Here is a 143133-nt window from a genome sequence, read left to right as displayed (position 1 = left end):
TTATAGATTTGGATATCAGCCCTTTGTCTGTAGTCATTTGCAAATATCTTCTCCCATTCTCTGGGTTGTTTCTGTTTTGTTTGCTGTGCAGAAGCTTTTTATCTTGATGAAGTCCCAAAAGTTCACTTACCACATTGAGATACCACCTTACACCAGTTACAGTGGCCAAAATCAACAGGACAGGAAACAAAAAGTGTTGGAGAGGATGTGGAGAAAGGGGAACCTTCATACACTGTTGACGGGAATGCAAGTTGGTGCAGCCACTTTGGAAGACAGTGTGGAGATTACTCAAAAAATTAAAAATAGAGGTACCCTATGACCCTGCAATTCCACTACTGGGTATTTATACCCCAAAGATACAGATGTAGTGAAAAGAAGGGCCATCTGTACCCCAATGTTCATAGCAGCAATGTCCACAATCACCAAGCTGTGGAAAGAGCCAAGATGTCCTTCAACAGATGAACAGATAAAGAAGATACGGTCCATATATTCAATGAAATATTATGCCTCATTCAGAAAGAATGAATACCCAACTTTTGTATCAACATGGAGAGGACTGAAGGAGATTATGCTGAGTGAAATAAGTCAAGCAGAGAGAGTCAATTATCATATGGTTTCACTTACTTGTGGAGCATAAGGAATAACATGGAGGACAGTAGGAGAAGGAAAGGAAAAGTGAGTTAGGGGAGAGTAAAAGAGGAGATGAAAAATGAGAGATTATGGATTCTGAGAAACAAACTGAGGATTATGGAGGGGAGGGGAGAAGGTGGGGAGATGGGTGAGCCTGGTGTTGGGTATTAAGGAGGGCACATATTGCATGTAGCACTGGATGTGGTGCATAAACAATGAATCTTGGAACATGAAAAAAATAAAATTAAATTAAGATGTTAAATGAATTATGTACTATATAGTGGCTAACAGAAATAATAAAAAATGAAAATAAAAAATTTACTTTGAGACAAATGAAAATGGAAACACAACATATTAAAACATACAGGATGCAACAAATGTAGTTCCAAGAAGGAATTTTATAGCAATAAACACCTACATTAAGAAACAAAGAAGATTTCAAATAAGAAATCTAACTGTACATCTCAAAGAACAAGAAGAAGTGCAAAGTAAGTCCAGAATTAGTAGAAGATTGTCTGATGTTACTGCTTTCCAGATAATTTATGATGTTCTGTTTGATTTTCCCCTTTAACCAAAAGCGTACATTCTTTAATCTCCAAAATTTAGGATTTTTGGTTCCTTTTAATAAATATTTTTATTTTATTGTATATGACCAAAGAATATGGCTAAAAAACATTCTTTTTAAAATTTTAGTTTATAGCCAAACCATGATCTGTTTTTGAAACATTCTAAGAACTCAACAAATTTTTATTTAAGGTATCTAAGGTTTTTGTAAAAATACTAGAGATGTTTGTTAACTGATCTCTTATTATACATGTCTTTGCTTATATTTGACTTCTACATTTGTCAAATTCTGTAAGAATTCTCTAACATTTCTAGAAGCTTTTAATTTGCGTATTTAATTACATTTTTAATGTGTACACCTTCATGTCTGTTATATCATAATGCATAGTTATTTATTTGCATTGCCTAATTAACTCTACCCTGTTTAAAACTTTTATCTTTAAATTTGACCTTGTCAACTATTAATAGTCCTTCTGCTTTTTAAAAATTTTATTTTAATTTTTCAGTGTTCCAAGATTCATTGCTTATGCACCACACCCAGTGCTCCAATGCAATACGTGCCCTCCATAATACCCACCACCAGGGTCACCCCATCCTCAATACCCCCCTTCCAAAACCCTCCATTTATTTCTCAGAGTCCACAGTCTCTCATGGTTCATCTTCCCCTCCAGTTTCCCCCAATTCACTTTTCCTTTCCTTCCCCTAATGTTCTCCATGTTATTCCTTATGCTCTACAAGTAAGTGAAACTATATGATAATTGACTCTCTCTGCTTGACTTATTTCACTCAGCGTAATCTCCAGTCCTGTCCATGTTGATACAAAAGTTGGGCATTCATCCTTTCTGATGGAGGCATAATATTCCACTGTATGGACCATATCTTCTTTATCCATTCATCTGCTGAAGGGCATCTTGGCTCTTTCCACAGTTTGGCTATTGTAGACATTGCTGTTACAACCATTGGGGTACAGATGGCCCTTCTTTTCACTACATCTGTAACTTTGGGGTAAATAACCAATAATGCAGTCCTTCTGCTTTTTGTGTGCATTTAGTTGCTATCGCTTTGCTCATAACATTATTTTCAACAGTTCTTTACCATTTTAATTGTTTCTTATACCTTAGCATATAGCTGGATTTTATTTTATCAAACCTTATAGTTTCTCTCTTTTGACAGAGAATTCAGTGCATTCAGTGCATTTACATTTTGTGTGATGACTTTACATCCTTCCTAATATTATTAATAATACATTGGGATAATCTATGGCAATGAAAATTGAATGATTTATTGCCATAAGCAACAGCATACATGAATATCACAAATATATTAATGAATAAAGGAAGGCAGATATAAAAGAATACCTAGTATGTAATTCCATTTACCTAATTCAGAACAGACAAAAGTAATCTTTAGCATTAAAAGTTAAGACAGTGATTACCTTTGGAGATAAAAAGGAATATTAGAGGGTTTCTGTATTGAATATTTTTGTTTCTTTTGGCTAGGTAGTGGTTTATACATGTATGTTCCTGATTTCAAAATTCACTGAGTTATATACTTAGATTTTTTGAGCTTTCTCTAAAAATGATATAGTTAAAAATGTTTATTAAATTTTTCTGATCTATGAACACAATCATCTTGTTTGCAAATTGAACTTTTAATTCTTTTCTAAGTTCTAGTTCCCTGGACCTTTACATTTTTATTGAGTTTTTTTTTGTCCATGTGCTTATATTTCCTACTTAATGTTAATGAGTGAGACAAAGCTATTGCATCATTGACCTGTTTGCAGTTTTAGAAGAAAAACTTTTGAAATTATATTATTTAAGGGTGGCATTTCCTGTAAGTTTTTAGAAGATGTCCTTTATGATGTTAAGGAAATTTCTTTGTTCCTATATTGCTAAGAGTGTATAAAAACAGAATTTCACCAAATGCTTGTATTATATGTATATTCTTCCTCATTCTGTTCATTAAGTTACCTGAATTGATTGAGTTAAGTTACCTGAATTGATTTTTAAGTGTGTAACAAACTTGTATTTCTGAAGTATATGAGTTGGTTGTAATGTATTCTATCTATCTATTATCTATCTATCTATCAATCAGTCTGTCTGTCTTTATCTGCCTACAGTTATACTTTTCTTTTAAAAGGTTTTTTGTTTGGGAAAAATTTTCCATACATATTTATTAGGGAATTGGACCTGTAATCTTATAATGTCCTCACCAGATTCAGGAAGCAAGGTTATGCTGGTTATTACAAAATGAGTTCATCAGTGTTCCTTCCATTTCTATTTTCTGAAAAGGCATGACTGTGCTTCTATCTTATATGGAAAAATCACAGAGAAATTCCTGTGTCCATAGTGGAAAGTTTGTAATTTCAGAGTCAATGTCTTCATATAAAATTATCATTCAGCTTTTAAATTCATTTTTTAGTTGGCTTTGGTAAGGTTGTATTGCTATAGGAATATTCATCCTTTGCATCTAAATTTTCATTTGGCTTAAATTTGTTCATAATATCCCTTGTCATTTTTTAAATATTTATGAGCTCTATGTGATTTCCCTTCTCATTTCCAATATTGGTTATTGATGACTATCTCTTTTATCTTCATTTGTCTTGCTCTGTGTGTATCACTTTCATTATTAGCCTTTATAAAGAAAAATTTTTAACTTGGTTGACCTTGATATTGAGTTTTTATTTTTTAATTAATTGTTTTTTGCTCTTATAATTATCTTTTCAAAAATATTTTTTCTTTCAACTTTGTATTTTAATCAATTTAATTTTTTTTCAGTGCTTCAAGATTCATTGTTTATGCACCACCCCCAGTACTCCACATGATACATGTCCTCCTTAATACCCACCATCAGGCTCACATAACTCCCCACCCTGCTCCCCTCCATAATCTTCAGTTTGTTTTTCAGAGTCCACAGTTTATGGTTCATAGCCCCCTCCGATTCCCCCCAACTCATTTCTCCTCTCCTTCTTCCAATGTCTTCCGTGTTATTCCTTTTGCTCCACAAGTAAGTGAAACCATATGATAATTGACTCTCTCTGCTTGACTTATTTCACTCAGCATAATCTCTTCCAGTCCCATCCATGTTGCTACAAAAGTTGGGTATTTAAAAAAAGAAGTTGGGGGGCGCCTGGATGGCTCAGTGGGTTGGGCCTCTGCCTTCAGCTCGGGTCGTGGTCCCAGGGTCCTGGGATAGGGCCCCGTGTCGGGCTCTCTGCTCGGCAGGGAGCCTGCTTCCTCCTCTCTCTCTGCCTGCCTCTCTGCCTACTTGTGATCTCTCTCTCTGTCAAATGAATGGATAAAATCTTAAAAAAAAAAGTTGGGTATTCATCTTTTCTGATAGAGGTGTAATACTCCATCATGTATATGGACCACATCTTCCTTATCCTTTCATCCGTCAAAGGGCATCTTGTCTCTTTCCACAGTTTGGCAACTGTGGCCATTGCTGCTATAAACATTGGGGTACAGATGGCCCTGCTTTTCACTACATCTGTATCTTTGGGGTAAATACCAGTAGTGTAATTGCAGGGTCATAGGGAAGGTCTATTTTTAATTTCTCAAGGAATCTCTACACTGTTCTCCAAAGCGGCTGCACCAACTTGCATTCCCACCAACAGTGTAAGAGGGTTCCACTTTCTCCACATCCTCTCCAACACATGTTGCTTCCTGTCCTGCTAATTTTGGCCATTCTAACTGGTGTGAGGTGGTATCTCAATGTGGTTTTAATTTGAGTCTCCCTGATGGCTAGTGATGATGAACATTTTTTCATGTGTCTGATAGCCATTTGTTTGTCATCATTGGAAAAGTGTCTGTTCATATCTTCTGCCCATTTTTTGATATGATTATCTGTTTTGTGTGTGTTGAGTTTGAGGAGTTCTTTATAGATCCTGGATATCAACCCTTTGTCTGTACTGTCATTTGCAAATATCTTCTCCCATTCCGTGGGTTGCCTCTTTGTTTTGTTGACTGTTTCCTTTGCTGTGCAGAAGCTTTTGATCTTGATGAATTCCCAAAAGTTCATTTTCACTTTTGTTTCCTTTGCTTTTGGAGACATATCTTGAAAGAAGTTGCTGTGGCTGATATCAAAGAGGTTACTGCCTATGTTCTCCTCTAGGATTCTGATGGATTCCTGTCTCACATTGAGGTCTTTTATCCATTTTGAGTTTATCTTTGTGTATGGTGTAAGAGAATGGTCGAGTTTCATTCTTCTACATATAGCTGTCCAGTTTTCCCAGCACCATTTATTGAAGAGACTGTCTTTTTTCCACTGTATATTTTTTCCTGTTTTGTCAAAGAGTATTTGACCATAGAGTTGAGGGTCCATATCTGGGATATCTACTCTGTTCCACTGGTCTATGTGTCTATTTTTATGCCAGTACCACGCTGTCTTGGTGATCACAGCTTTGTAGTAAAGCTTGAAATCAGGTAACATGATGCCACCAGTTTTATTTTCTTTGTTGAAAACCTGGAAGACTCCACCAAATATTTGCTAGCACTAATACAGGAATTCAGCAAAGTTGCAAAACCTAAAATCAACATACAGAAATTTGTTGCATTTCTATACACCAATAATGAAGCAGCAGAAAAAGAAATCAAGGAATCAATCCCATTTACAATTGCACAAAACCCCATAAGAGACTCAGGAATAAACCTTACCGACAAGGCTTCTCAAGAGTCAGGGTTGCAGAAAAGGTAGTCGGAGGGGAATGTGGTAACTGAGTGATGGACATTAAAGAGGGCATGTTGTATGATGAGCACTGGGTGATGTGCTCAACTAATGAATCATTGAACATTATATCAAAAAATAATGATGTACTGTACCTTGGCTAATTGAATTTAAATTTTAAACACATAGCATGTGACCATTCTGAGAGTCATTTCTCTGAAAAGGGAAATTTATTACATTTATCTTTGTTTTGATTTTTGATATGTTTAAGCTTATACCTCATGTTTCTTCTTATATTATATATTGGCCATTTTTCTTACCTTTTTTTCTAACTAGTTTCTGTACAAATTATTGATATTTTTTTCTTTCACTTTTACTCTCAGTATTTCAAAATTATGCCCTTATTATTCTAGTAGCTACTCTTAGATTTTTAATACATGTTAACGTTATATTTTGTATTAATGCCTAGAGTGCAATAGAATTTCCTTCCTCAAGAAACCAAAACCATTAACATATTCTTTCCCATAACCCACCTCTCTAAATTAACATTATTTAGCATTTTAGAACTATATTTTACTTATTTTTTCAATTTAAATTCAATTAGAAAATATATAATACATCATCAATTTTTGATGTAGTGTACAAAGATTCATCAGTTGCATATAACACCCAGTGCTCATCACATCATGTATCCTCCTTAATACCCATCACCCAGTTACTCCATCCCTTTGTATGTTTCTAGAAATTTGTCCATTTCTTCCAGATTGCCTGGTTTGTTGGCATATAATTTATCATAATATTCTCTTATGATTATTTGTATTTCTATGGTGTCGGTGGTGATATCTACTCTTTCATTCATGATTTGTTTATTTTGGTTTTTCTCTTTTCTTTTTGAAAAGTCTGGCTAGGGGTTTATCAATTTTACTAATTCTGTCAAAGAACCAACTCCTAGTTTTGTTGATCTGTTTGTTTCTATATCATTTATTTCTGCTCTAATCTTTATCATTTCCCTTCTGTTGCTGGCTTTGGGTTTTATTTACTCTTTCTTTTTTAACTCTTTTAGGTATAAGATTAGGCTGTGTGTTTGAGACTTTTTTTTGCTTATTGATGTAGTCCTGTATTGCAGTATACTTCCCTCTAAGAACTGTCTATTGCTTTGGGCAAAAGCCCAAAGCTTTTGGATTGTTGTTTTATTTTCATTTGCTTCCATGTGCTTTTTTATTTCTCCTTTAATTTCCTGGTCACCCATTCATTCTTTAGTAGGATGTTCTTTAACCACCATGTTTTTGTGGTCTTTCCAAAAATTTTTTTGTGGTTGACTTCAAGTTTCATAGCATTGTGGTCTGAAAAAATGCATGATATGACCTTGATCTTTTTGTACTTGTTGAGGGCTGATTTGTGAACCAGTATGTTATCTATTCTGGAGAATGTTCCATTTGTACTAAAAAATCGTGTATTCTGCTGCTTCAGGATGAAATGTTCTGAATATATCTGTTAAGTCTATCTGGTCCAGTATGTCATTCAAAGACATTGTTTCCTTATTGATTTTCTGCTTATATGATCTGTCCATTGCTGTAAGTAGGATGTTAAAGTCCCCTACTATTATTGTATTATTATCAATGAGTTTCCTTAGGCTTATTATTAATTGATTTATATATTTGGGTACTCCCAAATTGGGGGCATAAATATTTATATTTGTTAGATCTTCTTTATGGATAGACCCTTAATTATGATATAATACCCTTCTTCATCTCTTGTTACAGTCTTTGTTTTAAAATCTAGTTTTTCTGGTATAAGTATGGCTACATTAGCTTTCTTTTGACATCCAGTAATATGATAGATGGCTCTCAATCCCATAACTTTCAATACACAGGTGTTTTTAGGTTTAAAATGAATCTTTTGTAGGCAGCATATAGATGGGTCTTATTTTTTATCCATTCTGATGCTCTATGAATTTGATTGGAATATTTAATCTATTTACACTCAGAATGATTATTAAAAGATAGGAGTTTATTGCCATTGTATTACCCATAAAGTTGGTGTTTCTGGTGATGTTCTCTTTTCCTTTCTAGTCTTTGTTTTTTTGGTATTTTTTCCCCACCTAAAGAGTTTCCTTTAATATTTCTTGCAGGGTTGTTTTAGGGGTCATGAACTCCTTTGGTTTTTATTTGTCTGGAAAACTTTAGCTCTCCTATTCCAAATGACAGCCTTGCTGGATAAAATATTCTTATCTGCATATTTTTCCCATTCAGTACATTGAATATATCCTGCCATTCACTTATGGCCTGCCATGTTTCTGTGGATGGATCTGTTTCAAACTTGATCCATCTTACCTTGTATGCTAAGGACTTTTTCTTCCCTTGCTGCTTTCGGGATTCTTTTCTTATTTGTGCACTTTGTGAATTTGATTGTGATATGTCTTGGCAATGACTGGTTTTTATTGAATTTAATGGGAATTCTCTCTGCTTCTTGGATTTTGATGTTTGTGTCCTTCCCCTGATTAAAGAGCTTTTCAGCTATAATTTGCTCAAATAAAACTTCTGCCCTTTTTTCTCTCTTCATCTTCTGGGACTCCTATCATACGAATGTTATTACACTTTAAGGAGTCACTGAGTTCCCTAAGTCTACATTTATGATCCAATACCTCTCTTTCCCTCTTCTTTTCAGCTTCATTAGTTTCCATATTATCTTCTACATGACTAATTTGTTTCTCTATTGTCCATCCTCATTGTCATAGCATCTATTCAGGTTTGCATCTGATTGTAGCATTTTTAATTCTGACCTGACTAGATTTAATTCTTTTATCTCTGTGGTAAGGAATTCTCTGATGTCTTTTACACTTTTTTTTTTCCAAACCCAGCTAATATCCTTATGACTGTTTTAAATTATATTTGAGAAATCTCATTTGTATTGAGTAAATCCCTGGTGTTTACTTCTACTTCCTGTTCTCTTTTGCAGTGAGTTCTCCCATCTTGTCATTTTGTCCAGAGGTGGGGGAAGTGGCAGTGAGGAAGCTAGATCCAGTTGTATTTGGTCTGCTTGTTAAAAGACGCTTCCAGAAGGTAATTGCTTTTTTCTACTTGTAGACTTACAGTTTCATTCTCTCAGTCCTCAGATTTATTTCTTGGGTGTTCAGAATGACTTGATATTTATCTACCTGTGTTTGAGAGATGAGGCAAGCTTAGGGTGTCCCTCTTCCTCTGTCATCTTAACTCCTCCTCCTTTTCAATCCAATACAGCTTTAATTATATAACAGTGTAATAAAGGACACACTATGTCCGCCAAGTATTTGTATTTTTATTATGAATTTTCATTAACTTTCAAGTTAATTAATCATATTCAGTAAAGAAAGGATTCAAAAAGATTCAAAGGACAGAAAAGGGATTATTAAATTTCTGAACACATGAGTACTAGCATATCATTTGAATATATACATAACATATATATGTATATAAATATTTATTTGTATGTTTATTACAAATACAGTCAAATGATATGCCAACATTCATGTGAGATACTATATTCAAATACATATTACAAAATAATGTTAATCAACCTATTCTTATACTATGCTATGCAGCTAAAGCACTTGTGTGCTGATTTAAATACATTCTAACAATACTGTGAGTCAAATATTAATAGTGCCTAGCAATATTTAATTTAATTCTAGGGAGCCCACTGCTAGTGACTGAATTAGGACTCCATCCCAGGTCTTCTGAACACACATCCAGCACCAGTTCTATACAAAATCTGGCCTTTTCCATTTGTCCTCTATCCTAACCCTATCAGAAGTTATTTAGCCATCACCTTGGACTGTTTACTAATAATATCAGAATTCATTTTTCTCTTAACGCTGAAGTTATATACTCCCCTGGGCTCTGCCTTCAAAAAAAAAAAAAAAACTATGCTGCTAACAGTCTTACAACTCTTGCCTCATTAAAGAGTTTCTAATGAGCTAATTAAACAGGAATGGAGTTTGGCCAAGGAAACAGCCCCCAGAGAATGTGGATTCTGAGACAGAGAGAATTGGGATTTAACACCCTGGAGAGCTCAGCCTGATGACTCAGGATCCTAATGAGCCTGGTGTGGCAGCCAACCAGCTCCCAGAAAGCACATCTAATCAAACTGTGTATCATAATGAGTGTGGGCTTTTGACCCCGGCCTCTAGTGAACCATTCTGACAAGCCACATCTTTTAAGGTATTCACTTTGCCAAATCACAATCACCTACAAAGTTTAGTCTCACAATCCATGTGTCTTGCTGAGCAACCCATCCTCATAAAAAGGCTCCTCACTGTTGAAACTATCAAAACACTGGGTTCTAAATAGTTCAATATCTCATGGGACCAGAATGTAAGAACATGGAACTACCCAAAAGTTCATTTGGTCAAATCCCATCCTTTCATGGAGGAAGGAGACAAAGCCTAGATAAACTGAGATCTGATTTGCTGTATGAATTCAGAGAGCCAGTCAAAGAAGGTGTATAAATAACAAAGAATACTTGAAAAAGAACAATGAATAGGCATTTTTCCCAGCCAGATGTTAATCTTTACTATAAAAGTAATGGGTTTTTTTTTTTTTTTTGCTTTTTGCCGAGATGAATGACCATTTTTTTCTGTTATCTGCCTATTTGCATAGCTATCTCCCCATAACAGACTGAAAATACCAGACACTAACTTCCTTAGCACCCTTGCAGCTGGTCCAGTAGTGACCAACAGCACATAAAGGGGAAACAGCTGGAAAATACTTTACTCATGAATAAAAGAGGGAGGCCAAGTTATACTCTGTGAAAAAGACTGATAATACCTTTCAACATCCAATTCCTTTTATTAATGTAATAGGATCCTTATTTTTTTTAAAGATTTTATTTATTTATTTGACAGAGGGAGATCACAAGTAGATAGAGAGGCAGGCAGAGAGAGAGAGGAAAGCAGGGCCCTGCTGAGCAGAGAGCCCAATGGGACTCAATCCCAGGACCCTGAGATCATGACCGAGGTGAAGGCAGCGGCTTAACCCACTGAGCCACCCAGGCGCCCTAGGATCCTTATTATTAACTCTTCTCATGATCACTCAAAATAAAGACGGTATTTTTCATCTTGCAATGTATGTGGCCACATAATCAAGTACTGATAAATGTAATATAGCAACAATTTTTTAAAATAAAAATGAATGAAACTTGGTAAAAACCTCAAAGGCTATGCCATTTTTGATCTGGGCTTCTCCCATTTCCCCCTTAAACTACCTCCATGGATTGTTAGCCTTGAAAAACAGCCTCGCAGATACTGGAAGGATAACATTGATTTTACAGTCCCTTAATCCCTAGAGTATTGCCACTGTTTCACCCAATCTGAAGATTCCTGGAAAAGCAACATTTATGTGATAGTTGTTTGGTCTGACCTAGAGCCCAGTTTTATCCCGAAAGAATTATTGAAGAGTCACCAGAAGGTGTTTAATATTGAAGCTGATACATGCTGCAATACCAGTATTTTGGGGATAAAGAAGAGCTCAGTCAAAATTTAAAAGGAAGATCTGGGGGGTAATAGGTCCAGAAGGGGGTTTGAAAAGCTCATACACACCACTGGGGACTTATAAGGCTGCATTCATCATATGGCTCTGTGCATGCCCAGGAAATATAAGAGAGTTTCAGTCACTTACTTGTCAGTGATATGGAGGCTCGGCACAAACAGGAAATCAAGGCTAAGACAGATGTGTAAATTGCCTGAGCTTTGAAAGAGTGCCTCAACACACACAGATCTCAGCAAAGTGTGGAAGATTCATCACTGAAGGCATTTTAAAAAATCTGAGCAATCATTTGCCTGACTATTAAGTTGGTCTGAGTGAGTAACTCTTAGGATGCCAGGCTTAAAAGTAAAAACAGAATTAAAGAAAACACCCAAAGACTTTGGTATCCACAAAATGTGAGGAATACAGACTCTACAGAATTAAACAAGAAAAGGCATTAAAGAAGCAAAAAAAAAAAAAAAAAAAAAGCAACTGTAATGAATCCTGGATGTTATCTTTTTCCAGAGTTGCATTGTTAAGTTATCCAAAATATCAGTTTGTCAATTAAAAATTATGAAATACCAATACCAAAAGATTAGGATTATTCCCTACATATTTTCAGAACATGATGTTTTGAAACTTGAACTCAAGCACAAGAGGAAATTTGGAGGGAACTCAAACACTCAGAGGTCAAAGAGCATCCTACTAAAAAATGAATGGGTCAACTAAGAAATTAAAGAATTTATAAAGTTCATGGAAACAATGAAAATGAAAACACAACTATTCCAAACCTTTGGGATACAATAAAGGTTGTCCTAAGACGGAAATACACAGAAATATAAGACTCTCTCAAAATATTAGGAAAATACACAAGTTAACCTTACACCTAAAGGAGCCAGAGACAGAACAGCAAATAAAGCTTAAACCAAGCAGGAGAAGAGAAATAATAAAGATTAGAGCAGAACCCAATGAAATAGAACCAGAAGAACAGTAGAACAGATAAATGAAACTAGAAGCTGGTTCTTTGAAAGAATTAATAAGATCAATAACCCCCTAGCCAGACTTTAAACAGGAAAAGAGAAAAGACCCAAATTAATAAAATCATAAGTGAAAGAGGAGTGATCACGACCAACACCAAAGAAATACAGGGAATTGTTAGAACGTATTATGAGCAACTATATTCCAGTAAATCAGGCAATCTGGAAGAAATGGATGCGTTCCTGGAAACTTATAAACTACCAAAACTGAACCAGGAAGAAATGGAAAACATGGACAGACCCATAACCAACAAGGAAATTGAAACAGTAATCAAAAATCTCCCAACAAACAAGAGAACTTCCCTGGGAAATTCTACCAAATATTTAAAGAAGAACTAATACTTACTCTTTTGAAGCTGTTTCAAAAAATAGAAAGGGAAGGAAAACTTCCAAACTCATTCTCTGAAGCCAGCATTACCTTGATCCCAAAACCAAACAAAGACCCCATCAAGAAGGAGAATTATAGACCAATATCCCTGATGAACATGAATGGCAAAATTCTCACCAAGATACTAGCCAACAGAATCCAACAATACATTAAAAGGATTATTCACCACAACCAAGTAGGATTTATTCCTGGGCTACAAGAGTGGCTCAGCATTCACGAATTCAACAATGTAATACATCACATTAATAAAAGAAAGGACAAGAACCATATGATCCTCTAATTAATGCAGAGAAAGCATTTGACAAAATACAGCATCCTTTCCTGATTAAAACTCTTCAAAGTACAGGGATAGAGGGAACATAACTCAACATCATAAAACCCACCTATGAAAATCCCACAGCCAATATTATTCTTAATGGGGAAAAACTGAGACTTTTCTCTAAGGTCAGGAACACAACACGGATGCCCAATCTCACCACTTTTGTTTAACATAGTACTATATGTCCTAGCCTCAACAATCAGAAAATGAAAAGAAAAAAAAGGCATTCAAATTGGCAAAGAAGAAGTCAAACTCTAATTCTTCACAGATAACATGATACTATATGTGGAAAAGCCAAGACTCCACCCCCAAATTGTAGAACTCATACAGGAATTCACCAACATGGCAGGATATAAAAATGATATAAAGAAATCTGTTGCATTTCTATACACTAACAATGAGACTGAAGAAAGAGAAATTAAGGAATCAATCCCATTTATAATAACACCAAAAACCATAAGATATCTAGGAATAAACCTAACCAAAGAGGTAAAGAATCTGTACTCTAAAAACTACAGAACACTTACTAAAGACACTGAGGAAGACACAATGCGATGGAAACATTCCATGCTCATTGGTTGGAAGAATGAATATCATTAAAAATGTCTATGCCTTGATCTATGTCTGTCAAATAAATAAAAAAATCTTAAAAAATGTCTATGCCACCCAGAGAAATCCATATATTCAATGCAATCATGCAATCCCTATCAAAATACCATTGACATTTTTCACAGAGCTGGAAAAAACAATCCTAAAAGGATTGACCTAAAAGAAAAGACCCCAAATCACCAGGGGATGTTGAAAAAGAAAACCAAAACTGGGGGCATCACAATGACTAACTTTAAGCTACATTACAAAACTGTGATCATCAGGAAAGCACGGTACTGTCACAAAAACAGACACATAGACAAAAGGAACAGAATAGAGGCCCCACAAATGGACTCCAAATTCCAAGGTCAACTAAATTTTTGATAAATCAGGAAATGATATCTAATGGAAAAAGGACAGTCTCTTTAATAAATGGTGCTGGGAAAATTGGACAGCCATATGCAGAAGAATGAAACTGGACCATTCTCTTACACCATACACGATAAACTCAAAATGGATGAAAAATCTAAATGTGAGATAGAAATCCATCAAAATCCTAGAGAAGAACACAGGTGGTATTTTTTTTGACCTGGCCACAGCAACTTCTTGCAAGACACATCTCTAAAGGCAAGGGAAACAAAAATGAACATGAACTATTGGGATTTCATCAAGATAAAAAGCTTCTGCACAGCAAAGGAAACAGTCAACAAAACAAAGAGGCAACCCATGGAATGGGAGAAGATATTTGCAAATGACACTAAAGATAAAGGGCTGATATTCAAGATCCATAAAGAACTTATCAAACTCAACACCCAAAAAACAATCCAGTCAAGAAATGGACAAAAGACATGAACAGACATTTCTCCAAAGAAGACATACAAATGGCCAAGAGACACATGAGAAAATTCTCCACATCACTTTGCATCAGGGAAATACAGATCAAAACCACAATGAGATACCTTACACCAGTCAGAATGGCTAAAATTAACAAGACAGGAAACAACAAATATTGGCAAGGATGTGGGGAAAGGGGAACCCTCTTACACTGTTGGTGGGAATGCAAGCTGGTACAGCCACTCTGGAAAAGAACATGGAGGTTCCTCCAGAAGTTAAAAATAGAGTTACCTATGACCAGTAATTGCACTACTGGGTATTTACCCCAAAGACATAAATGTAGTGAAAAGAATGGGCGCATGCACCCCAATGTTCATAGCAGTAATGTCCACAATAGCCAAACTGTGGAAGGAGCTGAGATGTCCATCAACAGACAAATGGATAAAGAAGATGTCGTATATATATGTATGTATGTGTGTGTGTGTGTATATATATGTGTGTGTGTTTATATAGATATATATATCTATGCAAACATATATATATGTACATATGTATGTATCTATAATGGAATATAGATTTCTGAGCCATCAGAAAGGATGAATACGTACCATTTGCATTGAAATGGATGGAACTGGAGGGTATTATGCTGAGGGAAATAAGTCAATCAGAGAAAGACAATCATATGGTTTCATTCATATGTGGACTATACGAAACAGCACAGAGGACCATAGCGGAAGGGAAGGAAAACTGAATTGGAAGTCATCAGAGAGGAATAAAAACCATGAGAGACTCTAAACTATAGGAAACAAACTGAGAGCTGCTGGAGGGGAGGTGCCTGGGGGGATGGGGTAATTGGGTGATAGGCATTAAGGAGGACATGTGATGTGATGAGCACTGGGTGCTATATGCAACTGATAAATTGTTGAACACTACATCTGAGACTAATGATGTACTATAAGGTGGCTAATTGAATTTAAATTTTTTTTGGCTTTTCAAAACTTTATTTCAACATAACTATGCTTACAGAAATACACTCATACTGGTTAATAGAATGCCATTTAAGCTTAACTTATCCTACACAATTTGGACCAAAGCTTTCAAAAAAAATTATTTGCAATATGGTTTATTTTTCATCTATTACAAATGTATATGAAAGATCCTCCCATCAAATGCTGCTAAAGCAGGCAACAAGAACCTTGAGATATTAAGCTTTGGTTTGTCTCAGAAAAATAACAGGTATTGTACTGTATGTTTATAAAATTGGTGCAACAAAACATTGTTGTAATGCTTCAATGCCAGTTTACAAAGATCAATTAACTAATGGATGTTGAAAAGGGTGGGGAGCCTATGTACACAAGTGAAAATGTAAAAGCTATCTGATTTAGTAAAAATTCCATGTAGATTGCAAGTCTACAGAAACCAAGAGTCAGATAATTTATTGAATCTGAATTAACACTATCAGCTCAGTTCATCTGCAAAAAGAAAGAAAATCTGGAAAGACTATGACAAGTAAATAAATTAAATTATTAACTTTAAATTTTGCCACAAAGAAAAGCCCAGGCTAAATACTTTTATTGGCCAATTGTATCAAACTTTTAAAGAAAAAGTAATGCCAATACTCTCAAACCCCAGAACAGTTAGTGGGTTTTAAGGAGGGCATGTATTGCATGGAGCACTGGGTGTTGTACATAAACAACGAATCTTGGAACACTGCATCAAAAACTAATGATGTATTTTATGGTGATGGACATAGCACATTAAAAAAAACAAACAAACAAACCCAGAACAATACTCATGCTAGCATGGCCATCTGATTATTGACAAAGGTAAGAAAACAATTCAGTGGAGTGAAGATAGCCTTTCAATATCTGCTGGATTCATTGGATATCCAGAGCCACATACAAATAAATCAGCAAAACAACTCAACCTAGATTTCACACCATATGTAAAAATTAACACAAATGGATCCTGAGCCTAAATGGAGAACTTAGAACTATAAAACCCTCTGTATTATTTCTTATTTCTTTTTTTTTTTTTACATTTTTTTTAAATTTTTTTTCCCTTTTTATTAATTTTTTCAGCGTAACAGTATTCATTCTTTTTGCACAACACCCAGTGCTCCATGCAAAACGTGCCCTCCCCATCACCCACCACCTGTTCCCCCAACCTCCCACCCCTGACCCTTCAAAACCCTCAGGTTGTTTTTCAGAGTCCATAGTCTCTTATGGTTTGCCTCCCCTCCCCAATGTCCATAGCCCGCTCCCCCTCTCCCAATCCCACCTCCCCCCAGCAACCCCCAGTTTGTTTTGTGAGATTAAGAGTCATTTATGGTTTGTCTCCCTCCCAATCCCATCTTGTTTCATTTATTCTTCTCCTATCCCCCTACCCCCCCATGTTGCTTCTCCATGTCCTCATATCAGGGAGATCATATGATAGTTGTCTTTCTCCGATTGACTTATTTCACTAAGCATGATACGCTCTAGTTCCATCCACGTCGTCGCAAATGGCAAGATTTCATTTCTTTTGATGGCTGCATAGTATTCCATTGTGTATATATACCACATCTTCTTGATCCATTCATCTGTTGATGGACATCTAGGTTCTTTCCATAGTCTGGCTATTGTAGACATTGCTGCTATAAACATTCGGGTACACGTGCCCCTTCGGATCACTATGTTTGTATCTTTAGGGTAAATACCCAGTAGTGCAATTGCTGGGTCATAGGGTAGTTCTATTTTCAACATTTTGAGGAACCTCCATGCTGTTTTCCAGAGTGGTTGGACCAGCTTGCATTCCCACCAACAGTGGAGGAGGGTTCCCCTTTCTCCACATCCTCGCCAGCATCTGTCATTTCCTGACTTGTTAATTTTAGCCATTCTGACTGGTGTGAGGTGATATCTCATTGTGGTTTTGATTTGTATTTCCCTGATGCCGAGTGACGTGGAGCACTTTTTCATGTGTCTGTTGGCCATCTGGATGTCTTCTTTGCAGAAATGTCTGTTCATGTCCTCTGCCCATTTCTTGATTGGATTGTTTGTTCTTTGGGTGTTGAGTTTGCTAAGTTCCTTATAGATTTTGGATACTAGCCCTTTATCTGATATGTCGTTTGCAAATATCTTCTCCCATTCTGTCAGCTGTCTTTTGGTTTTGTTAACTGTTTCCTTTGCTGTGCAAAAGCTTTTGATCTTGATGAAATCCCAATAGTTCATTTTTGCCCTTGCTTCCCTTGCCTTTGCCGTTGTTCCTAGGAAGATGTTGCTGCGGCTGAGGTCGAAGAGGTTGCTGCCTGCATTCTCCTCAAGGATTTTGATGGATTCCTTTCTCACATTGAGGTTCTTCATCCATTTGGAGTCTATTTTCGTGTGTGGTGTAAGGAAGTGGTCCAATTTCATTTTTCTGCATGTGGCTGTCCAATTTTCCCAGCACCATTTATTGAAGAGACTGTCTTTTTTCCATTGGACATTCTTTCCTGCTTTGTCGAAGATTAGTTGACCATAGAGTTGAGGGTCGATTTCTGGGCTCTCTATTCTGTTCCACTGGTCTATGTGTCTGTTTTTGTGCCAGTACCATGCTGTCTTGATGATGACAGCTTTGTAATAGAGCTTGAAGTCCGGAATTGTGATGCCACCAACTTTGGCTTTGTTCTTCAATATTCCTTTGGCTATTCGAGGTCTTTTCTGGTTCCATATAAATTTTAGGATTATTTGTTCAATTTCTTTGAAAAAAATGGATGGTATTTTGATAGGGATTGCATTAAATGTGTAGATTGCTTTAGGTAGCATAGACATTTTCACAATATTTATTCTTCCAATCCAGGAGCATGGAACATTTTTCCATTTTTTTGTGTCTTCCTCAATTTCTTTCATGAGTACTTTATAATTTTCTGTGTATAGATTCTTAGTCTCTTTGGTTAGGTTTATTCCTAGGATAGAGGGCACATACCTCAATATTATCAAAGCCATCTATGAAAAACCCACCGCAAATATCATTCTCAATGGAGAAAAACTGAAAGCTTTTCCATTAAGGTCAGGAACACGGCAGGGATGTCCATTATCACCACTGCTATTCAACATAGTATTAGAAGTCCTAGCCTCAGCAATCAGACAACAAAAAGAAATTAAAGGCATCCAAATTGGTAAAGAAGAAGTCAAACTATCACTCTTCGCAGATGATATGATACTATATGTGGAAAACCCAAAAGACTCCACTCCAAAACTGCTAGAACTTGTACAGGAATTCAGTAAAGTGTCAGGATATAAAATCAATGCACAGAAATCAGTTGCATTTCTGTACACCAACAACAAGACTGAAGAAAGAGAAATTGAGGAGTCAATCCCATTCACAATTGTACCCAAAACTGTATTATTTCTTATTTCTTACATCAACATGCAAACCTACAGTTATCTCAAGATAAAAATGTAACTGAAAACACTCCTCAGCTGAGCTTGAGCACAAAACAAAACCTAAGTGAACAAAGCCTTATAAAGTGCCAAACATTTCATAGAATAAAAAAATTCCACAGCTGTTTCCATCTTTGCCATAACTCTGTAAGGAAAAGGAATCCATTGTAGAAGGGGAAGGGAGACACAGACAAGCTTTCCCTGAATTTTAGTCATTTCATCTTGCTGGCATGGGAAATGGAACCTAAACGAGTCCCAGCCATGAGTGGAATTGCAGCCATCTGGAAACTTACAGTCATGAGTCTTCACCTAACACAGGGGGTAGAATGCCAAGGGGTGAGGGGTGGGCAAGAGAATGAGTTGAGAGACATCCGTCCTGCAAAGGGATACACATGTGTGGGGTGGTGTAGTGTTGTTAGAGAAACCCATCAGAGGCACTCATGGCTTTAGGCTACAGAAGCTCAGAGTATACAGCTTAATTGAGAACTCTGCAGATTCTTTTCTGTTTCAGGTAGGAGAGGCCAAGGGTGGAGCAGGAAGACTGAGAGAAACTCCTTGAAGTCATTGCTGACATTCCCAGAATTGACCCGTTGGGGTTCACAGCACTCTGCCCACACACAGAGCACCTTGGCTCATTAAATATCCTAAACTGAGAGGTGCCTGGGTGGCTCAGTTGGTTAAGTGTCTCTCTTTGGCTCAGGTCAGGATCCCACGTCCTGGGATAGAGCCCAGGTATTGGGCAACCTGCTCAGCAGGGAGTCTGCATTTCCCTTTCCCTCTGCCCCTCCCCTGCTCACTTGTGCGTGCTCTCTCTCTTTCTCTCAAATAAATAAATAAAATCTTTAAAAAATAGCTTGAGCTAAAGGAATTTATTTATTTATTTATTTAGATTATGTTATATTAGTCACCATACAGTACATCATGAGGTTTTTTAATTTATTTTCAGCGTAACAGTGTTCATTGTTTTTGCACCACACCCAGTGCTCCATGCAGTACGTGCCCTCCCTATTACCCACCACCTTGTTCCTCAACCTCCCACACCCCCCCACACCCCTTCAAAACCCTCTGGTTGTTTTTCAGAGTCCATAGTCTCTCATGGTTTATCTCCCCTTCCAGTTTCCCTCAACTCTCTCTCCTCTCCATCTCCCCATGTCCACCGTGTTTTGTTATGCTCCACAAATAAGTGAGACCATATGATACTTGACTCTCTCTGCTTGACTTATTTCACTCAGCATAATCTCTTCCAGTCCCGTCCATGTTGCTACAAAAGTTGGGTATTCATCCTTTCTGATGGAGGCATAATACTCCATTGCGTATATGGACCACATCTTCTTTATCCATTCATCCGTTGAAGGGCATCTTGGTTCTTTCCACAGTTTGGCGACCGTGGCCATTGCTGCAATAAACATTGGGGTACAGATGGCTCTTCTTTTCACTACATCTGTATCTTTGGGGTAAATACCCAGCAGTGCAATTGTAGGGTCATAGGGAAGCTCTATTCTTAATTTTTTGAGGAATCTCCACACTGTTCCTCCAAAGTGGCTGCACCAACTTGCATTCCCACCAACAGTGTAAGAGGGGTCCCCTTTCTCCACATCCTCTCTAACACACGTTGTTTCCTGTCTTGCTAATTTTGGCCATTCTAACTGGTGTCAGGTGGTATCTCAATGTAGTTTTAATTTGAGTCTCCCTGATGGCTAGTGATGATGAACATTTTTTCATGTGTCTGATAGCTATTTGTATGTCTTCATTGGAGAAGTATCTGTTCATATCTTCTGCCCACTCATGAAAGAAATCGAAGAAGACACAAAAAGATGGAAGACCGTTCCGTGCTCTTGGATTGGAAGAATAAACATTATTAAAATGTCTATACTGCCTAGAGCAATCTATACTTTTAATGCCATTCCAATCAAAATTCCACCGGTATTTTTCAAAGAGCTGGAGCAAATAATCCTAAAATGTGTATGGAATCAGAAGAGATCCCGAATTGCTAAGGAAATGTTGAAAAACAAAAACAAAACTGGCGGCATCACGTTACCTGATTTCAAGCTTTACTACAAAGCTGTGATCACCAAGACAGCGTGGTATTGGCATAAAAACAGACACATTGACCAGTGGAACAGAGTGGAGAGCCCAGATATGGACCCTCAACTCTATGGTCAAATAACCATATTTGACAACCATTTTGACAACCATTATGGACAAAACAGGAAAAAATATACAATGGAAAAAAGACAGTCTCTTCAATAAATGGTGCTGGGAAAACTGGACAGCTATATGTAGAAGAATGAAACTCGACCATTCTCTTACACCATACACAAAGATAAACTCGAAATGGATAAAAGACCTCAACGTGAGACGGGAATCCATCAGAATCCTAGAGGAGAACATAGGCAGTAACCTCTTCGATATCAGCCACAGCAACTTCTTTCAAGATATGTCTCCAAAGGCAAAGGAAACAAAAGTGAAAATGAACTTTTGGGAATTCATCAAGATCAAAAGCTTCTGCACAGCAAAGGAAACAGTCAACAAAACAAAGAGGCAACCCACGGAATGGGAGAAGATATTTGCAAATGACAGTACAGACAAAGGGTTGATATCCAGGATCTATAAAGAACTCCTCAAACTTAACACACACAAAACAGATAATCATATCAAAACATGGGCAGAAGATATGAACATCATGAGTTTTTTATGTAGTGTTCCATGATTTGTTGTTTGCGTATAACACCGAGTGCTCTATGCAATCTATGCCTTCCTTAATACCCATCACTGGGCTAACCCATCCCCCACCCCACTCCCTTCTGAAACCCTCAGTTTGTTTCCTGAGTCCATAGTCTGTCATGGTTCATCTCTCCCTCTGATTCCCCCCTTCATTTTCCTCTTCCTTCTCCTAATGTTCTCCATGCTATTCCTTATGTTCCATATGTGAGTGAAAACATGTGATAATTGATGTTTTCCATTTGACTTATTTCACTAAATATAATCCCCTCCATCTCCATCCATGTAGATGCAAATGGTGGGTATTGATCCTTTCTGATGGATGAGTTCTGTTGTATATATGGACCACATCTTCTTTATCCATTCATCTGTTGAAGGGCATCTCAGCTCCTTCAACATTTTGGCTATTGTGGACATTGCTGCTATGAACATTGAGGTGCACATGCCCCTTCTTTTCACTACATCTGTATCTTTGGGGTAAATACCCAATAGTGCAACTGCAAAGTCATGGGGTAGCTCTATTTTTAATTTCTTAAGGAATCTCCACACTGTTTTCCAAAGTGGCTGTACAAACTTGCATTCCTACCAACAGTATAAGAGGGTTCCCTTTCTCCACATCCTTTCCAACATTTGTTGTTTCCTGCCTTGTTAATTTTAGCCATTCTGACTGGTGTAATGTGGTATCTCGATGTGTTTTTTTTCTTTATTATGTTATGTTAGTCGCCATTTGAATTTCCCTGATGACTAATGGTGTTGAACATTTTTTCATGTGTCTGCTGGCCATCTGTATGTCGTCTTTGGAGAAGTGTCTGTTCATGTCTTCTGGCCATTTTTGAATTTATTATTTGTTTTTTGGGTATTGATTTTGAGAGTGGAACAGAATAGAGAGTCCAGATATGGACCCTCAATTCTATGGCCAACTAATCTTTGACAAAGCAGGAAAGAATATCCAATGGATAAAAGACAGTCTCTTCAATAAATGGTGCTGGGAAAACTGGGCAACCACATGCAGAAGAAGGAAACTAGACCATTCTCTTACACCATACACAAAGATAAACTCAAAATGGATGAGAGACCTAAATGTGAGACAGGAAGCCATCAAAATCTTAGAGGCAATAACTTCTTTGACATTGGACACAGCTACTTCTTTAAAGAAAAGTCTCAAAAGGCAAGGGAAACAAAAGTGAAAATGAACTTTTGGGACTTCATTGAGATAAAAAAAGCTTCTGCACAGCAAAGGAAACAGTCAACAAAACAAAGAGACAACCCACAGAATGGGAGAAGATATTTTCAAATGACACTACAGATAAAAGGCTGGTATCCAAGATCTATAATGGAATTTTTTTTTTTTAATGGCAAAAGCAGGAATGTCGCTCTGACAACCCTTTCTCACACCTCTTCCCTGAAAGGGGTCATCAAAGATACATGTGAGAGTTGCCCTCCTTGTACCAGGAGGTGGGAAGAGGTTCTTTTCACCAGAGATAGGGAGTTGGGGGCCAAGAAATATGTACAAACAAACCTTGTTAAAAACACCTTGATCTTCCTATAAACTTTTCCACCATTGACCACCCCTAGCCCAAACCCTTTTGTCAAATCTTCACAAATTTCCTGTTTCCTTTACTGTGTAAATCTATAAAAGCTGCCTGATCTGGGCACTTCTTTGCATCTTCATTCTGTCATGAAGTTCCCATGTACGTATCATATGGTCTCACTTATTTGTGGAGCATAACAAATAACATGGAGGACATGGGGAGATGGAGAGGAGAGGGAGTTGAGGGAAACTGGAAGGGGAGATGAACCATGAGAGACTATGGACTCTGAAAAACAACCAGAGAGTTTTGAAGGGGTGGGGGGGTGGGAGGTTGAGGAACAAGGTGGTGGGTAATAGGGAGGGCACATACTGCATGGAGCACTGGGTGTGATGCCAAAACAATGAACGATGTTATGCTGTAAATAAACAAATAAAAAAAATTCTATAGAATCTGTGTGCTTTTCTCCTGTTAATCTTTGTCAGTTCACTTTTCAGGTCCAGCCAATGACCCTAACAGGGCTGAGGAACACTCAGACCAGTGAAAGGCAATGCTACTAAAGCAATCTCTTCTGGCACAGAAAACAGGTATGTGACTGGAGAACAAAGAGAAATGTTCTTCTGTGACCTGGAATCCTGGGTACTGTGGTATAAAGTGTGAGGATATTTCTCACAGTTTCTTAAGGAGGTGCTCTGACTGCAGGTCCCTGGAGATCTCACTAATCACAGACCCTTGATACCACTACCACCCTCAAAACATTTGAAGCTTGTGGTAAAGTGAACCAAACTACAGGGGCCACACGTCACCCAGTTATAGCCAGACTGCCTCATGTCCCACGTTCATACACCCCAGTCAGGGTGCTGAAAAACTAAAACAAAGAGCAGATCTTCATAGCAACCTGAGAAAAAAGACACATTACATATACTGGAATAACAGTAAAAATATTTCTGACTTATAAATGAGTCTGAGGACAGTGGAGTCTCACTTATAAGTGAGTCTGAGGACAGTGGAACAGCATCTTCAAGTTGTTGAAAGGAAAACACTGTCAAGATAGAATTCTATATCCAGCAAAGATATTCTTCAAAATGAATGCAGAAATGAAGACATTCTCAGGCAGAGAGAAGCTGAGATAACTTGGGGGTCTACAGACCCGCACTATGAGACATTGTAAAAGAATATAGCTGCAATGTTCACAAAACCCAAAGTATGGAAAGAGTTCAGATGTTCATCGACAGAAAAATGGATAAAGAAGATGTGGAATATATGAAATATATCAGCCATGAAAAAGAATGAAATCTTGCCATTTGCAATGACATGGATGGAACTAGAGGGTATTATGCTAACCAAAATAAGTCAGTCAGAGAAAGACAAACACCATATGATTTCACTTATATGTGTAATTTAAAAAACAAAACAGATGAGGGGCACCTGGGTGACTCAGTTGGTTAAGCATCTACCTTTAGCTCAGGTCATGATCCTGGAGTCCCAGAGTTGAGTCCTGCATGGGGGGGGGGTCCCCTCTCAGCAGGGAGTCTGCTTCTCCCTCTGACCCTCCCTCTTCTCATGCTTTCACTCTCTCTCTCAAATAAATAAGTAAAATCTAAAAAAAAAAAAAAGAAACAAAACAGATGAACATAGGGGAAGGGAAGGAAAAATAAAATAATATGAAAACAAAGAGGGGGGAAAACCATAAGAGACTCTTAACTGAGGGTGAAGGAGGGAAGGGGGAATGGAGTATCTGGACATTAAGGAGGGCACTTGTTGGGATGAGCACTGGGTGTTATATGTAAAAGATGAATGGTTAAATTCTACCTGTGAAACTAATAATATCTCCTGGTAGAAAGAAAATGATATGAGATGGGATCCTGAATCTTCAGGGAAGGAATAAAGAAGGCAAAGAGAATAAGGCTGAGCATATGGGAAATATAAAACCAAGTTTTAGAAAATATAAGATAATAAGAGCAGGCAGAATCAAGAGCAAGAAGTTCAGAAGGGAAATGAATGGAATCAGATGGATGGAACACTCACACTGCTTTTGTAATGGTGTAATATTAACTGGAGGTAGATATACTAAATTAAAGATACATGTTTCAATTTCTAGAATAATCCCTGAAACTAACCATATTAGTTTCCTGTTACTGCTATAACAAATTAACACACCTTTTGTGGCTTGAACCAACATGAAACTATTATCTTGCAATTCTGGAAATCAGACATCCAAAAACGGGTCTGATGGAGATAAAATCAGGGTATACAAAGGTTGTGATCCCCCTGGAGGCTCCAGGAAAGAATCAATGCCTTGCCTTTTCCTGCTTCTGGAGGCCACTGGCATTCATGGCTCATGGCTTGTGGCTTCTGGCGGTGGCACTCTGATCTATGCATCCATCAGCACTCTTCCTGCCCTTCCATCTTTTAAGGATCCTTGTGGTTGCACTGGACCCACCCAGAAAATCCAGGATAATCCCCCTATCTAAAGAGATCCTTGTCTTATTCAGATCTGCAACGTCCCTTTGCAATGTAAGGTAACATTCACACATCCCAGGAATTAGGATGTGGGCATAATGGGGGGACATCATGTGAACATCGTCACTGTTATTATGTCTACCACTGTTATTATGCCTACTAAACAAAGAAATAGAGCCAAAGTATCTATATGGACTATAAAATGAAACTCTGAAAAATGCACAACTTACCCAAAAGAAGAGAGAAACAGAGAAACAAAGAACAAAGAACAAAGGGAGTAAACCAAGATGCCCTTCAATGGATGAATGGATAAGGAAGATGTGGTACATATACACAATGGAGTATTATGCCTCCATCAGAAAGGATGAATACCCAACTTTTGTAGCAACATGGACGGGACTGGAAGAGATTATGCTGAGCGAAGTAAGTCAAGTAGAGAGAGTCAAGTATCATATGGTCTCACTTATTTGTGGAGCATAACAAAGAACACGGTGGGCATGGGGAGATGGAGAGGAGAGGGAGTTGAGGGAAACTGGAAGGGGAGATGAACCATGAGAGACTATGGACTCTGGAAAATAGCCAGAGGGTTTTGAAGGGGTGGGGGGGTTGGGAGGTTGAGGAACCAGGTTGTGGGTAATAGGGAGGGCACGTACTGCATGGAGCACTGGGTGTGGTGCAAAAACAATGAACACTGTTACACTGAAAATAAACAAATAAAAAAAGAAAAAAAAAGAAGAAAACGTGATACTAATGTGGGACACTTAGAACAGAACACGACCTTAATTACATTAAGTTTAAATGGAGTAAATTCTTAAAATAAAGGATAGAAAGTTGCCTTTGTTTTTAAAACACATGTTCTAATTTCTAAGTCAATAACCTTATTTTAAAAAGGCAGATTGTTTTGAAATCACTGTTCACTCAGTTTCTCTGTGCTTGTCCAAGAATTGCAAGATGCCTGTCTCTTTTGCTTAGTGGTTTCCTGAGCTCTGGCATGGGCAGCCAGTATCTTTCTCCTCAAATAAATATCCACTGCAACAGCTGACTAGCATTTAATTAGCACTTTCCCCTTTGCAGAAAGAAAGGGGAATGTAGGCCAAGTAAAGTAGAAGCTTTCTCCAAACATCCTTGACTGTGAAATTCTCAGCCAAACACAGGTTGAACTGCCAAAACAATTTTCATCCTACCATTAGTTTCCAAATTCAAAGACTTTGTAGCCAAACCTAATGAAATATATGTGGTTAGTATTAGTATCACGTTGCTTAGAAAGGGAGCTGTTCCAGTAGAATTCTCTCTTCTTCTAAGTCCCAGAAACCTAACATGTAAAGTTGGCCAAAAACACTTCCCAAGGAAACTACCCTGGTCCTCTGTGGCACTCACCCATACTCCTCAGCTCAGTATGCCTTACCTTGCTGAACATCCATGAGTGTGTGCTTTGAGTGAATACTGTCACCTTACATATTCAGAATCTTGATGACTCTTGTTTTGTTGGGACAAGGCACCAAACAGAAGGTGGGACGATTAGAGGTCTTCCCACCAGGAATTTTAAAACAGATTTAGAAGACCAAAAGAGTAACTCACAATGCCCTAAAGAGGTGAAATAGGAGATGTGGAGCATGGAAACTGTTGGCAGCTGGTCTCTGCTATGTAGACAAAGAGTCATTGGCCAAAAAAATTTGTGGGCAGAGGAAAGCAGACTCTGGAAAGAGAGAGAACATCCCTAAGCCCGGGAAGCCCTGAGACCAGCTGATCAAGTGCTCTGCCTCTTCTTCCTTAAATCCATTCTTCAATGTATTAGCTACCATTGAACTCTCAGCATTTTCAAGATATGATCTCTCCTTCCACTTCTCTTTTTTCTTCTTCAAGCCACCATCAAGTTCTCTCCAGCTAGGATATTCTCCTCCAAGGAGCTCAGTTATTCCAGTTAGAGCTGAAGGCCTCAAGCTTTAATTTGCCTTTCTGATGTAATACGAACTTTCTACCTTCTGAGTTTATAATCAGTGACATTGTTTTTATTTGCAGCAGAATTTCTAGATGTGGCAAAAATTGTTATTTTTTTAATTAAGGCAATTTTAGAAAGTAGAAGGAATATATATTTTTTCTCTATACCTAAATATATATATTTTTATTTAGCCATCTATTTTGCTGTATCAGTAACAGCTATTCTTGAAGATGTTTGGAAATGTGAGAATACTAGGCCAACAATTTTCACAATGTTAATGAGAAGTCCACAACTTTAACGATTCACCTTGTCAAATCTGACACAAGGCACAAAAGAATATCTCAATAGCCATATTTCAATTAAATAAATAGAATTTGTAAGTGAAATCTTCCTACAAAGAAAACCCTAGGTTCATATGATTTGACAGAAATTGCTATCAAAACATAGACATCAAAAGAAAAGACGATTATAGACCAATCCCTCATCAACATAATCACAAAAGTTTCTAAAAATATTAGCCAAAAGGTCTAGAAATGCATAAAGAGTATCAAATAATGATCAAGTAGGGTTTATTCCATGAATTTGAGATTGGAGAACATTAAAAAAAATTCATCATTGTAACTCACTATACTAACAGAATAAAAGAGAAAAAATATGATCTCAACAAGTGCAGAAATAAATCTTTTGAAAAAAATCAATACTTGTTCAAAGTTAACAACTCAGAAATAGGAATATTCCTTTGAGCTGAGAAGGGCATATTCTCACTTATAGCTAATATACATGATAGTAAAAAATGAAATGTTTTTCCTTAAGATCAAACATGAGGCAAGGATATCTGCTCTCACTATTCTCATTTAACACTGTGCTAAAGGTTTTAACAAGGTGAAGAAAACAAGAAAAAGAAATAAAAGATACAGAATGAACAAAAAATAATTAAAATGTTTATTCACAAATAGCATGAGTTTCTATGTATAAAATACTCGGGAATTTACAAACCAAAATTATTCAATCTAATGAGTAAACTTGGTTAGGCCATAGGATGCAACTTACACAAAATTAACTGTTTTCCTATGTACTAGCAACAAATAACAGAAAAATGAAAGAATTTGAGTCATTTGTAATGCTATCACCAAAAATAAGGGATAATCATTTAGTAAAAGCAGAAAATGTCACCTAAAAAACAACCAATAGATGTCAACAAAATTTTATCATCATTTACATTAAATGTTATTGGATTAAATATTCTATTGAAAGGACTAAAGATTATTAGATTGGCTAAATAAAAACCCTATATGCTTCTTATAAGAGACCTACCATAAATATAAAGACCAAGAAAAAAATGTAAGTGGGAGTGAGGGGAAAATGTACATCATGTAAAGTTAAAAAAAAGGAATTGTGTGTAGTTATACTAGTATCAGATGAATGTACTTTAAAGCAAGAAGCAATTCAATAAATAGGGAAATTTTATAATGATAAAGACAGATTTGTATTTTTCAGCCTGGGCAAGTTTATCCCCAGCTCCTTATGAAAGATTGGGGTCTTAGGAGTTTCTTGGTTGGAGTGCAAACTCACTCTGTATGCAATATCTACCCGGGCCACTCAACATCATCCCTGTGGTACTGGAGAGTGGGCAAGGGGAAATTGATGGAATTAGGAAAATCATTCTGCCTACTGTGTCAAGAGTAATGAAATCCTTTGTCTCTCATCTAGGAGTGTTATGTGTTCTACCAGCCTCCATGGAGCCATGGCAGACCTAACTGTTAGCTTCTAAGTGGGTAAAATCTCAGTTCCTCCAGTTCTTGACACATATGGGTTGCCAATGAGTGCATAAAACATGTTCAACATTATCAGTAATAGAGAAATCAGTATGCAGAGCAACAAAACCCTCAAACATTGCCCTCTGCCCTCACTTAGATAGAGTAATGCCATTCTTTTAAATATTACCCTTCTAGTGACTGTGTGGGGCATTTTTTTGTGGTTTTAATTTACATTTCTCTGATTATTCATAATGTTGTACACCTTTTCATGTGCTTATTGGCAATCCATATGTTTTTATAATCCATCATGTTATTACATTGAGAATGTAAAATAGTCCAGCCACTATGAAAATTATTTGCCGGTTTCTTACACAGCTCAAAATATATTTTCTATATAACCCAGGAGTTGCACTCTTTAACTGTTTATGCAAAAGAAATAAAAACCTCCGTACACAAAAAGATACATACACAAACTCATAACTGCGTTGTTCATAATAGTCAAAACAGAAACAACTCGAATGCCAATTAACAGGTAAATAGATAAAAATGTATGGTATATCCATAAGATGAGATACTCTTCAGCAATAAAAAAGAATGAATTACTTATGTATCCAAACATATGGATGATTCTCAAAATGTTATGCTAGTCAATTGGAGCCATACTGCATGATTCCATTTACATCACATTCTAGAAAAGACAAATCTAATCTATAGTGACCAAAAGCAGATCAATAGTTTCCTGTGACAATGTGTGGGGTCATTTTCTGCAAATGAACTTAAAAGAATTCTATAGAATGATGGGATTGGTAATGTTACACAACTATATACATTTCATAGAGCTTTACAATTAAAATGGGTGTATTTTAATAAATAAATTAAAGCTAAATAAAGTTATATTAAAAGGAATATTCTAATAAGAAAAATCCACAGCAGACATTATATTTCATAAAATATTAAAAGTTTCCCCCCAAAATAAGCATATATTCACCTTAAGAATTTCTTTTTATTTCCACCGTTTCGGGATCATTTGTTGAAAATTCTGTACTTTCCTTACCTTGGCACTTTTCTCAAAGACCAGTTTATCATTTTATATGTAGTTAATTTATGGGTTATACTATATTCTGTTCCAGTGGACTATACATCTATCTTTACACCAATCTCACATTGATTAGATTGCTGTAACTTTATAGTAGATCTTAAAATCAGGTAGTAGACATCTTACAATTTTTTTTCTTTTTCAAAAATGGTTGTGACTCTTTTTTAAATTTTTATGTTTAGTTAGTCAACATACAGTACATCATTAGTTTTTGATGTAATGTTCAATGATTTATTAGTTGCATATAAAACCCAGGGCTCATTACAACACATATTCTGCTTAATACTCATCACCCAGTTACCTCATCCTCCCACCCACCTCTCCTCTGTAACCTTTGGTTTGTTTCCTGGAGTCTAGAGTCTCTCCTGGTTTGTCTGCCTCTCTGCTTTCTTCCCTTTCACTTTTCTCTCCCTTCCCCTGTGGTCCTCTGTGCTATTCCTTATGTTCCACATATGAATGAAATCGTGTGATAATCGTCTTTCTCTGCTTGACTTATTTTGACTCTTGTAGGACTTTTTCTTTTCTGTAAAAATTATAGAGTAAAAGAACTCCTCAAACTCAACTAACGCAAAACAGATAATCATGTCAAAAATGGGCAGAAGACATGAATAGACACTTCTCCAAAGAAGACATATACAAATGGCTAACAGACACGTGAAAAATGTTCATCATCATTAGCCATCAGGGAGATTCAAATCAAAACCACATGGAGATACCACCTTACACCAGTTAGAATGGCCAAAATCAACAAGACAGTAAACAAGTGTAGGAGAGGATGTGGAGAAAGTGGAACCCTCTTACACTGTTGGTAGGAATGCAAGTTGGTGCAGCCACTTTGGAGAACAGTGTGGAGATTCCTTGAGAAATTAAAAATAGAGCTTCCCTATGACCCTGCAATTGCACTACTGAGTATTTACCCCAAAGATACAGATGTAGTGAAAAGAAGGGCCATCTGTACCCCAATGATCATAGCAGCAGTGGCCACAATTGCCAAACTGTGGAAAGAGCCAATATGCCCTTTAACAAATGAATGGATAAAGAAGATATGGTCCATATATACAATGGAATATTATGCCTCCATCAGAAAGGATGAATACCCAACTTTTGTATCAACATGGATGGGACTGGAAGAGATTATGTTGAGTGAAATAAGTCAAGCAGAGAGAGTCAAGTATCATATGTTTTCACTTACTTGTGGAGCAAAAGGAAAAACACGGAGGACAATTGGGAGATGAAGAGAAGAAGTGAATTGGGGAAAACCGGAGAGGGAGACAAACCATGAGAGACTGTGGACCCAGAGAAACAAACTGAGGGTTTGGGGAGGTGGGGTGGGGTAAGCCTGGTGGTGGGTATCATGGAGGGCATGTATTGCATGGAGCACTGGGTGTGGTGCATAAACAATGAATTTTGGAACACTGAAAAAAAAAACATAAAATTTTTTAATGTTTTTTTTTTAAATTTTTTATTTATTTCTTATTTTTTTATAAACATATAATGTATTTTTATCCCCAGGGGTACAGGTCTGTGAATCGCCAGGTCTACACACTTCACAGCACTCTCCACAACACATACCCTCCCCAATGTCCATAACCCCCCTCCCCCTCTCCCCACCACCCCTCCCCCCAGCAACCCTCAGTTTGTTTTGTGAGATTAAGAGTCACTTATGGTTTGTCTCCCTCCGAATCCCATCTTGTTTCATTTATTCTTCTCCTATCCCCTAACCCCCCATGTTGCATCTCCACATCCTCATATCAGGGAGATCATATGATAGTTGTCTTTCTCTGATTGACTTATTTCACTAAGCATGATACCCTCTAGTTCCATCCACGTCGTCGCAAATGGCAAGATTTCATTTCTTTTGATGGCTGCATAGTATTCCATTGTGTATATATACCACACCTTCTTTATCCATTCATCTGTTGATGGACATCTAGGTTCTTTCCATAGTTTGGCTATTGTAGACATTGCTGCTATAAACATTCGGGTGCACGTGCCCCTTCGGATCACTACGTTTGTATCTTTAGGGTAAATACCCAGTAGTGCAATTGCTAGGTCATAGGGTAGTTCTATTTTCAACATTTTGAGGAAACCCCATGCTGTTTTCCAGAGTGGTTGCACCAGCTTGCATTCCCACCAATAGTGTAGGAGGGTTCCCCTTTCTCCACATCCTCGCCAGCATCTGTCATTTCCTGACTTGTTAATTTTAGCCATTCTGACTGGTTTGAGGTGATATCTCATTGTGGTTTTGATTTGTATTTCCCTGATGCCAAGTGACGTGGAGCACTTTTTTATGTGTCTGTTGGCCATCTGGATGTCTTCTTTGCAGAAATGTCTGTTCATGTCCTCTGCCCATTTCTTGATTGGATTGTTTGTTCTTTGGGTGTTGAGTTTGCTAAATTCCTTATAGATTTTGGACACTAGCCCTTTATCTGATATGTCGTTTGCAAATATCTTCTCCCATTCTGTCAGTTGTCTTTTGGTTTTGTTAACTGTTTCCTTTGCTGTGCAAAAGCTTTTGATCTTGATGAAATCCCAATAGTTCATTTTTGCCCTTGCTTCACTTGACTTTGCTGATGTTCCTAGGAAGATGTTGCTGTGGCTGAGGTCGAAGAGGTTGCTGCCTGTGTTCTCCTCAAGGATTTTGATGGATTTCTTTCTCACATTGAGGTCCTTCATCCATTTTGAGTCTATTTTCGTGTGTGGTGTAAGGAAGTGGTCCAATTTCATTTTTCTGCATGTGACTGTCCAGTTTTTCCAGCACCATTTATTGAAGAGACTGTCTTTTTTCCATTGGACATTCTTTCCTGCTTTGTCGAAGATTAGTTGACCATAGAATTGAGGGTCTATTCTGGGCTCTCTATTCTGTTCCATTGATCTATGTGTCTGTTTTTGTGCCAGTACCATGCTGTCTTGATGATGACAGCTTTGTAATAGAGCTTGAAGTCTGGAATTGTGATGCCACCAACTTTGGCTTTCTTTTTCAATATTCCTTTGGCTATTCGAGGTCTTTTCTGGTTCCATATAAATTTGAGGATTATTTGTTCCATTTCTTTGAAAAAAATGAACGGTATTTTGATAGGGATTGCATTAAATGTGTAGATTGCTTTAGGTAGCATAGACATTTTCACAATATTTATACTTCCAATCCAGGAGCATGGAACATTTTTCCATTTCTTTGTGTCTTCCTCAATTTCTTCAATGAGTACTTTATAGTTTTCTGCATATAGATTCTTAGCCTCTTTGGTTAGGTTTATTTCTAGATATCTTAGAGTTTTGGGTGCAATTGTAAATGGGATTGACTCCTTAATTTCTCTTTCTTCTGTCTTCTTGTTGGTGTACAGAAATGCAACTGATTTCTGTGAATTGATTTTATATCCTGACACTTTACTGAATTCCTGTACAAGTTCTAGCAGTTTTGGAGTGGAGTCTTTTGGGTTTTCCACATACAGTATCATATCATCTGCAAAGAGTGATAGTTTGACTTCTTCTTTGCTAATTTGGATGCCTTTAATTTATTTTTGTTGTCTGATTGCTGAGGCTAGGACTTCTAGTACTATGTTGAATAGAAGTGGTGATAATGGATATCCCTGACGTGTCCCTGACCTTAATGGAAAAGCTTTCAGTTTTTCTCCATTGAGAATGATATTTGCGGTGGGTTTTTCATAGATGGCTTTGATAATATTGAGGTATGTGCCCTCTATCCCTACACTTTGAAGAGTTTTGATCAGGAAGGGATGCTGTACTTTGTCAAATGCTTTTTCAGCATCTATGGAGAGTATCATATGGTTCTTGTTCTTTCTTTGATTAATGTGTTTTATCACATTGATTGATTTGCGGATGTTGAACCAAACTTGCAGCCCTGGAATAAATCCCACTTGTTTGTGGTGAATAATCCTTTTAATGTACTGTTGAATCCTATTGGCTAGTATTTTCGTGAGAATTTTTGCATCTGTGTTCATCAAGGATATTGGTCTGTAGTTCTCTTTTTTGGTGGGATCCTTGTCTGGTTTTGGGATCAAGGTGATGCTGGCCTCATCAAATGAGTTTGGAAGTTTTCCTTCCATTTCTATTTTTTTGGAACAGTTTCAGAAGAATAGGAATTAGTTCTTCTTTAAATGTTTGGTAGAATTCCCCGGGGAAGCTGTCTGGCCCCGGGCTTTTGTTTGTTTGGAGATTTTTGATGACTGTTTCAATCTCCTTACTGGTTATGGGCCTGTTCAGGTTTTCTATTTCTTCCTGGTTCAGTTGTGGTAGTTTATATGTCTCTAGGAATGCATCCATTTCTTCCAGATTGTCAAATTTGTTGGCGTAGAGCTGCCCATAGTATGTTCTTATAATTGTCGTATTTCTTTGGTGTTAGTTGTGATCTCTCCTCTTTCATTCATGATTTTATTTATTTGGGTCCTTTATATTTCTTTTTGATAAGTCTGGTCAGGGGTTTATCAATCTTATTAATTCTTTCAAAGAACCAGCTCCTAGTTTCGTTGATTTGTTCTATTGTTTTTTGTTTCTGTTTCATTGATTTCTGCTCTGATCGTTATGATTTCTCTTCTCCTGCTGGGTTTAGGGTTTCTTTCTTGTTCTTTCTCCAGCTCTTTTAGGTCTAGGGTTAGGTTGTGTACTTGAGACCTTTCTTGTTTCTTGAGAAAGTCTTGTACCACTATATATTTTCCTCTCAGGACTGCCTTTGTTGTGTTCCACAGATTTTGAATCATTGTGTTTTCATTATCATTTGTTTCCATGAGTTTTTCAATTCTTCTTTAATTTCCTGGTTAACCCATTCATTTTTTAGAAGGATGCTGTTTAGTCTCCATGTATTTGGGTTCTTTCCAAATTTCCTCTTGTGATTGAGTTCCAGCTTCAGAGCATTGTGGTCTGAAAATATGCAGGGAATGATCCTAATCTTTTGATACCAGTTGAGACCTGATTTGTGACCCAGGATGTGATCTATTCTGGAGAATGTTCCATGTGCACTTGAGAAGAATGTGTATTCTGTTGCTTTGAGATGAAATGTTCTGAATATATCTGTGATGTCCATCTGGTCCAGTGTGTCATTTAAGGCCTTTATTTCCTTGTTGATCTTTTGCTTGGATGATCTGTCCATTTCAGTGAGGGGAGTGTTAAAGTCCCCTACTATTATTGTATTATTATCGATGTGTTTCTTTGATTTTGTTATTATTTGGTTGATATAGTTGGCTGCTCCCACGTTAGGGGCATAGATATTTAAAATGGTTAGATCTTCTTGTTGGACAGACCCTTTGAGTATGATATAGTGTCCTTCATCATCTCTTATTATAGTCTTTGGCTTAAAAACTAATTGATCTGATATAAGGATTGCCACCCCAGCTTTCTTCTGATGCCCATTAGCATGGTAAATTGTTTTCCACCCCCTCACTTTAAATCTGGAGGTGTCTTCGTGTATACAATGAGTTCCTTGTAGGCAACATACTGATGGGTTTTGTTTTTTTATATATTCTGATGCCCTGGGTCTTTTAATTGGGACATTTAGCCCATTAACATTCAGGGTAACTATTGAGAGATATGAATTTAGTGCCATTATATTGACTGTAAGGTGACTGTTACTGCATATTGTCTCTGTACCTTTCTGATCTACTACTTTTAGGCTCTCTCTTTGCTTAGAGGACCCCTTTCAATATTTCCTGTAGAGCTGGTTTGGTGTTTGCAAATTCTTTCAGGGTTTGTTTGTCCTGGAAGCTTTTGATCTCTCCTTCTATTTTCAATGATCGCCTAGCTGGATAGAGTATTCTTGGCTGCATGTTTTTCTCATTTAGTGCTCTGAATATATCATGCCAGCTCTTTCTGGCCTGCCAGGTGTCTGTGGATAAGTCTGCTGCCAATCTAATATTTTTACCATTGTATGTTACAGACTTCTTTTCCCGGGCTGTTTTCAGGATTTTCTCTTTGTCACTAAGACTTTTAAATTTTACTATTAGGTGACGGGATGTGGACCTATTCTTGTTGACTTTGAGGGGGGTTCTCTGCACCTCCTGGATTTTGATGCTTGTTCCCTTTGCCATATTAGGGAAATTCTCTCCAATAATTCTCTCCAATAGACCTTCTGCACCCCTCTCTCTTTCTTCTTCTTCTGGAATCCCAGTTATTCTAATATTGTTTCGTCTTATGGTGTCACTTATCTCTCGAATTCTCCCCTCGTTGTCCTGTAGTTATTTGTCCCTCTTTTGCTCAGCTTCTTTACTCTCTGTCATTTGGTCTTCTATATCACTAATTCTTTCTTCTGCCTCATTGATCCTAGCAGTAAGAGCCTCCATTTTTTATTGCACCTCATTAATAGCTTTTTTGATTTCAACTTGGTTAGATTTTAGTTCTTTTATTTCTCCAGAAAGGGCTTTTATATCTCCAGAGAGGGTTTCTCTAGTATCTCCCATGCCTTTTTCGAGCCCGGCTAGAACCTTCAGAATTGTCATTCTGAACTCTAGCTCTGACATATTACCAATGTCTTTATTGATTAGGTCCCTAGCCTTCGGTACTGCCTCTTGTTCTTTTTTTTTTGTGGTGAATTTTTCCGCCTTGTCATTTTGTCCAGATAAGAGTATATGAAGGAGGAAGGAAAATACTAAAAAGGTGGCAAAGTCCCCAGAAAAATGCGCTTTAACTAAATCAGAAGAGACCCCAAATCTTGGGGGTGAGAAAGGGGATAAAAAGAGGTTCAGAAAAAAAAAAAAGAAAAAATTTTAAAAAGAAAATATATAAAAAAGAAAGAAAAATATATATATTAGATAAACTAGTTAAAAAACGTTAAAAAGAAAAGGGTAAAAGTTTAAAAAAATTTAGCAGAAGAAGAAAAAAGAAAGAAAAAAATTGAAAAAAAAATTAAATTAACTGCAAGACTAAAGAATCATGGGGAGAAAGCCATGAGTTCCGTGCTTTGCTTTCTCCTCCTCTGGAATTCCACTGCTGTCCTAGGTATTGAACCTGCTTTCCTTGGTAGATGAACTTTGTCCTGGCTGGATTTTTTTGTTGATCTTCTGGGGGAGTGACCTATTGTAGTGACTCTCAAGTGTCTTTGCCCGAGGCGGAATTGCACTGCCCTTACCTGGAGCCAGACTAAGTAATCCGCTCGGGTTCGCTTTCGGGAGCTTTTGTTCCCTGAACACTTTCCATAGAGTTCCGGAGGACGGGAATGAAAATGGCGGACTCCCAGTCTCTGGCCTGGAGGAGCCGAGAGCCTGGGGCCCCACTCCTCAGTGCACCCCCAGAGAACAGCGCCCAATCACTCCCGCATCCCTGACCTCCAGCCGCACTCCGAGCTCACCCAGCCTGTGACCGGTTCAAGGTAATCCTGAGCTGAGAGCTCAGTCCTCGGCTCTGTCTCTGTAGCCGGCTTCTCCATTCTAATACTTGCGAGCTCTGCGACACTCCGACACCCCAGATCCTTCTGTGACTCTGCGGAACCTGGGGCCACGCTGACCCCGCGTGGGCTTCACCGCGGTTTAGCCTCTGGAGCAATGTCCCTCGGTGGAACAGACTTTTAAAAGTCTTGATTTTGTACTCCATTGCTCCGCTGCTTGCCAGGAGCCGGCCACTCCCCCCGCGGTCTATCTTCCCATTGTTTTGGATTCACTTCTCCGCCAGTCCTACCTTTCAGAAAGTGGTTGATTTTCTGTTTCTAGAATTGCTGTTCTTCTTCTCTTTGATCTCCCGTTGGATTTGTAGGTGTTTGCAATATTTAGGTAAGCTATCTAGCTGATCTCTTGCTACCTGATGTAGTCTCAGCCTGCTACTTCTCCACCATCTTGACTCCTCTCCAACATAAAAATTTTTAAATTTCTTTTCAGCGTAACAGTATTCATTGTTTTTGCACCACACCCAGTGCTCCATGCAGTACGTGCTCTCCCTAACACCCACCACCTTGTTCCCGCAACCTCCCATCCCCCACCCCTTCAGGACCCTCAGGTTATTTTTCAGAGTCCATAGTCTCTCACGGTTCACCTCCCCTTCCAATTTCCCTCAACTCCCTTCTCCTCTCCATCTCCCCATGTCCTCCATGTTATTTGTTATGCTCCACAAAGAAGTGAAACCATATGATACTTGACTCTCTCTGCTTGACTTATTTCACTCAGCATAATCTCTTCCAGTCCCATCCATGTTGCTACAAAAGTTGGGTATTCATCCTTTCTGATAGAGGCCTAATACTCCATAGTGTATAGGGACCACATCTTCCTTATCCATTCATCCATTGAACGGCATCTTGGTTCTTTCCACAGTTTGGCAATTATGGCCATTGCTGCTATAAACATTGGAGTACAGGTGGCCCTGCTTTTCACTACATCTGTATCTTTGGGGTAAATACTCAGTAGTGCAATTGCAGGGTCATAGGGAAGCTCTATTTTTAATTTCTCAAGGAATCTCCACACTGTTCTCCAAAGTGGCTGCACCAACTTGCATTCCCACCAACAGTATACGAGGGTTCCCCTTTCTCCACATCCTCTCCAACACATGTTGTTTCTTGTCTTGTTAATTTTGACATTCTAACTGGTGTAAGGTGGTATCTCCATGCGGTTTTAATTTTAATCTCCCTGATGGCTAGTGATGATGAACATTTTTTCATGTGTCTGATAGCCACTTGTAAAATAACATAAAATTTTTAAAAAAGTATAGAGTAAGATTTTCAATTTCTAAAGCCTGATGGCATTTTGATTTTGAGTGTGTTATTGAATAAATAAATTAAGTTGGGGAGAATTAACATCTTCATAATATTAAAAATTTTAATCCATGAATATGGTATATCTCTCCATTTAATTTTGGGTCTTTGTTATTTCCTTTAGAAATGTATTGTGGTTTTTGACTTTATCAATATTTTTCATTCTTCAGTATGAGGGCTAACAAATGTCCAGGGTCTTCTGGCTCAACCATTAGTTGGGGCCCCAAAGCCATATGTATTTGTGGGCAAAATGGCCAGGGGGTAGAGAAAAAATTTGACAGGACTCTGGGACATGAAGCTTAATGCACTATGTTCCAAAACTGTTGGTAAATAGCTGTGTCTCCCTTATATGAAAATATTATTGGCATAGATATGTCCAACTAGGGAGCACTCCCCCTACCTAGTTTTATAAAAGAGAAAGCAGCGGTGCTGGGGTGGCTCAGTGGGTTAAGTGTATGACTCTTGATTTTGACTCAGGTCATGATTTCAGGGTCATGAGATTGAACCCTGCATTGGGCTCCATACTCAGCAGGGAATCTGCTTCACTCTCTCTCTCTCTCTCTCTCTGTCCCTCCTCTCTCTCTCTTTCTCTCTCTCTCTCTCTCTCAAATAAATGGATCTTTAAAAATAAAATAAAAGAGAAGGCATATAAATTCACCCTTCAGACAGTACTCATTGGAAGTACTACGTGAGAATCCATAGAGTTGTCTGAGCCCATTCAGGTTGCTAATTTCAAGCAGTGTAGAATACCTACTGCACAGAAAGAGATTGCCACTTTCATTAACAACATGTTAGAAGCTGGAACTTCTGTAAATAAATTCTGTGTACAGTCTATATGGTGTGTGAGAAAGGCAGATGTCTCATGGAGGCTGACAGTAGACCAACTAGGCCTGATAAAGTAGTACCACCAATAGCACCAGCAGCTCTTATTGTGGTTTCAATAATGTGAAAAATACTGCAAGCTGAAAGAGACATGTACTCTAGGATGTGTCTTTTTTTATGTCTATTTTTTTAATTTAAATTCAATTAACAAACATATAGTATATAATTAGCTTCAGATATATAGTTCAATAATTCATCAGTTGTATATAACACCCAGTGCTCATCACATCAATGATAGCCTCCTTAATTCCCATCACCCAGTTACCCCACTCCCTGCCCACCTTCCATCCAATAACCCTCAGTTTGTTTCCTAGAGTTAAGAGTCTCTCATGGTTTCTCTCCCTTTCTGATTGCTTCTCATTCAGTTTTTCCTCCCTTCCCCTATGATCCTCCATGCTATTTCTTATACCATTTACGTCGATGTTCGTCATATGTATTTGTCCTTTCTGATGGCTGAACAATATTCCATTGTATATATAAACCACAATTTCTCTAGCCATTCATCTGTCAATGGACATCTGGGCTCTTTCCACAGTTTGGCTTTGTGGGCATTGCTGCTATGAACATTGGGGTGCAGGTGTCCCTTCAGATGACTACATTTGTATCTTTGGGGTAAACACCCAGTAGTGCAATTACTGGGTCATAAGGTAGCTCTATTTTCAACTTTCTGAGGAACCTCCATGCTGTTTTCCACAGTGGCTGCACCAGCTTGCATTCCCACCAATAGTGTAGGAGTGTTTCCCTTTCTTGGCATCCTCACTGACATTTATTTCTCCTGACTTTTTAATTTTAACCATTCTGACTTCTGTGAGGTCATTGTGGTTTTGATTTGGATTTCCCTGATGCCCAGCGATGTGGATCTTTTTTCATATGTCTGTTGGCCATTTGTATGTCTTCTTTGGAGAAATGTCTGTTCATGTCTTCTGCCCATTTCTTGACTGATGTGTCTTGCAAATGCTCTTTTCTCAGTCTCAGTCTCGATTTCAGAAAGGAGTCAGTTGCAGTCTGCCTTCGTGTGAAAGGATCCCAATACAAACAGCCATGGGGTTCTCGGAATTCACCAGCTCACTGTCATAATTTGGTTAGAAAGAACATGGACTTGGTGCACTCTGAATGTAAGAAAACACTCAGTTGATACCGTGATGATATCTGAAACTGAGGAGCCAGCTGGGACTGCCTGAGTGTGGTGCTGATATGCACGATTCACGAGGCTGGAAGACAGATCCTGCACAGACGGCAGGGCACACGCAAATGGTGAGACTTTTAGAAATAACACAGTCAGAAGTCCCCCATGATGTCCCATGGGTGACTGAAAATAAGCTACATCCACTGCTTGTCCCTGGAACTAAGAAGGAAGCCAGTGCATGATGGCACTGTTTGGATTTGTGGGGCTGCACTTTCCACATCTGGGTGTATTGCTAACTTCTATCTGCACCCCAAAGGAGATCATATTTGAATGGGGGTCTGGGCAACAGCAGGCTGTGTCTGAACTGCAGAAAGCAGTCGCCCTATGGCTGCTCTTGGCCCTGATGATTCATTCACACATGATTGTTGGAAGGATTTACAGCTCACGCTTCACAAACTAGAGCTCAGGGCTGAAGCCCGTGAGTGCCACCTAGTGGCCAACACTGGGATTTTGGACAAGAATGCTTCTTGCCGCAGCCATAGGGTGTATGCCCTCCAACAGACAATTGCTAGGTTCTTGACTCCCCTTTTCCCAATGATTGGTGCTTCTGGGTGCAGGGCTGTGGCCAGAGGTGCGGACAATCGCTCAGCAAAACACTAACTACACTTCAAGCCTTTATGTCAACGCTTTCTGAGGGTTGATGGGGTGGAGCGTGCCTACTTCCTATCTGGAAAACTTGGAGATGACAGGCAGGGCAGCTGTTCCTCCTGGTGGCTGAGATGGTCCCCTGGCTCTGCTCATATGTGGCCCCACCCTGCATGAGGGGGAGGCACTTGTCAGGCTGGTCATGCTACCAACAGTCAGAGGAGCTCAGAGGCCCAACGTACTGTCCCTTCCCAAGGTAGAAAACTTTATGCTAAAATCAGTGACAGATGGAAAGAAACAGCAATAAGCCTGAAGCTAAAAGAGTGAGTGGTTTGCCGCAAAGGAGATCCAAACAGCCTTTAAAACAAGACGCGGCAGGTGTCTTTATGACTCCAGAGAAAGCAGACATTTCTAAATAGGTTGTTAAGAATTAGCGCCAACCTAAAGGAACAAATGAACTAATGAAACTGTTAACAGAATAAGAAATAGCATCTTCCCATCAGGGCCAGCATAGGTCCCACGTCTACCCAAAACTGTGAACTGTTTCCAAGGCAATTCCATGAGCTGATTTTCTAAATCTGGGTTCCTATAGCTCTGTCAGGGTGAAAGGATGTGATAACCACACGTGGTTTAGAGGCTTGGATTAGTTCATTCTTCTCCTAGGAGAGGGAGTCGTTAGACTTGGCCCACGTCCCATGGGCTGGGTCGGGGAGACGGGTCACCCAGACCGGCTGTGACCCAGTGTTGCTTCTGGGCATCACGAGAAATTAGAAAGGGGATCAAGAGGCAAGACACAGAGTGGGAGAACCTGTAATTCATGTAAAATTCCAAAAATATATCTAAAGATACGAATGAGGCAAAGAATTCCTACAGACTGATGAGAGAAATACAGAGCACCCAACAGAAACAAGAAATGAGGGAAGCACTTGCTTCCGAAAGTGGGCAGCCAGCTGGCCGATAAGTGTATGTACATACAGATTGGGGCCTAATTTTATCAGCAATTAGGGAAATGCATGTTGAAAACCTCCGATGTGCAGATGGACAGCAGACAAGTGCGAATGTGGGTTCCATCCACGCTGCCGGAGGGCTGTTTCTATCTGTCGTACTGCACATTGCACTTGGGTGTGGACGGGCCACCCCCGCTTGTCTGTTCACCTGCTGACAGGCATCCCAGTCCTTTGCAGCTTTTGGAAATTATGAACAGAGGTGCTGTGGACGTTTGTGCCCAGGTCTCTGTGTGAGTAAACATTCAACTTTATAAGAAACTGTTAAGCTGCTTTCCAGACTGGCAGGACCTCTGGCACCTGTACAGACATTGCCTGCTGCCTGTGTGACCCGGGCACTTGGTACTGTCTCTGCTTTATTTTCACAACACTGACCGGTGTCCACATGGCTTTGATTTGCATTCCGCTGACAGCTGTGTTGTGCATTTTCCAAGTGCTTCTTTGCAGCCTCTTCTCTTTCTTGATCTTGAAGTGTCTGCTCGCCCGCCTGCCCTGTAACCGGGCCATCCTTTTCTGTTTCCATTGGCTGCTCTCCGGAGAGGAGGAAAGACGCTGGCGAGCTGGAGTGTTCATTTATAAGAATGACAACCATCCCCACTGTGTCCTTCCCTGTGCCTGAGCTCTGTGGCTGTCAAAGTGTGGCCCCTAGTCCCCTTGGCCAGAAGGCTCTAGGCTGCTCTTGTCTTCTGCCAGCTTGGGAAACATTTACAAGATGGGCCTCTTTTGGCTTAGACACATCAGTTGTTTTTAGGTTGACTATAATTGTGGGAAAAGTTCTTACCTTATGCCAGAAACTTGCATTTCCCTATCCCTTTGTGAATAATAATATTCATGAACTCTGGGGTAAAGAAGCATTGCCCTGAGTCCATCTCCCTGGACCAGGCCATGGTCACCGCCCCCAGAAAAGTCCTTTGTTCCTAAGCCGGAGTCATCCCCCTCCCCAGCCCTGAAGGGAAGTGTACTAGACGTCCTGGTGTGGACAGTGTTCTGTGCCCAGAGATCGAGCGGACAGGGGAAGCTGTTCGGTCAAGGGTTCTGAACCCTGGACGGGGCACGGGAGCCAACCAGCAGAGAAGCCAGACAGGGCTCGGCCCCCAGCCAGCTACTGTCACTGGGGCCCAGAGGCCCACGGACATGAGGTTCTGGGCTAATTGGCAGTGTGGGGCTGTTACTTCTCAATAGCGGGGTAATTGGACCCTGGGGTCTGTACCAGAGAGAAGGGAGCCAACAGTCCCTTCTCTCTGGTGCCTCCTTTAAACCAGCAGTTGCTCTGGGGTTGGCCAGCCTTGCCAGGGGCTGCCCACTCAGGGTGTCAGAGAGAAGGGCGGCAGTTGTCCCAGGTAGGTCCCCATGGCGTCCTTCCTCTCAGCGAGGTGGTGGTCTGGGCGGCCTCTGGACCTGGTCTTCAGGGAAATGGCAGGAGTGAGGCCGGCACTGAGCCACCCTTCACCAGCACTGGCCCCTGGTCCCAAGTGAGCAGTGTGGGGACTTCCTCCCCACCCTGCACCCCTGCATGTCAACGCTTCACTCCTGCCCTCACCGGTATCTCCAGCGTCCTCCTCTCCCTCTGTGCCCTGAAATCCTCCCCCGAGGGGCACAGCCCCTCCTCCCACCGCCCACTTTGTCCACGGTCTGCTTTGCTTTGTCCACTCCTGCAGTGGTGTCCGCCTCCCCCTCCAGGACCCGGAGACCACCCAGGTCTGCCCGGCCTGCACTCTCAGTCCCAAGTGGTGACACCTGCTCTCTGCCCCCCGTCCCTCGGCCCGATCTGCCTGTCCCCTCTTGTCCCCTTTGTCCCTGCAAGGGACGGCAGTCCACTGAAAGTGGGCATGGAGGAACGTTTCAGTAGGGGCCATTCTTTCAGTCTGGTGTCAATGAGACCAGCCCCCAGCTTGCAGCAAAGCCAGAGCAGGGGCCTGGCCTGCGGGAGAAGCGGGGGGTGGCAGCAGGGCCTGCTTCCAGAGTACCACCTCACCCCTGCCTTTGCCCCCCCACCCCAGGGCGCCGATGGATCCCAGCTTCAGGGGAGGACTGTCCTGCCCTCCTCCCCCACTGCTCCTCACCCCTCTCTGCTCGCTCTTCCCTTCACTGCCCACAGTCCCAGCTCTCACTCCTTTAAGCCTCCATTTCCCCGTCTTTGACAAGGCCAGAAATAACTGCACATTTGCCTTAAAATTGGGAAGTGCAGAAAGATCCAAAGAAACACCAAGCTTGCATCCCTTAAATGCTCTGCATGGTCCAGGTGGACAAAGGATCAGGGAGGTGTCAACCCTTCAGTGGGACCGGTTCCCTGGCCCTGACCTGGTCATGGTGGGACCTGTGCCCCTGAGCAGACACATCGGGCAGCTCCAGCCCTAGCCTCTAATGAAGCCCGAATTCCAGTGCTGAGCTGGAATCCTGGACAAAACCCAAGCTTCCCCGTAAACTAGCAGCTGGACAGAGCCCTCACCCCTGCACATCAGGCCAGGGTGGGACTCCACTGGTCTGAGGATTCGGGGAGGGGCAAGGAAAGGGATGGGAGCACACTCTTGGTCTTGAAGCCCCCAGATCAACTGTCTGGTCTCTCTGCCATGTGGGCTCCTCCCTCTGCTGCTGCTCATACCTGGAGAACTGAACAGGTTTCCCCCAAACTGTCCCTGACCTGCCCCAAGTCACCTTCTGGAAGACTCTTGTTTAAATGCTGATTCTTGCTCTGTGCATGTCCCATGCTGCCCTCCCTGCGCCCCCGACACGGCTCCCGTGTCCCCACGACAGCCCCGTGGCTAACACGCAACTCCTTCAAGACTCTGCCTCTGAGTTGCCTTTTCGTGACCCTGGCTCGGGCCCCCAGCACCCCAGCTGTGCCACCCGGACCACTCTCTGCCGCACACTTTCCTGCATGCTAAGCAGTTACTTCTCTACGGTGAGTGTTACCTGTGGTCCATCTTCTCTGCCTCTACTAGAATGTACTCTCCACAAAGGCGGAAGCCTTAGACCGCTTTCTCTCCGGATTTATCCCCATTGCCTTGATGCCATGACTGCCGCATAGTAGGCGCTTAGGAAATCCTGGGCGGATGAATAAGTGGGAAGCCCCAGGTGACAGCCTGCCCTGTCTCTCCGTGGGCTCAGACACCCTGGGCTGGTGTGGGAGGCCCCCACGCCTGGCCCCCGCAAACCTCTGCTCCCAGCACACCTGAAACCATGCTCCTCACCGTCCTGTCTTTCCTAAAGCGTGCTTTTCCCCTCTGCACCCAAATGCTAATGGAGGCAGATGCCTGGGAGACACTGTAGCATTCTCCGTTTCTGGGGGGCATTGAGTGGCAGTGCTGGGGGCTCATGGGAACCCTTCAGGAAGAAGCCGTGACTGAGTTCTACCCAGGGCGGGGCCATAGGGCACTGAGCGAGCTGCTCTCAGGACCAGCGGGGATCTCCCAGGCAGGACACTGTGGCTAACGAGGGACAGGAGCACAGGGCATGGTGTTTATGCTAAGGACACTTGACGGATGTGGTGGGCACAGTGTCTCACATGCCATTCTCTGCCACACAGAACCCAGAGCAGGGGGAGGCAGGAAAGACTGGAGGAGCACCGTCTGAGGCAGTGGCAGTCGTCCAGGGTGGGGACGATGGAAGCTGGCTGGGGGCATGGTGTGGAGGCAAGAGAACTGGTTCTGGAGGCATTAGGAAGTGCTGTGGGCAGGACTCCATGCCTGCAGAGCTGTGCGGGCAGGAGGGGACCAGAAGCTGGGTTTCTGGCCTGGACAGGAGGGTAGACTGTGGTGCCATTTCCTGAGACGAAGAGCCCAAGAAGGGCATGAACTCTGCGGCCAAGGGAGGTCTCCTGTCATTGGCTGGATGCCCGAGTGGAGTCCGCAGGGAAATCAGGGAGGACCCAGGGTAGTCATCTGGGGACAACCATGAAAGACAGCAGGAAGGTGTTTGCAGTCCATGAGGACAGTGTGAACAGAAGCCTGGGGCCACATTGCCAAGGGCAGAAGTGGTGGGGAGTGACACATGTGCCCGGAAACCAGCGACAGGTTGGTCCTGGGCATCTGCAGGATGGCCAGGCTGGGGTGTGCGGGGACAGAGGCCAGCTGGTGGTGGAGGAAGGCGGGGACCAGACCATGGCTGTAGGTGAGCATTTATGTGAAAAAGGAGACTTCTTTTCTCCTCTACGAGGTGCAAAGCCCCAGCAGAGCCAGCGCAAAGGAGAGAAGAGTGCCTGGGGAGCGGGGCGAGCAGCAGCAGCTCCGTAGCTGGACCAACAGCAGAGGGGCCGGCAGGTGCTGCCCACAGTGCTACCCACAGTGCAGAGGGTCTTGTACGTGGTGGGTGTGTAGCAAGGTGGGGCCACGTTGCCCCCGACCTCCCAGTTGTTCAAGAGAAGCCAGAAATCTGTGCTTCAACAAGAATGTTCTGGTTTTCCAAAATGTTCGTTACAGCGAAAGTGTCCAGATTTCTGAAAGAAAGTGAGGGACAGAGTCGAAACATGGTAGCACAGCGGTGTCTGGGACCCGATGGTACAGATGTCGCTCAGATTCTCACTGTGCCCACAGTAGACTCTTTCCCCACTCCCGATGTACGTCTGAAATGTCAGTAATCGTCTTGGATTGAGTTCTAACTAGCAGGTCCCCCGTGAGTGGACACCGCCTGCAGGGGCTGGTCTGTGCTTTCATCCCCTATGTCCATGGGAAGGGAGCCCAGGGCTGCAGGACTGGCAGTCGTGCCCCCGAAGCGGCAGCCTTCAGAAATTCAGCTCCTGATGTAACAGGGAGAAGAGGTCCCTCTGTGTTGCTGGGCAGATATGGAGCCCAGCACCTCAGCCTCACTTACTACACCACCTACCTTTACCTTGCTGATTACATGCCCGGATACCCTCAGCTGCGTTTTTAGTGCTTTCTTATTGTTCCTGTATTGTGTTTCTCTATGGGTCACTGTTCTTAATATTTCTTTCATTAAAGCAGTATCTTCGTTTTTATGCTCGATCCAGCATAGGAAGTCCCCTTCATTAGTCTCCTTTTTTTTCTGAATGTTCATGGCTTTTCCCATGTGTTCATATTTTCAGATGGTTTTAAGAATTATTTCTTCATGTCTTTAAGAAAAACAAGGTTTGATGAGATTTCAACAGTAATTGAGTGAATTTTTGAAATCAGTTTGGCGATAATTGATCTTGTAATATTATGTTTTTTCATCATGGAGCATTCTTATTCATAATTGCTGGTATACGAGATGACTGCATTTTTAACACTCACTTTGAGATCCCTTAATCAATTGTAACAATGTTCTGGACTTTCTAGATTCAAAGCCAGGTTATGTGGAAACAAGGATAATTTTGTATATTTCTTTTTATTTTTATTATTATGTTATGTTAGTCACCATACAGTACATCATTAGTTTTTTTTTTCCCCTTTTTATTTATTTTTTCAGCGTAACAGTATTCATTCTTTTTGCACAACACCCAGTGCTCCATGCAAAACGTGCCCTCCCCATCACCCACCACCTGTTCCCCCAACCTCCCACCCCTGACCCTTCAAAACCCTCAGGTTGTTTTTCAGAGTCCATAGTCTCTTATGGTTCGCCTCCCCTCCCCAATGTCCATAGCCCGCTCCCCCTCTCCCAATCCCACCTCCCCCCAGCAACCCCCAGTACATCATTAGTTTTTGATGCAGTGATCTATGATTCTTTGTTTACATATAACACCGACTGCTCCATGCAATCCGTGCCCTCCTTAATACCCATCACCAGGCTCACTTAACCCTCCACGCCTCTGCTCCAAAACCCTTAGTTTGTTTCCCGGAGTCCACAGTCTCTCATGGTTTGTCTCCCCCTCCGGTTTCCCCCAAATCCCTTCTCTCCTTCTCCCAATGTCCTCCGTGTTATTCCTTATGCTCCACAAATAAGTGAAACCATATGATAATTGACTTTCTCCACTTGACTTATTTCACTCAGCATAATCTTCTCCAGTCCTGTCCATGTTGATACAAAAGTTGGGTATTCATCCTTTCTGATGGCTGAGTAATATTCCATTGTATATATGGACCACATCTTTTTTATCCATTCATCTGTTGAAGGGCATCTTGATTCCTTCCACAGTTTGGGGATTGTGGCTGTAGCTGCTATCAACATTGGGGTTCATGTGCCCCTTCTTGTCACTACATCTGTATCTTCAGGGTAAATACCCAGTAGTGCAATTGCAGAGTCCTACGGTAGCTCTATTTTTAACTTTTTTGAGGAACCTCCATACTGTTTTCCAAAGTGTCTGTACTAGCTTGCATTCCCACCAACAGTGCAAGAGGGTTCCACATTATACTAGTTAGAATGGCAAAAATTAACAAGGCAAGAAACAACAAATGTTGGAGAGAATTTTGTCTATTTCTTTACCCCCTTATGTAGTGGGTCCCAGTGTGTTTTCACAAGGACCTGTCTCCATACTGATCTCAGCGGGATGGGAGGGACATTTGTATTCAGCTCTGGGGATGCTGTAGGCTGTGGGCTGAGGCAGTGTTTATTTATCCTATTAATCTAAGTGATTTCTCCCAGGTGACAAATGTATAAAACATTGGCATAGTTTTCAGTCAAAGCTTTTCAGCATCAGCTAGGCTGTCACTGTGATCATTCGAGTGGATTTGCTAACCATGAGCTCTCTGTGCAGCCCTGAAATAGATCAAGATGGTGGGTGACAGGCGCCTTTTTAATATATTGCCCTATTTGCTAGGGAAACAAGCTGGGCGGTCGGCATGTAGCTTTCCTTTTGTGCAGTGCCTGCGGTTTCTGTGCTGTTAGGAATCTGCACGGAGATGCACTTCACCTTCCCTGTAATAGTTTAGAGAGCACAGGGAAGCCAGTCCTGGGGGAATGGGAGGTACAGGAGGGGGAAGAAGCATCTGGGTTCCTTTGCAAAGACTCCAGCAATCCCCAGATTTCTATTGTGATGATGCTGGGCTTTTTTTTTTTATTTGTTTATTTTCAGCATAACAGTGTTCATTGTTTTTGCACTACACCCAGTGCTCCATGCAGTTCTGTTCCTACTTGTCAGTCTCTCAGAAAGTCATCCCTTTGCCCCAGACCCTGAGCTTTGCATTCCACAGCTGCTTTCAGGACCCAGGGACGCTCATGGATAGTGACACTGCAGGACGGCCACTCAAGGACACATAGTAGGTGCTTTATAGACGCTGCTGAGCCTTCTCCTATCCCTTGGTGAATCTCTGTCTGTAGCTGGTACCTTCTTTCATCATTAAAATGATGCCTGCATGCTCCCTATTTTCACGTTTGTTGGACGAGCTGGGATTTGTCTGTGTTACTGCTCCCCACTCTGGGTATGCCTCTAAGCCCATTGTTGCCTCTATTGATCCATAGAGGCAAATTGATCAAATAGAGGCAAATCCTATTCTTTTTCCTAATTAAAATATATTTTTCCTTTTTCTTTCCTCTGTTTGTCCTCAGATTGGCTTAATACATTTTCTGACTTTTTAAAAAAATATATTTATTTATTTGACAGTAAGAGAGATCACAAGTAGGCAGAGCATCAGGCAGAGAAAGAGGGGGAAGCAGCCTCCCTACTGAGCAGAGAGCCCTATGCGGGACTCTGTCCCAGGACCCTGAGATCATGACATGAGCTGAAGGCAGAAGTTTAATCCACTGAGCCACCCAGATACCCCCATTTTCTGACTTTTTGAGTGGAATACTTATTTATTTTTTCCCTCCTTTCTGGCTAAACAGTAAAAGCCTTTAGAAGCACAGACCCGCGCACTGACAACTGTCCGGCCAAGTCACACCGAAGTATTGCTGTGTCACGTCCTACCCAGTCTGTGACTGTGGTTCTGATTTCCTTGCAGACATGGGAACTCATTAGCAAAAGCTGTCTTCTTTTCCACACGCTTAGCTGTTGTGTTTAGTCTGATGTTAACTGGTTTAGATTTTTTTTGTTCCATCACTTTTAAGAAATTGGGGGATCTGTGATGTCTACTTTGGAAATCGGGTGGACTTTTTGTGCTGTGGCAGAGAATTTTTTCCAGATTTTCTGTGGGTACTTCCCTTTTTCAAGGTACTGAATGAATAGCCCTCCAATCAGCCTAAGTCCTGTGACTCTGACACTCCACATCCTCACCCATTCTTGCCATGGGGGTTTGTCACGGCCCGAGCGACATGTGCCCATCTGTGGCCTCCTTCCTTCTGGCTGCTTCTCTTCACAGTGAAGCCACTGTGGACTGGGTGGAGGCCGTGCCAGGGACCAGAAAGTTCATAAAGTAGACTGACCATTTGAGGCCTTGAGTGTTACCTGATCCAATATTAATTCTGAAATCAGGCTTTCTTGTTGTGTGTCTGACACACCCAGCTAAGCTTGTAACGTCACCCTCCCTGAGTGTTTCATTCTGCAGACCACACATATTCTGTAATGACACATATTGTCATAGATCTCTCTCACATGCTGAGAGTCTTCTCCTTTTGCCAAATTTTATTCTGTTTACATTTATTGTTGTGGCCAAAGCATTTCTTTTCCTGTGACGGTCCCACCTTATTTACACACACTCTCTTGATGTTTCCCTTACTTCTGCATTCTAGTCTTTTCCTTTCAGGCTTTATAGGGTCCACAACCTTTTGGGTACTATTGTTTACTTCAAAAATGTTAAGAACTGATGTTACTCCCATTATAAACTCTAAGAACAAGACATAACCATTTGATGTCCTCCTCTGGGAAACGAGGCAACAGACACAGATTTTCCTCATTATAATCATTGCATGTCCCAGGTTTTCCCTGATGTCTGTAAACCCAGTTTCTGTCTCTAAATCCAATTTGTCTCCTTTTTTTCCCATTGAATTCTCATTATTATTATTTTGTATTATCTGTCTTCTCGAGCCACAAGGACTAACATTCCCATTTTGTTCTGTAAGTCCAGTGACAACAGTTGGAGAATTGCTGTGTTGGCTGTGTTTACTTTCCCTCTTCGTCCCTCTCTGTGTGCCGATAGCCTGTGCTGGGACTTCCCCTTATGAAGCTGATGACTGTAATATTTGAGTTTCCCATGGAGGAAGCATTGATCAGCCTCATGTTCAGAACAGGTTGGGTGGAGAGCATCTCATGTAATGGGTCTGGACACCGTGTTCTTGCCCACAGCCTTCGTCCCTTTGCTGGATCGGCCAGCTGTCCATCTCAGAAGTATGTAAAGATTTCTCTGTTGTTTTTTGGGCTGTAAAGATTTGGTGAAAAGTAAAGCTAATTCCACTGATATTCCATTTTATAAAATGTATTTTATTCTGTCTAGATGCCTTTAGAATTTTTTCCTTGAAGTTCCAATATTGTTCTCCCCTGGGACCTTGGGTTGCTGATGACCTACCCCTTTACAACCTCCTGAGCCTGGGGCCAGCCACCAGCACCCCTGTAAGTCCCACTTATTTGCAGTGACAAACAGTTTTCCATGAGTCATACAGCTTCCTCCACAGGGCTCTCCTAGTTAGAGAACTTGGGTCAGATTCCCACCTCCTGTCCCCTGAGCCACAACACTCCTGAATGATTGCGGGTAGGTTGGCTTCATTAGCATTTCTTCTCTTCTGAATCCAGAAGTCTGGTGACATCCTACATGTGCTGGGCACGTGGCCAACTGTCCTCCCTAGCTTCCTGCATCATGAGGGTTTCCCTCTATTTTTGTATTTTTTAGCAAAGTTCTCTGGGACTTGAGGACTAGGAGGAGAGGGAAGAGGGAGCAGCTGTGTGCTGGTACCATATCTCCTTTGGCATCTTTGGCTCAGTCACATTATCGTCTGCAACTCTTTTTTCCCATGCTTCACATCCCCATTTACTCCCCTTTGCGTTCGTGGAGCTCGTCTTTTGTACTGGCAGTCATGCTTGGTGCCCGGCCCAGTGGGGACTGAGGAGGCATAGCTCCTGCCTTGGGAAGTGCAGTGGGAAGACACCAAGAACACAAGCAGATGCAAACAGGGGAAGTAGAGCTACCATGCAGGTGGGTGTGGGGTGAGGGGCCCGAGAGCAGAACCAGCTGGGGTGTGGGTGGACTGGGAGCACCCCAGGCACAAGGGAGGTGAGCCTGAGGCTGGGGACCTTCACTTTGTACAGCTCTATCCTGCACCCCATTATGGTGTGCTTTATGGCTTAACCACTATATGGATAAGAAAACTGTCTTATTGTAGTTCATTAATTCAACTCCTGTGCCCATTACTGCCACCATTATGAAAGGCTGTCCGCCCACCAGTTACTTCCTACACATTTTTCTCTAAGAATCTGTTAGTCTCATATTCAGTTGTCTAGATTCTTAATAATTCGTACTAATTCATGCCCTGATAATGCCGTTAATATACAGTTGACCTTTGAACAACACAGGTTGGAACTGAGCTGTCCACTTATATGTGGATTTTTTTCGATAAAGACACTACAGTTCTGTATGTATGTATGATTTTCTTGATCACATTTTCTTTCCTCTGTCTGACTTTATTGTGAGAATACTGTGTATAATACATACGACATACAAAATGCATGTTCATTGACTGTTGATAGTGGCAGGAAGACTCCCGGTCACCAGTGGGCTATCCGTGGTCAGGTTTTTAAGGAGGCAGAAGCTATAGTGTGGATTTTTGATTGCACAGGAGTCAGTGCCCATCACCCTACCTTGCTCAAGGGTCAGCTGTATTTCTATTATACCCCCTCCAGGTTTTCTTTTCTGTGTTTTCAATTCTCTACTCATTTGAGAAGACAAATGCTTTTGCTATGATTCTCATCACACCTTCTTGCTGCATCATTATTCCTGATACCGCACTTAAGGGCTTTGCAGTGTGAGAGGCACAAGCCCAGTGACCCAGTCTGTCCATGGGTTTTCCATTCAGATGTGAAACTGTGGTTTAGGGAAATGTTTACCTGCTGAATGTTTAATCCAGCACATAACATCTTTTTAAAGGAGAATTTGAGAATTTAAAAATAAGGAAGGGATCACTGTTTTGATAAATAATACACTTACATGAAACAAAATGGAAAATGTAGCAAAAATAGACCATAGGAAGCTCTTGGTCCACCACTGCATTCCAGAACCTGCCTCCCAGCCAGGGCAATGGGTGTGCTGAGTTCCCTGTGGGATGGTCACACACAGTCGTCCCACATATGTGCCCTTACATACACCAGTGGAGACCCGCTGAATGTACTGCTAAGAATATCTAGAAAATCTAACTATGTGTCTTGGAAATCATTCCATTCCTGTAGAGAGATGGATTCCTTCTCAGGGATGGCACAGTATTCTGAGACAGATGTGACAAACGTACATAGCCAGCATTTCTTTCTTACATGTCTGCATGTTTTGCTGGAAAATACTTTCTTCATTTGTGACCTTTGGTTAGTATAGACTATTAGAGTTGTGTCAGAAGGCGGCCTGCAAGGCCGTCTACCCGTCTTAACAACTCCAGATTTCTGGCCATAGCCAGATGGGTTTGTTTCCTCTCTTGTGGATTATCTGGTGGAAGGAGCTGCAGCCATGGAGTTGGCGGGCCTGGGTTTGTGTCCTGGTGCTTCCATGATGTCGGGTGAACCTGCAAAACATTTTGCTCTGAGTCTAACTTCATCTGAACGTGAAGATGTCGGCCTCGTTTTCCAGGGCCCCCAGTGAAGATGACAGGACATGTTTCATGTTAAAATACTTGGTCAGTGATGATGGTGATGGGGATGATGAGGGTGATGAGGGTGGCATGGCCCTTTGTCCCATCAAGGCTGGCTCTGGGGACCCACACACAGGATGAGGAGAGCAGTACGGGGGTAGCCACTATACTGTTCTGGAAACAGACTGCATGTAGGAGCCCTGTTTTCACCCCCTCACCCATCACACCTGTCACATGCTGGGAAAAATACAAGCCCTTGAGAACATTCTAGACTTCTCCACTCTTTTAAAAAATTTTTTAAATTTTTAAAATTATTTTATTTTATTTATTATATTTTTATTATGTTCGGTTAGCAAGCATATAGTACATCATAAGTTTTTGTTGCAGCAGCCAACAATTAATCAGTTGCTTATAACACCCAGTGTTCATCCCAACATGTGCTCTCCTTAATGTCTATCATCCTATTACCCCATCCTCCCACCCCACTCCCCTCTGTTACCCTCAGTTTGGTTCCTGAAGTCTAGAGTATCTCATGGTTTGTCTCCCTCTCTGATTTCTTCCCATTCAGTTTTCCCTTCCTTCCCCTGTGGTCCTCTGTGCTATTCCTTATGTTCTACATATGAATGAAACCATATGATAGCTGTCTCTCTCTGCTTGACTTATTTCACTCAGCATAATATCCTCCAGTCCTGTCCATGTTGGTACAGAAGTTAGGTATTCATCCTTTCTGATGGAGGCATAATCCTCCATTGTATATATGGACCATATCTCCTTTATCAATTCGTCCATTGAAGGGCATCTTGGTTCTTTCCACAGTTTGGCAACTGTGGCCATTGCTGCTATGAACATTGGAGTACAGGTGGCCCTTCTTTTCACTACATCTGTATCTTTGGGGTAAATACCCAATAGTGCAATTGCAGGGTCATAGGGAAACTCTATTTTTAATTTCTCAAGGAATCTCCACACTGCTTTCCAAAGTGGCTGCACCAAATTGCATTCCCACCAACAGTGTAAGAGGTTTCGCCTTTCTCCACATCCTCTCCAACACATGTTGTTTCTTGTCTTGTTAATTTTGGCCATTCTAACTGGTGTCAGGTGGTATCTCCATGTGGTTTTGATTTGAATCTCCCTGATGGCTAGAGATGATGAACATTTTTTCATGTGTCTATTAGCCATTTGTATGTCTTCTTTGGAGAAGTATCTGTTCATGTCTTTTGCCCATTTCTTGACTGGATTATTTGGGTTTTGGGTGTTGTTTTTGAGAAGTTCTTTATAGATCTTGGATACCAGCCCTTTATCTGCTATGTCATTTGCAAATATCTTCTCCCATTGTGTAGGTTACCTTTTAGTTTTGTTGACTGCTTCCTTTGTCATACAAAGCTTTTTATCTTGATGACGTCCCAAAATTTCATTTTGACTTTTGTTTCCCTTGCCTTTAGAGATGTGTCTTAAAAGAAGTTGCAGTGGCTGAGGTCAAAGAGGTTATTGCCTGTGTTCTCCTCTAGGATTTTGGTGGACTCTTATTTCACATTTAGGTCTTTCATCCATGTGGAGTTTATCTTTGTGTGTAGTGTAAAAGGATGGTCTAGTTTCATTCTTCTGCCTGTGGCTGTCCAGTTTTCCCAGCAACATTTATTGAAGAGACTGTCTTTTTTCCATGGGGTATTCTTTCCTGCTTTGTCAAAGTTGGTTGACTGTAGAGTTGAGGGCCCATTACTGGGGTTTCTATTATGTTCCATTGGTCTATGTGTCTCTTTTTGTGCCAATACCATACTATCTTGATGATGATGGCTTTGTAATAGAGCTTGAAGTCAAGCATTGTGAAACTTCCAGCTTTGGTTTTCTTTTTCAATACTCCCCTGGTGATTTGGGGTCCTTTTTGGTTCCTAATCCTAAATGTTTTAGGATTGTTTGTTCCTGCTCTGCAAAAAATGACAATCATATTTTGATAGGGATTGCATTGAATGTGTAGATTGCTCTGGGCAGCATAGACGTTTTAACAGTATTTATTCTTCCAATCAATGAGCATGGAATGTTTTTCCATCTCTTTGTATCTTTCTCAATGTCTTTAGTAAGTGTTCTGTAGTTTCTAGAGTATAAATCCTCTCCCTATTTGGTTAGGTTTATTTCTAGTTATCTTATGATTTTGGGTGCTATTATAAATGGGATTGATTCCTTAATTTCTCTTTCTTCAGTCTCATTGTTAGTGTATAGAAATGCAACTGATTTCTGTGCATTGATTTTGTATCCTGCCATGTTCCTGAATTGCTGTATGAGTTCTAATAACTTAGGGGTGGAGCCTTTTGGATTTTCCACATAAGGTATCATGTCATCTGCTAAAAGAGAGAGCTTGACTTCTTCTTTGCCAATTTGAATGCCTTTTATTTCTTTTTGTTGTCTGATTGCTGGGGCTAGGACTTCTAGTACTATGTTGAACAGAAGTGGTGAGAGTGGGCATCCTTGTCGTGTTCCTAACCTTAAGGGAAAAGCTCCCAGTTTTTCCCCATTGAGAATAAGATTTTCTGTGGACTTTTCAGAGATGGGTTTTATGATATTGAGGTATGTTCCCACTATCCCTGTACTTTGAAGAGTTTTAATCAGGAAAGGCTGCTGCATTTTGTCAAATGCTTTCTCTGCATCAATTGAGAGGATCATATGGTTATTGTCTTTTCTTTTATTAATGTGATCTATCATGTTAATTGATTTGCAAATGTTGAACCACTCTTGCACCCAGGAATAAATTCCACCTGGTCTTGGTGAATAATCCTTTTAATGTACTGTTGCATCCTCTTGGATAGGATCTTGTTGAATATTTTGGCATCTGTGTTCATCAGGGATATTGGTCTGTAATTCCCCTTTTTGATGGTAGACTTCTCTGATCTTGCTGTCCCAGCCACCTTTCTGCCATCTGCTTTCTTTCCCCCAGAATTGGTTCAAAGTCCTTCCCTTGCTGATATTCCCCCCTCCTGGTCTCTTTTGATATTTTGATGTTATGGGTTTTTATCTTTTTTAAAAGATTTTTTTTTTATTTATTTGAGAGAGAGGGAGAGGTCAAGCACGCACAAGCAGAGGAGGGGCAGAGGAAGAAGCAAGCTCTGTGGGGAACCCCATACATACCAGACTCCAGACTCGGTCCCAGGACCCCAGGATCATGACCTGAGCTGAAGGCAGACACTTAACCAACTGAGCCACCCAGGCGCCCCTGGGTTTTTATCATTTTACTCCTCTGTCATATTTTCAAGGGTTTTGAGATGGCACAAAGATAGGTATGTGACCACTCTTCCCCCCTGACCTGGAAGATTGCTGCTGCTCCCAAAAACCCCAGCCCTGTGAGTGTGTCTGGGTCCAGGGTCTGGCTAAACTGGGACACCATATCCCACCCCCATGAGCCCCACTGCTATCCCTCTTACAAAATCAACTCTGACACCAGGCAGAAAAGTCAGTATCCACTGATTTAGAAAGAGCTTGCCAGATGACCACCAAAAGGCCCACGCAAGGCTGGCTGCAGAGAGCTTATTGTCTTTAGAATGTTAGGAGACCTCCAGATTGTAGGAAAATAGGACCATCATTGGATATGTGGGGGAGGATGTAGCAGGCATTCCCAGAGTCCCTGTACTTAGCATGACCTGCCCCACAGACACTGGGAAACTCCTGATGGGAAAAGCTTCACCAGGGGACAGTTTCTGCTCCCTCTGCTGCTCATGGAGTCAGGCGTCCAATCTCTGGGTCGAAACTCTCCTGCAGGGTGAGCTTGGCCTTCTCGCCCAAGGCCCCACAGCCCCTCACTCTGGAATGACAGTGTTTTGCAGGCTCCCAGCACACAAGGATGAGGGGAGAGAATGTCACCAAGGTCAGCGTGTTCATCCTACTGGGCTTCCCCACGGCCCCTTGGCTGCAGTATGTGCTCTTCCTCCTTTTCCTGCTCATCTACCTCTTCGTGCTGGTGGAGAACTTGGCCATCATCCTCACTGTCCAGACCAGCTCCTCCCTCCATAGGCCCATGTACTACTTTCTGGGCATTATGTCTTCCCTGGAGATCTGGTACGTCTCTGACATCATCCCCAAGATGCTGGGTGGTTTCCTCCTGCAGCAGAAACACATCTCCTTTATCGGCTGCATGACCCAGCTGTACTTCTTCAGCTCCTTGGTGTGCACTGAGTGCGTGCTCCTGGCCTCCATGGCCTACGATCGCTACGTGGCCATCTGCCACCCCCTGCGCTACCAGGTCATCATGACCTGGGGGCTCTGCGTGCAGCTGGTGGTCTTCTCCTTTGTGAGCGGCTTCTCCATCTCCGCCATCAAGGTGTACTTCATCTCCAGTGCCACGTTCTGTGGCTCCAACGTCCTGAACCACTTCTTCTGTGACATCTCCCCCATCCTCAAACTGGCCTGCACAGACTTCTCAACGGCAGAGCTGGTGGACTTCATCCTGGCCTTCATCATCCTGGTGTTTCCCCTCGTGGCCACCGTGCTCTCCTACGGGCACATCTCTGTGGCTGTCCTGCGCATCCCTTCGGCCACGGGCCGCTGGAAGGCCTTCTCCACTTGTGCCTCCCACCTCACCGTGGTCACCATCTTCTACATGGCCTTGCTTTTCATGTATGTCCGGCCCCAGGCCATCGATTCCCGGAGCTCCAACAAGCTCATTTCTGTTCTGTACACTGTCCTCACCCCAATCATCAACCCGTTGATCTACTGCCTTCGGAACAAAGAATTTAAGGCCTCATTGAAAAAGGCTCTGGCCTTTGGTCAAGTTCCAGTGTAGGAGCACATGCCTTGGCATTCTACTCTTCTAGAACATAATCTGAAAATAAATATCCTCTCTGATGGGGCCATTTAATTGTAATAATGGAAATTCCTTCCATCACTGTAAAGTTCATTCCCACCTCTATGTTTCTCTCTTAGCTCATGGAAGACGTCAGTATCATAGGTGGTGGTCTACTTAGGCCCCTTGTGTCTTCACTTTGTATCTGAGCAAAGTGGAACTCGTGATTTTTTCTCATCCTTAAAATTGCTCTGCACATTTCAGGAAAGAACAAAATACACTAGGTTATCTGAAGTATTAAACTCCTAAATAATTGCAATGTTTTAAAGAGTTAACTCTTGAACTACTTGGTGAAATGAGTCTCAAGTGTCCCCAAGTGTCCTCACGTGGCCCCAAGCAAGCCACATCCTGGGCTGGCCACCAGTTCATAAGCCCTTACCCCTCACCCATCAGCTGCACAAAGAATAAGACATGATCTTGGGTGACCTGTAAAAATCGCAGATGCCCAGGCAGGCAGGGAATGTGTCTAGGAACCCTCGCAGCTCAGCCCAGTGCCTGGTGGGCAGTCCACAAACATTTGTCAAGTTAATGCCCTGAGGTACAAAAAGGACCTTCTTGTCTGCAGGGAACATTCTGGAGCTCTCTCAAGACCCCAGCCTCCTCCTTCAGGGAGCCCTACCGAGAGGCCATGACTAGGACCTGGCACCCTTCGAATGAGTGTTCTGTGGGGGCGGGCATGCCAGGGCCCAACCTGGGGACCCCCGGGTCAGAACCTCGGGACTCAGCTCAGCATGTGCTCAGACCCTTAAAACATTAGACAGCTCTCCAGATGACTCTGATTGTCTCCCGAGTTCAAAAGTCAGTCTGTTGGACAACTGGGAGAAATTAAGAGAACATGAGGGCAGACATTCCCACAACAGAGCAGGGTTTGGGGACATATGGAGGATGGAGGGGGCCATGGAGACCAGCGGACAACCCCAGGGCCTGGGGCTGCTCGGGCACAGAATACTTCTCTCTGATGCGGGGTGGGGGGTGGCCTTGGGCCCTGGGCCCCCTTGCCATTCCCCCCAAGGGTCTATAGCTGCCACACCTCCTGACACCCCATGAGGGTAAGGATGCACATAGGTCCTTTGTCATCTGCTGGTCGTTATTAGGAATTCTGTAAGTCATCATGTTCATACCGACGGGGGGCCGAGGCTGCATCCTGGAGTCCGTCTCACAGGTGGCCATGCTGCTCTCCATCTTGCTTGCTTCTTTGTTGGTTCAGCAGCCTGGTCTGTTCCCAGCCACCCACCCGCCTGCGTCAGGCCTGAGATCCATGTTGGAGGGACAGAGGATGGAGACTCACCACCTGTGGCAGTCCTCGGTGCCCAGAGAGGCAAGGCTGGTGTGACCACACTGGGGATGACTGGAGCTCCACGGCCAGAAGGAAGAGCGTGAGCAGCCCACGGTGGGGGCACAGGGAGGGGCTGCAGGGGGCCCCGTGGGGCTGGAAAGGGGAGCAGGGCTGTTCAAGGTAGAGGATGGACAGGGCCCAGGCATGCTGGGCAGCCCCATGTTACCAAGGTCAGAGGCAGGGGCTGCACAGGGCACAGAGAGCTCAGAGAGGCTGGCGCGGCTGGTGCCCTGCACTCATGGGGGGACACTCATGGGGTGGGTGGGGGCAATGCTATGAGCCCACGGGCTGTGGCAAGTGGCAGACAGACCACGGGCAAGGGTGGGGGTGGTGGTGCCAGTGAAGCAGGGAGGCTGTGGTGGAGGTCGCTGGAGCTCCCCGGGAGGGGTGATACCGCTTGGATGGCTGGGTGCCGTGGTGTGGTCTGCAGACTCTTCGAGAACCTTCTGGGGGGCTCCAAGAGGGCTTCCAGATTCCAGGTGACCAAATGGAAAAAAGAGCTTCTGAAGGAGGGCAGAGGATGGAGAGCTCGTCTGAAGGGAAGCGGACGTTTGCTTGGGGCCACACTGATGTGGGGATCTTCTGGAAGCTCCGCGTTACAGGGAAATCCTAACAACATGAGCAGGACTGGGGTCCAGGGCCCAAGCAGTCACACTCAGGCCAGGGGAGCAAGGGGCCTCCCCAGGGCTCAGGACAGTGATAGCGTTTGGGATTTGGGGTGTTTGGGTTAAGGGATCAGGAATTTGGGGTTCACATCTGAAAGAACACTGCAAACAGTGTACAGGTGACTGGGCAGCTGGGGGTGGGGGGCAGTGGGCAGGCCTGTCCTGGGCAGCTGGGGGTGGGGGGCAGGGGGCTGGATAGTCACAGGAGTGGGGGCTGGGTGGGATTAGAGCACAGGTGGGTCAGAAGTGAGGCACAGGGCGTCCCCATCTGACAAGTACTTCCCTGGGGCGTGCGGGTGGGCGGAGGTTCTGAGCTGGGGGCTGAGACCCGTCTCGTGTTCTACTGGCCTCTGTGATAGTGGTGGGGCCCAACCAGGGACGGGGACAGCACGGCCAGCCATTGGCTCTGGCCCCCACCTCTCCCACTGCAGTGGCAGCCCACTCCCCCCCTCCCACCTCCCTCCCGCAGAGCGCAGCCTCCTCTCCGTGCAGACACATGAGCCAGAGCCTCTCTGAGTGTGGGACCCAGGGCTGACCCAGGGACAGTGGCTCTGCAGGTCAGGAAAGCAGGACACCACCACCAAGGTATTTGCAGATGCAGCCGACCAGGGGCCATGGGGCATGGGTCCACACACTTACCCAGGGGCCCTCAGCCTGGGGTGTGGGGGGGCAGACAGCCCCAGAGGCACAGGGACCCAGCTAATTGGCAGTGTAGGTAACATTGTCGGCATGGCGGGGGTAATTGGACCCTGGAGTCCCCATGCTCCAGCAGAAAAGGCCACGACCATTCCCCCCGGCTGCTCAGGCAGCTTGCTTCTCCAGAGTGTGTTCGAGCCACGGCCGGTCACCGTGGCCAGCCTGTGAGTCACTGGGCGAGGGGAGAAGCCACCCCTTCCCCAGCAGGCAGGTGCAGGCATTCACAGTGAGGCTTCTGGAACCTGCAGGTAGGACCCAACGCTGTCCATGCTGATGCCCCATGCTGATACACCATTTTGCTGTGATTTTTAGAGCATGATGGCCGAGTTTGTGTCTGTGTACACATGTGTGCAGATGTGTGTGTGTGCACAAGCGTGTGCACATGCCACCCCCCAGTCACAGATATCCACACACCTGATCCAGGACAGGGGCTGAGCAGGACCCCTCTGCATGGTGGCTCACGGGTGCTCCACAAACGGTCCCCAAACCTAGGGCAACGGCGGCAAGTGCCCGACTGCAGGTCCTGTGGGACCTCGTTCTAACGTCACATGCAGCGGCCCACAGCCCCGTCACACAGACTGTGCAGAGCTGAGGACCCCTGCCCCCAGGCCAGCTCAGGTCCCCTGCCGGCCGTGTGCTGGTAGGAGAGCCCTTTGGGGCAGGCAAATCGGCCCCGTGCTCTCTGCCATTTTCCCAAGGGGTCTGGGGGTGAAAGCCTTCTGTCACCAGGGCCTCGGAGAGGGGGCCCACGAGGAGAGAACCCAGGATCCCCTTGCTTGCCCCACCTGGCCTTGCCGACCCTGTGCAGCTGTTGTCCAAACATCACGGGCCTGGAACAGGAGAAGGACGCAGAGGAAAACGAGATGAAACCCAAGTGGGGGCTGGGGTCTAGCGGGCAGGGATGCTCCAACGTCAGTCTCAGGGGTCCGATAAGCACATGCTCCCTGTGTGAGATGTGGCCTCGCAGTCACTGGGGGAAGGTCTGCGGGACCTCCATGCTCTCTTTACAATTTGACGTCTAAAATTATTCCAAGATGAAAGTTTATTTAACAAGAAAATGCAGCCATTGTCCAAAGTACAGAAGAAGGAGAGCATGCTTTAAAGGGTCCTGAATTTGTAAATAAACACAGTATTTTATATAACTGATCGATCTGATGTGAATTATCCAACTCACTAGTAATTAGTTACGACTCCGAGTGATCAGCACAGACTCTCAGGCGCCTCGCTGTGCGGGAATGAGGGTCAGAGGCTTGGAGCTCCGCCGGGCTCCCCTGGGGGTTGGGGGGGTACTGCTGGCTTCAAGGAGCCCAGGAGCCCTCCTTCTGGGCTGCAGGCCCTGGCGCTGCCTGGCTGGGCGACAGGCATGGGATGCCCAGCCAGCATGCAGAGAGGCGGCCTTCAGGACTGGATGCTAGCCTCATCTCCCACGTGGACCCCAGTGTGTGATCAAACATGGGCCTCAAAGAAAAGAGAAAGAGGCCAGTGAGAAGGGGACGGGAGCTTATGAGGAGTCACTCTCGTTGGAGCCTGGCAAGACAGAGTGACTGGAGACAGAGGCCAGGTGATACCCATGGGTTTGGGGGTGTTGGCGTCACCGCATCCCCCAGAGACCTGCAGCTTCTCAGCAGGCTCATACTGCTGGCCTCTGCTGGGCATGCAGGTTCCCGGTCAATGCTGTCATCCTGTGCAAACCAGAATGTCCCCACAGGGCTCTCCCACCTTCTCCCGTCCTGTGGCTTCCTCCGGCCTTCATTGCGCTGGCTGTTCTATAGGCTGTGGGCTGCTTAGCCCTCCTGTGTCCTCCCAGTGTTTCTGCCCCGGTGCCCTCCTCCCATCCCACCACCTTAGCACAGGTGCCCCCGCCCCCAGCTCTGAGCAGGCAGCCCAGGACATGTCCTGCACCCACCAGGTGACCTAGATGACCTATCAGAGACTCTCCCCCAAGCTAGCAGCCTCTGCTGTGGGTCTGGTCTCCTTCCCTTGAGCTTTCTCTGCACACCTCCCCCTCCTGTCCATGTTGGGACTCTTCCCTGGTTGGCTGGTGGCCCCAGTTTCTCGATGAATTCCTTCTGCCCTGCTCAGTGTCCACTGCACTGACTTGGAGGAAACTTCCAGGTCTGTCATGGCTCGGGGAGTTGCCAGGGGTCCTGCTCTGCACGTATCCACCCAGAGGGTCCCTATGTGAGACTCACCCACGGCTCAGGGCTCTGAGTCCCGGTCCTGCACCTGCCCTGGGGCTCCTGGCCCTCTGTCTGCTGCCTGGATGCCATCTCCATGCTCCCAGTGGGTGTCCTCCCACAGGCTGGCCACAGCAGGAGTGAGAGCATGTGCACATGTGTCCATGAGTGCATCGTGGTATATGTGCACACACTGTGTATAGTGGTTTGTGTATACTGGTGTGTGTACATAGTTGTGTATTGTGTGTGTGCGCATGTGTGTTCAGTAGTGTGTGCACATGCGTGTGTGAATATGGCCTTTGTGCACACATGGGTGTGAATAGAGGTGTGTGTGCACCCATGTGGCTAGTGTTTCGTGTAGTGCTGCGTGAGTGTGCACATGAGTGTGCGGCATGGGGTGAGGGAGGGCAGGGCACATCCAGGGAGCATGCAGTGGCTCACTCCTCTGGGGGAGAGGTGGGCATGACTGCACTTGGTTCCCTCCATGGAGATTGTTCCAAGCCGTGGATCGAGGTCCAGAGATCAAACAGTAGTCTTGGCCGTCTCTGAGACGTAGGAAGAAAACAAAATAAAATAAGGCTCCATCATGATCTGTCACGATGGAGGTGTTGGTGGGAGTGGATGCCGGCGATGGCCAGGGAAGGCATGCGTTTGCCTGTAAGACAAGACCCCACACCAGAGAGAACAAATGAACCCACCCTTGCTCCCAGCTCTCCCTCCCAAACAGACAGGCAGGCAGCTCCTTGTCTCAGCCTTGTGCAGCTGCCCCTGGGCACACCCCCTCCCTGGCTCCGGCTGGGTTACATCTTCGGGGAGGCAATGGATTTTCCTCCTCGAAGACATAACCACAGAGGCGACACTGCTCGTGGGGTCAAGGTGAGCTCGGTCTTCTCCCCCGAAGCCCCAGAGCCCCTCACTCTGGAATGACAGTGTTTTGCAGGCTCCCAGCACACAAGGATGAGGGGAGAGAATGTCACCAAGGTCAGCGTGTTCATCCTACTGGGCTTCCCCACGGCCCCTTGGCTGCAGTACGTGCTCTTCCTCCTTTTCCTGCTCACCTACCTTTTTGTGCTGGTGGAGAACTTGGCCATCATCCTCACTGTCCAGACCAGCTCCTCCCTCCATAGGCCCATGTACTACTTTCTGGGCTCCATGTCTTTCCTGGAGATCTGGTACGTCTCTGACATCATCCCCAAGATGCTGGGTGGTTTCCTCCTGCAGCAGAAACACATCTCCTTTATCGGCTGCATGACCCAGCTGTACTTCTTCAGCTCCTTGGTGTGCACTGAGTGCGTGCTCCTGGCCTCCATGGCCTACGATCGCTACGTGGCCATCTGCCACCCCCTGCGCTACCAGGTCATCATGACCTGGGGGCTCTGCGTGCAGCTGGTGGTCTTCTCCTTTGTGAGCGGCTTCTCCATCTCCGCCATCAAGGTGTACTTCATCTCCAGTGCCACGTTCTGTGGCTCCAACGTCCTGAACCACTTCTTCTGTGACATCTCCCCCATCCTCAAACTGGCCTGCACAGACTTCTCAACGGCAGAGCTGGTGGACTTCATCCTGGCCTTCATCATCCTGGTGTTTCCCCTCGTGGCCACCGTGCTCTCCTACGGGCACATCTCTGTGGCTGTCCTGCGCATCCCTTCGGCCACGGGCCGCTGGAAGGCCTTCTCCACTTGTGCCTCCCACCTCACCGTGGTCACCATCTTCTACACGGCCATGATCTTCATGTACGTCCGGCCCCAGGCCATCGATTCCCGGAGCTCCAACAAGCTCATTTCTGCTGTCTACACTGTCCTCACCCCAATCATCAACCCATTGATCTACTGCCTTCGGAACAAAGAATTTAAGGCCGCCTTGAAAAAGGCTCTTGGGCTAGGTCAGTCTTCACAATAGGACAACCAAAACCTCCAGAAATCTAATTGGTAGGATAATAAAATGCTATCTTCTATTGCACTTTCCGCTTTTTAAAGTAAGTCTACATATGAAACTTGGCAAACTATAGAACCACGCAGAAATCATAAGCCTTTATCTGCTTTTGTTTTCACAAAGGGCAGCGGTCAATTTGGGTATATTTTGAGGTTTCCATGGATGCACTTGTGAAGATGATTTTATGTTTCTTTCATTCGATGTGATGGTTGAGTGACTCCTTCGTGGTTCCACATGTAGCAACTATTCACGCATATGGTGTATAATACTGCACTGTGTCGATATATGACAGTGTGCTATGCATTGACTGTGTGGACCGTGTTAGAGACGGAGCCTATCATCACTATGGCTAGTGCCGCGGTAAAATTTGTTTTCAGTAATGCACATTCACTACTGCTAGCTGTATGCATGGGTAGACTGAGGTTCACGGAAGCGACACCAGTAATTGCTGCCGCAGGAGGTATGTGTTTGGGCAATTTTAGTAGGAAATGCCAAACTGTTTTCCAGGGCAGGTACACAGGTTTTTCTCCCCCATGAGCAGTGTGTGAGGGTCCCAGCAGCCCAGAGCCGCCCCGACACTTGGCGTCCTTGTAGTCCCCCAGAGACAAATGCTGAGTGCCTCAGTGACTTTAGGGTCTGCTGGCCTGGGTGTTTGCCTTCTCAAGCGCCCATCACCATGGCGTTCCCTAGTCTCAGGTCTAGTCACTGTTTCTTTTTAACATTTTTTCATGGAAACTTTTTTAAAGGTTTTATTTATTTATTTGACAGACAGAGATCACAAGTAGGCAGAGAGGCAGGCAGAGGGAGATGGGGAAGCAGTCTCCCTGCTGAGAAGAGAGCCCGATGCGGGGCTCGATCCCAGGACCCTGAGAACATCACCAGAGCTGAAGGCAGAGGCTTAACCCATTAATCCACCCAGGCGCCCCCAGGTGGGCATTTTTGCATGCCTCTGTGTTGCATTTACTGCAAAAATATCCTAGTTCCTGGGCTTGCCTTTTCTCTCCCGTAAGGGTGTCTTCCAATGAGGAGCACTGCTTGATGCTGACATTTAGTCTGTCCACTTTCTCCCATTATACTTGGCTTATTTTCCATTTAAGAAGGGCTTGTCTATTCCAAGCCTTAAAGACATTCTATTTAATTCCAGAAGCTTTATTGTTTTATCTTTCATGTTTAGATTTACAACCCATCTGAAACTTCTTTTTGGGGGGGGGGGGTATGTGGTACGGGTTAAAGTTTATCCTTTTCTTTGTGGATATCAAAGTGACCTGCACCCATCGTGTATTGATATGACCATGTCTTCCCTGCTGTGACGTCGCCCTTTCTGTAAACCAAATATCTGTCTATCGACCCATCCTCCTCTTTTCAGACCCTTCATTCCATTCCGTTTGTCTGTTTGTCAGCTCCCGCCCCAGTGCCGTGCTGTTGTAGTTACTATGGCTTTTTTATACACTGACATCTGGTATTAAATCCGCCATCCTTGTTCTTGTTTTTCAAGATTGCCTTGGTTATTCTTAGCCCTTCTCAAATGGGTGTTGGGGGATATAATTGTGAGAATCAGCTTGTTAATTTCAACAAAAGAAAAGTTTGTTGGACTTTTTTGGGGGATTGTAATGAACCTATAGACCAATCTGGAAAGAACTGTCATCTTTATAATTTTGAGACTTAATCTAAGAGCAAGACACACGCCTATATTCATTCACAGCTCCCTCAACTTCTCAATTCTGTTTCATGATTTTCAGCTTATTGATCTTTCACATTTTTTGGCATATACTTGAGTTTGGGTTTGTTTTTTTTTTAAATTAACACAAATGGTAACTTTTCTGTTTCAATTTTTATTTCTTAAATTTAAAAAAAATTACCTCTGTTCCTTTGTTGCTGGCCCATAGAACAAAAGCTTTAAACTTTATTTTTTGGAATAATTAGATTTACAGGACATTGTAGAAAAATATGGAGGGAGGCTTTCTGTGTGCTTTGCCCAGCCTTCCCCCATGACACCATTCTACATGACGAGCTTGGCATCAGGACCAGACAACTGACTTCAAGGCAATCCACACAACAGATTCCCGTCCCACCCGTTATACATGCAGTCATCTGTGTGTGTGCGCATGTGTGGACACACGTGCGGCTCTGTAGTTTACCACCTGCGTAGCTTTGGGAACTAGCACCTTCAGGGCACATGGAATGTTCCATCCCCTCAGGACTCACACATGACCGCAATCTTTTGATATTGGTTCTTTCCATTCAAAGGCAACCTCTGGGGGTCCATCCAGGCTGTGGTGTGTCAACAATCTGTTTTTTTGTTGCCACCACGAGTTCTGCCCCAGGACTGAGCCGTTCACCTGCTGAAGGACAGGCGGGGTGGGGGTGCTCCCAGCTGCCCGCTGTGAGGCATGACCGTGCAGGCAACACTCAGTCCAGGTCTCTCCGTGAAACCAAGTTTTCGTGTCTCTGGGTAAGCGCCCAGGAGACCAGGTGCTCACTGGCACTGTTGTGTTACAGCTCACTTTCAATGCTAAAGGGAACCACCAACCCTTGGGCAGAGAGGCTGTGCTGGTCTCTGCTCCCGCCAGCAGCGAGTGAGTGAGCTGTTCCTGCATCTTGCCCCATCGGTGCCAACACCACATCTCCCTCAGCCTTTCTGGAAAGTGTGCAGTGGCACCTCCTTGTAGTTTCATCTGCATCCCTCTAACAATCATGTTGAGCCTCCTTCCTGTGCTCACTGGCCGCCTGCATGTCCCTGACAGCGAAGTCCGTTCACATCTCTATGCTGTTTTTTTTAATATTTATTTATTTTAGAGAGAGAGAGAGAAAGAGAGAGTGAGCGCAAGAGTGAGGGGAGGGGCAGAGGGAGAGAGAGAATCTCAAGCAGACTCCAAGCTAGTGGGAAGCCATAGGGCTTGATCACAGGACCCTGAGATCATGACCTGAGCCGAAATCGAGTTGGGCGCTGAGCTGCCTGAGCCATTCAGCTGTGCCTCTTGTTTTCTAAGTGGATTTTTAATGAATGTTTAATTTTGAGAGTTCTTTCCATATTCCAGGTGTGAGCCCTTTGTCAAATTGTACACCTTTTCTCTCCATCTGATGTCGGCCTTTCCATTTGTGTAAGGTCCCTCCCTGATGGAACAAACATTTAAGTTTTGCTGAGTTTCCTCCTTCTGTGTATCATGCTCTTGATATCAAGTCCAAGAATTTTCCCCCTCATCCCAGGTGCTGAAAACTGTTTTCTGAAAGCTGTGTGATTTTACATTTACATTTAGGTCTATGATCTATTTTTAGTTTTTGCATGTGGTGTGAAGGTCACATCAAGGTTAATTTGTGTGTGTGTGCCGTTGGATGTCCAGTTTCTGTGATACCAGTGTGCAAGAAGCTGTCCTTCCTCTACTGAATCACGTTTGTACCTTTGTAAAATATCAGTGGAGGATGTTTGTGTGGGTTTGTTTCTGGTCCTCTATTCATTCCGTGGATCTATGTGTCTTTCCATCCCACCAGGACTGTGCAGGCTTGAGAAAGGTAGCTATCTGATAAATTCTTAACATTGCAAGAATGACTGATTCCCCTACTTTATTCTTCTTTTTCAAAATAATTGTGGCCATTCTAGGGCCTGTACATTTCCTTATAAATTTTATAATAAGCCTGTTCATGTGTACAAAGAATCTTGATGGAGTTTTGACAGGAACTGCATTAAATCTACAGATCATTTTGAGAACTGGCATTATTGTTCTGCCAAGACCTCCAACGCAGGGACACAGCAAGTCTCTCTGATGATTGATGATTTCTCTGACTTCTTTCCACAGTGGTTTTGGTCTCCAGCATACAGACCCCATACATGTTTGCTGGATTATACCTATTATATTTTTTTTCTGGAGCAATCATAAGTGGTATTGCATTTTTAAATTTCAGCCTCCTCTTCTTTCTATACTCCTCTTCTTGTAGTATACAGAAATGCAGATTTTTGTGTGTTGACCTTGTAACCTGCAGGCCCACAGACCTCATTTATTAGTTCTAGGGGCTTTTCTGGGTATATTGCTTTGGATTTTCTACATAGTCCATCATGTATTCTATGAATAAAGGCAGTCTAATTTCTTTCTTTCATTTGCTTTTTAATCCTGCCTTACTGTACTGTTCAGGATTTCAAGGCTCTGTTGAACGAGAGCAGGGACAGTGATTATCTTTGCTGTCTCCTCTCATATAAGGGTTAGAAGGGAAGCATCACGATTTCACCGTGCAGTGTGACATCCGTTGTGGGCTCTTCGCAGACGTCCTTTATCAAGTTGAAGCAGCTACCCCTCTATTCCCTGCTTGTCAGGGTTTGTTTTGTTTTGTTTTTAAGTGAATGAGTGTTGTGGTTTGTCAAATGTTTTTTCTACTGCAGGTGTTCTGATCACTGATTCTTCTTCTTTACTTGTTAAGGTGGATTGCAGTGACTGACTTTTGAATATCAAGTCAGGCTTGCAACCTTTAAACAAATTCCATTTGGCATTACTGTTGTCTTCATTTTCTATTCATTGCTGGTTTCAATCTGTTAATGTTTTGTGGAGAATTTTTGTGCCTAAGTTCACAAGATAAATTTTTTCAATTTGGGGGGCTATCTTTGTCTGTCTGGAACCATAAAGTGGGCTCGAGGACATTTCCTTTTCTTCTATTTTTCAGAGGAGACTGTATAGAGTTAAATCTTTAAGTGTTTGGCAAAATTTCCCAGTGAAATCATCTGGGCTGGAAATTTCTTTTTTGAGGGGGGGTGGGCGGATTTTAAAATAACAAATTCAATTTGGGTAATTCAGGTTATCAAATAATTGTTAGGGCTTACATCTGTTTTCCTTTGTATTTCTTTCCTCTGCTTCTTTCCTCTTACCTTCTGGTTGGAAAGCTTTACATTTTTTAGAGACCCATCTTGATTTAGTTATAGAGTCATAATAATTCAAATTGCATAGGAGGTGGTGTTTGGGCAGTGCCGTTCTGTGTCACGTGCTCTCCTTCACGGTTGCTCAATCACAACCTGTCTTCACTGCTTTACCACTTGGGGCGAGTAGTCAACCTTCGTTGACATCCTTGGACCCTCCCTACTTTCTCAATGTGATTGTTTTGCCTCCTCCACATACATTAGACATGCTTCAGCCATCCGATATGATCTGAGCAACTCACGAAGGAAGGTCTATTCTGTTCATGCCCCCGCCACGATTCTCCCTTCTTTCAGAATTCCCCGTGGTCCTCTCGCTACATCTTCTCTGCTTTGGAAACACCTGTAACCACGCATAAGGGGTGGTTTCCACTGGAAACGTCCCTCAGTGTTCCTTCACCTCAGAATGTCTTTGTTTCCCCCTTAACACCTGAAGGACAGCTGTGCTGGGTGCAGAAGTCCCAGCCCAGGGACTCTTTCTTTCTCTGTGTGGATGAACAGTCCCCCCCAGTGCCACCAGCTGAGCCCAGCATCACTGGCAAAGGGGGCATTCAGGAGTCCACCGACAGGAAGTGGTTGGAGAAAGTTAAAGAGGAACACTTCCCAGGTAATGTTATGAATTCAGTATTATCCTGACAGCGTGACCTTAAAGATGGTCCAAAGTGAGAACTACAGCCCATCTCTCTCATGAATATACATGAAAAATTCTTTAATATTTGCAAATAGGACTCAGCAATATACAAAAATCATGACACAATATGACCATGGAGGGGGGGGTTAGTCCAGGGACACAAGGCTGGTTCAGTGTTCAAAAACTATTCACTGAGATCCACCGTATTAACAGGAAAGTCACATGCTTCTATCAATAGATGTGGGGAAACTGCTTAACGGAGTCTAACGTCATTCATGCTAACAATTCTCAGGAAGCAAAGAACTGAGGGAGCTTCTCCAACTTCCTAAAGCACATTTACAAATTTCCTGGAGTTAGCATCACACTTCACTGAAACCTGAGTGTTTGTCCCTAAGAAGGCAAGGAGGTCAGCTCTTGCCACCACTGTCCATCACGGACCGGAAGTTCCAGACGGGAAAAGAAGTGAAGGGCATCCGGACCGGAAAGAAGGAAATAAAGCCGCTCCTCTCTGCAGATGACATGACCATTTGAAAGGACTAAATGGTTTTTAAGTACTTAGGTGTAGATCTAACAAAACTGAGAACCTCCATGCTGGAAAGTGTGCGGTGCTGGTGGCAGGAGTTAGGGAGCAAAGAAATTGGGGGGGGGGGGGCTGCTGCGCATGGGTGGGCGGAGTCAGCACAGCAAAGGGCCTCATCCTCCCCAAACTGATACGCAGGTTTAACACAATTACTACCAAAACCGCAGCAAGAGTTTCTGTACATGCCGAAAAGATGATCCTAAAATTTACACGAAGAGGCAAAAGAAGCAGAAGAGCTACCAATTTTGAAGGAGAATAAAGTTGGAAGAATTAGCCTATTGATGCTGAGACTACTCTATAGCTAGTCGTCAATCTGGGGTATTGTCAAGAAACACACAGATGATGGGACAGAAGAGAGAAGCCCCATGTAAATACCACGAATGTCTTTAATCAAAGACTTTCCTGAGATAATTGCATATTCACATGCAGTTGTAAGAAATAAGAGAGATCCTTTGTGAAGTTTGCCTCATTTCTCCCAACGATCACACCTGTGTAACTAAGGTTACGCAAGGATGTGGATGCTGATTCTGTCCACCCACTTTGTTTGGGCTTCCCGCATTTCCCATACTTCTGTGTGTTGGCCTCAGTGTGTGTGCTGTTTTAGAGAACATTTTCATCTGTGCAGGTTTTGGGTCCACCACCACACTCAAGACACTGCCCCACCCATCACCACGTGGATTCCTTGAGCTGGTCTTTTATACACACCACCTTCCTCCCACTCACTAAAAACCTACCACCATTGCTAACCCCTGCAGCAACTAACGTGTCCTCTGTCTCCAAAATGGCATTTCAAGATGTTGTGTAAATGGAGTCACACTATCTCGGAAGTCATTCTCCATGGAGCGTGGTTCCTGTTTGTTTTTCTTTCCCTCTTCAGTGTTGCCTGCACTCCATGGTGTGCACCTGTCAGTCTGCTCGCCACCTCCCCTCTGAAGGATGTCCCGCTTGACTCCAGCGTCTCCCTATTATAATACAGCTGCCACAAACATCCATGCATGGGTTTTGTGGGGGACCCAAGTTCTCAGGGAAGCAGAAGTCAGAGATGACATGGGGAGAATACGGCTCAAGACCTAGATCATGCTGTACCTGCAGCCGATGCATGCACAGAACTGCCTGGGTCCAGTGAGGTTTCCGTCACTTGCCTTACATGGTGGGTCGGTGCTGTCAGGTGTTACACAGTATCTCAGATGGAGACTTGACAGGTTAGGATTTGGGGGCTAGTGTTCTACAGGTGTACACAGCATAAACATGAATTTTATTAGTAAAGTCTCACAAGTCATGTGATCTCAGGATTGAGCAAGTATCTCCTATCAATCCAGAAACATCAACTTTTTCTTATGAACCGATACTGAATTTTCTCTCATTTGTTTTCACCATTATAGTGATTATACAATCATTCAAACTGCAGCTGGACAGAAGTGTAACTTGCAGGATATTTATAAATGAAGTTCATTTGGACATGAATTTCCCAAGCTCACAGCTTCCTTCTCCAGTGTTTCTGAACAGGGAAGGACAGTATTTGTTGGAGCTAGCTATGGAGGTCCCCTAACAGAGTTTATGAATGGTCTCACTAGGAGGAACAGTTGAAATATATTATCTATTTCTGTGTACCAAGAGCTTAACTTACTCTAGTTACAAGATTCGTGTGTTTAAATAAATGTTGGTTTACAAAAAGTAGTTGGGCAGCATTACACAGAACATCCCTTACTTCAATATTCATCATGAATGTTAGTGTTCAGAGCTGGGCCCCATGGACTCTGTCCCCTGTTGTTCTGTCTCAGGATCCATCCCTGGAGGAGGTACCAGGGAGAGGAGCCCAGGTCTGGAACAGGGAGGCAGCTCCCAAAACAGATGGTGGAGAGGGCCTGAGAGGCCTGACCGTGCTTCACCTGGCAGGGATTGTGAGTGTGGCCTCCATCCCTGTTTCACTCTGCCTTCAGGACCTGTTGCTCACACAAAGGACTTAGTCTTGGGTAAGAACATAAAGGATGGGTCTTCGTCCAGGGTACAGCTGGGAAAGAAAACAGGAGCGCCAGAGGCAGTATGTGAATGCGACAGATAACAAAGCAAGGTAAGAGGACAGGGAGCCCTTCCCTGAATTCTGACCCCAGAGACATGGGATGTGGAGGGAGGCCTCGGGTAGGTGGTGACCCCACGGGGAGTAGAGGACTTAGGGATCCCTGGTCACACCTGCTTATTGGAGGTGCACCTGCAACGTGGCAGGAGCTTTGCTTGGGGACACGGTGGGGCAGGACGTGAACGGGGCCCCTGCTCTCCAGGAACGAAGGGTTTAGAACAGTGTTTCTTTCAGTGAGGACCATTTCCATCGCAGTTCAAGGCCCATCCCAGATCTTCTACGTCGCTCTGGCTCCGCGGACTAGGACTCTACATTTCGGACCGGCAGGAATTTTCTAATGAGAGAAATATCCGCTCAAAGACCTTCTTTCTAGAACCGCATTCCCACCCTACCGTACAATTCCACGGTCATTCCGAAAAGCTGAGAACCAAACGAAGTTAAACGACAAAAAACTTCGGAAGTTAAGAACCGTGAGCCCGACTCGGTGAGATGCTAAAACCCTTCCCAACGGAAGGCCAGTAGGAAAAAAAAACTCGCGTTAAAGTCCTGGGAGGACTGCGGTGACTGAGAACCCACCATGCGTGTGCGTCCGGACGCCTCCGCGGTGTTACACGTCCTACCAGGCCTGGGGCCTGTCTTCACGCGGCCGGGAGGACGGAGACCCCTGCCCAACGCCCTGGGGCGGAGAGGTCGTGTCCACCGTCGCGGCGGCTCCTCTCCCTGCCCCGCCCAGTCCGGAGCTGCCCTCCGGGCTCGGACTGGCATCGGGCTACGGAGGCGTCTCGGTGATCTTCAGGTCTGCACCTGCCCACCCGGGGGATGTGGGAGGGCGGGGGCGTCCCGGTGCAGTAGCTGCCCGCCCGGGGGCGGCGTCGGCTCCGCGCCCCGCACGACCTCGGGCCCCCACAGAGGCTCCCCAGCGCCTCTGTCACGGCCCCAGGCCCATGTCGGGCGGCCGGACCCTGAGAGGCCCGAGCGGAGCGCGAGCCAGACCAAGCGGCCAGCGGCCAGCGGCCCTGAGCCCAGAACAGCTGTTCTTAGCGCCTGCGCGCACTGCCTGGAAGCTCCCGACAGGCGCCGCGCGGGCACCCCGGCCGTGACATCACAGCGGCGCGCCGGCCGCGGAAGAGGACCTCGTCGCGACCGCGTCCCCTCAGGTCCTTGAGCCGGTGCCGACAGAGGCGCGATGGCCTTGAGGTTGCTGAGAGTGGTCCCCGCGTCTGCGTCGGCGCGGGGCCTGGCGGCGGCCGCCCACCCCGTGGTGAGACAGCGAGCGGGGAGCAGGCGGGCTGGCGGCGGGTGGTGCTGGCCTGCTCTCCCGGCGCCGACGCTTCTTCTACCCGGGCCTCTGGGCAGCGGCTCCCGGTGTCACTCCGGGGAGCTCCCCTTGTCCCCGGCGTTTTTGGCCCTGAGTCGCGGCAGAGCTCGTAGGGGCCGGGTGCTTCTCCAGGCAGGACGCTGGGACGGAGGTGAATCGGCCGCCCGGCTGCCTTAGTGTGGGAGGTCAGCTTGCAGGTGCCTCGGTGCAGTTACGCGCCGGACGCACGAGCAGGTGTGGGGGAGCCGGGGGAGCCTAGGTGGTGTTTATCCACGGACGATCCTAGTGGCGCTGTCAAGCCCACTTAGGGCTCAGCCCTCGCTAGGCCCCGCGGGAATGTGACGTGGAGCAAACCCCGAAGAGAAGGCGTTTCGGTTAGATCAGAAAGGCTTAGGGGACTTCCCAAGGTAGACCACCGGCGGGGTGACATCAACGCAGAGGGAACACAAGAAGCAAAAGAACTGAGGCCAGAAACCTTAGGAAACTTTATTTTATAACCGCGGTTGTAGAATCGCTTCTTTCCTTGCTAATGCCTCCCACTGCATCCGTGTCAGATTGATCATAAAGGGACTTGCTTGATTTCCGTGCTAAAGATTCTCATCAAAGGATTGTGAATAGAGCAGTTTAATAGTCTTGCTAAAAAGCTATATATGTGTTTTCAGGAGATGACTCAGGCCACCAAAGAGAAGAAATAGACAAGTGGTCACCTTTTTAATATTCAGTGTCGTGGGAATTGTGTTAATGATAGTGAGGGACCCAGAATTAAGGGGGTGCTACTCTGCTGCAATGTGAGTACTGGACAGACCCCCTTGTAACAGTTTGTTCACTTCCTGGTACCCTCTACAGGGGTTGTAGGTGAACTTCAGTAAGTCCAAAGAAAAAGGAAGAAGATGGTAAGGGAATATGCCTTGTTACTTAAATAATCAAAGGAATTGGAGATGTGTCGTGAAAGATCTACTATTCTGTGTGATTATAGAGAGCAGTAAACGGGACCAAGGATGGGAAATTGTAGAGAATTGTATACCATAACTCTATAAAAAAGCACTTTCTAAAGATCTCAGTCAGTAAATGGCCGATTGCTTGATCACACATTACTGTGCACCTGCTTTGTGCCTTGTCTGTGCTATGATCAAGCCGTGGCCACGCAGGGAAGCAGTTTGCACATGGCTCGTAGGTAGCCTGGAGGAAAGAGTGGTTAATTTCTAGGATGCAGTGTATGATAAGATTAACACCCCTGTATGCCCCTCATGTGCTGTTCCCTAGTCCACTTGGCATAAGTTTCACTGGACTTGCTGATCTTGCAGTGCTCTCGCCCTTAGACTTTTGTGCTTACTCTTTTCTCCGCCTGAAAGACCCTCTTCCAGATGTCCACTTGACTAGTTCCCTTGGCACTTTCCAGTCTTGGTTCAAATGTCACTCTTCCTTCAAAGGCTCCTTGGCCTCCCAGTATAGCCTATGGCCCGTCCCATACACCATGCTGCCCTCCACACTGATTATTTAATATGTTGTGTATGGTGGATGCCTGAGCAACACAAATTTGAACACATGGGTCCACTTCTTTGCTGATTTTTTTTTATAGGTACAGTGTTGTAAATGTATTTTCTCTTTATGATTTTCTGAATGTTTTCTCTAGCTTACTTTATTTTAAGGAAACAGTGTATAATACATATAACATACAAAATATGTGTTAGTTGACTGTGTTATCAGTAAGGCTTCCTGTCAACAGTAGGGTATTAGTAAAGTTTTTGGGGAGTCCAAAGTGGTACGTGAATTTTCAAGTGCATGGGGGCGGGGAGGTCAATACCCCAGCTCCTGCATTGTTCAGAGCTCATCTGTTATTACTTTTTTGTTTTGTTGTCCCATTGAATCCACTGGCTCATTTCCATATCTACGTTGTCTAGAAAACATGCTTTGCATTGTGTAGGCTCTTAATAAGTACTTATTGAATGATTAAATAGGTGAGTGAACATTTTGTCAAATGGTTTTTGGCTATTTTTAATACTTTCAAAATAAGCTGTCCATTTCTGTTTTTCCTTATTGTTTCAATATTCCTCGCTGGTCCATACAACCTTTATATATACTAAGGATTGTGTTGCTTGCCTTTTGATTATGTTTCTTCCTTGATGTGTGTGTTTTGTGTGTGTGTTGGTGGGGGAAGACCCTTTGGCTTTTGAGTGGAGAATAGACTGGATTTATTGGAGATAGGACATGAGGCAGGCATTGCACCATAAACAAGAGGTGTGAAGATGTCTGCAAAATCATTGTGGTGGGGATAGGGAGAAGACAGTTGGCTCCAGAGAGGTTTCAGAGTTATCGGTAGGATTTTGTGAGTGATGATAGGGTTTGGGGAAGGTTGAGGATATCCAAGGTGATTCCCATGTGTGCTTGGATTTGCTTGGTAGATTGCGGATAGGGAACTGGAGGGAGAGCAAATTGAGGGGTTAGAGTATGTATGTTAAATTTCAGTTTTAAGCCTGTTAACTTTCCGATATTTTCAGGACCACTAGATGGAGCTGTTTAAAGACAGGTAACCTGGTCCAGAGATCAGGACAGAAGTCTGGCCTAGAAAAAGGCTCCATTCCCTTCCTCTCTATCTTCCCTTTCCTTCCTCCCTGCTTTCTTCCTTCCATTCATCCATGCATCCATCCATCCATCAAACTTCTATTGAACATGGTATGCATATTCTGTTCCAGGTACTGTCTAGGCTGTGAGGATTTAGCAGTGAACAAAACAGACAGTCCCCCCATCCTTATGAAATTACACTGGGGTGGGGTAGGGAGACTGGTAATTAAACAAGTAAATAGGTAATTAAAATGTAGATGTTGGCATTTTTATCACCAAGGGTCTTCTTGGCGTTTTTACCTAATAGCTGCTGTTTCCCGCAGTAACCAGATGCTGTTGTGTTTTTCAGGGAGGAATTCATACAAGTGTACAGTGCAAACTACGGTATGGCCCTTTGGCCTACATACTTGGTGAAAGAACAACCAAAAGATTCACAGAACACAGCAAAGTGGTAACTGTAGATGGCAATATATGTTCTGGAAAAGGCAAGCTCGCAAAAGAAATAGCAGAGAAATTAGGTATGGACTTCTGTCTCTGGAGTGCCTTCCTCCCAGCTGCACGGCTACTTGTCTGAGTTTGATTTTACGTTAACATTGACTAGACAGAATTGGGCCCTGGGCAGGTGTTTCACATTTTTAAAATGCATTAAAAGCTGTTTTAATGTATTAAGTTTAATGAAAAATTAAAAACCCATACTGGTTGTCAATTTGACTTGGAATTTTTTCTTGATAATTTGTTCTTATTTGAGCTATGGAGCAGTCCTCTGAGTAGGGCAGTGATTACTGCTGTCACTCCCAGATGGGTAAGAAGCTGCTGTCATGAGGCTGGTTGGTGCAGAGCCGGCTCTGAACTCTGTTCCCTTCGAGTATGACTGGCTGGTGCTCACTCGTACATATGGGGCTCCCACAGTGCTGGGGCTACCCTCATTTTCAGGAGGATCTCCCACGGGGGTGGGGAGGGACTCCGGGGGGACCTTGTCCTGCAGCTGTTCTGGACACATCATCTTCAGCGTCCTGTGCAAACACAGGTGTGAGGGTAACTTTGCCCAGGTTCTAAGCGACCAGCCTCTGCTATGTGTCTGGATGGGGCTTGGTTTCTGTGAGACCCGGCTGCCCATGGAGGGCAGGTGAGGCACTCACGTCTCGTTTCTTCTTCTCAGGCTTAAAGCACTTCCCAGAAGCGGGGGTGCATTACGCAGACAGCACCACGGGAGATGGGAGGGCCCTGGACATAGAGCTCAGTGGCAGCTGCAGCATAGAGAAGTTCTACGACGAACCGAAGAGTAATGACGGCAACAGCTACCGCCTGCAGTCCTGGCTGTACGCCAGCCGCCTGCTGCAGTACGCTGATGCGCTGGAGCACCTGCTGAGCACAGGTGGGCTCCCCGAGGCCGGCGGCCACATGCTGTGCCCTATCCCCCTTCTGGAGTCCCGCCATGTTCCATCGCCACTAAGTAGAGCTTTTCTTTGAGGGTGTTGGATGAGGCAAGTTCTGTCTTCTTAATAAGATTATAAATTCCCCCACAATTCATGTCATTCCTGCTTCAGAGTAAAGTTTGCTTTTTGTTACTTCATTCCTGGGGACGGGGGTAGGATTGATGGTTTTGTAGGAGGTTTCCATGCCGCTGCTTTAGGCTCCCAGGAGAGGTATCCGCAGACACAGGAAAGGGAGCGCCTGTAAGTGGCTGTGATGATGTGTAGTCCCATGCATGTGGTGGAGCTATTGTCACACACAGATGGGACACACAAACAGGCTGGTTTCTGAGGGCCAGGGGTGGGCTGGGGTTCACCGTGCACCCGCTGGGTAGCGCTTACCCTGGAGAAAGTGCAGAGGCGGGGCAGGCAGAGCACATAGGGCCCTGCGGGCCCGTGCAGTGTTTTAAGGGGGTGTGTTTCTGGAACCCAGCAAGAAACAAGGGCCATTTGGGGCAGGTGCTGCCTAGAGTGTGGGAGATAGGCAGTAGGAGTCAGTGCGTAAAATTAGCGCCGAACAGGGTCTGGTCCAGGGTGGTGTTGGGGGTGGCAGTATCCTGGGGACCAGCAGTGTGGGTTAAACTTGGCCCCTCCCCCATAGCATGCTGGGGGCAGCAGACACTACTGTGCTGTGCCAGAGAGCCCCGGCCTCGGAGGTGCTGAACATGCGGCCAGCAGCAGACAGCATGTATGCGTGCCGGAGGTGCAGATTGTCTAAGTGTTGTGTCTGCCTCCTATGGCAGTGGTGGCCACACCGGGGCGGCTGTCTGTTAATGCAGTGAGCTCACTTACAGGCAGCTCAGCTGCCACCTGGGAGGTGTGCTTCATGGGTGGGAGAACAAGAAGGTCTTGCAACAAGGGCCCCAGTAATGGATGGGACTGATTCACAGACTGCGTTTAGGACGTACTGGCTCACACTCCAGCGGGCTCCATGTGCATGGTGCATGCCCCAAGCTGCAGGACTCACTCTTCACCTAAATGGTTACACAGGAGTCTGGTTATTGTCTTGCTTTTCCGGAATTTTCTTAGTGATACTTTTCCTCAGGCAAACATAAGCCCTGATTTTGGCTAGTGCAGCTCCTGAGAAAAAAATGCGGTCTCCCTTGTGATGTTCTGTACCAGGACCTGACTTGCAGGAGCTGCTTGGTCCTTGGAATTAATACTGAGACTTGCCTTACCCCAGCTTCTTTTGGAAGCATACTTCAACCCTATCTTAGGGTTCCCTATTTCTTAGGGTGAAAAAAGAGTACTTTAAGTGAAAACTTGCTTCTTTTTGTGTTCCATGAACTGTTGCACATTGTGTGAGTGCCTACCATGGGCCAGGTGCGTTCTAGGAGCCTGGGAGGAGGAAGCAAAGGCTGCCACCTCCTAGAGCTGACACTGTGGTAAGGAGAGAAAGCATAAAACATGGGCACGTTCAGTGTCCTATCCAGTAGTGAGAGGCTCGAGGGGGTTTGCTGTGTGCCTGGGGCCATGCTTCCTGGTGAGGAGGTGGGGGAGGCCTCCATGCTGACACAGCAGGCCTGAGTGCAGGGATGCCAGCCGGAGCTGGTGGGGAAAGCGCACAGAGTCACTGTGGTTACAGGAGGCTGCTGTGACGTGAATGGGCTAGGAGTGGATGGGACGGGGTCAGAGAAGTGGCCTGGGCAAGATGGCTTTCCCTCTGGAGGGGAGAGGGAGCCATTAGAAGCTGTGAGCAGAGGAGTAACGGGACTGGGGTTCAGCTCTAAGAGTGCCCATCTGTTGTTGGGAGAGCAGCCGGGGGCAGGGGCGGAGGCTGGGCCTCGCTGGGGGCTGGGGCTGGACCTGGCCAGGTCAGGAGGCCTTCAGCGGTTGGGTTCAAGATGTGGTTGGGACGAAGCTGGTGGTTCGCTGATGAGTGGGGCACGGGGCACGAGGGGAGAGTCTGGATGCTGCTGGGGTCTGGCTGAGAGGTCGGGCCAGGGCGGGATTGGGGTGGGCAGACAGGATGGAAAAGATACGGTTTCAGACAGAAATACCTTCCTCCTAATTCAATAGGTTATAGATGAGACAGAATGTGATAGCACCAAAACCAGAAGTGTTCTCATTTTCTAAAACGATTTCCAACTTAGAAGAACACGTCTGTTCTTTTGAAATATTTGATATGTGAAGTGTACCGTAAATAACTTTTGCCTTTCTGAAATGGAGTTACTCATTTCCAGTGCTTTGGTTTGTATCTGTCTGACTTTTGATTTTGCTTCCCTGTTTCTGACAGGACAAGGCGTTGTGTTGGAGCGCTCCATCTTCAGTGACTTCGTGTTCTTGGAGGCAATGTACAACCAAGGCTTCATCCGAAAGCAGTGTGAGTCGGGGCTGTGGTCAGGCCTTCCTGGGTGTGTTGTGCCACTGGCTGAGGCTCTGGCAGACTCCCTTTACAGTTGGTGTGCACTCAGCACGTGTGGTGACTACATGAATAACTGCCTTTACTTGTTACATTAACAGGAAAAAAGAGCGTTCTTTCCACCCTCTCTTCCTCCTAAATTCCTGTCTGGGAAAGCAGACAGGTTCCGCCCAACCTTCCCCAAGACCTCATTTCCCGGCAGTGTGTTCAGCCTTGCCAAACACCTAAGCTACTTTCTCTGATCTAGTTTAATTTCGCTGAATTAACCAGTTTCTAGTGTGTGATTTTGTGTGTCATCAGGATGTCTGTGTTTTTTGTGCCCGCACCTGCAGTCGGCATCATCGTCGTCTTTCCCTTCTGTCTGATACGGCGGTGTTCTGATTCCTCCCGGGACAGCGGCACCCTGTGGGGCTCATTGGAGGTCTGACAGGTGGACACGGATGAGGATGATGTCTGGTCAAAGGTGGCCTGACTGAGGAGTTAGGGACATGTGTCTAAGGGGTGTCTAAGGAGGCGTGTGCCAGGGCAGGGCTATGGGGGCCCGTGCTCGGTCTGCTTGTGGACTTGTTCGTCTGAGTGCTCAGCTGGCCGGAGCCCGGCTGGCTGGAGCTGGCGGCCGGCTCTCCCCGGAGGGCCAAGCACCACGGGCTGGTTAGTGAGTGGGGAGAGCCAAGCCAGCCAGGAGACGATTCCGGGCTGAGGCGCTCGCTCTTGCCTGCTTCTGTTTTCTGCTGTGAGGGCGGCCCACCTGCACTTATGGAAGGAGTGGCCAGCGCCCTTGCTTCCGGCTGGGGTGCCAGTACTCTCCAAGCACTCTGAGCAGCAGGTGAGGCCTGTTGGCCAGCGTTTCTGGGCTGCTGGCTGCATGCCGGGCTCAGTCCTAGGTGCCAGGGATATGACGATAGAAGACAAGGAAGGCTCTTGGGTTCTGGCTAGGGTGAGGCGGGCACGGAAGCTGCATCGATGCTGGTTCCTCCTGGGGCTGCAGGAGCACACAGGAGAGCGCTAACTGGTGGGGAGACCAGGTACTGTCAGCGGCAGTGACCTTGAGGAGGGAGCCTGGTGGTAGGGCAGCCGGTGAGCGGGGTGAAGCGTGGAGGAGGCTCCTGTGGTGTTGATGGTGGAGGCGGCCCAGGAGAGGCAGGTGGGGAAAGCCCAGAGTGAGCAGCAAGCACTGAGGTCGGGATCCTTGGGCTTCTGGGTTTCTGCCTACTGGGTCATCCTGCTGCAGACCTAAAACTGAGTAGGCTCAGTGAGGGTGGCAGGGGGACAGTCGGCACCCGGAGAGTGCAGGGTCTTGTGAGACAGGAGCTGAGAAGGGCCCTTGGGGAGGCCAGTGGCTAGTGAGTGGTGTTTGTGAGCGGCGTTTCCAGGTTGGGTTAGGGGAAACAGAGGACTTGAGAGTAGAGGGTGCTGCGAGGTGGAAGGTGATCTCCGAAGGGGAACTCCGCTTATAGGAACGTGCAGCAGGAGGCGGAAGGACAGATGCTTTTCCTAAGGGCAGAGGAGGCTGGCCTGGCTCTATGTTGCCCAGGTGGGAAGCTGAGATGAGACCAGGGGTTTCTTGCATGGACAGGAGAACAGCACCCACGGGAAGCCTCGGTCACTCACTGTGATGGCGTCACCTGTGTACCCTGATAGTCCTCCAGCTCAGACCCTTGCTCACTTGGGTCCAAGGTGTGCCCTGAATGGCCGCTAAAACCAGATTCACTGCAGTGGTCACCTGAACATTTCCTTTAGAGCAAAGTTGTTGCCTTTCTGTGGCTCTAGTGTGAGCCCCATAGTTGATCTCTTCTGGAAGTTTCCACCACTTGAACCTCTGCAGAGATGGCAGTTTCTTGATGTTGCTCCTATGGTAGGTGAAGGTGGTGGTTTCATTCCAGTGACCCACAGTGTGCTCTGCCTGACTTTCTAGTAACGTCCTTGTACGCCAGAGGACATCCAGGTGCAGAGTGTCCTCGAAACAGCACCTGTGTCCTTTAGGGCCACAGGTTGTATGTGGCTGTTCCGCACAGTGGTGACCCAGGGAGAGTGAGTCCTCAGCCTTAACTTGCTTTCTGTTTTATTTTGTATTACTAAGTCTGCTACAGTAAGTAGTTCTGTGTAGCTGATTAAATTTACTGAAACCAGGTAAATGTAGCTTCCTATTTTTCAGTTATTTGAAAAAGAAAGTTAATAACAAAGGTCTGTCCTCGCTAGAGGAGACAGGACCGTGTCTGTTACTGCCAAGCACAGTGGGTGTGTAGGATGCATCCCAGCCACAGGCCACCAAAGAGAACACTTGTGTGCCCTCTCCTGGCCTTCTTTGTGACTAAGATGCCCTTAGAATCTGGCCTTTCGGATGACATGGAGGCCAGTGCATAAGTCCCAGTGTCCCGCCGTGTGGAGGTGATGTGCAGTCCTTGGGCCTAGGGCTTGCTGACTGCGGGCAGGAGAAGCGCTGCAGGGCAGGGGCTGCCCTGGCACCTGGGCGGGGTCCTGTGTCGCGTGTGTGCTGCCGGTGCAGACACCTGTGCCTTCTGTGATTCATGGATTGACACGTGGCTCTGGGCCCTGCAGTCTACCTTTGCCTTTTACTCGGAAGGGCGCGTGGTGGGGGATTCTACAGCGGCCCGTCCATGACCGATTTGCCTCTCTCGTGTGTGCAGGTGTGGACCACTACAACGAGGTGAAGAAGGTCACCATCAGCGAGTACTTGCCCCCTCATGTGGTCATCTACATCGACGTGCCCGTTCCAGAGATCCAGAGTCGGATTCAGAAGAAAGGAAATGTAACTCAGCTTTTCAGTTGCAGACCACACTCTTTCTACTTGTCCTTGTTATCTTGACACGTCCTCATAGATCAGCACTTCCCGGTGGCAGTCACAGCAGTTTGCTGTCAGGTGCCGCCAGCCTTCACAAAGATGGGTGGCCCACATGGTGGGGGCACCTGAGTGTGGGCCTTCGTGCGGTGGCTAGAAGGGGCTGTGGTCAGTCACTGCTCTCCAGTAGTGCTCCACAGCCCGGAGCACCATCCCGCTGTCACACCTTGTCCCCTAAGCCACCCTGTGGGGATGGGTTAGTATGCTGGTGGCAGGCCCCTTGCCGTGTTCTCTCCTGTTCTCTCGTGGGGCTTCTGCACCCAGTTTTCTGTTGGCTGATTGAATGTGATTTCTAGCATCCTTTCAGTTCTCCCTTCCTGTTTAACTCAGGTTGGGCCCCTCTCCCTCCTTTCCCCGTGTGGAAACTAGAGCACTGGGGCTGTGGTCCCTGCTCAGGCAGCGCTGGCTGAGCCTGCATTAGGGGGCCGGAAGCTGCGGTTTGGGGCTGCTCACTGGCTCGGGGCATAAAGCAGGACCCAGGGCACGAAGGTGTCACTGCCGCTCAGACTAGTTCTTGTCTGCAGACACCACTCTCACATGGAGTAATTTTTCCTGGGACAGAACAGGTCTTATTTCCAACGCTGTGATGCAAGTGTAGGTTTGCATGTGGGCAAGGTCAGCAGCAAACAGGGAAGCAAAGGAAGGTACCAGGTGGAGGTCAATTAGTGCCACAAAGAAACATGAGGTGGAAGATAACATGACTTGCCTGTAGCATTGCTGAACTGTTAAGAGGTTTTAGGTACTGAGACTGGCTGCTCAGATGTGGAGGTTTCGGTCTCTGAATTTGGTGGAGCACAGTTCAGGCGATAAGGGAGGTGAGTGGTGCAGGAAGTGGGAGAGGTGGTTGCGGTGTGCGAGTAGTGAAGGGAGAAGGCAGGAGGGAGTCTGGTGGAGAGGAGGGTGTGGGCTGGGAGAGAGATGGGCCAGTCCCCTCATTGTCATGGTCTTAGCTGCCAGGCTCTGGTATTTGTGCACTTGAGTGCTTGTGTGTGTGCTCTGTGTGTGTGTGCACTACAGCCCAGGCCAGGCGGAACGTGTATACTATAACAGGTTCTTCCTGTTCCCATTCTAAGCGTGTGCCTTAACCTTAACGTTTGAAAGGTTAGGCCACAGGATCCCCTGGGCAAACGTGTGTGCCCTGCTGTGGTACAATGAGGTTGGCCCTGACCAATACTAAGGCCCCTTTCCTGTCATCTCTGCAATGCCCAGGAGTTCTTCCAAGAAAACCATGTTTGTTGCTTGTTTTCAGCTTTTACAGGTGTGCAAGTAAAAGAAAAAGTCTAAACATTCCACTTGTTTTTCTCTGCTTTTGTTTAGCCGCATGAAATGAAGATCACCTCCGCCTATCTGCAGGACATCGAGAACTCCTACAAGAACACCTTCCTGCCGGAGATGAGGTGAGCTTAGCGTGGGATTGAGTCCTGTGGCGCGGCATCCCCACACATGGTTCTCTGTGCCCAGCAGCCCGGGAGTTCACTCCTATTTATTACAGTGGATGTTGTCTGCAGTGTTTTAATCTCATGTTTATAAGCAGCAGTGACAGCACACATTTCAGATTGATGGGTGGGGATTTTTGGCTTCTTGGTTTGCTTAGTTTGCCCATACTTCTTTGTTTTATTTTTACAATCATTGGAGGCTAGAAGTAAAGCCATGCTGTATCCCACGCCAAGCAGTTAGCATCAGAGAACTCCTGTGTCTTAACCTGAGGTGGCAGCCAAGTATTCTTCGTTACCTAAAAGGCTTACTCGAAAGTGCTCCTTGAATCCGTGCCGAGAATTCATGGAGGACAACCAATTTCTGTAGATCCTTTTAAAAGTTATTCTTAATGGTCGTTTGGATTACATGAAATCCCACCAGGTCCTCCTTTTTCTTTCCTTCCTCCTGCTCACATTGTTTCTTTCCTGAAAACGCAAAAGGAAATGTTCTCTCCTCGGTCTGCACGTCGTCCCTAGTCCTTGGCTGCCAGTGTCTGAGAGGGAAGTCCGGGCCACTGTCCCTTGAGTCCCACTGGAAGGAGGTGTTTGATCTCTTCCTGTAGGTCTCTAGCAGCTTGTCTTAAACGGTGTTAAACTTAAGCCCCTTGATGCCTGAAAATCTCATGCCTTTGCTTAAGATTTCAGTGTATGAAGGCATGAGTAAAATCAAAGTTAAGTTATGGTAACTTTGAAAGGAAAGTTTGATTTGTAAATTGAAAACTAATTTTTTTTAACCATAAGCATTGATGCATATGTTCCTGTGTCTGTTTTGTGCTAAGCTGTTTCCTAGCAGCAGGACAGAGCAGGGTGAGCTGTAGGTCCCTGTCTTCCTGTTGGGCTGCTCTGTTTTTAGGACTAGAGGTGCAGGAAAAAAGCAGGTTTCGTAATCTGTGCTCAGGGGAATGTATAGATATATGTGAATAAGCAGAAGAAACAGAGATAGTTGACCCTTGTGTGGCAGTTCTAAAACTCTTGGAGATCTGACTATAGAAACCTCAGCTGAGAGACGGTGTCCTGACAAATTCTCAAACAAAATTTTTAGCTAATAATGCCTGAGTCGGGCTTGCTGTGAGGGTGAAGTTTTCTTTTACTTTGTGGTGATCTTCAAGAACTTCTCCTAGAGGGCTTCCTGATAACGAAGTATGTTCATCGGCCATCGTAAGCGCCCCTTGCATCGTCTCTGTTCTGGGCTGGATACCTGCCCTAGTTATATCCCCACGCGCCCAGGGGGTCCTCTTGCTCTGGTGGTCCTGTCTTGGGGGGCATCAGGTGAACAAGGTGAAGGGAAGGAGAGGCGCTTAGGGTAGGTGTGTGTTTCTCATGGAACACGTGTAGCACATGGCCGCTAATGGGACAGGCATGGGGTTGTGTGCTTGTCGCCATGAAGGAGAGGGTGCCTCTCCATGACTGATGGTCGCACTGCTGACTGTAGCGTGCTCATCTGAAGACACCACATGTGTTGGGGACTGTCCCCTCCCCTGCTTTCAGGAGAGTTTGGTGGAGCCCTGCTCTCAGCAGTTTGTATAATGAGAACAATAGACGGACAGGTGAATGTGTGGGATTTAATTTGGTTTTTCCAAATGAATAGCATAGTAAAGATTTTTAAAAGTTGTAGGTCACCTGTTCTTCTGCTACAGAGACTCATTACACCCTAGGCACTGGTCTCTCCCCTTGTGGTCCTGCTCTCTTCTCAGCTCTGTCTTCCAAATATGTCTACTGTCCACTGTCATAGCTGGGAGCCACTTACGTTGGCAGTCATTTGTCACATTTAAAAGAGCACCTGTGTGAAAGTTTCTATGCAGCCCATGTTATGTAAGTGTTCGATCATAGACCAGGGTCCTGCTGCGGCTTGGTGACCTACTTGTGTCTCGAAGTTTTCTCTTGGGAATTCACTGTGAGATTTGACTAGAACTGCCAAATTGTACATGAAATTTTAAGAAACTATCATGACTAGGTTATCTGAAGTTTGTAAGTCTTTGTGTTTTAGAATTCAGGAGGTATTTCCCACAGAAACAATTTTAGGTTTCCTAGGTTTGGTTATTTAAAATCATTTAGTTAAATATTACATATTTATAGTGCTAACCTTAGAAGGTAAAATTGTTAGAGTATTAGTAATTAATCAGTAAAATCAAAATTGAATAAGGGAAGTGTTTTTTAGGTTGAATGTCAGTATTTGAAACAAAGTAGATTTACTGGGCTCGATTAGTGTCGCCGGCACCTGAGCCAGTCTCTCCTATGTTAGCTCTTCTTTTGTGACCCGGACACTGTCATCTTACGTGTCCTTTCTGAATGCATGAAGAACGGTGCAGCTTTGGTCAAAGTCGTATTGTGAGATTTTACGAGGCACAGTGAACTACCATAGGAATATGTGTTTTCTGGCTTTGTCAACATGCTGAAAATTGTTGGAGAACGTGTTTTTTATGCTTATTACCTTATATTGTGGAGCTGTAGCTGGGTTTAGTAAACATCCGTGTGTATAGTCGTGAAGAGACATTTACTCTACTCCATTTATAAATGTCACTGTTAGCACTGCTATTCCCAGGAGACCCAGGGGTTCCTGGGAGAGGTGTGCCTGAGGGAATCAGGCAGCTTAGAGTTCGCTCCTTAGGCCTTGATGGTGTCCCTGAATCTCTGAGACCCTTGTGGGCCACCCTCTTTGTTTCGGTCTCCCTTCACAAACAAGCCAGTGGGAATGGGGGGTGGGCAGGGACCCAGCAGGAGGCTTTGATGTGTTCTCTATCATTTTGTCACTGAGGCACTTGCTGTGGGATGCTGCTCGTTACAGGCACCTGGGAAGCAAATGTTCGTTGAACTGAGTCACACGAAGATGGAAATGTTAGGCTGTGAAATTGGCTCTGTGAGTTGTTCTCAGTAGGTGGTCTGGAGTCTCACATTCTGTGAGGGCAGGGGCCCCGTCTTTGTCCCTGGCCCATGCTGCGCAGTGCCTGCTGCCTCCAGGGGCTTTGAAAGTGTGCCGTTTTGTGTGCTGGAGGTACCTGTCACTGCTTTCCTGACCTGTCATGCTCACGCCTCTGACAGCCACGCCAGGGATGCCACATCCACGGTGAGCATTTACACTCCTGTAAGATTGACAATAATGCTTCCGTGCTAGCCGCCCTTCCTTGATCATCACGGAGTGTCCACGACTCTGTCTCCTACACACATGGTTTAATTCTGACTCGTGTGGCTTGTGGAGGGAGATCACTACCCTTTGTGCCTTTCTCTTTCTAGTGACAGTGGGAGGCTGTGGGTGCTTGAGGAGGAAAGATGCTGAGTTCTCGATTGAGGAGTGGCTCTTGCTCTGGCCAGGAGGGCAGGTGCAGTGAGCTTCTGTTTCTGGGGCCATCGTCATTGTGCCTGTGGTTTCTGACCATTTTCTTTTATCTTTAGTGAGGCAAAAAATGCAGTCATCAGGCTGCACCGAGAGACTGTCATCTAGTCAAATGACTTCCTTTGACTGTAGAATGCAGGTTTCTCTGTAAGCACAGCACCTAAGAAGTTGGGGATTCATAGGAGTCCATAATAATTAGCTAATAACTGAGCTTCTTAAACCAGTGGCCCGCTGAAGGTGGTTCCTGGTTGGTGAAGTTGGATACCATTGTGTAGGGTCAGATGTGGATTTCAGGTTGAGCATAGCTTGTAAGGTCTTGGACTGTCTGTGGATTTACCCTCCATCGGTAGGGGAGTGCTGTGCTATCGACTCCTAAATGAGAAGGTGTCCCTTGTGTAATCTCCTTGGGTATGCCATGCAACTGATCTGGGAGAAGTAGTAGTCTGTCCTTGATATTCTGCTGTCCCCTTTGCGGGAAGGGGGTCAGACATTTCTGCAGTGATGGGCTTTCCAGCAGGCCTCCGGTCTGGGCAGCCTCACCACCTCTCTGGCCGGGGCTGTGGCTTCAGGTCTCCCACGGTTTGGTCTGGAGGTGGTGGCAGAGGCAGCCTCCTTCATCTGTCAGGTACAGACTTTCCCATCTGTTGGCTTACAGTCCTGTCCCGGGTGGGCAGCCAACTGTCTGTGGGGTGGGGGATTGTGCAGAAGTGTTGGAAAGGGCATCCTGTCATCCCCTTCTTTCCAGGACCTAGCTGTGACTTTTCAGTGTTTAGACGAAGGGCCAAGGACTAAGGGAACTGGGCTGTTGCCTTCCTGCTGCAGACTTGGGTTGTCTCCTAGATTTGAGCAGCTCAAGTACCCTGCCCTTACTCCTCCACCACTTGGCTGTTCTCTGGGCCCACGTCCAGTGATGAACCTGTGGCAGCGGTGACCATGCACCCTGTCCCCCTCAGCCCCCGGTCTCTGGTGCCGGTGCGGTGGGGTGGAGTAGCCAGAAGGGAAGTCAGGAGATACATCTGCTATTGTCACTGTCCCGCCAGGAGCTACCAGGTCCTCCTCAGCCTCTCAGGCCCTGTGAGCCAGCATGTGTCCAGCACACTGTTCCCTTCAGAACGGGCAGCTTTAATGTTTGTAGCGGTAGACTTTAATGTTATATACTCATTTGTTTATAAGCTTAGAAGATTTACCATGCATTTCTTCTTGCCTTTCTTTACAGTGAGAAATGTGAGGTGTTACAGTACAGTGCAAGGGAAGCTCAAGATGCAGAGAAGGTAAGAAATCAGCTGAGAAGTTTATAATTATTCTTAAATTTGATTCATATGTAAAGTTCTTATAAATCAGATAGTCAGTTCAGCTCCCACTGGTCTTAGAAATGTCTGCATTTCATAAGCTCAAGGAGGCACCAAGATAGCCCATCACTCCTCTGGGCATGAGATTTTGATTTTCATTTAAATAATTCAGTTTCTAGGATCTTAAAATTGTAGAAGGTACATTAGTAAGTGCACTTTGTAAAATTCAAGTCAATCTCTGTGCTATTTTCAAGAGAGCTTAATGAGTAATAGCCAAAAGAAATTGAAAAAGAATAATGCAGGAACATTTGCCTTCCCAAATACAAAAACATATTGCAAAATTATGGTGATGAAAGCACTGCAGTACTACTACAGGAATTAATACGTGGTGTAATGGAACAGGAGCAGAGAGTGGAGAAACAGGTGTATGTGTGTGTGTGTGTGTGACTTGACTTTGGTAAAGGTAGAGCTTTAAAGAGGAAGAAAAAATGAAGTAGAAGGAAATGGATTATTTCTTAAATGGTGTTGAGGCAGTGGATCATCAGTTACACAACAAAAAAGTCCCGTATCTTATATATTAATTGTAAATTATAAAAAGCAAAACAGAAGAAAATGCTGGTGTTATGATGTGGGGTTGAGGTCTAGATGGTGATGAGGTCTAGAGCGCTGTGGAGTCAACGGCCTGGCTGGCTCTGGGTGCGGGAGAAGGAGAAAGCTCTGGAGGAAGGTCTTCTCCGTGGAGAGGAGTGCAGTCCCTGAGCACCCGAGGCTGTGTCCCTTTGTGGTGCTGGGACAGCGCTGAGGATGCCAGTGGCCCATTCTGCTCTGACAGATTACATCCCACATGCTTTTGTTTCTGGGGATGTGGTTGTGTTTAGGAGATTTTCACACCTTTGGAGATGTTCAGGTGCTGTGTGTCTGGGTAGGAGAATGCATTTGCTCTGTAACACTGTGTTGCGTTTTGAGTTCAGGCTCAAATTCTTGAAAGTTAGGAGAGGACCCTGAGTTTGGCATGTTTGGGGACAGAAAGCATCTGAAAAGACTGCCCCTTTGGGAGGTCGGACTGCAGGCTGCAGGTATGGGGCTGGAAACAGTGTATTGGATCTTTCTAGGAAGTGGGATTCATTTTCTTGTTCTCTTTTTGCTTTCAGAGACTGAGTCTTGTGTTCAGGAATGAAGTTCCTAGGGAGGAAATGAGTAGTCTGTCCCTGACACTGGTTCCCCAAGTCTTCATGATTTTTTCCTCCTGTGCTGCTTCTCTCAGCCTCACACATATCTCTCCGCCACCTGTATGTTAGCTGGGCCAGGTGTCCATGCCAAGGTTCAGCTCCACCCCCCTCACCCCCGACCCCAGCGTCTGCCAGGCTGAGCACACACACCGAGGGTCAGTGCTCAATCCCATTTCCTCCCTGAAGGCCATCTGTCCAAATTCCTTTCTTTCTGATATCTGTGCTGATTGTTCCTGTTAGATATTCGTGGCTTATACTATATTAAAATGTTGTCTCCCTTAAAATTTCAAAATGGGACTCTACATGAAATTGAAACTGTTTTTGTCTCAGGTGGTAGAGGACATCGAGTACCTCAAGTATGACAAAGGGCCGTGGCTTGAGCAGGACGACCGCACTCTTCACCATCTGCGGATGCTGTGAGTTCCGTGCCGTGGGGAACCAGCCCAAGAGGACGAGGGGCTGGGTGTTGGAATGTGGGCCCTTGCCTGCTGTAGAGACGTGGAGAAGTTTGAAAGAATTCTGTTTCAAGTGAGGTGTTAACAGTCCCAGCAATAATGAGGTGTATTTCGATTCCCATCAAAGAGGCTGTTGCACTTCCCACGCTGACGACTGGTTAATTGATCGCCAGTATTAATTCAACAGATATTTTGCTTCTGCCATGAGCCAAACACTGTACCAGATTTAGAGGATTTGGCATCAAATAAAACTCCTACTTTCATCTCCTCTGGGCGCTTTGTCCTCCCGTCCCCAGGCCCAGGATGCTAGAGATAAATAAATCCTGTTGCTGGTTCGCTGGCTGAGCAGCACCCCGATTTGCAAACACAGCAGAGTGCTTTCCCCAGCTAGTGCCTCGATGTCCTTCTGGGGACCGTTCACTGTTCTGTGAGGCCAGTTGTGTCAGACAGTGAGTGTCTCATGCATGGAGCCACTGTCATACCTCCTGGGCCCTAACATGAGTTCCTTGGACAGGCTGCATCATGAGTGGGTGACTGGGGCTGCTGTGGTGAGTGGCCACACACAGCGCTAGTCTCCTAGTTCTGGAGTCCAGAAGCCCAAAGTCAGGGTGTTGGTAGGGCCGCCCGGCTCTTCAGGATCGAGGAGGAACCTTTCCTGCCTCTTCCGGCTTCTGGTGGCTGCTGGTGGTCCTCTGTCCTCAGTGTGTGGCCCCATTGCTCCCACTCTGCCTCTGTCCTCATGGGGCCTTCTTCCTGGAGTGTCTGTGTCTGTGTCTACATTTCTCTCTTGCTATAAATTCACATGTCATGGGATTAGAGCTCCTGCTGATCCCCTGTGATCCCATTTTAACTTCTCTCTACAAAGACTCTGTTTCTAAATGAGATCTGATTCACAGGTTCCGAGCGGACATGAGTTTTGCAGGGGCACTATTCAACCCAGAACACCATGTGTTTTGAGGGGCCCTGAGCCCAACCCCACACTTGAGAACTCACTGGAAGGACTTGGGAATCACAGCAGATGGTTGTGCTCATGGCTAAGGTCTTCCCAGGGAATCAGCGAGGATTTCCAGCTGGTCAGTGAGGAGAAAGGCACACAAATGTGGAGCAGTCCAGGCATGGGCCTCTAGGCTCCCTCCCACAAGGGATCTGCCAAATGAGCTGCTTTGGGCCCAAGAAAAGCAGTAACATGTGCTTAGGCGGTCTTTCTGCCACAGAGCCCATCAGACACTTGGTGCCCAGGGTTTTGATTGGGTGCTGGTCATGTTGGTCTTAGCAGCTGCTCAAGTTCTGACCTCCAGAAAGAAGGCAGGTGTTCCCCGTAAATCACGTTATACCCTGGTGCCCAGAGTGTGGTGCCTCCGCCTCAGGGCAGCATCTGAGGCCTCAGATGCCAGCCAAGGGAGACCACATTCTCAGGCCTGCTCTGTTTCTGAGAGCTGGGCTTCTGGAAAACAGGTCTTGGGCAGGAGGGCAGATCCAAACCCAGAAAATGGAAGTTTTCTGTGAGGGTCAGTTGCTGCCCCCTCCACGAAGGGTGTGGCCCTGTGTCACTGACTTACCCATTTGTCTCCAGCAACGGCCCATGTTACAGGCTCAGCATCAGCCTCTATTCCGCCACGCTGGACACACACTGGCTGCGCTGTGTCAGTTTTGGGGAACACCAGTGTGAGTGTTGAGCCCATGGAGAATGTCCATCCTGCCTGGTGACCACTCTGTCTGTCAGCCCATTGGCTAAGCTCTGCCTGAGCGGGTGCCCAGGGCCAGAGCTTCCCTGTTTGCTGGGGAGTTTGCTAGCTCATGGCATTTCCCTTGATAACTGACATGCTCATTTCTCTGCGCTTGGATGCACCCTAATGTCAGCATATCAGAGTCCATGGATTTCAGGAATTTCTCATGTTGAACCTATTGATTTTGTTATTAAAAGTAGGACCTAAAATTTTAGTCATTTTAGCAGGTTTTTGGTTTTAGGATTAAGATGGAAGAAATAGCACATGGGCAAGATCCTACAGTTACGGGGTTGGAGAAGGCCTGGAGTGGCCTCCGAAGACGTGGCCTAGTGTTCTGTGGCAGTCCATGCTTCTGACAGGACGGAGGGGTGTGGGCAGGGGTTGGGTGAGTGGGGCTGTGCCTTGGGCATGTGGACATTCCCCGATGGTTGCTTTGTCTACGTAGTGATGGGAATTGGGTCATCAGCCACAGGTGGCAGTGGAGGGGATGGGTGGGCTGAAGGTCTGAGGAGGGAGGAAAGGTAGAAAGTGTTGTCTGGGTGTTGGTGTGGGGAGAATGGGCCGGGAGTGTGCTATGGACAGCGGAGTAGGGCGGCGGCACTAACATCCGGTAGAAGGGGGGCGGTCTCCCTCTGCTGCAGCTGCCCGAGTGTCTGCAGGGAGGAGGCAGAGCTCTGGAGCCCAGCGGGATCAGCGAGAAGAGTGGACAAAAGTGAGTGAGTGTGATGGTGAGAGATGTGATGTGGGTGAGGTGGCAGGGAGCATAGAAACGGCGGTGGAAGCCAGCGGACTAGCGATCAGAGTCCCACCGGCTCACTCTGGGGTCGGATCCGGCCCCCTGTGGTTCCGGTACGTCGCACCTGAGTTTGCTCCATGTTGGGAGTGAAGCCGAGCACACTGGGTGCGGGCATGCAAATACACCGTACCACTCTCCTTGCGTGAGCACTGTTCTTGGGAAAACACATGCTGGTCTGCCAGCTGGACCGTCTTCCCGAAGTCTTATGCAGACCATGAAGTTCGAACAAAAAGCAGACAGACAGTTGTGATTTTGATGCCAAAAAAAAGTGTTTGCTTTACTTTACATTTTATAAACACTGAGCTTCAAATAGTTTGTTTTTATTGCCCATTTATTTGTCCTTTGTGGATTTTTCTTCACATGTATTGATCTTTTTTAAAAAACAGCTTTTTGTTTTCTTGAATTTCTATACTTTTTCAGTCTGTTTCCTGCTCTAGTTTTTATCATTACTATTTTTCAGAGGCCTAGGTGCTCGATTTCAGGTCTTCTCCATACGTGCCGTCCATCGGTGCTGTTGGTGTCCCTCCAGCTTAATGGCGCTAGTGATCTGAGAAGCAGCTGTGCTTGCTGTCTGTGTGTTTGCCTGGGCACGAGGGCTTGACATGCTCGGGCGTACTTTCATCTAGAGTCATGCCCTGGTCGGATGGGAGAAGAACTCGCCTCCTGCTGTTGAGTGGAACATTCTGCCAGTGTCAGGAGACCAGGCTGTGTTGCGGGTGGGGCTGTTCTTCTCCTGCACATCCCCTCCCCCCCAACTTCTTGGCCCATGGGGTCTGTCCGAGAGCCGGGGGGGGGGGGGGGGGTGGCGAGGTCTTAGCTGTAGGAGCATGTGGCCCTGTCTCCACTGACTTGTGTTGTTGCCTCATGTACTTTGATGCTGTGCTGTCGTATGTCTTCATGGAGAACTGACCCCTTCCTCGCCACGGAGCGCCCTGCTGCCTCCCTGATGATGTTCCTGTTCTGCTGTCTGTCATGTCCAAATGGGTGCTCTCTGTTCCGGCTTGGCTCGTGTGGGTGTCTTCCTCTATCCCTTCCCTTTGGACCCACGTCTGCTTACCGTGGGTGTCTTGGTGCCACAGTGTTTTCTTCTGTTCTGACCATCTCTGTGTCTTAATTGCCATGTGTGGACAGTTTACATTTAAAAGGAACGTTGATGTAAGTGGATTAACATTCACTATGTCTCTCAGGGAAGGTTTTTCGGTTGTTGCATTTGCTGTTTGTTTTCTTTCTCCCACCTTGTCTGGTTGGACCTGAGCCTCTGTCCGATTCCATCTTCTCCTCCCCTGGCAGAGCAGTTGCACTTCTCACCATGTGCTCGTCACAGTTCACGTCCCCCAGCTCTGTCACCTCCCGGGTGGGGCGCGGACCTCCCAGCAGAGCACCCGTTTCCTTCCTCATCTGCTCTTCTTCTGCGACCAGAAGTTGATTTGCAAGGATGTGTTCTTGTTGGAAGGACAGGAGTGATGACTTTCAAGCTCTTTCCTTATTGTACCTGAAACTGGAAGTCTCTGTTTTTGAAAGCTCTGGTTCACTTTTTTGTCTAAATGCTGCTCTGTGCAAATGTTTTCGTAAACTGACCTAAATGAGATATATATGGTGCATTCTGAACCTTGCTGGAGTCCTTTTCAGTAGCCGTGTAGTGTCTGCCTCTAGGTCTGAAGGCTCAGGGTATTAGCCTGAAATGAATCATGGTTACACTGTCAGCACTGTGTCCAGAAGGCATTCAGAAATGTTTTCCGATGCCTCAGTGCCCTGCCCAGTGGGGGCTCCCCTCACCTTACAGCTGGGGAAGCTGTGGCTCAGGAGTGCCGACCTGCTCGGTGAAGAGGGGCCACCGTAACCCCCCTGCGACCCAGCATGCAAACCTTGCGGTCTCCCCTCCTCCCAGTGGCTCAGGCTTGGATCTTCATGGGCTCGTCACCTCCTCCTTCGGCTGTCATGCTGCTAGGACCCTCCTTTCCCAGCCGGCCCTCTTACCCACACATCCTGAGGCCTGTGTGTTTGTCCCTGCTGGTTTCTCTCCCTCTCCTCTTCTTTCCTAACTTTTATTGTCTTTGAGGTTTGGTCCTCTCATTCTTGATCTTTATCCAGCCATTAATTACTTCTTCCTATTACTCATCCTATGTGCATATACCCACCAGGCTAATTTTCATAAAAATGTCACAGTGGCGCTGTTTTCCCTTCACTCTGGATCCTTCAGTGGCTTACCCTTGTTTAGTTATCAATCCAAATTTCATTTCTGCAAAGTAATTCAGAGTCCTGATCATCTGGTTCTCCCTCTTCCTGAATCTTCCCTCCCCTACCTGCCCAGTAATTGTCTAAAAATCCTAGCTTAAGTCTGGCTGTATTCACTCTTCTCCCCCCAAATACCCTCTCTTCACTTCGCCAGGCTTTATATGTGATTCTTGTTCATGTCAGTGACTGCTGGACGCAGGCATGATGGAGCGTGTGAGAAGGTGGCTGTCCTCGTGCCAGGCCGTCCCACCAAGGCCCAGGGGCCTGCTGACTTGTTCCACCAAAACAGGGTCGAGTTCCAAACACAGTCTGGAATGTGTGTTCATTTGATTCCAGACTGTGTCCAAAATGATAATCTTAAGATCCTGATTTTAGTGGTTACTTAGTTGTATTGTTATCGGATCACAGAGAAGAGTTCAGTACTTCCCTTGAAGATTATAGATTACAGCATTCAATTCACTGTTTTATTTTGCTGTAAACAGTCTGTCCACTCCTTCTCGTGGTCCATCACTCCCCTGCCCCTGTGCCCTGGGTATTTCATAACCGTGTGCAGCAGTAATTGTGTTTATTTTCATGTGAGTGCCATTTCTTAATTTGGGGGACTCAAATGAAAATTATGCCCAATTTTCTAAGATAATTACTGTAAACATGCCATTTACCAGTTATACTCATCTCGTCTAGAACCTGACCAAATTATTGGTTTCGAGCATTTTTGTTCCTCTCAGTTACGTATGCTGGTGTGTAATTACATGTGCGCTTATGCTGAGAGACGGTGACTGTACATGTCAGCCTGGATAGCATTTGTGTTCCCATGCGTACTCCTAACTTACTGGCTGGTGCCCGCCTTGGTTCATTTCATTCCTCGGTTGGTGACTCTGGTCACCAGGCAGAGGGCTTCATGTGTGCGGGACTCTGGGCCCTTTCCTCCCACTTCCCCAGAGCCTGGGCTGCCCTCCCACTCACCCTGTTTGCTTCATCATGGAGGCTTCTGTTTCTTGTGACTCTGGGATGAGGTCCTTATAGTAGGAAATCCCAGGGCTGCAGTTGGTGGGGTACGAGTTTGGTATCAGAGTATGGTGTTCAAACAGAACTTTGCGGCTCGGGACAAGCTAACAGGTGGACCGTGGACATGTTTTAGGAGCGAGGATAGACATTCTGTCAATTGGGAACCAGTGTGAGCCATAAGACATAATTTACTAGGTGTTTTTTCTGTCTTTTCCTGCCTCACTTTTTTAGAATATGGGGTCTACTGCCCTGTGTTGTGAACCAAACCCCGCTACAGTTCATCTTCTTCTTCGGGCACTTTGGCTTCCAATGTTAAGAGGATATGTTATCCTCAGCCAGTTTTTGAATTCTCCTCAATTAGATTTAAGTGCTTTGTGAACAGAATGTTTTCTTTCTCTGTGTTTTGCTCCCTGGGTCATAAAATGCTTCCTTTCCATCTCTGTTCCTTACTTATCTTCAATCTAGAGTAATCGGGTTGATGGAAGGTTACCACTCTTGGCGTTTACAGGAGATAAGACACCATAGGCTCATCCCAACAGTCACCACTTGAGCTCATGGTGACACGTTGAGACAGTGGTTTAGCCGAGTTTAAACAAGTTGTAGACAGTTGCAGCTGATTATTTTTTTAATGTTGGGAAACAGTTGGAAGCATATTTGTTGAGTGTATTGGGTGGGGGGGGCATGTAAACTGTACTTCAGCCAGACGAGGCATAGAGGGCGCTATCGCTCTGTGTGTCGCCCACTGGCTCTGGGGCCATAAGTTCTTAAGGGATTTTCCAGAATTTTGTAGGGTTTTCAAACTTCTGAGAAAACCAAATTATACTCCACCGTGACATCTGTTAACATTTAAAAACACTAATTTTCGCTTTTAGTGGAAATGATTTACAGTGAGCTCACTTTAAAAATTATCTATATAAAAAGAATAATTCTCTGTGTTAACAGTAAAGGGATGCGTACTTATGTGTTCTCTGCACCTGTGTGCAAACTGTTGTGTGAACAGCTTACTGGGGGGCTGACAGGGAGCCCTGCTCTTGGTGCGCCCTAGTAAGCCCAGCTTACTAGGGGGGCTGACAGGTGAGCCCTGCTCTTGGTAGCCCGCTGTGTGCCTGTGGACGTCCACAGAGATATCCCTGGGCACATAGACAGTTCCCTGGGCCGTATTTCCTGGGGGGTGATATTTGTTGCCAGATTATGAGTCCGTGTATGAGTGACATCTCATTTGTCCCGGTGACCCTCAGTATGTGCCTCTTCCTGCTCTGCTCTCATCCCACCTGCCGCATGTTCTTAGGGCACTGCGCTCCTTGGCAGGAGGGGCATGAGGAGCCCAGGATCAGATCGGGGCATTCTGACCGTGGCTGTCTGCCCCAGCTGCCAGGGGTCTGGCCTTGGCCGCCATGGGTCTGGACTGTTTATCACAAAGTAACTGAAAGCCAGATGCATTTAAAGAACTTCCATTTGGGCCATTATAAACAGAAACCTCTTTTGCCTTTGTAACTCATTAATGGGAAAAGTGGTCATTTAAAGTAATTATTTGATTTGTTTTGAGCCCTTAAGAGAGGAGACTTTATTTAAATGTTTCTTTCTAAAAGCCCCAAAAATGCTTTTCATCTTCAAGCATAGCGGTCATATTCAGACTAAATTTGATTTAAAATAAGCAGTTATAACACAGTGTAAATATTTCAGCATTCAGCCAAAATAAAATGGTGAAACAAGGAGCATATCCTATGCTTTGTATTTGTTGGTGTGAAGCAAGGCAAGGGTGTGCCTGGCTGGCTTGTGTGGGCCTGCCACCTCTTCCCCCCGCCCCAGGCTCCTGACTTCCCAGTGGCCCTTCTGCTCCTGGAACCTTTGGACAGGGCAGCAGGACACCGTGGGGTAAATCTGGAGGAACTGCAGTTACTTGCTGCCTTTCCCTCAAGATTCATTAGTGAGGTTTTTTTTTTATTTTTTGTTTTTAATTAATTAATTATTTATTTATTTTTAAATTTCTTTTCAGTGTTCCAGAATTCATTGTTTATGCACCACACCCAGTGCTCCATGCAATACGTGCCCTCCATAATACCCTCCACCAGGCTCACCCAACCTCCCACCCCGTGGCCCTCCAGAACCCTCAGATTTTTTTTTTTTTTTTTTTTTAATATTTTATTTATTTGACAGAGAGAAATCACAACTAGGCAGAGAGGCAGGCAGAGAGAGAGGAGGAAGCAGGCTCCCTGCAGAGCAGAGAGCCCGTTGCAGGGCTCGATCCCAGGACCCTGAGATCATGACCTGAGCCGAAGGCAGAGGCTTTAACCCACTGAGCCATCCAGGCGCCCCACCTCAGATTGTTTTTCAGAGTCCATAGTCTCACATGGTTCGTCTCCCCCTCTGATTTTCCTCAACTCCCTTCTCCTCTCCATCTCCCCATGTCCTCCGTGTTATTCCTTATGCTCCACCAATAAGTGAAACCATATGATAATTGACTCTCTCTGCTTGACTTATTTCACTCCTCCAGTCCTGTCCATTTTGATACAAAAGTTGGGTATTCATCTTTTCTGATAGAGGCATAATACTCCATAGTATATACGGACCACATCTTCCTTATCCATTTGTCCGCTGAAGGGATCTTGGTTCTTTCCACAGTTTGGTGACCGTGGCCATTGCTGCTATGATCATTGGGGTATTGATGGCCCTTCTTTTCACTACATCTGTATCTTTGGGGTAAATACCCAATAGTGCAATTGCAGGGTCATAGGGAAGCTCTATTTTTAATTTCTTAAGGAATCTCCATACTGTTTTCGAAAGTGGTACAGTCTTAAGGAATCTCCATACTGTTTTCGAAAGTGGCTGCACCAACTTGCATTCCCACCAACAGTGTAAGAGGGTTCCCCTTTCTCCACATCCTCTCCAACACTTGTTATTTCCTATCTTGTTAATTTTGGCCATTCTGACTGGTGTAGGGTGGTATCTCAATGTGGTTTTGAACTTCTTTTTTTGTTTTTTGTTTTTTTTAAGATTTTATTTATTTATTTGACTGAGAGAGATCACAAGTAGGCAGAGAGGCAGGCGGCGGGGGCGGTGGGGGGTAGGCTCCCTGCTGAGTAGAGAGCCCAATGTGGAGCTCAATCCCAGGACCCTGAGATCATGACCTGAGCTGAAGGCAGAGGCTTAACCCACTGAGCCACCCAGGTGCCTCTTCAATATGGTTTTGATTTGAATCTCCCTGATGGCTAGTGATGATGAACATTTTTTCCATGTGTCTGTTAGCCATTTGTATGTCTTCATTGGAGAAGTGTCTGTTCATGTCTTCGCCCATTTTTTGGGAAAAAAAAATTCATTAGTTTTGCATGTTTTATTGAGGGCTTACTATGTGCCTGGGGCAGTGGGCGGCGTGGAGGTGGTGGTTTATCCGTGCTATTCCTGTGTTTAAAGCACAGCGTGGCTCCTTTGTTACGTCTCCCAAACCTCATCCATTCCCGAAAGGTGGTCCTCTGTGGCTGCTTAGGCTTTCAAGAGACTCTCCCTCCGGTTCTGAAGGTCACCTCAGAAAAGCAGCTGCGTACAGACCTCATGGTCATTGGGGTGAAGGTTTGTGTCCAGAGGACCGTCTGGGAATGAATGGCATTTATTTGGATGTATGTACTTTTTAAAAAATCAGCCTTACAGCTTATTTTGTTGTGTTTCAGTGGTTTAGTTTCTATTTGTCTTTTATTTTGTAGGGTTCAGAATAAGCTGGAGGTGCTGAATTACACAACCATTCCCATCTACCTCCCGGAAGTCACGATTGGAGCTCACCAGAGTGACCGTCTCTTCCAGAAATTCATAAAGGTGAGATTTGGAAACCAGGTGAGCTGTCTGCTATGAGCCCTGCGACTGGCACCAAGGTTACATCCCCGAAAAGGTTTTTGTTGTTTTTTGCCTGAGCTTCCTTTTCATTTAAGTAATTCTCCCTTCTTCGCCTCCCCATCCTGTCGCTGGTGCAGCTCCTCTCTCCGCAGGGCCGCATGCCACAGCGTGTTATCTTGATAGGGACACACTGTCTGTTGTCTAGCTCTTGTCTACAGAGCGCACTTGGGGTGTTGTCTGACTCCTATGTTACCTGTGTCCACAAGGAATAAAGCCACGCGTCTGCGGCAGGGAAAAGAGCACAGGGCTGGGGCGCGGAGTGGGGTTGGGGGCGGTGGAGCTCAGGAGGCTCTGCTTGTGTTAACTGGTCTTCTCTGATTTCCATACATTTTTGTGAATTGCTTGTTTTCTGAATTGTTGTGGATAGTCATTTCAGGCAGAATTCCGTGAACTTTGAGGGCACATTTAAGTTGTGTTGTAGAAGCCCGCAGATGAGGGAGAGACTTCTCTGGGAGTCCTGCTGTCAGTGGAAGGCTAAGGGCATGATCCATTTCTACACCAGCCATGGCTGGGGCTTGTTACTGGCAAATGTGTGGAAGGATCGCATTTAGATTATATCACCAAGCTGAGCAGCCAGCATTTAGATAAGTTTCAGCCTTAAATATTGTTGTGTTACTGTAATTCTCTGATGCTTGCAAGTTGCTTGAAGCACTGACTGGGTATCCACAAGTATATCCCACTACTTGCTATTTTACTGGAGATACTTAGCATTTTCTTGGACAGGAGTTCTTCTGGTTGTTTTGGAAGTGACTGGATTCATTGTAAGAGTTTGGGGAAGTACACAGAACTGTGAGGCCGTCCCTCAGCAGTACCCACAGATAGTGTGTGTGCGCGTCCCCTTTCTGACCACTGTCAGTGTGTACATGTGTGGCGCTCGGTGGGACGGTGCTGTCTGGGGGCTGGGCTGGCTCCTCCCTGCCGCCAGTGCCTTGTTTGCACCAGTGTCCTGCTGAGCTCTGTGCACAAGTGACCTCATTTTGTTCTGTGTCAACTTGAATCCCACCTCTGTCCAGGCAGCCATCACAGTGCTTGGACTGGCGCTGTGGCTTCTTCTGCCTCCCCTGCGTCCCACGTGCAAGCATGCAAAACCCGTGGCCCGCCCTTCCGGCCTTGCCACTGCTGTCACTGTTGAGCCCTGGCCGGGCCCTAGGACATGAGTGCTCTGGCTTGCATGGAGCCTCTTCGCCGCAGCCCTGAGGGCACCTGCCGCCGTCTCCCCAATGCAGTTTGCTGGGCTGGAGCGCCGGTGCTGCAAGGGGTTTTGAAAACAAATACTCTATTACCTAGTGAGAAATTTTTGCCCTTTCAAATTTTTAAAAAATTCATCTGATTATGTCAGTGTGTTGATTTACTCATGACAGGTCTTTAACGTCTTTTGATGACCTCACTTTTCAACAAGGAAACAGTAGGCGGCAAGCTCAGAGACTTTGGAGTCACTGTTGTGTGGGGCTGATGAGTAACTTTTCTAAGGCTCTCTCTTGATTATGGTGAGCGGCTCTGGCTTTCCGCTTGTCCCTCATGCGAGGTTTCCTCTAAACGTATTCGGTTTTAACAAATGTAAGCGGAGTTTGCACAGCTGTCACCCCAAGTGGGGAGGGGGCCTCACATGAGTTGAGTGGCTGAGCTCTGCTCACTGCGGGTTCAGCAGGCCCCAGGCCCTTTCATCTGGTCCTCCCACCTGATCACTGCCTTTGTTCCATCAGTTCAGTCACTCTTTCCGAGTGTGTGCCAGGGACCACGCTTGTCCTAGACACTGAGGACGTGGCTGCCCTCATAGGGTGTATGTCAGAGTGCAAGGAAGCAATAAAACAGAGTGTGTCAGATGATGGCGACAGGTGCTGTGGAGAAAATTCAGTCCCCAGAAGAGGGCAGGGCAAAGCCAGGAGAGGCGGGGGCTGGATTTGAAAAGCTGGAGTTGTGCTTCCAGAGCCACCTGGAGAGCTGCGGGAGATGAGGGGAGCAGGTGGAGTGTGGGGCAGAAAGGTCCAGGCAGGGAGATGGGCAGCGACAGAGGTGAGGCACGGCATTATCAGCACGGACACAGAGAGGATGCCTCCTGGGCCCGTTGAGGGCTCTACAGGAGTGGAGGGAGAATGTGTGTGATGTGCTTTGTAGGGGGAACATTCTGGTTTCTAACCCGACACTGGGTAGAATAGGGGCATGCACAGAGGCAAGGAGGCCAGTTAAGAGGCCTAATGGGAATGTTGGCCAAGGGGCAGTATGAGCTTGGACCCAGGTTCAAGAAGTGGTCAGATGATGGGTACAGACAACAGAATCTGTTAAAACTTCATACTGGAAGAGAGAAGCAAGTAAGCTGTTTGCTGGGTTTTGGCCTCGGGAACCAGAACTGGAGTTGGAACTGGCAGGTGTTGCAAGACATAGAGACACAGGTTTTGGAGAGGGGTGCGGAATTTGTCGGTCATGTTTGAGATATTCATGATAGCCATGAAGAGGTTTTGATCAGGTGGCTACCTGTGCTGAGTTTGGGGTCTGCAGGTGCGTGGCGGTTGTCTGCGTGTGATCGGTGTTTGGAGCCACAGTGCCAGTTGAGGTCACCGGTGGTGAGGACAGGTAGAGGAAGGAAGAGTGTGAGGTCAGGATGTGGAGGGTGGAGGGGACAGGAGAGCACCAGACCACGTCACAGTCTCCAGGGAGCATGCGTTCCAGTGTATGCGTATTTCAGTCACTGCTTTTACAAGTGGGGGAGGGGTGGTACCTACAGGAATTGCTTCTCTTGGTGGATGTCTGGTAGCAAAGTATAGCTTTGTACATATTTCTTGTGTAGAAGCAGGAAGGAGTGAGCCGGATTATCCCAGAAGAATGGAACTGGTCCCCAGAGCAGCCAGGACTCTCACTGTCATGCGTGGGGATCGGGTAGGGGCCGCTTAGCATGGGTGGAGTGTGTGTAGCAGCACAGACAGGTCCAGGTGTGGCAGAACAGCCTGCCGCACCATGGAGGGTGTCCTCGCAATGGGCGGGACCTCCAGGTGTCCCTGCTTGGAGCAGGTAAACTCCCAGCTGACCCCCAGCCCCAGCCACCACAGGGACTGTTAGAATTACCTCTGTAGGGAAAGCGGACATTTAAAAGTCCCAGTGTGTAAAAAGAAAAGAGTGCATGCTGGCAAGTCATGACAGCTCTGTTTCTCTGTAATCTTTATACCGCCTTTTCTTCCCCTCGCCTTGATGGGTATCTGGTTCACGGACAGTGGCAGTTGTCCCTGTCTGCTTCCTGCTGTCACAGAGGATGTGCTCAGTGAATCACGAGCAAGGGGTATGTTTGCTGTGGGTTAATGTAGATGTTCTTAAGAACTTAAGGAAGTTGTATTTTATTAGTAAATTTCGTCACTCGTGGTTATTTATCACGTGTCTGCCATGAATGATTTTTTTTCTCCTTTTTCTGTTCGTGTGGTCAGTTATATTAATTTTCTAATGTGAGACCAACCTTGATTTTGTGGCTTTAAGTCCCACTTTTGTGTGTATTATCCTCTTCGTATGCAGCTGAATCTAATTCACATTTTAACTGAAGATTTTTGTACCTGTATTCTTGAGAGACAGATGAGAACTTCCCTTTCTTGAGACATGCTCCGGAGAGTGGCCATGCTATCCGCGTCATACTGACATCGACCCTGAGTTGAGGCGGGGCTGTCCTTTCTCCTCTCGGGGAGAGTTTGTGCGAGATGAGCAGCGTGTTTCCCTCAGTGTGCCCAGGAGCGACTGGTGGGGCTCCATTGGGATTGTCTACATCACGGGATTCAGTTTCTTTAATAGACACAGAATATTCAGTGTTCTTTCCCTTCTCGGGAAAGTTGTATTTATCCAGGAATTTTCTTGGCCTCATTGCATTTAAATTTTCTAGTTTCTTGCATGGAGTTGTTTAAAATGTCCTCTTTGGTGCTTTTAACTTGGTTGGGCCCGAGGGTGTCCGTCGTCCCCATTCTCATCCTTGTTGCTGGTCCTGGTGTTTCCGTCCTCTTCCACTCTGGAGGGAGCTTGTCATTCAAGGACCTGACTGGTGTCATGTGGTACACATTCTTGCACGTTCTGGCTCACTGGTGACTGCTCTTTATTTTTTCTCTTTACTTGCTGTTTTTCAATCTTCTTAAGATGAATAGGGACATCACTGATTTTTGATCTTGCTCTTGAATAGACGCATTTAAGGCTAGACACATTGCCCTTCAGGTCTGTCTTGATCTCCTAAGTCTTGATGTTGGTTTTCCTTAGTCAACTCAGAATATTTTCAATCTGATTTCTGTTTTGACCAGTATGCTAATTTGAATTATACTGGATAATTTAAAAGCAGTTGGGATCTTTCTAATTATCTTTTTGTTACTGATTTCTGGCTTAATTCAGCTCTAATCAGAAACATAATTTGTATAATTTCAGTCCTTGCATGTGATTGAGACTCAGAATTTGGTCAATTTGGTGACATTTTGTGGTCTTGGAGGAGAGCGCCCCTTCCGCTTATGCTATGTGTGGCGTCCTGCTGGAGTCTTGAGGTGACGTCTGTGGGGGCATGACTCACGTTGCCTTCCCCCTGGGCTGGTCTGGGTCCCTGTGGGTCTGCTGGGTGGAGCATGTGCAAGTCCGCCACTGTTGGCGGATTGGTTCCTTCCCATGGTTCTGTGCCATTGTGCTTTGCACATGCCAAGGCTGCGTCGTTGGGTGTGTGTGCTGTTGTGTGTGCCCTGAAGCCTCCCTTGTGGGTGGCGCTTGTCCCCAAAGTTTGCTTTCTTCACTAGCTGTGTGGCATCTTATGCCATCTTCTGCCGGTGGCCTTTCCACATGTCCGTGTTGCCGGTGGGCGCTGTGCTCCCTGAGATGGTTGTGCCTCGCCTTTCGTCCCATCTGCAATTTGAGACTGTCTCCCTGTTCACACTCAAGTGCAGCTGCTGTTGTGCTCCTATCTCAGGAGCTCCTCCTACTCTGTGTTTTGTGTGTTTCTTACCTGCTCTGTTTTTTTCCTTTCTGGCCCTCTTTTGCATTAAGGCGTTTTTTGTTTGTTTTCATTCTGCTTCCTTCCTCTGTTCGCTTCCTAGCTCTCATTCTCTTAGTAGTGTTTAGTAGCCAGTCAGATAGTTAAATATCCATCCTTGATGTACTGCTGTCCACGGTGCACTAGGTCTCTAGTTCCAGAACAGGGATCTTGGGGTTTTTTCCTCCATTTGCCCAGATCTTGTCTTTTGTGCTGTTTTGTCATCTGTCTCACTTCTCCAAGCACTGTGGGCCCTGGAGACAACAGTGTTCATCGTCTGTGGTCCGTGCCCCTGCAGCTTTGCCCCAGGCTCCCCTGCGCCCTGTCCCCCCTGCTCTCGGTGCTCTCACTCCACAGCCTGAAGAATCCTGGCTGACAAAAAATAAGAATTCTTAAGTTTAAAAATGGTCTCTAGGATCCTTGTTTTATCTGTTTTTTATTTTGGAATGCTTCAAATTTACAGAATGAACGAGAGTAGAACATACCATCTGTGGAGCCGTTGTGAGCGCTCCAGATGCCCTCTTAGCCGCAGGCAGTGCAGAGGTGGTTCTCAGTGGGCCCCTGCAGCAGCCCCACCTGGCCCTATGGGGACGTAGGCTCTCGGGCCCCGTGCCAGTTCTCCGGCACAGACCTTCTAGGGATGGGGCCCAGAATCTGGTTTAAGGAGAGAACTGTGGCTTTAAGGCATTCTCCTCCCCACCACAGCACAGCTGTCAAGGCCAGGAAGTTCACATGCCTATGTTCCTACCTCTAATCTATAGACCCTTCGAGGTCCCTTACTGTCCCAGAGCTGCTCTGGAGAGCGGGAAGACCAGATGTAGGAGAGCGGCCTGCGTGTGACTGGTCTCTGAGCCTGACCTGTCCCTCCAGCTTTCCTTGGCACTTTGGAGGAGGGCAGGACAGGCCGTGTTCAAATGGCCCTTCATTTGGTGGTATTTGCTGTTTGCTGGGACCAGGCTTCAGACGCCTGCCTTCTGTAGGAGTCTCCTGGAATCCATCGTGTCATCTCAGCCCAGGGCGCCCGTGGCTCTGCGCTCAGACTGTGCTGACTCTGATCACTTGGCAGAGGGGCTGTCTTCACTGACAGTTGCTCTTTTAGGCGTTGTAATGTAGCAGTATTTCAGAGGGGAGGACTGTCCATCTCCTCAGTGGGCTTTCACTCAGTGGCTCGGTTATTAATGTGACAGTCGCCAGACTTTGCCTTCCTAACTCTGTCACTGCTCCCCCAGTGCTGTTTCTTACCCCACTGGAAGCCAGCGCTTTCTCTTGTCCCTGCATGTTCACTTACTTGGCTGTGTGGCCACGGACCCCCAGGCTCCTATCCTTCACCCACACGCCTATATTTACCTCTGCCTCCCGGGGGCCAGCAACTCCAAGCTCGTGGCAGTCCCTGTAGTCCCAGGGTGGTATGACAGGGTCCGGCCTCCTCGTCCCTGACTCGTAGGCTTCTCATGTGGCGAGTGGCCTGGTGTCTGTGGCCTTGGGGTACGTGCTTCCTGGGGTAGCCAGCGTATGACCCGTTTCACACCACACTCGTGTGTCTCAGTGAACATGTATATCCCAGCCGGCGCCCCCACACAGGCGTCTGTACTTTTGTCTCTGCTTGGGTTCCTAATGTTCTTTGGCTAACATTTGTCCCAGTTTCGGAAGACTTGCTAGGACCTCTTGCTAGGTGTGGCCTGCATTCTTGGGCCCCAGTCAGCCATGGGGACCTTCAAGCACATTCTGTGCCCCGATGCTCTTCTGTTGTTTCCATCCTGTTTCTCCATGACCTTCAGCCGCGCATGTTCTTCTTGTGGACTTCCAAGGTGCTCGTCTTCCCAGCTCTTTCTCATCTGCTCCTAGACCTGCCGGTCCTTGCTCCCGTGTTTGTGATCCTAGTCCTGTTTGGTTCTAGAATTTCCATTTTTATTATGTCGAGTGACCTGCTGAAATTATTTTGTCCCCTCATTACTTGAACACACAAGGTTATTTGGTAACCGCACCATCTGGACCTCTTTTCGATCCATTTAAATTGCCCGGCTCTCTCCCAGTCCTTCCATGGTTGATCATTCAGTCCTGTTTTCCTGTGTGCTTTCTTTTTCTTCCCTTTAAGCGCCAGTTATTGTAAAGATAGCTGGACACTCTGGACGGCTTTTTCTTACCTTGAGAGGAGGCAGGTGCTATCTCTGGCAGGCATGAATTTCCAGCGGGTCGCTGGAGCCCATCCACAGACCGAGCACCAGATGCCCAGTGTAGGATTATGAGGTCTGCTTTGCTTGCCCTTAGCCCTTCCCGAGGAGGGCATCTCAGTGGGGCTTGCTGTGCAGTGGGTCCTGACCCGCCCTTCTGTCTCCACTGACCCCTCCCCTGAGGCTTCTCAGGTCGCAGCTACCCCTGCAGGGGTAGGCAGGCCCTGGGGAGGCATTCTTGCAGGCACACTGGCAGCTTGCCTCATCTGCTTTCCTCCCAGGGACCTGGAACCTCCCTGCTTTCGTGCCTTTGCACAGGTGTTTTCCACACGGTGCCCGTCTCTCCTGGTGGCTCAGGAGGGACGTGTCTCTAAGCTTTAAAAAAAGAATTTTAAAAATGTTTAAGCATTCTAAAGAAGCACTTTTAGAATAGTGTTAGATTTGCAGAAAGTTGTGGAGCTGCCGGAGTGTTCTCGTGTGCCCCACACCCCGCTTCCCTTGCTGACTTCTTACGTGGGTGTGGTATACTGTGGCAGGGGACAGACTGGCATCTGTGCAGTACAGTTCACTGAGTCCATACCATGTTTGATGTCCTGAGTCTCCCTAGTGCCCTGTTTTCTGTTCCAGGATCCCATCCAGGGGCTATCCATGGACCATCCAGGGACCACATGACACTGAGTTGTCTCGTCTCCAGAAACTCCATTTGGCCATGACTATCTCATTTCCTTGTGTTTGGTCCTTAGGATAGTTGTAAGGAAGACAGTCAGGATTATAGACTGTTCCTCAGGGGGGGTTTGTCTGATGTTTTTCTCAGGATAAGCCCAGGTTTGTGTTTGCCAAGAGGTGAAGCTCTGTTCCCACCACATCGCGGGCCACACACACACACACCACGTCCCTGCTGTTGTCCGCCTTGATGCCCTGGCTGCAGCCATGCGGGTGCTGCTCCCTTTGCAGGAAGTGACCATGCACACCGTAGGCTTTGCAGGTGCCCGCTGAGTGGGAATTGTATGAACCTTTAGAGGAGTGCTGATGTTTTTAAAGGAAACTCTGTTACTTGATATTTAAAAAAAAAAAAACAAAAAAAACACGGTAAATTGGAATTAGATAGAATGTAAATCATAGTGACCATTTGCATAGTGACTCATTCGCAGAGTGTTCTGTTTTGACATCCATTGTTACCAAGTGTCCCCTGGAGAGCCTATGGTGGGAGGTGTAAGGATGAGCAATGAAGGCCTTGTGTCGATCTCACATGCAGCTGCTGGAGAGATCTGGGGAAATCTGCTCCCAGAAAGGGGTCCCTGGCCAGGCTGCAGAGCTCTCGTCTAGAGATGCTTGAGGGAGCAGCGGGCACAGCTGGCCTGCCTCTGAGACACCTGATGCGCTCGTGGGTTTGCTGCTGGGAGACAAGTTAGCAGCGTGGGGACGTTTCAAAGAATTGTTTCTGCAAGAGGAGGAGTTGTTTGGTGCTGGAGCAGAGCACATTCTGTGGCTACTTGTTTCCTGGAACACGTGGGGTGGTGGGTGCCTTTGTGGCAGAGACCCTTGGAAGATGACTTCCCTGCTAGGCTGTTTCTCATTTTCTAGGGGAAAAAAAAATGTTTTTAATGTTGAAAATGTGTTTTAGCCAAGCTCCACCAACAGCATGAGAAGTTTCTATAAACCTGGCTCGTGTAATAAAGGTAATGAAATTACTACAGTTGCACCTCGTGATTTCACGAGGAATTTAAAATGTATCTGCAGTGTGCTTGTGGAGATACTGGGAAGCAGGAAGGTGGGCTCTGCACAGGGTAATACATCCATTACGTATGATGCATATTTTATGGTGGATCCTGAACTTGCTTGTACTTGTGGTTAGGAGTTACTGGATGGCACTTCTGACTCTTGGAAGCGGGAGCAGTGCACGGACCTTTTGTTTTAATTAAACATCACAGTCTCCCTTTCTCTTCTAGGATCTTTCTGCTCCTTCTGTCTTTGCTATTTTGGATCGGGGTATAAATTTGTTTTTTACTTACACCAGCACTTTTTGACTCTTGTGGATGGGATATTATTTCTTGCTTTTGTTTTCAATAGCTTCTCTTTCTTTAAGCATCTCAAATACAGTTTTTTCTCTTCTGTGTCTCGTAATACCAGGTTTGGAGGACCATCCAGACTTTTATCATTTATCGTTTCTTTTGATTCTTACCTATAGAGGTGGCTTTTTCCCTTCTCTGTTTTGGAAACTATGACATTAAGTTCATGCTTTGTGGGCCTCGATCCGTGGACACGTAATGAGAGTCCCTCCTAAATAAAGGATCCCCATTTAAATTTGAATTTGAAGAAATGACGATGCTCTCTTGGGGTGAGTGTGCCCCAGACGTTTCAGGAACTGGGGCATCTGACGCTGCTTACTAGCTCTGGCTGTCCTGATCCTGTAAGGACTGATTGCTGCTGCCAGCCCCCAGACTCACGACCAGCAGGGGTTCCAGGCCCCTGAGGTAGTGCAGCTGGAACCCTCAGACACATGTGAGGAGGACAGACCGTGGCCGTGAATTCCCCAGATGGCAGCTGAGGTCTCTGCAGGGCCCGGGCTGTCTTCCCTTCTGCCTTCCACGGGGGCTACTGCCCTCCAGAGCTGTGCTTCGGTAAGGACGCCCCTCCGTGGGCCCCCTTCTCCCTGACAGCAGCTTTGCCTTCCGGCTCCAGGCAGCTCTTTTCATGTCCCCAGGGCCGCTGAGGCTTCAGCTCGCCACTCTGGTTTTCACCCTGTTCTTCATTTCTAACCTTTTTGATTTCTTGCAGAGCTCAGCAATGCATTTAAAAGCATTTCTAGATGTTTTATATCAAGAGCTCTTTCAGGGCTCTGGGGCTGTTGTTTGGCTGGAAACAGAAAGCCGCTGTGGTGTTCTCCATGCTCTGCAAGCTGATTTGGTGCTGGGTAGCTGCACTAGAGAGGGTCTGAGTTGGAAGCTCTGTCTCTCTAGGCTCAACAGGTGTTTGCTTGATGAGCCCCTGGGACAGAGAATTCATTAAATCCCCGACCCTCAAGGCAAGAAGGGAAAGCTGGCTGATGGAAGACTTTCTGTCTCCTGTTAGCATCAGAGAGTCCTGTCCAGAGGCCATATTCAGACGTTGTGTGGGCAGTAAGTTATTTCCAGGAGTGACAGTCTACCCTGAACACTTGCTGGTAAGCTTAACACTGCTGCCACCCCACAGAACTGTCACCTCCCCATTTTGCATTTACTCCCCTGTCTCTTGGCAAGTCTGTTGTTACAGGCACTGTTGTCAGCATCGGGGCCACAATTGGGGACTAAAACAGTGTCGTTCTCAAGGAGCTTGCATCCTGGTTGGGGAAGGAGGGACAGGCAATAAGCTTACATGTAACAGGGCATCGAAGTGGGATGGGGCAGGAATAAGGTGGTCTCGGGTGGAGGTGTGCTGCAGAGAGGGGTGACTGAGCCGCACCTGTGGGCAGGGCTTCGGAGGTGGAGGCAGGCTGGGCCCACCGTGGTGAAATGGGGGTGTGGAGGTGTAGGCAGGGCTGGAGGTAAACGTGGAACCTAGCGGAGCATGATTGGGGGTGGGGGCTGTAGGCAGTTCTGTGAAGCCTGGGGTGACATTTTCTGAGACTATAAGCCAGTGCGCTGTTTTGAGAGTGATCGGGTCTGAATTATGTGCAGAGATTATGTGCTTGCCATGTTGGGTTCTAGGGTGAGGGCAGAGAAGCGGGGGTGTTTGGGGAGTCTTGGTGAGAGACGGGGGGGACATGGCTGTGACTCCCAGGGTGAGCTATGTTCCGTTACCCAAGAGGCCCTGTTTGCAATGATAGCCTTGCCCTTTCCCAGGAGTCGGATCTGTTCATATGTGTCAGGTTTACAATAGCTAAATAAGCTATCGTGGAAGGGTTCCAACAGGGGGTGCTTGAGGGAGGGACGCAGCCGCGGGGGTGGGTGTGCTGTTTGTCTCCCTACTTTCCTTCTAACCCTGCAGTGGGTGCGGTGCTGGGAGCAAGTACAGGTGTGCTAGGACCTGTCCCCTATGGTGGCTGGATCATGGGGGGTGAGCTGAGCTGATGGGTCACAGGGTTTGTGAGAGCAGAAGCTATCTGTCAGAATGGTGGCTTTGTTCATGGGGCCACAGGCACACTTAGTCGTGGACACCTGTTACCCTGATGCCCACTGAATTCGCTGATGAACTGGATGAACCCAGAAAGGGTGGCTCATTGGAGCCCTTTCCAGGGGACAGCCTGTCACCCCGGACACCTGTCTGCCCTGTTTGCACACTGGAGTGGTGCTGTGGTTCAACCTGTGTGTTGGCCACATCCTCCTCATCAGGGGCACTTGTGGCAGTGGCTGTCCCATGCTCCCAAGAGCATGAGGACTGCTGGGAACACAGGTTGCCCCCCCCCCCCCGCCAACCTTTTACAGCTGGTCCCTCACTGGGAGGATTGCAGCCCGGGCCTCCTTGTCAGACTCAGTTTTCATGACACTTAAGTAGATTCTGCGACAGTAGATTCTGTGACAGTGACAGGTGCCATTGGCAGAGCTGTGAACCAACCCTGACCCATTCCATGCAGGGGGCTTGGCGGGGAGCAGAAGTGCCCTGGTCACAGAGGACCTGCCTCTTCCTCCCCCAGATATTGTGCTGGCCTGGGGCCTGGGAAGGTGGGATGGTGGGCGGGCAGCTGCCACCCTGCCACCCCCGCCACTGCTCCCCACCTCCACTGCTCCTCCCTCCACCGCTGCTCTCCCCTCCTTCCTGCCCCCACTCCCTGCCCCCACTACCCCCCAACCAACCCCTCCACCCCACCCTCACATGCACCCCACCCCACCCCCCGCCCCATCACTGCTACCAGCAGGGCAGGGCAGGCTGCTGGACCTCAGGAGAGTTTGGATAGAATGGTAGAAGTAGGCTTTCCCATATTTTTTGGCATTTTTTTTTTTAAGATTTATTTATTTGACAGATAGAGATTACAAGTAGGCAGAGAGGCAGGCAGAGAGAGAGGAGGAAGCAGGCTCCCCGCTAAGCAGAGAGCCCGATGCGGGGCTCGATCCCAGGACCCTGGGATCATGACCTGAGCTGAAGGCAGAGGCTTTAACCCACTGAGCCACCCAGGCGCCCCTATTTTTTGGCATGTTTTATTTCGAAAGGCTAAGACAGACTCAGTCTGTTGCTGGGCTAAGGAGCGAGAGCATGTAGGGAGGGAGGGAGACGGCGTAGGGCAGCCAGAGGCTGCGGAGGCGCAGAAGGGATCCCGGCTTGCAGGCAAGTATGGCTGCTCCTGGAGGACTCAGAGGACTCGGAGGACTTGGACAGTCTTCCCACAGAGCCCACCCCGCTTCTGCGGGAGGAGCCACCCTGAGGGAGAGCAGAGCCCTGCTCCATAGGACCCAGGCAGACATGGCCGCTGGAGGGCCGACTGGCCAGCGAGAGAAGCTACCTGTGAGGAGGTGTGGGGCTTAGCATGCTCAGGTCAGTGCGGGGCACGCATACCAGCCTGTACATGGGCTGCTGCCTCAAAAGCCTCGTGTTCCTGAGTTAACCTCACTGGAGCCCCTTCCAGCCCCTGGCTCAGAGGGTAGATTGTAGCTGTTAGACTTCCTGCATTTATATTTGCATAAGAGAAAGGCTTTTGTGTGTAGCATGGTGTCCACAGGCACTCTGATGGCTAACGAGTCTGGGGGCAGGGGAAGAGGTTCCCAGAAGAGGTCTTGACAGGTTACACTCTGCAGCTACGGAATGTCCCTGGTGTCACATTTGCATGGTGGTGGTGTGTCTCTGTGGATCCTGTTGCCTGCGTGGCTTCACACAGGCTTTTTGGAAGCCAGTCAGTAGGGATGATGGGAGGGCAGTGCTCACATACACACAGTGGGCAATGTGGGCCGTGGAGGTGAGCCCTCATGGACTCTGGACCCCTGCCTCTTAGCTGGCCTGCCTCAGTATGTCCGGAGGGTCAGCTTGAAGGAAAGCCGGCTGTGGTGGCCCAAAGCCAGGGACCCCACTGCTGTGTCCGGCTGCCTGGCTTGGGTCCCCCAGCTGGAGCCTCGCTGCCCGCCTAAGCTGAGGGACACCCTTGGGGTAAAGATTCCACGTCCTCCCGTGGCTGGGTAGGCTCCATGGCACCAGGGCCCAAGTCTGGGTGGCATGCATACAGGTCACGGGGTTCAACTGGCTCATTTTGCTTCCTGCGACATTGTGATTTTTACTTCTGCTTGTCCTTGTAGGATCTGAGCTATCATTTGTACTGGGGCACAGCAGTCCTATACCCCAGAAGTGGCCCGTGTCTTGGGAGCCAGTGGGCTAAGGGTTCGGCTCTGTGTTTCCTTTTTGCTCTGATGGCCTGGAGTCAGGGGCCCAGTTTCAGGCTCTGCATCAAGGATGGAGTTTGTTACTGCAGAATTGCCTGTTCCTGGGAGCTGTCCTGTGCCAGTGTTAGCTGGTGCCCTTTCACTGCACAGCCCACACAGACACCATGCAGAGGATGCAGGGACACACCCGGTCCCTGTGCCCTGCAGGCTCGCTGACCGCTGGGCACCACACTTGTGATCATAGCACACAGTGTAGTTCCTGGGCTCATGGTGGGGCTTCAAGTGTCAGGTGTCAAGAATCTCAAGATTATAAGGATGATGGTTTGCCAAGTAGACAAGCCCCCCCCCCCATTTTGGGGGAGAAGGAGCAGCTTTGTGAAGGCTAGAGGCAGTGTGGTGGGTCATGTATTATGTGAAAGAAAAGAAAGAGGTAGAAAGGACTTTTATCAGTTCAAAATTTAAGGTGATCTGTGGGCTTTATTTGCAATTACTCATTGACTACAAGAAGCTCTCTGCTGTGAATTTCAGAGCTAGGGAGACAGTGGGGCTCGGAGGTTGGTTAGCTCAGGGCAGCTCCCCAATGTGGGAAGATGTGGAGGACAGAAGTTCAGGGTGATGGTTCGGAAGATGCTGTTCAGCCGGCGAATGCATTCTGGTGGCGAGTGGCAGGTACGCAGCACGGGCCAGATTCTTGGAGGGCCTTGATGCCCTCATGCTTGTTGGCAGTAAGGAGAGGACTTCTGGAGGGCTGGCTAGGATGAAGGTGGGGTGTTATGAGACAAGGGGACCTGGGGCAGGGGTAAGAGTAGAGAAGCCAGCCTGACCAGGAAACCATGCACGAGGACAACTAATTTTGAGTAGCTGCTTTCGGCCGCTAGCTGTTGTCTGGGAGGGCGGGTGGTTACTCCTCCCAAGTGTGAATGGGCCGCCAGGTGCAGAGAGGCTGTCTGAGCCGGAGGCTGGAAGGTTCCTTGCAGGGCACAGACCGAGCTTCGTCCCATCACAGTCCCTGTACAAAGCAGGCTAGGGGAGTGCTGGGGAGGATGCCATGCTCAACTGGGCTCGGGGTCCCCGGGGTGGGGTGGGGGGGTGTCGTGAGCATTTCCTGGTTGGCTGTGTTGGTGACCTAGGGGTGCAGACTAGTGAAGACAGACCTTTTGAGAACAGAAAGTCACTAAGATTCCATATGAATAGGAATTTTAAATTTTGGTTTTGTGTTGTTGATCCTGTGACCCAGGTGTTAGTTCAGCTCTCTCATTGCTCTGGCTGGAGTCAGGGTGGTTTTCCAGCACCCATCCCATCATACTCCAGGTGACTGCCTGAGCAGTCTCAGGTTTCTCCTGAAGTGATGTTTGCAGAGGGACACCAGTGTCTGGAGTCTGAGTTTATTTATCCATACGTTTCCCGTTCACTCGGCCCCCATTCTGTCGTTGGCACAGACCTGTGAACACTCACGTGAGTGCCAATGTGTGCATACCAGGCTACTAATTTTTTAAAGTCATTTTTCAAACCCTGTGCTGGGTTACTTCTTATTTCTGTGCAGTCCTTCCTTGGGGCAGACAAGCTGTGAATTGGTTTCCGCTTTACTGGTTCGGTGTCTTTTCAATTTAGGGAGGCCAGATGCTATTAAGATATGGAGCTCCCTCCACAAATCTGATCATGTCCGAGACAGTTGCCAGGACGACAGAGTCTTCTGCTTTCTCTCCTGCTATTTTTATTTCTTTACTATCTCAAGTTGGTTTTGTCTCTGTCCCAAGTTAGCATTTTCTAGAAGAGTGGTGCTTTGTCGCTGGACTATGTCAACACCGTGCAGTCTTGCCTCCACGGGGCTTTCTTGGGTAAGGCCACACTCGCAGTAATGGGAGAGCCTTCGAGTCATTGGCCTCAGCGAGCTGACAGAGAATGCTTCCTAGACTCCACTCGACACTCAGGCCTCACACTTAGCTTGGTACCTGTTTTTTTTGTGTTAAACTGCAGATTCTCTATTTAGAAATTGTTCGGCCGAGTGTGAGTGAGTGCATGGTGTCTGCGATTGCCCCTTGCTCGCGGGCTGGAGGACACTCTAACGTGGCTGCTTGCTGAGCATGGAGCTGACACTCCTTGTCGGTCCACATGCCCTGTCACTTAGGTTCCTGCGTGTGGAAGATGACCTGCATCCCTGGGGCAGGGCAGTTTGTGTCAGACATGGACTTCTCACCCGGTGCTTCAGGTTGAGTGTGATTGCAGATGACCACGTGCTGTCTGGGCTCTGCTGGCACCGGGTCACAGGGTGACGTCCTCGAATACAGCCTGGCAGACCACAGGTGCCCGGATGTCATCGTGTATGTCCTCTGTTCTGCTGTTGGAGAATTTCTAACAAGAATATTGTTTTCAGGTCTTTAAACAGGGGCTTGAGTCAGAGCTTTCCCACTCCCAGCTAACATGACTCATGCAAAGTGCATGGTGCTGTGATACTTAGGGCAGTGGGTTTGGCAGCTAAATACGGATGGGTTTGTAACAGGCTATGGTGTTTGTGCTAAAAATAGAAGACACTTATTCTTAAAAAGATGGCTTCTGAAAATTGTCTTTGGTAAAACAAGGTTTTAGGGGGTTGATTTCAGAGTTTTTAGACTGGATTTATGCTTAGCAATAATGAAAAATTGGGGACATTGTCTTTCAAAGAAGTCACTTTACTAAATAATTTCTACAACCTTCTTTAAAATTAATAAAACATTTTTATTCTTGGAGCTCATTAGCATTTATATGTAATAATTGATAACAAGAGTTGGACATTGGAATCCCCAAGTCACTGCAGACTTCCTTAGCCATTTGAGCTCCTCAGAGTGTCTGGAAAACGCAGAGTCCATCATACCTGTTACAGCCCACTTCCCACCCCAGGCAGGGCTTCATCTGATCCTTTTTAAAAAATTCCCCTTTTGGGGGCGCCTGGGTGGCTCAGTGGGTTAAAGCCTCTGCCTTCAGCTCAGGTCATGATCCCAGGGTCCTGGGATCGAGCCCCGCATGGGGCTCTCTGCTCAGCAGGGAGCCTGCTTCCCTTCCTCTCTCTCTGTCTGCCTCTCTGCCTACCTGTGATCTCTGTCTGTCAAATAAATAAATAAAATCTTTAAAAAAAAAATTCCCCTTTTTACAGTCCCACAACGAAGGACCTGGTGCCAGAATTAACACATCTAGTTTAGCTCTCCAGAAGGACTCAGCTGAGGAGCTGTGAGCATCTGTGAGTGCCCCTGACATGCCTGCTTGGAGCCAGAAGTTTCCCAACAGGACTTTGCAGTAAACCTGAAAGGGGGTGGAGAAACCCTGAGAGCCCACCCCCAGGCCAAAGTAGATGGGGGCTAGGTACTGATGCACGCCCGGCACAGCTAGAAACCGGAGCAGCAGAGCTCCACCCATACCGACTGGAGGGCGAACAGAACCTGGAGGGAAGGAATGGAGTTCAGTAAAAACGAAGGCAGCACGTGGATGAGACAGACAAAGCTGTTGCATCATTTCCCAAAGTTAGCGCATGCTAGGAGTTGCGGTTTAACTTAACAGATTCTTACACAGGGTCGTGGAAGATATTCCTGGACTTGAGACTTGAGGGTCCAGCCTGCCACCTGCAGTCAGGTGGCTCGAGCAGGTTGCTTGATGCCTTTCTGAGGAGAGACAGCACCCACCTGCCTCTCATGGTATTGGAGCATGTGAGGCAGTGCTGGTTTTAGAATTCAGTGACTGCCTGCTCACATCAAGCAGGCAAGTGACTGCCCTGGACACCAAGAGGAGAGACGGGGGAAGAGAGGACACAGTCACCCTGTGTGCATCAGGATGCTCCTGGAGGAAGGGGCAGGGCTGGGCAGGAAGAGATAGCTGGTCTCCTGCTTGTTCAGGGAGGGCCACTTGGGAATGCCTGAGAACCCAACACTCACCGGATTGGGAGGTGCCTGTGCCAGAGCTAGGGCTGGCTTCCTCCTGGGGGCCTCCTGCCACCCTGTCCTGGAGCCCCTGGAACGCTCCTCCCAGAGGTGTGATTCTTCACAAGGCAGCGGTTTTTGCCACACCTCTCCAGGAGAGGTGGTTCTTGAGGACTGCGCTAAACTGGTGAGCAGGGCTGTGAGAGCCGGAGGCCTTCTTGGCCAGAACCAGAGCATGGGCCCCCAGGGGGCCCTGCGGGAGCAAGTGACTCACCACTGCCCTTTGGCCTTGGGAGAGGGGCTGGGTAGAAGTGAGGTCTCCTCGAGGGGGGACACTTCAGTCCTGTAGCAAGTGAGGTTCAGAGTTTGTATCTTACTTTTCTGTTTTCCTGGCTTCTTTTAGCTTGGTCAACCATCTTCCTCTTCTGTTTTATTTCTTCTGCTGACTCATCAACTACACCGTCTGGTTTCATGTTCATGAACACTCCGGGCTGTTCTAGTGCATGTCTGTCCCTCACCAGCATCTGCGCACACGCGGCTGGTCAAATCCTGCCAGCCCACGCATAGCAAGCTGACTTCTGTCCAGCTCCACTGGCCTCTGCCATGGTCAGTTATCTTTAGAAGAAGCTGTTCTCATGACCTTTCACCCTGGCTACTAGCTACGCTGTCCATTGTGCTCTGTGTAGGCCCAGGCCTCTGTGTGACACCTCTCCATAGCCCCAGTCTCCTCCTGCCTTCACTGTTCCCACCACCCAGGTCTGTTGGCAATGAGTCATTAGCTCTTGCTTGAAAAAGTCACCCACACTTGAGTTTCATTTTTGTAGATGGCGGCACTCGGCACAGACTTACACGTTGGCCGCTTGTTTCCTCTGACACCCCGACACCGCCCCTGGATCCCTGGCCACACGGCTTCTGTGGATAAGTGTGAAGTCCCGCGGTGTGCCATCCCATGCCTGAGGGACCTGTTCTCTCTGGCTGCTTCTAAGACCCTCTTTTCATCTCTTTATCACTACTTCCCGCCACCCGGTGACCATGTGCTTCCGGGTGATTTTCTTTGTGCTTATCCTGCCTGGGGTTCATGGAGCATCTTGGGTATGAGCAGTCCATTGTTTCCATATCATTTGTAACACGTTTAGTCATGATTTCTCTGGATGTTTCTTATTCTCTTCTGGGGACTCTCGACAGTTCATGACCCGTAGGTCGCTGAAGCTCTGTCCAGTTGTTTTTGGCCTTTTTCTCAGTGCCTCATCTTGGATAGTTTCTGTTGTCCTGTCTGCAAGTTCACAGGGGTTTTCTCATGTTTACATAATATTCTGTTAATTCCATTGTGCTAGTTTGGGTTCTCCAAGGAGCAGCAGCCAAGATAGGATCAGGTAGATATTGATGAGACTTTTGGGGAAACACCTGTGAAGAGTCAAGGGGAGAGAAGATGTAAAGTGCAGGGAAGCCCTTAGTCCTTGGTGCCATGTGGTACCTGGGACAGGAGAGGGAGGGAGGCGTATCAACAATGCGGGTGGATCTGGCCGGGCTGATAGGGTGGCCTGGGGCCAGCAGTACCTGTCAACAGAGTCCCCTGTCCTGAAGAAATAGGAGGGCGTAGAGCCTCTGCCACTCCTGGCCAGGCTGAGTGGGCACCTTCTGTGGGGACATGGCCCAGTGTGACCGGGGTGGTAGACAACAGACAGCACCTGACACTCTGGGCACATTGGAGCAGCACACCCAACCAGTGGAATTTTATTTCAGATATCCTTTTTTTTTTTTAACCTAGAAGTTTATTTGTTTCTTTTTATGTTTTCTGGTTTTCTCATTACTTTCACTTCTCAATTCCCTGAGCATACTGAGCTGTTTCAGTGGTCATCTTTTCTAATTTCCCATCTTTGTTACCTCTGAGTTGCCTTGATCTCTTCTCCCCTGGATACGGGTTACATCTTCACTTTCCAGGGCTAGAAACTTCCACAGTCGCCATCCATTGTGAGGTCTCTGCTTATGAGTCCTTGATCTTGTTTTATCCCTTGAGGAGCGTTTGAATGTGTACCCAGCAGGCAGTTGACACACTTGCAAATCAGCTTAAGCTTCTGGGGTTTGATGTCTTAGCTTTGTGGTCAGTCTGGAGCAGCCTGGCTCATAGGGGAGGGTTAGCCTGGTAGCCAGGTGTGTGGTGAGCCCCGGGTGCTGGGAGCTCAGTCCCTCAGCCCCAGGAGAGCACCCGGCAGCCCCCAGGAGTGCCCTTCCCCCGGGGGGCCTCTGCCCACCTCTGGGAGTGTCACCCCACACAAGCAGGGACATGCGCAGCCACAAACCAGGTCCATCCCTGTCAGTATGTCATACCTCCTTTTCTGCCCACGGCCCTCCCCTCTAGCTCTCCACCTGCAGATGCTAGCCAGCCCGACCTGTGTGTCCGGTGTCCAGATGGTGGGGGAAGCTGTGGCCATCAGGAGGCGTGGGTTGGTCTGGTGTTCTCACAAGGTCCATCCTGAGCAGCAGAGCTGCGGCCAGGGCTGTGGGGGTCCAGGTGGGCTGTGGTCACTGTGGCTGCTCCCATGGGCCGTGCCTTGCACTGTCTGGTTGCTGCCTGGCCTGCTGCCGTAGCTGTTTCCTCCTCTCTGCCTACCAGGTCCTGTCTGTTCCCGAAGCCTCAGATCCCATGGGTCAAACCCGGTTCCTCCATCCTCAGGCACCTCCATTCTCTGACGAGCTGTACATGTTCTGTGTATTTCATGAGGTTAGAGAAAATGGGATTTATTCATGCCACTCAGGACACTGGGACACAGTGTGCTTTACATGCAGAAGGAATTGAGTTTTTTTCCCAGGAGAATGAGTGAATATAGGTAACTACCCTCAGCTGGGTTCTGAGGGAAGCGGCTGGGAGAGGTCTCCCTATGCGACCTCTGACCTCATCAGCCACCTCTTGGCACAAATCCCAGCCTGGCTTGTGGCATTTCACGACAGGCGGCTTTCCCTGGAGTCAGATTCACCCACAGTCCCACTCTGTGGCGTCACCTTGCAAACAAAACGTACCTGTCTCGGCCACCTCTGAAGCCTCCCCTCGAGCTACCCAGCTCCCTCGTCCCCCGATCCCATCATCACCTTGTTCACTTTCTCTTAGGGCAGTGGGCAGCAGTTTTTTTGAGACGAGCCGGAGCAGTTGAGCTCTGTAGGGCCCGCCCCCGCTGTCCCCGGGACTCGTTTCTGCCACGGGACTTAGCGCCCACGAACCTTGTTTCTACAGGACAGTCATCAGCCGGGTTTGGCCTGCAGGCCATAGTTTGCCGCTCCTGCACAAGGCTGTTAATTCACATGGGGACATGGGAGCCCTGACTCCCCCGCAGGGTGTGAGCAGAGCGTCGTCATCTGGACCAGAGTCTTGTGCACATTAAGCGAGAACCCGTTCTGGTTGCTTGTGTCAGCATCTGTTTATTTTTTCCTGCAGTAAGCAGTTCCACGTGGAGACTTTCACATCAAGCACAGAAGTCCGGAAGGGCATGTCGAAGGGTCATTTCTCACCAGGAACGCTCCACAGAGCAGGGGCTGGCCACCCGGGGGGTGATAGGCCCAGGGGCCGGAGGGGCTGGCGGCCTTGTAGCGGGGGTGGCCTCTGAGCCTGAGGACGTGGGCTTGGAGTCTAGCTCCGTGGACAAGCTCCTGAGTCTTTCTTTTAGGGAAAAAGATAAAATAGCAGTGTGTGTGCCAGAAAATACAGAATGTATGAAGAGTGTGCAGTTAGCACTGACTAACCTTCCTTGCCCCCTGCTCCTGGGCCCCTGAGAAGCAGCCCTGCAAGAAGTTTGTTCTGCACATACCGTCCCAGGTAGTGTGCCAGCAGAGTGTGTGTGTGTGTGTGTGTGTGTGTGTGTGTGTGTGTGGCTGGGGGTTGCCCAGGAGACTGTCCTGTGCTCCTTACCAGGAGGGTCAGCCCATTATGTTTCCCACTGTTGTAAATGTTAGTTGCAATTAGGCATGACCTTTGACACAAAGATTTTATGCAGTTTAAGTGATCTGGGGAAACTGGGAATGATTTTGCGAAGTCTTTGGTGCCCTGACTACATCTGTCCTGTGCCCATCAGGATGGTTCCGGTGGGAGGAGATCTGGGTCTGGGGAGGAAGCTGTGGGGCTGTATGCCTCCCCCACAGCTCGCACAGGGCGAGCCCTTGTGGGGAAGAGCCACGGCCTCTTTGGGCGGCCTCCCAGCCCAGACGGCTAGGCTCACAGGGGCATGGGGACCACTCAACGTGGAGAGCCCCAGCAAGCCCCAACATGGGCCAGCTCTCCAGCATTTCAGGCACAGGGCAGCCTGGGCGCCCCCCTGGAAGAGGAGGGCTTTAAGTCTGTGCCTTTGTGGTTTGCAGGGTTTTTCTCTTTAGTAAACTCACTCTTTGACTTTTAATGGAAAATGGGGAAGGTGGGAAGACAGGCTCCTGCAAGCATTAGACTGCGCACCATGCCACCAATCCAGATGTCTGGCACATGCGACATGGTCCTTGGGTGCTGTGCGCTGTGGGAGTTCAGATAGGGAGCACTGATGGGCGAGACAGCCTTGGTCATCTTGCTTCCTCCCTTGCCCTGTGTCCCTGCAGCCACACCAGGCCACTTCAGTGTGTGCACCCCTCCTCCTCCTCTCCCTCCTCCCCTGTCCTACCTCCTGCCCCTTCCCTGCTTCCCTCTGTCTCTGAACATTTCATGAGTAACAGTTCATGTCACATCTTCACAGAGTTTTTGAATGAAATCATGCAGGTAGTGAAGAGGGGCCCATCCACTAGTCAGAATTTCTGCAGAAATATTTTCTTGTGTAAGGAACACATTAAGATTAGGAGTAAGTTCGGCTGGGGGAACCAAACAGAAGATCTAGAATACCTGTGACTTGGTTAAGCCCAGTGGCTGTGTCTGCTGCACAAGGCCGGAGATTTGTGCTTTGGGAGGCGCTCGGCAGCTCTGTCCCACGGAGTTCGCCCTGCTGATGCCCTGTTCCCCACGAGGGCTGGCTCCTCTCTCCGTGGATGGGCTGGCACCCATGTTCCAGGAAGCAGGTGGAAGGAAGGGAGAAGTGGAGGAGGCGCAGGCTGGGCTGACAGCCCTTTCCCCAGGTGCGCACCTGCAGGCGGGTGTGTGGTCAGGGATGGCCAGGCCCAGGCTCGCATGTCGGTGTCGGTCCCCGAGCTATGCTCCCTGCACGACACATGCTCTTCTCAGGACACTGCAGGTGTTTTCTCACGGGACAGGTGTGAACTGGGTTTTGGTAGTTTGCATGTTTTTTTAAATGAGCAGATGCAGATAGGAAGAAATGGAAAAGAAAAAGCTTATTTTGCATCCCCTCAGTGTGGAATATTCCAAGCGGAAACCCTCCCCAGGGTCCCCGTTGGCTTAAATGTGCTGGAAAGGGACCCCAAGGCTCCAGAGATCAGAGGGCAGGGGACCGCTGCCCCGAGCAGTCCAGGGGCAGGTTTTTGAGCCGTGCGTCACCGCCGATGGTCTGCCAGCTGTTATTTGCTCTGGGCCTTAAAATCCGGTGTGCGAGGACGTAAGCAGAGCCGCATGCTGCCACACACCAGCCCTTCCTTATGGGGCTGCCAGCGCTCAGGGACACCGTGCCTTCAGAGCCCTGGGGACACTGCTGACAGAGTGGCTCGCCAGAGGCATGGGGGACATTTGAGCGCCTTCCCGAGCTCTTTCCCTGACCAGTCAGCTCTCTGTTCCCTGGACACAGTGCTGGGGTTGGTCCTCCAGGAAGAGAAGTCCTGTTCTGGTGGGCCCACTGTTGGGCCACTGCAAAGTCACACTTCTCTTTTCCTGCTGGGACTGTTGTGCCTTCGTGGCCCTTTGCTGGGTGTTCCCAGATGTGGGCCCTGGCGGGGGGCCAGCCCAGGGCCTCTGGCCTGCCCTCTTCACCCTGTTCTCAGCCGGTCAGCTGGTGTCTCCTAAGGCCAGGGCCCCCATCAGTGTGCCCCCTGGTATGCACAGACACGCCCCAGCATCTTCCTCACCAAGGCAGAGCATTCCTGTGTGTGTCCTGGGGAACCATTCTCCTGTGTGGTCTTGTGGCTCCAGAGGTCAGGAAGAGGAGGTGAGGATGCGGGTCGGCTATGTTCCTTGTGGACGCTCCAGGGGAGGCTCTGTTTCTGCCTGCTTCCAGCTTCTGGAGATGCTGGCACCCTGTGGCTCGTGGCCCCTTTACTTGGCCTCTGCTTCCGTGGTCTCCCCTCCTCCTCTGGTCTGACCTTCTCGTCCCCTGTGCCAACCCCGGGTGTGCGTGGACAATCCGGCTGAGCTGCAGAAACCCCTGTGCTGTGTGAGGTCTCGCAGGCACAGGATCTGGGGGTTGGGGCATTGTTTTGCCTGACACCATCCCCCGCCTTGGCGCGGGGACTCTGCCACACCCCTCTGCACACGCGGACACGCACTATTTGTCGTCGTTGTCGTCAGTCCCAGCGCTGCCCCGTCCCCGCCCAGACCACCTTTGTGCACAGGTTAGTGTTTCCTGACCTCTTCTCTGCGCTCTTCCCCAGGCATCCTCATCAGGTGGTGTCTCCTCCGCCCCAGCTGCTGGGCGATGGCCGCATACCCACAGGTCCCCAGCACAGCCTGTCTCTGCAGCCTCAGACCCAACTTTCCCACTGCCCCTCACCTCCACGCAGTGTCCATGGCTGGGGTAGTCGTTTACCTTCCCTGCAGCCAGCACCTGCCCTCCCCCATTCCTCTGTCATGCAGAGCTTCCCGAGCCCTGAGGAAGCCAGACAGGGTTGTTAATCCCTGCACGCCGCTGCTCTGGCCCTGCACCCACCTTATGTCCAAGCACTCGTGGGAATTGAAGAGCAGAATACGTGATGTGTTCTTAATGCTCACCGTGTCCCGTAGCCTGTGCGGCTGCCTGGGTGCTGGCCTCCCCCAGAGTGTCTCCCTCTTCACCGGCAACTGCATACTCACACCCCGCCCAGGCTCCCCTGTGGTACTCCTGTGGCCTGTGGGAGTGTGATACCCTCTCCCTTGCCAGTTTTTTCCTGAGACTCTGGACTCCTGGGAAGCTGGGTCTTGCCTTTTGTTTTCCTTTCAGATTCCCCGAATGCTCTTGGCACGTGGGTGGCTCTGTTAATGGGGTATCCCAGGCCTGAAAAGCAGAGCCAGCCTGTGCTGGTCTCCTGCTTGAAATGCATGGGCTCAGCGCTCCTGCCTGTCCTCCCAGCAATCCCTGGCAATGCAAGCACCCCTGCAGACTGCAGAACCCCTGCAAACCCGTGTGACCCGCATGGGCGACAGCATGGGAGCAGGGCCTCAGAGCACACCTGCCGTCAGCTCTGTTTGGCTCGGCGGTGGCCTTTGGAGCCCCCATCGGTGGCTTCCCTTGCTGTGGCTGAGGTTGGATGCCTGGTGCTGATGATGAGGAAGGGGAAACTGATTTATTTTTTCAAATACTTTAATACTTAAGGGCAAAATGAAGGTTTTTGTATATAGTATGTACAAATCCGTTTATCCACATTGACTTGTAAATACAAGAAAGTAAATTCAATGTTTTGTTCCCACATACGTAACTTGGCAGGCCTAGTGTGCTCCAGTGTTTCCCTGGCCAGGTGTGACTCCGTTGCAGGCCCACCCTGTGCTGTGGGGCACTGCCTTCCACAGCCACCTGGAGCCCACAGCCCCTGGCTCTCACTGCAGACTCCTTTGCCCAAGGGAGTGGGCTTGTGGCCACGTGGTGTGGTCTCTCTGGATACCATGAGGGCTGGCAGGAGACCTTTGCCCTCCCAGTCTCATTGCTGCCCCGACAGACAGCCCTCCTGCGTCTAGTCCAGTCTGCTTCCTCCCCCTGCTCCCGGGAGCTCCCACTAAGGTGGGGCCTGGTATTCGACACCCCCCTTTGTCCACTTCCCTAACCCACCCTGTAGATGGCAAAGGGTGGAGGGCCCGTGGTAAGCTCACCTGAGTGTTCTTGAGACTGTTGTTCCAGCCAGAGCGCCGGCCAAAGCAGTGCCCTCTGGAGGTGTGAGTGGGTTGTTTGAATGACCACCCTCAGAGCCTGAGAACAGACATGCTGCTTCCCAGGCCAGAGGCCACCCCCGGTGCCTGCATGCTGTGGATGCACGGAGGCTGACGGGGCTCTGTTCCCATGGAGCGGCTGCAGTGAACTGGGGTTCGTGGGCCTGTGAACCCTTGTGACTGTGGTCTTCTCTCCCACAGCTGCCGGGCCGCAGGTACTGCCCTGGGTACAACGCGGACGTGGGTGACAAGTGGATCTGGCTGAAGTGATGGGTCATCCTCCACGCTCTACACTGCGACAACGAAGAGGTTTCCAGTCTGACCTGCTCCTATGGACTCCATGTGGCTTTAGAGTGTGTGTGTGGGGCGGAGGGGGTAGCAAGTGGTGGGTAGTAAATGACCTGAAAATGTCACCATGGGAGAAATGGCCCAGCCAGGAGCAGGCTTCCCTGAGGAGTGTCTGGGCGCGGGATGGGCCTCTTGCTTTAGGAGGTTTCGCGGCCTGCTGGCTCTGTTGGGCAATGATCCATAGTTATCACAGGGAAGAAAAATCTGCTATTAAAGACCAGACATCAGTAGAATTTCATTTCGTTATGGTTGTGTTCTGTGTCGTGCTGAGTTGGTACTTGGTTTCTTCAGACTTCCAGAAATAAAGCCGATTCCATGGCGTTTCCCTCCATCATCCGTCCACACCGCACCTGCCACATGTGTGCACACGTGTTTACTCACGCATCACTGACCGTGTGCTGTGATGGGTCTGGTTTATTGAGACGGAGGCCAGGACTCAGAGGGTATCTGTACGGAGAGGGAGAATCACATTTCCTTACATAAAAAGCAAAAAGAAAACTTGCCAGCTCGTTGAGCGTTTCAGTGGCCTGCCCTGTTGAATGGGAGAGCTCTCCCCCAGAGCTGCGTCCCCCGGCCACGTGCAGACCCCTGGACTCCTGTCCCTGTTGAGATTTGGGCACTTGAAGTTCAGTGTCGCATAGAGGTCAGTTCCTCGGCCACACAGGTGCACTGGCTGCCGCTCAGGCTCCTGCTCCCGCACCTGCTCCCAGGCTCTGGGCTCACTGAGATGCTTCATGGGCGTCCCAGTAGTGCCCAGTGCAAAGGAGGCCCAGACCGCTCTCCAGTCCCTCCTGTTCCCCAGCTTCTGTACTCTCCTCCCCATCCCTTCCTCTCCCTTCCCTGCCATCCCCTCCCCTGCTCCCCTCTTTTTTTCTTGTTTTCTTCCCTTCCTTCCCCTCCACTTCCCTCCTTCCCCCTCCCTCCCCTCCCCTGCTCCCCTCCTTTCTCTCTGCTGACTTCCCCTCCCTTCCTTTGCTCTCCTCCCCTGCATTGTCCTCCCCCTGTGCTCCTCTTCCCGTCCTGTTTGCCCCACTCCTCTCCCCTCCCCTCCCACCCTTCTCCTCTTGCCTTCCTTTCCTCTTCCTTCCTTCCTTTTTGGGGAGGGGGTGTTTAACAGTTGAAAGTTTCCCAGCAGCATCTACGTTGGATGCCCTGCTTTCATCGGGACCTGGGAGTGCACTTGGCACCCGGCCAGCTATGGAGTGTCTTTTGGACTAAGTGCCTCACAAACCATTAAGGAGAGGAGGAAGGAAAAGAAAAACATCTTTAATTATCCTGGCTGTCCCTGATGTCCCGGCCATAATGAGCTCTTTCTCTGCGGCAGCGTTCCCCACGGGTGGCAGGTCTGCTGTGTGGTCAGGACACGTGGGTGGGAGCCGGCTCACTCTGCAGGCAGACTTGTCCCTCCCAGCCTGTGAGCACTGCACCCAGGGGACGCGGTGGAGCCTGAGTCTCAGCCCTGGGGTGCGTGCTCCCTGCCGGCCGTGCACGTGGTGGCTTGTAGGTGCCGAGAAAAGCTGGGTCACTTCTCAGGGCTCTCCTACGAGTGCCGGGCACAGAAGAGTGAATGACCAGTGATCCGGCCTTCTCTGCAGCTGGGGACCTGGAGGGTTGGGTGGATGCCCGCGTCGGATCTCCTGACTTGAGAGCAGCCATGATTCAGTTTCACAAAAATGCTACAACCCCTCAAAGCCCCGGAGCTAAAATAACCCCACATGTATTTAAATACTCTTTTGGAACATTCAGCGCTTCGAGGACTGGGAGCGGTGTTGGTGTGGCCACGTGTTTTCAGAGGGAGTCAGTGGCTTACGTCCCCCTTGCAAGTGGGCCTCACCGGGTGCTCTGGCCGCCGGGCGCCCTCTCTGGGGCCACCTCGCTCTGCCAGCCCTTCTCCTGCACACGAGGTGCGTGGCTAGAGCCTCGGCTGAGGAGGCCGCCCCCTCATGGGGCAGGTGTGGCCACAAACTCTGGTGACGCTGGTGCTGGGCTGCGACAGAGACGGAACAAGCTCCTGGCCTGCTTGCCCGAACCCATCTCGTCTGTGAGCAGCCAGTCTTTTCAACAGTCTGCCGGCCGCTCATCGGGCTTGGGATCTTCCTGCGTCCTGTTCAGCAGCTCCTGTTTCTGGAGGCGTGCACATGTCCGAGCAAAGAGTCGGGCAGGCAGCTGCTTTCTTGTAGGAAACGCGGTCCACGCCCACCCTGGATGCCAACCTGCAGGATCTGGGGGGCTGGCAGAGTCGGGGTGGGGAGAAGCTGAAGTTACTGTCGCACATTTGGGCTTTCAGGGGGGAAGATGTGCAGGCAGCAGCCCCTGGCTGCTCAGGACACGGTGAATGGAAGTACTGCCCCTGTAATTCTAGGTGTTACTTCTGGACAGAAATAAAAGCTGCGAACCAGAGGCTTTGCTTTAGGAAAATTGGAACCCGAAAAAGGCAGAGACTCTCAGTTGTCATCCCGTCTAGAGGGGTCATCTAATATCTCGTATTTCATAAAGGAAAGGGCAGGGTGATGTGACGCGTCCACCCTTGAACGGGGAGATAGCTTCAAAGAAAGGCCTCCCCTCTGTCCTCCCCGATGCCCGCCTGGGTTTGTTCTGGTGCTCTGTGTCGGCACCCCCCGACTGTGGAGCCCCGTTAGAAACCCATCCCTGGGGGCACCAGGGCAGCTCAGTCGGTGAAGTTTCTGTCCCCCAGTTTGGCTCAGGTGTGACCTCAGGGTCCTGGGATCGAGCTCTGCGGTGGGCTCCAAGCTCCTCACCCTGTCTGCTTGTGAGTCTCCCTCCCTCTCTGCCCCTCCCACTCTGCTCACAGGCTCGCCTGTGGGGTCATTTTTGTGGTCGCTGCCGCCCGGCCCGCTGAAGGCAGCTTACATGAGGGTTCTTCCAACGGGAAGCCGGGTGAAACAGTAAAATTTTGTCATTAAATGTGTGAGTCCATTTCATTTGTCCACCCTACTGAAATTTTTAAATTGTTGTGATCAGAACAGTACCTGTTTTCATCGGTGAGGCGTCCTAAATGCCAGGAAACCTGGTTAGACCTGGCCGTTGGCCGCACTCTGGAAGCGCTCCATTCCGTGCTGTCATTTCACAGACTTCGCCTTTGTGCACCTTTGGTGCAGCTGTGAGCACTCCTGCATGGTTGCTCACGGAGCCTCCCGTGTCCCCGGGCCCCACAGGTGGCAGTGCACATAGCACGGGCACAGACTTGCTGGGGCTGCCTCCGCTGGCCCGATCGCCCATGTGCTGAAGCCGGGATCTCTGTGAGGCCCCAAGACCCAGCAGCAGGGAGAGCAGGTCAGGCCTGAGCCAGGACCCGACATAGAAGAGCAGAGTGGCTGTTCCTGGATGGTCCGGATGGGGGACCCACGATGACCCGGCCACAGCACCAGCTGCGGCAGTAGATGGGTGGAGACAGGGCCGTGGGGGCTCAGGCAGGGACAGCAGCATGAATGAACGGATGGAGGGAGAGCAGTGTCCTTTCCAGCCAGGAGACCAGCATCACCCTGTGTCGGAAGCATGTCCCCCGTTCAGGTTGAGCCCTGTCCCGTCAGGAAGTGCCGGGGGGATGCTGGCCATGCTGCCCACCTCCGGGGGGCGCAGTCACAGCTGCAGACACCTGCACCCCCAGACTCCACAAAGCCTCGGCCAAAGGCACTACGTTTCTCCAAACATTGCAGTGTCAAGTGCAGGACTTGAACCCTTCTGCAAAAAGCAGGGGGCTCCAGGATTGTTTCAGTCTTCACATCGTAGACACGAGGTGAAGCCAGGGGCCCCAGCCCTTGGACCGGGCGGACAGGGCAGATGGGCACCTGGGGGATGCGGTGGGGCCCGAGGCTCACCCCTGGGGTGTTCACTCCCTGCCGGCCTGCACCTTGCCTGGTTTGTAGGTGCTGAGAAAGGCTCTGTGTCCCTTCCCAGTGCTTGACACAGCCTTCTCTCCAGAAGAGGCCTGGAGGGTTTGGTGAACGCCCATGTCGGATCTCCTGGCTTCAGGGCAGCTATGACTGATGTTCACATCAGCGTTGCACGTGGCCAGGCCTCCCGCTCACGGGCTCTCACTATAGAGAGGCCACACATGATGGATACGCCAGTGTCTCTGAGTATTGTACCCCTCGCACACGATGCTGTGGGTGAGGCATCTAGCCTCTGAGCGTGGTCAGGGGTCCTCTGGGGTTCAGGGGGCCGTGTGTCCGCAGCTGGGCCCCAGGGCCAGTCTGGGTGTGGGGAGCCACTGACCGGGGTGTGCCCCTCCGTTGCGGGGCTGTAGACCCTGACTAGAGATCCGGTCTCTCTTGTCCCCATGCCTGGACAGCTGGCCAGCCACCAGAGTCCCTGCAGTGTCGGCCCCTGAATTCTGCCTCCTGTCCACCTTCTGCCTTTCAGTGGGGTTAGGGACTTACACTGTCCGGAGGATGGAGTGATAGTGGTGTCTGAAGCCAGAGTCTGTTTATCTGGCCCTTGATTCAGAGCTGTGGCTGACCCCTCCCTAAGAACCCCATCCCCTGGCCCCGCGCCCAGCTCCCCCCAGCGTCAGACATCCCCTGAAGCCCCAGCAGGGGGAGACCCGGGTCCTGAATAGACCCATATGGCCCTCCTCTCCCCTCCATGTCACAGCCGCTGTTCCCCCGAGCCCCTTGGGAAGAGGACCTGGGGCTGGACCATGGGGAGCATCACGGAGCCCTGCGTTCAGGACAGTGCTCCGTCCTCATGCCAGCCATGGGACAGTGAACTTCTGGCTATGTCGACATGACCTCTCCGCCACCCGGAGGCCTCAGACACCTGCACTGGCACTTGGTTCCGCTGAGCCAGACGCTTGGGGCTCTGCTGCTCTTGTCTGCCCTTCACGCTGTGCAGAAGGAACCTGGGGTCCCACCCGTCCAGTTGCCCGTGTGTGCAGCTTGCTTAGACCTCGGTTCTCAGGATGGCTTTCCACGTATATACTGTCTCTAGTATTTGTGGACTTAACGTGAAGCTTGGCTTCTCGGTGGATCTGTGGAATAACCTCCTTGCTGCTGACATGAAAAGCAAGAGGAGCTCGCTCTACACCGGCCAAAGCAGAAATCAAAATGAGCCCCTCCTGCAAAGGGGGAACCAGCCTTGCTGAGAGGATGTAATTTAGCTGCAGAAAGAACTCCAGCTGCTGGAAATCCCACCACAAGGAGCTGGCAGAGCGAACTATTTGTCTGTCCCTCGCGGGAGGAGCAGGGGGGTGGCGCAGTCCACGGGGCACTCGGTGCCGCCCCCTGCAGGGCTCTTGGTGGCCTGGAGGTCAGTAATTCCACCTCCCAGCACCAGTGCCGCCTGAGGGCAGGTCTGCGCTTGCTGTGAGCACAAAAAAGGAGCCCAAGGAGAATGTTTACCTTCAGAGATCCCAGACCGTTTTTTCTTTTTTTTTTGAAGTTAGCCCCTTTCTCTCCTCCAGCAAATGTGTCTGCTCACGTGGCAGGCACCTGTGAGGTCCGTGGGGCCCTCCTGCAAATCGGCTTCGGGCCCCCTGTGCCCTCTGGCCTGAGAGCTGCTTGTCCGCGAGCCCCGTGGGGGACAGTGCAGGTGCGTGTGGAGAGACCCAGAGAAGATGGCTCTCCAGGCAGCGGCTCGGGCAGGGCCGTGGCCACCTCCTGCGTGTCCATTGCCACAGCCCAGTGTGCTCAGACTTCAAAGTTCCTCAGAGTGGGCACTGGCGGCTGGCCGTGTGCCTGTGGATGTGGCTCAGCTCCCACCCCCCACCCCACTCAAAAGGCAGTTTGCTCGGCTCGTGGCTGGCTGGAAGCAGAGAGCGTGGCGGGGGGACCTGTGGGTCCGTGGGCGCTCCGGGAGGGTGTGTCCGAGATCGACCAGCCTGTCGTGTTGGCTCAGAAACGTGGCTGTGATGGCCCGAGTCCCACGAGCGCTTCAGCCTCTGGCCCTTCCCAAGCTGACCCGGGACCATCTGCACACACCTCCCTGTGGGACGTGGTGAGCCCCGCGAGCTCCCTGATGGCCTGGCCCCGCTGCCCGGAGCCTGTGCTGTGCTGCCACGGATGTTGGGAGCCTGACACAGCGGTGCCGCCAGATGGATCCTGCCTAGCCTCGGCCCCTGGGCTCTCAGACCCCCAGGCCCCAGCTGAGGGCGCCTTCTGTCCTCATGTGTCCTCCTCCGACTGTCTCCTGAGGATGCTGGGTGACATCGGCCCTGCACAGTGGCAGGACTATTCCCACCCCAAGATCCTTTCTCACACCTGCGAGGTCCCTTGTGCCACCTCAGGTCATGAAGGCACCAGTCCTGCCATCAGTGCCTCGTCGGGGGCTGGCCATGTGCTGCAGGCCCCCAAGACACCGTAGGGAGCTATGGGGGTGGCCCTGCCCTCTCCAGCCTTGGCTCCTGAGGGGCTCTCCATGGAGAACATGCTCTGTGTTCCCAAGGGCACATCCCAGGCTGCTGTCCCAGCCCCTGTGGGGGTGACTCAGGCCCACCTGGCCCCCTGGTGCAGAGCCCGTGCTGTGCATCCCCGCCGGGGAGGGAGTGACGTCAGGCTGCCCTGTCTCAGAAGGAACGTGAAGGAAAAGCCAGTGCCCTGCCTGCACCTGGTGCAGCCAGCGGTTGGAGCACCCCTCATGCCACAGAGGAGAGCCCCTGACACTAGCTCCCCCCCAAATCCTCCCAACAGCCCCAGCACTAGCCAGAGCCAGCCGCCTGGACTGGGGCAGGAAGGGTGGGGGGCTGCGGGAGAGGGCGCCCAGGGACATCGGGGCCCCGCACACGTGGCAGATTCTTCCCTTTGGGCCTCCCGCCTGCTTCATGTGGTCAGGCTGTGTGGACTCATCCCTGCATATGAGCAGAGGCCCCACACGGCGCCCCTGCTCTCGGCCAGGACGGTGGGAGGCTGCGGTGAGCATCTGTAGCCCTTTCCCACCCTAAACCCTCTGGGCAGCGTTTGTAGCATTTGTTGTGACCTCCTGCTCAGGCTCCTCCACCCTGCACGGTACCTGGCCCTTCGTCCAGGCTCCTTTGCACTCCTGCGAACCCTAAGGTTCAGAGTTGTGCAGTGTGTCCAGGGACACACAGTGAGGAGGCATGAGGTCTGGGACACCGCAGTGGGGCCGTGTGACCCGTCTGTTCGCTCTGAGCCCATAGCAGCAGCCAAACCCAGCTTGGGGATGCGTCCCTCGGTCAGTGTGGCCTCGGGCACGGGGAGCGGCCTACGGGTGTGAGGAGCGCAGCCCCAGAAAGACAGATGGACAGACGGCTGGAGCTCAGCCCCGGACCGACCCGACCCTGGGCTGCTAGGGGGCCTCGGGCTTTGTGAGATTGTAAATCATCGATCTTGATCCCAGCAGCCAGTTCTGGCGAAGAAACTCCGGAAATAGCCCAAATGAGTGTGGTGGAGGTGGGACCTGCCAGCTGGTCCAGGCCCCACCAGAAACAGCCCAGAGGGCAGCCCGCCTTCTGGGGCCCCTGACGGCACAGGCCTGCGTGCCCCACACGGGCGGGCCAGATCTTTGAGTATGACAGGCAGGGGCCGCCAGGCCTGCGGTGTCTGGGGAGCCTCTGTCCTCGGGAGTCTACATCCTTGGGGGCCTCCGTCCTCAGGAACCTCCATCCTTGGGGGCCTCTGTCCTCGGGGAACCTCTGTCCTTGGGGACTGTGCTGCAGGGACCCCGGGGAGCTGCCAGGCAAGGACCTTGTTCCAGGCATGCATGAACCTTTCTGTCTGGGATCAGGACTCCTTGCAGGGGGCCACTGTGCCTGGCGACGCTGTCCTACCTTCTTGCAGGAGCCAGGGTCTGGCTGTCAGGACGGCGGCTCCTGTGTCCACCCCTGTGCTAGGCTGGGTCCCTGGGAGCTTCGCTGTAGGATCACCAGCTCTGAGGCAGCCTGTGCAGAGAGGTCGGGGGCAGTAGGGTGACAGCCAGACTCACCTCTTGTCTCCCACAGCTGTTCCCTCCATGGCAGAGGCTTCCAGAACCTGTCTGAGCAGCCGGAGCACCCAACGAAGAAAATCACTCCAGGCTGGGCTGGGGTTAGGGTGTATGCACTGCACGGAGGCCCAGCCCGAAGTCTGGCCCCAGGACCAATGCTCTGCGCCCTAGGACCTCAGTGATCTCAGGCATCTCCACGAGCACATGTGGAGGGAAGGGGCTAGGGAAGGTGTGCCAGGGTCTGGGCGAGGGGCCTGCAGATGGTAACAGGAGGGGACATGAGCGCAGGGACATCCCAAGGCCTTTTCCTGGAGCTATCGAGTCCCTGCCCGGAGGCCCTGGTGTCCGGGAGCCCCAATGGGAGCCCAGCCCAGGCGTGGAGTTTTGAGTGCTCACTCGGGAACGTGGTGGAGCCTGTCAGAAAATCCCTGCACGACTGGCGGCTCGGGGAGGTCACTGCCCCCAGGTGACCTCAGCAGAAAGGGGCTGGGTGTCGTCGAGGTAGTGCTTCCGGGTGGGGTGGGATGTGCCTGTGCGGAAGCGTGTGCGCGTACATGTGGTCTGTGTACATGTGTGTACGTAACAGGATCCGTCAGTGTTGGTCTCTTGTTTCACGTCGAGATTTTCAGATGAGAGGTACAGACCGTTGTGCCAAGATGGTTCAAGCTGGGAAAACCCCAGCTTCCCTGGCCCGTCCTGACGCTAAGTGACATTAAACACAGAGTGAAGGAGCATCCATGTAAGGCCTAGGTTGACCCCACTTGAACATGCACAGAAGTGTCCTGTCATCCCTTACATGGATGGTGGCACCCGAGATGATGTTCACTCGTGTTGTGGTTTTCCTGAAGAGAGGATCTCGCTCCTGAAACCTCCCCCACCCCCGTTGTTGCTGCTCTGACGAGCGGGGGTCTCTGCATGTGGGGGCAAGGTCACAGGAGGGGGCGAGGTCACAGCAGTGGGGGGGGGGCAAGGTCACGGGGCCCCGAGGTCCTGGTGCGCGGTCAGAGCCAGGCTGTGCTTACCCCTTGCTCGTGTGTCGGCCGAGGTGTTCCACGTGCCATCCGTGCTCACGCCCACGGCAGGCAGCCACCCTGCAGGTCGGCTGACTTCTCGCCGGAACTCTGTGGGCCCCACGCTGCCCTCTGTTCCCTGTGTTTTTCTTCTCGACACCGTCCATGAGGCTACGGCAGCTGGTGGGTTGTGTCCAGCTGCTCCGTGGGGTCCACGACAGTGTCTTGTGTGACTCACGCCCTTTGCCATGTGGACGCGTAGACAGCCTCCACGGCAGAGCTGCCCCCCAGTGTGGACTTTACTGTGTTTCCACGTTAACTCCGGCTATGTCTGCACAACAGGCTCCGAGTCGCTGGATTCCAGTCTGTCACTGCTTTGGAACTATTGCAGAGCCCTGTGAGGCTTGGGGACCCCAAGCAAGGGGACTCCTGTAGACATGCAGGTCCTACCCTAGCTAGTGGACACCACTGACTCCGTCCCCTGGGGACACCCACGAACACCATCCCCTGGGGGGACACCCACTGACTTTGTCCACTGGGGACACCCACAGATACCATCCACTGAGGGGATACTCACTGACTCCATCCTTGGGAGGGGGCACATGTCTCCTTGCGGGGCTGTGGGAGCATTTCTTAGAGAAACACATCAAGGAACGACCTTGCTGGTGGCCAGTTTCCTCCTTCTGGGCCCTCGGAGGCCGGCTCCCCTCCCCTCTGGCCTGGCAGGACCCCGCGCCGCCCCACTCAGGCCCCTGGACCGTGTGCACAGGGACCTCCGCATATCCATGCCACCGCAGGGGAGCCCCGGGTGAGATCCCGATGCCTCGCAGTCTTGCCCCCCTGGCTGTGGACACTGCAGCCCAACCACGGACCCTGGGCCTCTTCACCACCTGCTTTTCTAAGTGAGGCTTTCGGGGAACGTAGCCTCTCAGGCTGGTTTAGGCTTCATCTGTGGCCTTTCTGCTCCTTAAGGGCTGACCTGAAGACCAGCCCGAGGGGCGGTGCGGCCCCAGGACTTACTGCCTGGCCCTGATGGGAGAAGCTTGCAGACTGCTGCTCTAGGTGGTGTGGCCTCCATCAACTGCCTCCTTTGGGCACTGTGGAGAGCAGAGCCCACTCCCAGTCCCTGCGGAATACCTGAGCCCAAGACAGCCTGTAGCTGGGCGAGCTGCTATGATCGGGGTCTGCTCGTCAGCGGCCCCCCACCGGCTCCGACTGCGGACGGCTCACCCGCCAGCCCCGTGAGGCTCCTGCTGCCCACGCCCCTAGCCGCCTGCGCCCACCAGCAACCTGACTGCTGCCGGGGGACGGGGCAAGGGACAGCCCCGGTTTGGATTCATGATTTCCTCTTCATCGATCATTTGAGCCTCGTGTCATGAACTTGGGTCTGGAATTTCTTCCATGAGTTGCCGGCTGCATCTTTTGCCTCTTTATGGGGCAGAGACCTGTCCCTTTCTTGTTGACCTGGAGAAATCCCTTTTCTCTTCTGGAATTGTAGACATTACAAATATCTTTGACCATTTCTTGAATTTTTCTACATAGCTCTTATCCTTTATAATGGACTTGTACAATTTTTACCCCTAAAAAATGTGATATTTCTTAGAAATACAAAAACAGAAGTGTGGCAAGAACAGGAGTGCTTTAAGCAGTGGCAGAAACATGGGGATGAGTGAGCAGACGGCCCGGGGAAATTCGTCTGAATGAAACAGCATCACTTCCTCTGATGGAAGCATCACTAGTCTGTACACATACGTTTCCATTCCACAGAGTTCTGCTGGGCTTGTCCCCCTGAACCCACACACGGGAGCAGTGGACTAGATCACCTTTTCAGTAAGGAGCCAGAACGTGGCCTGGGGGCCCTGGGGCCCACTGAGGCTGAGAGGCTAGGCACACCAATCAGCCGCCCTGTCCCCACTCTGCTGGGAGCCAGTGAGACCCTGAGGCTCCCCCAGGGAGAACATAGGGCTGTCAGCTGGGGTCCTCGCTGCCTACCAGTCCCCGGGCCTCTGTCTGATACTAGGTGTCCAACTTGCAATTACCCATGCTCTGAAAACACAAACCATATGCCTGGCAAAGCCTTTCCAGCAAGCGGATTTCTCCTGGCTTTATGGCAGAACAAGGAGACACAGACCCCCCATTATGCCGTTTGTGAGTGTGAGCGGTTTGCACACTTTCAGTCTGGTGCTCAGAAGCGTGCCTGCCCTTCTGTCTCCTCGGCGCTGCTCGGACAATCCTCATCTCTCCCGGCCACCCTGTGGGCAGAACTGATGTAGGTGGGGTGGCACCCGATGGGAACTGGGGCTGAGCCAGCACCCCGTGCTAGGGTGGCCCTGCCAAGCAGCTCCCGAGCAGGAGGTGTCCAGCCGTCGCTGGTGGGGACATGTCCTCCAGCTGCACACAGTGGGGTGCTCCCACCGCGGCCCTAGTCCCTCTACTTCGCGCAGCTGCAGAGGACGGGAAGCAGGAGCTCTGTGATGAGTTCCTGAGACGTGCACGGTTCCCCGCGTGCTCCAGAACGTCTGGCCTGCGGCAGGTGTGGTGCGTCCCTGCAGTGAGCAGGCGGGGGGGGGGGGGGGGGCTGGGGTCTGGTGCTGCTGGGCTGCTCGCAGTGTCACGGCCACGGCGGCCTTGCCGGCTGGGGGTTCCAGGCCTGCCCTCTGCGCACTTCACACCAATCTTGGAGGAATGAGTCGTTCCTGCCTCCCCTCTCCAGGTGAGGAAGGTGAGGCCCGAGTGCAGCACGGTGGGGGCTGCTGGCCATGGGGCACTGTTCCCATCCCTGAATTAACCTTGGCCCCATGGGGATGGCACACGGGACACGAGCAAGTCATTGAGGCACCTCTGGGGACCTGGCGTGGAAGGCTAGGAATGAGGGGAAAGCAGGGACACGCCCCAAGGCTGCACTCCCAGATGCTGACCACAACTCCGAGGGCCGCCCCGGGGACAACGGGGTGAGTTGGGTGCTGGAGCAGTTTCCAGCCATGTCACAAATCGGTTCTTACAGTCACAGTGAAAGGACTTGTGCCAGAAGGTGACCACTGTCAGGAGCACATGGGGCACGTGGGGACACCAGCGTCCCCCTGTACCATCTGCGGGAATGCAGACGGTGCGGCTGCTCTGGAAACAGAGTGGAGTGTCCTCCGGAGGCTGGCCTGGAACCGCCACGTGACAACGTGCCATGCCCACGTGTCTAACCAAGAGCATCGAGAACACATGTCCACACGAAACTCATCCGCACATGTCCACAGCGGCGCCATTCAGGGTGGGCAAAAGCAGGGACAACCCAGATGTCTGTCCTCAGATGAGCGGACGGATGAAACGTGACAGACTTGTTGTGAAGCCACAGCAAGGATGGGAGTGCTGGAAGCTGCCACAGCATGGATGGCCCTGGAAGGTGGCGCTCAGGGAACGCAGCCAGTCCAAACAGACCACGCATCACGTGGTCCCATCGGTCTGAAAAGTACGGAAGCTCACCACCACGGGCGGGAATAAGGGGCCCTGTGGGATGACGGAAATGGGACGACCCCTGCCCTGTCCATCCATCAAAGACTGTTACGGCGTGCCTGTAGAATGGCGGCTTAGCATGTGTGAGTTTGCGTCTATGAAGTTGTTAAGGACAGAGTTGCAGAAAGGTAAAGTGGAGGGTTCCATGTGTGTCGCTGCTGCTTTCATCAGTCACGGCGGCAGTGGAAGGCGGACACGCCGGCATTCGGCCCCTGCTGTCCCCTTGCTGTGGGTGGCCAAAACCGGGGGGCCATCCCCTCTGTTCCAGAGTTGTCCAGAGGGACCCGGGGCCACGACTGGCTCTTATTCCCAGAAGGAGGCTCTGGACAAGACACTCCTATCTGGCTCTGGACGACCTTGCGTCTCCATGCAGCCGTCTTACGACCGTGAGGAAAGCTGGCAGAGACGCGAGTGGACCCTGGGCTCTGGAAACGTCCCCCTTTGGTGGGTGTGTGCAGGAGAATTCTGCTCCTCCAGCTAAAATCATCCTGCTGTGTTGATTTGCTCCCTCCCTTCCTCTCCCTCCCGCATCCTCACGAAAGCACGAGCTTGAGCAGAAGAAGGAGGGCTAGAGCCCCAGTCAGCATTTTCACGAGCGCGCAGACCCGCTGCCTCGTCAGCTCCTCGGAGCCCGGTGCCAGCAGGTGTTCGCGTTCCCCTTCCTCATGGGGCCATTTCCAGTTACTGCTGTCCTGGCCATTTCTGAGAACTGCAGGGGCGTCCTCCGGGTCAGGATCGCAGGGGGAGGGGGACATGTGTGAGACGTCATCTGGGACTCTAGCTGGTGCAGACGCACATGGGAATTGGGAGCGAGTCAGGTAAGACACAGCAACACATGGAGGGCAGAGCAGCCACCCGTGGGACCCTGTGGGCATTGGGGTCCAGGGACGCCGGAAATTGTCACTGCCCCCAGCTCGCCCCCTCTCTCGCCACAGACCAACTCCATGCGAGAACCGGATGCTTTCACTGCGATCACCGGAGCGCCTGCACGGCTTTGGGCCCCTGCTAGGGGACACCTGGCCCCCGGGGAGAGCGCCCAAGGGCAGGGTCAGAGGACAGGCGTGAGGAGGAGGAGGGCACTCTGAGGAAGGGGGGTGGTGTGCAAGAGCCACGAAGAGGATGCTCAGTGCCCAGGTTCACAGGTGGGAGCCCAGTGGCCTCAGGGGGATGGTCGCAAGAAGGCAAGGTCCAGGGGACGCCATGGGGACCAGGGCCCGGAGCCGGGAGACAGTGCCAAAGGAGAATCTGGCTCCCGGGCTGTCAGTTCTGTCTTCCCTGCATTGCTGACATTCAGGACACATCCAACATCGTGTTCCATAAAGCATGAAACACCTGCTCCCAGGAGAGCATCTTCACGAGGGCCTGTGGGGAATCTCGCTAGCATTGGGAGCTCCCGTGGGGACCGGGGGATGAGGGCTCAGTGGCTGGAGTGCCCCTAGGTCCCCAGGCACCTGTAGCCTCTTTCCCTGGTGAAGACTGTCTATATGGCCGGAGCCCCGCTCCCCACACCAGGGGACAGTGGGGTAGCTAGAGCTTGGAAGGGACGTGGATGGCGTGGGAAGCTACTTCCTGATGCGTTGTTGGACCTGTAGAGTGTGGGCACGAGGCAGGGAGCTGCCAATTCTCGCCCTCCCAGCCCCGCACCACAGGTGCCGTGGACCCTCCCACCCCTGAGTGACCCTGTCAGACCCCTAGACCCCATGAGCAGCTGTGGCCCCCAGGCCTGTCCTCCTCACCGAGGGAAGCTTCTGGAGCATAGGGTGGGGTCACTCACGGTGTAGACCGTTGGATCAAGGGATCAACGAAATCCATTGCAGGCTCTGACCAGAGTCTCCCTTTTGGAAAGAGACCCCAAGGAAAGACCTTCTTACCAAAGGGAGTGGTCCTCACAGCGATTTGGGTTTGGACTTGTGTCCTCCAGCCTGTGAGCACGTGCATGCAGTCTCAGGCCGGCTCGTGGGGCCGCATGGGGGTGCAGGAGACTCCTGTGGCGCGGAGACAGTGTGCACCTGTGCCACCGGTGGCAAGCTCAAGAAGAAGTCGCACGGGGCTTGGCAGCAGGCGATGGGGGCCCTTCAGTGGGGGGAAGAGGCTGGAGCTCCTGGGTGAGGCCACCAGACAAGGAACATCAGGCCCGGAGGCCTGGGCTGGAACAGGCGTGCATGCTCACTGAGCGCAGAGGTCATGGAGGCAACTGGGCCTCGAGGGCCGCATGTTCAGGCTGCAGGTGTTGCAGGAGCCAGTAGGGCCCACAGGGGCCGACCCCGAGGGGAGGTCGGAGGGCTGGGGCCACATCCCAGGTCACAGTGAGAGACGGGAGAGAAGCGATGGCCAGAGTGAGACAGAAGTCACCTGCTGGGCCACCCCGAGGGGAGGTCGGAGGGCTGGGGCCACATCCCAGGTCACAGTGAGAGACGGGAGAGAAGCGATGGCCAGAGTGAGACAGAAGTCACCTGCTGGGCCACGAGCCCACGCTGCCCAACATCCGCAGCCCTGGGAGACCGACAGCGGCTGCCCCTTGTGGAGGGCAGGGTCCGGGGGCCTTGGCACATCGGGTTTGGGTCTTCCCCACACACTGTAGAGAGGCAGCACTCTGCAGCCAATGTGCGAGGCTCATGTGGCTGGGGTCCCCAGGCTGGTCACACGTGCTTTGTGGTGACAGGACATTGGGTCCCTGAGTAAGCATGAGGGATGTGTGTTTACCCGGCTTGAAAGAACACGGCATTATTGTGTTTGAGGAAGGAGCAAATAACCAGATTCACAGAGGCGGCTGCCCACCAGTGCTCACTTACTCAAACTGCTCCTTTGAGATCCGCCCAGACTGCCTAATCCCTTTGAAGCTGGGATTGCCCGTCTCCAGCAGGTCAGGGCACCAGATCTTGGCTTTCACGGCAAATGAGGACTTCTCTTTTGTGGGCCTCCAACAGCTGCCACGG

The 143133-nt window shown here is 48.0% G+C and overlaps 3 protein-coding genes across 3 annotated transcripts; all 3 read left to right on the top strand.

Moving 5' to 3' along the window:
* Positions 1-58168: 58168 nt before the first annotated feature.
* Positions 58169-59107, top strand: LOC123951062 (olfactory receptor 6B2-like). The gene has a single exon (XM_046019703.1). The coding sequence runs from the start codon at positions 58169-58171 to the stop codon at positions 59105-59107; it is 939 nt and encodes a 312-aa protein (XP_045875659.1).
* A 5891-nt stretch (positions 59108-64998) lies between these two features.
* Positions 64999-65937, top strand: LOC123951063 (olfactory receptor 6B2). Its single transcript, XM_046019704.1, has one exon. It carries the CDS (start codon positions 64999-65001, stop codon positions 65935-65937), a length of 939 nt encoding a protein of 312 aa, XP_045875660.1.
* Positions 65938-75270: 9333 nt separating this feature from the next.
* On the top strand, positions 75271-128022 carry NDUFA10 (NADH:ubiquinone oxidoreductase subunit A10). Its single transcript, XM_046018767.1, has 10 exons — positions 75271-75416; positions 78385-78553; positions 79195-79410; positions 81744-81830; positions 84518-84639; positions 86047-86126; positions 90752-90806; positions 92384-92469; positions 101970-102078; positions 127638-128022. The coding sequence occupies exons 1-10, from the start codon at positions 75342-75344 to the stop codon at positions 127704-127706; spliced, it is 1068 nt and encodes a 355-aa protein (XP_045874723.1). The 5' UTR covers positions 75271-75341; the 3' UTR covers positions 127707-128022.
* The last annotated feature ends 15111 nt before the right edge of the window (positions 128023-143133 follow it).

This window comes from Meles meles, chromosome 9, assembly GCF_922984935.1.
Source record: "Meles meles chromosome 9, mMelMel3.1 paternal haplotype, whole genome shotgun sequence".
Lineage (NCBI taxonomy): Eukaryota > Metazoa > Chordata > Mammalia > Carnivora > Mustelidae > Meles > Meles meles.
The sequence above is the reverse complement of the archived record's forward strand: the minus strand, read 5'-3'. Positions and strand labels throughout refer to the sequence as shown.

Coding starts and splice junctions, on each gene's coding strand:
- LOC123951062 (XM_046019703.1), top strand. CDS start 58,169: ATGAGGGGAGAGAATGTCACCAAGGTCAGCGTGTTCATCCTACTGGGC.
- NDUFA10 (XM_046018767.1), top strand. CDS start 75,342: ATGGCCTTGAGGTTGCTGAGAGTGGTCCCCGCGTCTGCGTCGGCGCGG. Junction 81,831..84,517: donor AGGCTTCATCCGAAAGCAGT/GTGAGTCGGGGC, acceptor TCGTGTGTGCAG/GTGTGGACCACTACAACGAG. Junction 92,470..101,969: donor CTTCACCATCTGCGGATGCT/GTGAGTTCCGTG, acceptor TTTATTTTGTAG/GGTTCAGAATAAGCTGGAGG.
- LOC123951063 (XM_046019704.1), top strand. CDS start 64,999: ATGAGGGGAGAGAATGTCACCAAGGTCAGCGTGTTCATCCTACTGGGC.